The 144179-nt window shown below is 35.4% G+C and overlaps 3 protein-coding genes across 6 annotated transcripts in view; 2 read left to right on the top strand and 1 right to left on the bottom strand.

Annotated features, from left to right (window-relative positions):
* LOC136036974 (sodium/calcium exchanger 2-like) overlaps positions 1-18334 on the top strand; it is a 20484-nt gene extending 2150 nt beyond the window's left edge. The window contains exons 2-6 of the mRNA XM_065719370.1: positions 3235-3425; positions 5728-5869; positions 7928-8103; positions 11029-11179; positions 15989-18334. Coding sequence (XP_065575442.1) covers positions 3243-3425; positions 5728-5869; positions 7928-8103; positions 11029-11179; positions 15989-16179 — 843 coding nt within the window. The 5' untranslated portion in view covers positions 3235-3242 and the 3' untranslated portion in view covers positions 16180-18334. The remainder of the gene's footprint in view (positions 1-3234; positions 3426-5727; positions 5870-7927; positions 8104-11028; positions 11180-15988) is intronic.
* A 27095-nt stretch (positions 18335-45429) lies between these two features.
* LOC136036973 (zinc finger protein 271-like) lies at positions 45430-98507 on the bottom strand. 3 transcript variants are annotated; one of them, XM_065719367.1, is made up of 7 exons: positions 98403-98507; positions 85690-85871; positions 64103-64302; positions 60817-61005; positions 54381-54551; positions 50896-51051; positions 45430-47976 (listed from the first exon to the last, which is right to left on the bottom strand). In XM_065719367.1, the coding sequence occupies exon 7, from the start codon at positions 47809-47811 to the stop codon at positions 45631-45633; it is 2181 nt and encodes a 726-aa protein (XP_065575439.1). In that variant the 5' UTR covers positions 47812-47976; positions 50896-51051; positions 54381-54551; positions 60817-61005; positions 64103-64302; positions 85690-85871; positions 98403-98507; the 3' UTR covers positions 45430-45630. The 3 variants fall into 3 exon arrangements, with proteins under 3 accessions (XP_065575439.1, XP_065575440.1, XP_065575441.1); XM_065719368.1 differs by having other exon boundaries at positions 85690-85819; positions 98403-98497; XM_065719369.1 differs by lacking the exons at positions 60817-61005; positions 64103-64302; positions 85690-85871; positions 98403-98507 and having other exon boundaries at positions 54381-54664.
* Positions 98508-101462: 2955 nt separating this feature from the next.
* LOC136036972 (signal peptidase complex subunit 2-like) lies at positions 101463-132218 on the top strand. Of its 2 annotated transcripts, none has more exons than XM_065719364.1 (5): positions 101463-101600; positions 112945-113016; positions 116088-116221; positions 125814-125975; positions 131950-132218. In XM_065719364.1, the coding sequence occupies exons 1-5, from the start codon at positions 101586-101588 to the stop codon at positions 132110-132112; spliced, it is 546 nt and encodes a 181-aa protein (XP_065575436.1). In that variant the 5' UTR covers positions 101463-101585; the 3' UTR covers positions 132113-132218. The 2 variants fall into 2 exon arrangements, with proteins under 2 accessions (XP_065575436.1, XP_065575438.1); XM_065719366.1 differs by lacking the exon at positions 101463-101600 and adding an exon at positions 107657-107708.
* Positions 132219-144179: the final 11961 nt, after the last annotated feature.

Raw genomic sequence — 144179 nt, 5'->3', positions numbered from 1 at the left:
AGGTTATCTTTCATTTTTTTCCCCAAGAATAAATAAAATCAGATAAATTCGTAATTAATTTTATTAGAAATTTCATATACGAAATATTAAAAGTTTGAACCATGTCATTTCGTAATAAATAGAGTGTGGTGCCACAGACTTGATTTTGAATACTTAAATACGTTTGAAAGCCGGTGAAAAATAGCTATATTGCATCGATAAGAAGCTGGCATTCTCAATTGGAAATCTCCCGAGAAAAAAGGAATAAAACAAGAGCTAAGAGCTCATATGGCACTTGTGACGAGGTCGGAAGTACCAAGAGCTCATATGGCATGAGCTCTAGCAAAATTATAAGAAACAATAGATTAATTAAAAAAAAATAATCAGAAGCTTAATGCCGGTCGGGATTTAAAATAAGAGCTCTGAGACACAAGGTCCTTTTAAACATCAAAATTCATTAAGATCTGATCACTCACTCGCTAGTTAAAAATACCTAATTTTTTTAATTTATCCTGTCCCTTCAGCCCCCCCAGATGTTCGAATCCGGGAAAACAACTTTATCAAGTCAATTTGTGCAGGTCCCTGACACACCTACCAATTTTCATCGTCCTAGCACGTCCAGAAGCACCGAACTTGCCAAAGCACTGGACCCTCCTAACTCCCCCAAAGAGAATGGATCCAGTCCAGTTTCGTCAATCAAGTATCTACGACATTTGCTTATTCTACCCACCAGTTATTCCACCTCCAAGTTTCATCCCGATCTCTCCACTCTAAGCAATTTCTAAGATTTCTGGTTTCCCCCTCCAACTTTCCCCCAATGTCACCAGAACTCGCCGGGGTTTAAAATAAGAGCTCTGATGCATGAGTTCCTTCTAAATGTCAAATTCAAAATTACCTCACGATCGGTCACCCGCTCTTAAGTTAAAAATACCTAATTTTTTATAATTTTTCCGATTAACACCCCCTACAACTCCCCCGAAGAGAGTGGATCCGTTTCGGTTATGTCAATCACGTATCTAGGACTTGTACTTATTCTTCCCACCAAGTTTCATCCTGATCTCTCCACTCTAAGCGTTTTCCAAGATATGCGGTCCCCCCCCCCCAAAAAAAAATCCCCCCAATGACACTGAATCCGATCAGAATCTAAAACATGAGATCTGAGTTACGAGGTTTTTCTAAATATGAAATTCAAGATCTGATCACTCCTTCGTAAGTTAAAAATACCTCATTTTTTCTAATTTTTCAGAATTAGCCCTCCCACCAACTCCCCAAAAAAGAGTGAATCCGTTTTGGTTATGTCAATTACGTATCTAGGACTTGTGCTTATTTTTCCCACTAAGTTTCATCCCGATCCCTCTATTCTAAGCATTTCCCAAAATTTTAGGTTTCCCTCTCCAACTCCCCTCAATGTCACCTGATCCAGACGGTATTTAAGATAAGAGCTCTGAGACATGATATTCTTCTAAACATTAAATTTAATTAAGATCCGATCACCCGTTCGTAAAAATAGCTTCATTTTTTCTAATTTTTCTTAATTAGCCGTCCCCCCACTCCCCCCAGATGGTCGAATCTGGGAAACAACTACATCTAATTTAACTGGTCTGGTCCCTGATACGCCTGCCAAGTTTCATCGTCCTAGCTTATCTGGAAGTGCCTAAACTAGCGAAACTGGGACCGACAGACCAACAGAATTTGCGATCACTATATGTCACTTGGCAAATACCAAGTGCTATACAAGGTAATTTTAGTCTCTGGGGATGGAATATTTGGTTGAAGGTTGGCTTCAGTACGGCTTATTTTTGAAAAGGGTTATTTCCTGGCTTTGGGCAAACCATGGATGGAAGTAGTTATAAGCCCTCCTAAATTGAAGGAAAACTCGACTTTCTTAAAACTTGAAACCCTCTCCCCCTCACCCTATTTGAGATAGGGTTTGTGATATCAGAGCTTAATATGAGCCCTGATCCTAATAATCTTTGGTCTAGCTTTCATTTGGATCCGTTGCTCCATTCGCAAGTTATAATAAATTAAACAAAAAGCTTGACTTTTTTCAGCACTTAAAACCCACTCCCCCTCGTTCTATTTGAGCTAGGGTTTTCATATAAAAACTTGATGCCTGTCATGGTCTTAGGCATCATTGGTTCAATCTTCATTGACATCTGTCATTCCACTCGCAAGTTGAACTTAATTAAATGCCCCACCCCCCTAATTAAGCTAGGGTCTTCATCTCCAAACAATATGCGTCTTATGGTTTTGGCATCTTTGGCTTGGCTTTCATTGAGATCCATTACTTCATTCGCAAGTTAAGCTGAGCCAAACAAAAAACTCGACTTTGTTAGCACTTAAAGCCCCTTTCCCTCACCCCAATTAAGCTTGGGTCTCCATCCCAGAACTCAATGCATATCATACCCTTAGGCATCTTTATTCAATTTTCATCGAAATTCATCTCTCCATTTGCAAGTTACACTGAATTAAATGAAAAACTCATGTTTTTTTTAACACTTAAAGCCCCCTCGCCCTAATTAAGCTCAATTTCTATCCAAATAGTTGAATTTTAACTCAAATCTCACAGGCGGTTCTCTTGCTATACTCGATTGCATAGACGGGCGGATAGACAGGCAGATTTCAAAAACCTATCTTGATGGATATTTTCCACTACCCAAATAGTGATTCGTCTGAATACCTGAATTAGCTGGAATTTGAAAAAGAAGTACATTAACAGTATCTTAAGCAATAAGTATTTCGTAATCTTACTTAAGTATCAAGTAATAAGTACGCCCTAGATTTTTTACTTAAGTACAAGTAATGGAAAATTTTACTTCTATTATAAACATTTATTAACATTTGCAAGTTATACTAAATTAAACAGAAAACTTAATTTTCTTAATTTTCTAAACCTGTTTTTATTGAAGTAGTACTTGAAGTAAAATTACTTCAAGTAAGTGACAGCACTGTTACCCAATATGTTTGTATATGGACTGTTATATTTGAATGGATTCTAGTCTGGGCCTTGTTAAATTGGCGTCTGAGAAATGTTTATTACCTAATGCTTACAATAATTTTATTGTTTTTTGATAAAAGTCCTATTTTTAGGGGATATCCTTTTGAGCAAAAGAAACACTCCGTCATTCAGGCTCTTTGACGCTGAAATCTAAAAAAAAAACTAAAATCTTGACTGAATGAATTTGGCATCTTTGAGTCTCAATTTATTCTCTATTTTAAAATTTTTTATAACTTTTTGTTTATTTAATTTTTCAGAACCTGGCATGATCACTTTCGGTGAGCGTTTCATTTTCGTTCAAGAAAACAGCAACTTAATTATAAATGTACACCGAATAAATGGTCATGACGGCGACGTTTCGGTGAGATGCAGGTCGCTGCAGCAGACCGCCGAGTCTGGGACGGATTTTTTGGGTGGTGAACAAATCCTCAGTTTTCATGACCAAGTAGTAAGTTCTTTAATTTTTCTCTATTCTTTTTCTGTTTTTATGTTGTTTTATATTTTATCTTAGGTTTTTTTTTCTTTCTCTGCCTTAAAACTAAGTAAAAATAATGATTGTCACTTTAGTGCATACTAAGAGGCTAAAAAGGGGTCATGCTCTTCGGCTAATATTCTTGTAATAGACTCTTTAGAAAGGGATGTTTCGACTACAAGTTGGACCTCTTTTATTTTTACTTTTTGTTTACTTGTTGTTTACTTGTTTTAGATTTTTACTTGTTACTTGTTTGATGAAAAACCATTTTTCTTCAATTGAACTATATAGTAACAACATTATAAAGTAACTAGTACTAATACCACTACTACTACTACTACTACTACTACTTCCTTTTTTCTTAAACTTAAGCCATTTTTCTTAAATTGAACATTAAACCACCGACGTTTTTTTGAAAATTAATTTAAATACCAGGAACAGAAAAAAAAATTACAAAACAAGACATCATTTACAAGGGCAGGGGAGGGGGCGTGTCTCTCGCTGATTTTTTAGACGATTGGTAGGAAGGCCTTCGAACACGACAACAAGCAAAAGAAAATCTGGTTAAAACTGGAAAAGAGAATCCCGCCCAAGTTATACCTCTCTCTAAAAGGAAAGCTCCTACCCTTCTGCACTAAAGTTCAAATCTTAGGTTTCAGTCTTATTCCCTAAATTTTGCATTGTCTATTGGTATTTTATAATTATTTGTGTATTGTTAGTTTGTGCATTATCTGTGTATTGTTAGTATAATTTAATATTTAACACTGTAATGTTTTGTCCCTAAAGACTTGGAATTAAAACGTGCATTCTGATAATTCAATTTGATGATTTTGTTTGATAGAGAAATTTTTAATTTGATTATACAAGTTAGAATCCCACATACAAAACGTCAGTAAAAGCCAGATTTTGTATTTTTTTGGAAATTAAACTTTCAATATCCAATGGTCAATTCTAGAATGAGCTATCAATAAGAAGTATCTTAAGATTAACTTGAGACTGGTTTTGGTATTTAGATATTTTCTCCCTGTCTTATAAAACATCCATTTCACAGCTAAGCTGAGGAGGTTATGAGACGACGAATTCTGACGAATACTTTCCAAAGAGATACATATTCTAATTCAACGGCTTTTGTGATTCGATTGTCATTGTTAATTAGTTGGAACACAATTTGTAATTTACCGCAAAGAGTGAGGTATTGGCGAGGGGGCGAACCCCCTCATATTCGTAATAATTTCTATTCGTTTTAGTTTTAATGTTGCTCCTTACATTCAGTTAAAAAGATGATTTTTTCTTTATTTAATTACGGTAACAAAACATAGCTGTTAATGCATATGAGTAACCTTGTAAAAAAGGCAGATTATGTAAAACATTACAGGATATTGTGAAAAAGAAAAAAAAAGCTGCTAAAATTACATCTGGAGAAGTAGAAATATTTGTCAAAACAACAGATCAAAGGTGTAACAGGCAAATTATGTGGAAATTACTGGAAAGTAATTCCAGTAATACTGGAATTGCTAGAAAGTAGCATTGGAAAGGAATTTTGTCAAAACGTGATAAAAGTTGTAATACATCTTCTAATCCTTATGAAAGAGGACCTAAAGTGTTGTAATCTACAGTACCACTTTAAATTGAGTTTAATTCCTCGTCTTAATTTCTGCTTCTATTTTTCACAAAAAAACCCTCCCCCCATAGAATTGCCTAAATGTTAATGAAATCATAAAAAAAAATTGCACAAACTAATCCATGAGGATTTTAAGTTGCATCATTTTTCTCACTCCCTTCAGGAGTAGCGTTTCAGTTTTTATGAGTATAAGATTTTTATTAATAATACATAATATAAGTTAAAGATACAATTTTTAGTCAAGTTAATTCGCTCTCTTGACTAATGTTTTTCTCAGTATTTATGTATGTATGTATTTTAATCTTTTTTTATTAATTAAATGACAGTTTTGTCGAAGATATTAAATAGAAATTATCTTGAAGGAAAATTAGTTGCAATGATTTAAAGAGAAAATATTTGCAAAATTTTGTAAAATGACATTTTTTGTATAATTCATTTTAATAAGATAAATAAATTTCATTCAGTTTTCTTAGTTTTCAATTTTGTATGTGATGTTTAGTATCAGCTTACTATTCGTGTAAAAACTGAACGCCTTATGGCTACTTGTTTTTATCATAGATAGGATGAGGAGAGAGGGAGAAGGGAGATACGATCTTCTTTAGGTTATGAGAAACTTTTGCGTTAACAAAAAAAGGCTTGATGTATTTTTTTCAATAGGGCAAAATTAGTGTTCCAATTCAAATTATGATGACAGAGCGGAATTTCAACCGTGTCTTCGAAATCGAGCTCTCTGAGCCAGGAGGAGGGGCTACAATCGGTCCAATTCCTAGAATGGCTGTCTCGATCAAACATGATGATGGTAACTATCATATTTTACTTAGAATTAAATCTAGAAATATTTTTCTGTGATGGATAGGCTAGAAATTCATTCGATATCGTATGCTAATATAGCCATGTTAAAGCTCTGTGATGAAACTAGGGACAAGTCTATTGGTATATCAAGCATTTCTTGTGTGCCGATTGGATCGTTTGGTCTCACAAAAAGTTTACAATTAAAACGATATAAAGCTATAGGAAACAGGTACAATTTGTCAGTTAGACAATGGAATAAATAGGCAAATATTTCAGTTGTTAATCTATTTCAGATTACTAGATACAACTACCAGAAAGGCATCCTAATTCGCCCTACCTTGTTAACTCAAATAAATGCTGGGGTTTTTTAAGACGTGCGTCTTTCTCTTTTTTCATTTTGTTTCGCACATACCCTATGATTTTGTTTTCTGCTCTCCTTTCTATGTTTTGTTAACGTTAGGTTTGTTTGTCTTGCTTACTTTTCCCCTTTTCTCCCGTTTATAAAGGTTCCGGACGTGAAGCGTAAAAATTTGGACTTTCATCATTATTAGTGAAAAAGTTTTTTTTTTTCTTTTTTTCTATTCATTGTCTTATTGTAAAGTTATATTGGCTTTTCTATATTTTAATTTTGTTTGATTGTAAATATAGAAAGGCACGGTTGATTAAAAATAATTGATAAAAAGCTGATGATGATAATTCTTGGGTAATTGTCTGAGGAAATTTATATCTGGACGGTTTATAATGCGTATTAATTTGCTTTTGACTAGTTTTTCCCAACTGAAATTGGGCCATGCCCGACCTCACTATCTCTAAAATCTTGATCCCCCCCCCTCGTGATATTTATATCTTGCTATTCAAATTTTACGTGTATTCAGCGGAATAAAGCTTAAACGGTCTCAAACTTGGTATCTTTTTGGGAATCGTCTTCTAGTCATATTTTATCCTTATGAAAAATATCGTCTGAATACAACACTGTTTACACAATGTATAACTTCATGACAATACTATCATATATCTTGTTTACTCTTGAAACACTTTGGAGTGTGACGTAATTCACGTGAAAAACATTTTTTTTTAAATTGAGTCTTTAAGGTTTAGTTAGTCGAAAGGTGCACGCCCTGCCTATGACCAACCAAAGTATTCTCATGTTCCACCGGTGGGGCCTGCTCCCCACGTTGAGAATTACGGCTTTAGACTGTTGCTGCAAAATAATTTAGTAATAATTTAATTTAAATAATAAAATAATTTAGTAAAATAATCAAGACGACTACTCAGAAAGGTGATATGATGCTTATTTTATAGCTCTTCAAGAGTTGTTTGAAAATTCTGGTGGGATTTACCTCTGCCCTTGTATTTTCAGTGAAATGTGTTGTAGTGTTTTTGAGTGCTGACCAAGCTGTTTGACAATTCTGGTGGGATTTTCCCCTACCCACGTATTTTCAGTGAAATGTTTGGTATTGTTTTTGAGTGCTGATCAAGTATTTTTTTGAAATTCTGCCTTTGTTTTGATGAATTACTTTAACAAGTTGCTGGATCTTCGATCCTTTTAACACACTAACCTCTCTATCCTTGAATGATTGATGCTTGAAACAGATACTTGAAGACGGATACTTGACAGATTATTGAAGATCTGTTGAAACAGATACTTGAAGACATATACTTGAAGATCTGTTGAAACTGATAATTGAAGAATAGAAACTTGGAACAGTCGTCACCAATTGACAAAACTTGAACCAATTGTTCCATGAGAATCAAATTTTATGGGATAAAGAAGACGGTTTTCCTGTGGATAGATGTAGAATGTCTGCACATACCTTATAACTTCAGGTCTTTGCAGCCAAAGTTTTGAGCTAAGTGCTTTCATGAAATTGACAAATTCTACAAACTCGCCTGGTGAGAAAAAATGGAAGAAAAATATTTGAAAAAAAAACGCGCTTAAGGTCCAAATCATATGGTCTGTGCTGTAGTCAACGTCTCATTAGTGTTTTTGCGTAAAAAAGCCCATTCAACAATGTGAAATTGCAATATTACCCTTGCTATTTATTCGGTTTATCTTCTCTTCTAGCATTCACAGAACTTATGAAGAATCGAATCCCGACTTCGACGTATCTGAGGGAGTTTCGAATGCATAATCAATCATTGTTCAGTCGGATACGTGATGCCGTCATTGTAAATGACGGAGATGCAAAAAATGCAACTGCATTTGATTGGTGTATCCACGTCTTTGCAGTTGTCTGGAAAGTATGAGAAATAATTTTGTCTTATTTTTAACTTGGAGTGAAATTGGCATTACTGATTCTTCTTACTTTAAAAAAAATGATTGAAATGATCAAGATGTCATATTATCAAGATTTTTGGTTATTAATTAACGTTTGTATAAAATGCTCTCTTATCTAAAATTGTCTCTGGGTCTAAAATCGTGTGCTAACATCATCTACCTTTAGAGTACATACCTAAAAAGGGCTGAAAAAATCTTAAAATTACGATTTTTTAATGAAAGTTGTTTATAAAATACTATGCTTGACAAATTCTTGCTTTAGAAAATTTATGAGAATCATGTGTGTATGTGGTTAAGCCATACAAAAGGTATTAGCTTTAATGTTGCTCATCAAAAACCATTAATATATGAGAACTTAACATTCAGGAAACAAAAGTTAAGTTTCCTAAAAAGGGGTGCAATCTTAATGAAAATTACATAATAAAGTAACATGTATAAGAGCCCTGAAGCAACTATGTACAAAATAGGAAATTTTCCTTGAAAAATTCATTTTGCTGAGTTAGAGAAAACCCCTCTGTTGTTGCTAAAATAAGAGTTTATTTTGGAAATTATACTGTATTTCGTAAAGCAAATACATTGAATGAACTACTTATATCAAAACATTGTCTTCAAAAATTGAACTCTGCCTTAGAGAGTGGGGTTTGACAGCCTTCATCTCGAGAGTGACCCTGGATATGATATTAAAAGTGAACAGCAATCTAAATAAAAGAAAAATAAGTTCTTTTTACTCTAAAGAGGGGTATTAAAATCTGAAGCAACTAGAAATTATATGCGGAAAGGGGGGGGGCTCCCTTCCTCAACCTCTAACTCTTACTGGAAATGTTGTATGTATGCCCTTAGTGGTTTGAGAATTTAGGTTTAGGATAGATAGGAATCAGAAAATAAGCATCTTTCACGATGCCTTGAGACTGAAAGAACTTCTTGATATGCAGTTGCTTTAAAAAACAGAACTGTTTGTTCAAACGTTTAAAAGGCAATTGATAAGTAAGACACTTGTAATTGCCGCTTAACTGCATTTGTTGCACTCATAAAGGCCTTTACTAAAGCACCATAAATATTTCGTTTTGTTCTACGTTTTGATGTGGCTCTTTACTTTCACTTGAAATAACTTGTGTTTCTATGTAACAGCTGTCATGGAATTAGTTTCAGGTTCAAATAATTCCAACATTGCAGTAAGATCTGATAACTCCTTTTTCTATCTGAATCTCAAATCTACTTATATTCTAAATCTAATTCTACTTCTAAATCTACTTCTATCAAAAATCTCAGATCTACTTTATTTTTCAATAGACGACTGGCAGATTCTATAAATTGAAGCGAAAACATTTTAGTGAAAACTGGACTGTCCCTTGAATGACAAGCTCATCATCATTAAATGAAATGTCTTATCTTTACTTCTGGAATTTTTAAACTGAACCAAGCCTTCCTAAGGGGGCTGAATCTGCCCCATGGGGATAGAGTTCCTCTAGTCTAGCCTCCACCTTACAACGAGCTTTCATCTTACTACACAGTTTTTGTTGTTTTTTTTTGTTTTTTTTTTATTCGGTTAGATAGTAGTATCATCGATCCTTTGGTACCTATTCTTACTTTGGTGAGTGTAATTCATTGGCTATGGTGTATGTGGTTTTCTTTGTTGATGGTTTTACAAGTTCAATCACCTTATGGATTCTTTTTGTGCTAAATCTAAGCACCTGAATCCTACATTGTCCTTTGTAGGACTTGATGGTGTGAAGTTAATTATTAGTCCTTAATCGATGCATATGTAATCTGCCCCTGAACCGATACTGGTATTAACTGCCATTATATTAAATAAAACTTTTTTGAATGTCTAGTTTTATATTTTTGTTTATTCCCGAGAATTGAAATCCCCAAAAATTAGTGACGGTTATGACAGCAAAGAAATAACAATAGGCCTGAATAAAAGGAAATGAAAAACCTTGGCGAGATTAGAAACACAAAAATAAAGATTGTAAATGTCTAGTTTTACATATTGGAGTGTTTTTTTCTGTTCAAACTAGCTAGAATTGTCTCGTTTTTTAAGTAGAATTACAAATCTAATCAATTTATTCTAGAATAAAGCACTTTCATGACCGTTGGCAATTTGCTGTTTGCGTCATAAATACATATCATGAGTCAACATAACATATAGGTTAAAAATGAGAAAAAAACCCCATCAATTTACTAAAGGGTAACATTGTTCTCCGGCACGAAAATGATGGAGAAAATTATGGCTTGCCGCCTATGTTTTGCGTTTATTTCTGTCAGTCCTGGTACTGATCCTGCGACAACAATTGGAGGTCGCTTGAAGATAAAATGTGAGGGAAGGATATCCGGGTGCCTTTGGATATCTGGGTATTTTTCACAAATCCAAACTCAGTTTCAGTCTCCGTTGCATCAGTAAAACTAAAATGCATTTAATTGATAATTCAGAATACTGAATTTTCAGGCCAGGGTAAATGAAAAAGAGCACGTTTCCAAGTTATTTCAGTTCCATTTGATTGTTCCAAAGGTAAGTCAAAATACAATACCGGGACAGCATGTTCTTAAAGCGGTCTAATATTAACTGTCAATAAAACAAAGCATAAAAAATGGGTAAAGTATGTAAAAATATTAATTAAAAGATGCACTGCAATAAAACATTAAGTGGCAACACTAGTCTTCTAACGATCAGATTTAGTCATATCAGTTCTAAGTTTTATAATTCTTGTTTCGGTGGCTGGGAAGAGATACCTGACATGGTAATTGTTATGATGATAAGCAAATATTCATTTCTAGATTTTGTCTGCATTGGTACTCCCTATTGGTCTTCTTGGTGGTTGGCTCAATTTTCCGTTTGGCGCCTATTTTCTTAAAAAATTACTTTCTAATGTGCAAATATTCATTTCTAGATTTTATTTGCATTGGTACCGCCTGCCGGTCTTCTTGGAGGTTGGCCCCATTTCACAATTGCATTGGTTATGATTGGAGCATTAACTGCCATCATTGGAGATATGGCTGTTATCTTTGGCTGTCTAGTTGGGCTGAAGGATGGTATCACAGGTAATTCCCATTTATATTGAAATTTTTATCACACAAATTTTATTAGTGGTGGCATAGGTATTGTTTTTAACTACTATTATTGGAGATATGGCTGCTATATTTGGCTACATAGTTGGGATGAAGTATGGTTTCAATGGTAATTTTAATCTATATGCCAATTTATATTATGGTTAAATTTATTAATGATATCACAGGTAATTTTGTAACAGCTATTATTGTAGACTTAGCTGTCTAGGTGGGCTGAAGGATGGTGCCACAGGCAATTCTCATCTATGAACTGACACCTAGTTGTACGGGGCGGTCTGATGTCCTATATGTATTAACCGCTATTGTATCTCTTATACAGGCCAAAGATACGAGTTGTGAAATAATTATTTTTATTTATTAGTAGCTTGTTTCGAAATTTGTATTAAAGATCTGTTTTTATGGCACTTGGTATTAACCAAGTGACATATAGCAATCACAAATTCTGTCGGTCTGTCGGTCCTGGTTTTGCTACTTTAGGCACTTCCAGGTAAGCTAGGACGATGAAATTTGTCAGGCGTATTAGGGACCGGACCAGATTAAATTAGAAATAGTCATTTTCCCGATTTGACCATCTGGTGGGGGAGTGGGGGGCCCGTTACTTCGGAAAAAATAGAAAAATTGAAGTATTTTTAACTTACGAATGGTTGATCAGATCTTAATGAAATTTTATGTTTGGAAGGATATCGTATCTCAGAGCTGTTTAACTTATGAATGTAAGTTAAAACTATATGTTGTTTAACTTATTTTTAACTTACGAACGGTTAATCAGATCTTAATGAAATTTTATGTTTGGAAGGATATCGTGTCTCAGAGCTGTTGTATTAAATCCCAAACGGATCTGGTGACGTCGGAGGGGGAGGGAGTTGGGAGGGGGAAACCTAACCAGAACGAATCCGCTCTCTTTGGGGAAGTTTGGGGGGGGGGTTAATTTTGAAAAATTAGAAAAAATTAGGTATTTATAACTTACGAACGGGTGATGCAATCTCAATGAAATTTGATAGTTAGAAGGATATTGTGTCTCAAAGCTCTTATTTTAAATCCCGACCGGATCTGGTGACATTGGGGGGAGTTTGGGGTGGGGAACCTAAAATCATGGAAAACGCTTAGATTGGAGGGATCGGGATGAAACTTGGTGGGAAAAAATAAGCAGAAGTCTTAGATACGTAATTTATATAATTGGAACGGATCCGCTCTATTTGGGCCGGGGGGGGGTTAATTCTGAAAAATTAGAAAAAATGAGGTATTTTTAACTTACGAAGGAGTCATCGGATCTTCATGAAACTTCATATTTAGAAGGAGCTCGTAACTCAGATCTCTTTTTTTAAATCTCAACCAGATCCAGCATCATTGGGGAGGGGGGTAGTTGGGGGGGAACCAGAAATCTTAGAAAATACTTAAAGCGGAGAGATCAGGATGAAACTGGATGGGATAAATAAAAACCATTCTAAGATACGTGACTTACATAACCGGACCGGATCTGCTCTCTTTTTTGCGGAGTTGGGGGGGGGGGGGGCAATCTTGAAAATTGAGGTATTTGTAACTTACGAAAGGGTGACCAGATCTTAACGAAATTAGATATTTAGAAGGGTCTTGTGCTTTAAAGCTCTAATTTTAAATTCTGACCGGATCCTGTGACATTGGGGTGACTTGGAGGGGGAAACTGGAATTCTTGGAAAACGTGAAAAATGCGGTATTTTTATCTTACAAATAGGTGATAGGGTCTTAATGAAATTTGGTATTTAGAAGGAGTTCATGTCTCAGAGCTCTTATTTCAAATCCTGACCAGATCTTTTGACATTGGGGGGAGTTAGAGGGGTAAATCCTGGTAAACACTTGGATTGGAGGAATTGGGATGAAGCTTGGTGGATAGAATGAGCAAATGTCCTTGATACGTCATTGAAGTAACCGTACTGGATTCGCTCTCTTTGGGAGGAGGGGTTCAGTGATTTGGCGAGTTTGGTGCTTCTGGACGTGCTAGGACGATGAAAATTGGTAGGCGTGTTAGGGAGCTGCACAAATTGACTTGATAAAGTTGTTTTCCCCCATTCGACCATCTGGTGGGCTAAAGGGAGAGGAAAAATTAGAAAAAATTAAGCATTCATAACTGACGAGTGGGTGATCGGATCTTAATGAATTTTGATATTTAGAAGGACATCATGACTCAGAACTCTTATTTTAAATCCTGACCGGCATTAAGCCTCTGATTTTTCTTTTAAATCAATCTATTGATTCTTAGAATTTTGTTACAGCTCATACCATATGAGCTCTTGGGTTTTAGCTCTTCTTGCCTCGTCACAAGTGCCATATGAGCTCTTAGCTCTTGTTCTTTTTTACAAAGGGTACAGTAATGTGGATCAATAATTGTTGCAAGGGGAGAGAAAATGTATGTTGGTGAAACTGAGTAGAAATTTGTCTTAGGAAAATACCCCACCTTAACTCCGGTGCAAGTCCTTAAATTCTTGTTGGACCTTGAAGTTAACATTATTTTTAGACAATTTTCTAATATTGTATTCGCTTTTTTCATCCAGCAATCACTTTGGTTGATAATAGGCTAATTGAAATAATCACAATGAAATTACAGCCTTATAATTTCAGTCAATTTTTGTGCTTTATTAGGATGCAAGGGAAAAACAAAATGTCCTTGATGTTTTCCCTGTTAAGATGTGAGTGGATTTTTGGCTTTAATATTGCTTAAGATGAACCTAAAGGTTTTCCCTTTCTTTCTTTTTTTTTGCAAAGAAATACTGGGAAAATTACCAAAGATTTCTTGTTTTGCATACGGGATGCCTAGTGGCGCCAATTGAGGAGGGAGGTATGGTATTTTGCCCTTCTCTATAGATTTATAAAAAAACGGCTTTTATTGGTGTTTTTATCCAAGGATGTTTTTATTTTATGCTAGTTGACCCCTGCCACGCGTTGCTGGGCCGTTGCGTGCCCCAGCAACACATGGAGTATCAGCTATCTCCCCCTAAAACCCCACTGTTTCTAGTTTGTTTTTTTTTTAGTTGTTCTGGTGTTTTCATTTTCTTTAGTTTTTTTTTTTGTTAAAAACAAACAGTATATGTTTATATAGATTGATAGATTTTCATTGAAAAATTTGAAATAAATCCCTCCTCCCTAGATATTAATAGATACATTTTTGTCTTCCTCCCAATTTCCATAAATTGACGCCACTGAGGATGCCTGTACTGGCTGGGTGTTTTTACGGTAGCCACGGATGGTTGTTTGAGTTTCTTTTTTTGTGTTATAATTTATTATTTGTTTTCCTTTTCTTTCTCCCACAATATTGGCCATAGAGCCTTGCATGGAGCTATTTAATGTGAAATGTTTTTGCTGATGTCATTGTGTTTATGTTTTTTTTTTTCTTGTTTGGTTTTCTTTTTCTTCTCTCTGAATTCTCCACCATAGAGTCTTGGGGGTGGGTTGGGGGATATTTGATGTTGGTTGTTTCTGCTGGTTATTAATATTGATTATTCATATCTTCAACAAAGTATTATTTATAATTAAAATACTGATGAAAACCCAACTAAAACGTATTTGATGGTTCAGTTAAGTTCCAAAATGAACATTTTCGAGAATTCTGGTATTTTGAGATTTCAGAAGGAACATGAAAAGAAAAGCAAGAAAAGGACAAATAGATGATTGGAAAGAATGCCATAAAAAAAGGATAAAATAAAACTACCATTTTTTTTAAATATTCAGCGTTTAGGAAGCTGCTCGTTCTAAGACATGACGTTTTAATACATTCTTATGTTCATCCCCTAGTATGACCATATATTAATAAATACAGACGTACATTCTGCTATATTTTGTTATTCAGTCACATCATCTTAAGTTTATATTTTAATACATGCATTCATTCTTTCAGACTTTAAAGCATTTTGAAGCTGTTTTCCAAATGTTTTTTCGCGCCTTGTCCTTCCAACCATTGTTGGAAAAAGAAATTGCAAATGTTTCCAAACCTTGCGAAATTCCTAATTCTAATCTAATTTACCAATTTTTCATTATAGTTGCAACACTGATAAAAGCTTATTTGCCAACTGAGAATTTTCAGTCTGATTAACCTAAATAAATTAAAATTAGAGATAATTGTGGTCTCAGATGATCAAAGTTGTCTTTTTATTTCCTATTTCGAATCAAACGAGCGCTATGGTAATTCACTGAACTCACAAAACTAGCATCAAAAGTCGAATCTATATTGTGTCAGAGAAGACTAAATCGAGTTAAATAAATCTCTGCCCATTTAGTCGCTGATATAAATTTTTTATCAATATATTTTACAGACGTTTCGCAAAAACTGGAAAGTAATTAAATTTGTCAGGAAATCAGTAATTCTATTTTTTGCAGTTTTATAATATTTTGCCGTCAGCCTAGACATCACTTGTTATCAAAACTTCAGCTGTATTAATCTTCCTCCTGATATTCCATCCCTGTCTGTTGTTGGGAATAACTTTCCTTGAAAAGCATAGAAGTACTTTTACTGCTCCTACTACTGCTAACAATTCACTGCAGCAGTAAGCCACCTGAGGTCTATGTACTTCTCATCCATCCCAATTTATTTAAAGCGTCCCTCTTTACACCCTCCCAAGAAGTTCCCATTTCCCTTACGGCATCTTCCCATCCCATTTGGGGAGGACCTAATTTACATTGGCCCTAGGTGGCTGGTACAGAAGGACAATCTTTGGGAATCTGTCGTCCTTCACCCGCAGAACGTGTCCTAGCTATTATAGTCCTAGAAACCGGGATAGAAGCACCCCAGTTGAAAATTATTTTTCTTTCTAGCAATAGTATTGGTTGCTTTGGGTACATCCCTACCCGATTTATTTGTCAGCAGGGTGGCAGCTGTCCAAAGCCGTACTGCTGACAACGCCATCGGAAACATCATGGGAAGTAACTCAGTCAATGTCTCCCTTGGACTCGGATTACCGTGGCTTATTGGCGCTATTTACCATGCCGTCAAGGTAAGAATCTAAGACTGGGAAATTACTATTTGTCTTAATTCTTTGTACTAGAAAATTTATGGAATTTGCCTTCTCAGGGCTAGGAAATTTTTTTAGGTTTGGCGGGCTCAGGCAGTGAAGAAAAGTAGGGAGAAATTCAACTTTAGCGATAACCATAGAAGTAATATATTATAATAAATTACAGACACTATCTGTTTCAGCTGATTCCTTATGCTTTTCCTTCTATTTCACCAGCAGAGGTTTCCTAGAGCGTTTGAAGTAGGCAAAACTGGTTATTTACGCCTGCTTCTCTATTACCGTCATTTATTTCGCCATTTTCTTTTCCACTATTTTTGCTCTATAATGTGTGCAGTCATTTTTCTGTTCTTTCTGTTTTTTTATCTTTTCATTTAATATCTTATGTACTTCATATTATTGTTTTTTTTTTCTTTTGTGGGGAGAGAAGGAGCTACTAGTGGTATACCGTAAAAGATAACGGCGTAACATCGGTCAATGTGCTATTGGCTAGGACGGATTTTCCAAATTGCTGAATAAGATGTTCGTTTTTCAAAATTATTCGTTTTTCAAAAGAGTATCGTATTGAAACATAAGCTCGAGCTCTAGTTTAGCAGTTTTAATTACCGCTGGGATTTAAACTATGGAGTGCCAATTTTCTTCCAAAAATAAAGATTTAAATGAAATATCAAAAACTGTTGAAAATGAGCGCTACTAGAGAAGGAGCTACTAGTGGTATACCGTAAAAGATAACGGCGTAACATCGGACAATGTGCTGTCTTGTGGATCGTTCATTCTATGAGAATAAAACAAAGAAAAAAGAAGACACATCAGTGCCAAAAATTAATTCTTCTTGTTGTTCAAGGTGGGGGGGGGCAAGGTGGTTGCACTGGTATGTGCAGCCTAGTAAAGAACAAATCACAGCCCATTGCAACCCAAAAAAAATAAAAAAAGATTCTTATTAAAAACTGGTAAGGGAAAACAAATTACCATTAGAAGGTGTTTTAGGAATGGTAGCTATTATTTCGATTAGTCTTAACAGTAAAATTTATTGAAAAGCCGGTCAAATTAACACAAAACTCAACGGAGGGCTTAAGAGAAAAAAAAAGGAGAAAAGAAACAAACTACAAGAACAAAACTGACAAAAAACGAAAAAGGGGCCCAAAAATGCAAAATAAAATAAAAAATATATAGATAAAATAGTTGAATCAAAAATGGGACCAGTCGGATAAATTACCTTTCTTTTGTGCTTTGCTATCCTTCTAGAGATGGCGACGTCAGGTATAGTGACTGAATTTGGCAGTGGCTTGCGTATTCCTGTACCATGGAGGCAGATGAAGCAAATGTTTCACAAAACGAAAATATATTGGTCTAATTTTGTTAGTCATTCAGGACTTTTTTCTATTCCTTACGAAAATCTTCCCTACTGAAATTGCCTTAACACGGGAAATTATTATCAATGGGGAAACATTATCCTTGGGCATGTGTAGGTCCTCTAACTGAAGCAGAAATGAGTCACAAGCTCCATGGATACTGTGATAGTTCCATGATACGCTGAGATGATTATTAGGCAGGCTAGTGTTTAAGCTCTTCTCAAAGAGGCCCTGTTGGTTTTAAATTGACTCGAATCGAATTATATCCACATGCCTACTGATCTTTTCATTTGGTATCTGCTGTATCTGAGTCCTTTGATCGAAAATATGCGACCTGAAAGCACTTTTTATTGCTGCTTCTATAAATTTCTATAAGTTAAAGTTCTATAATCAGCTCCATGAATACGCTGGTACTTCCTTGATTGTAAAAAAAAAAAAAAAAAAAAAAAAAAAAAAAAAAAAAAAAACACTAACAGGGTAATCTAAGCAATATCGGAACTTTGGAGCGGCGAGGGGTTCCAAAGGCTGTGACTGACTCATTGACTATTTTGTACATGTTTTTCTTCTTTTTTTCTTTTTCTTACCACTTCATTATCTATACATGTTGTACATATTGTATGCTTTAAAATATATGTCTAATTTACTCGTTTATTTGTACGCGCATTATTAGAAACGAATAGGGCACCGCGTGACATTACAGCTTCTGAAACTGGGAAGCTTTATATAATTTTTTTCGGATTTTTTTACTTGATTAGCTTTGAGTCAAAATTGTTGTTTCGCACTGCAAGATGACAGAAATGCCATAGCAGAAACGACAAGGCACAATGTACAATTATTGCTCATTATTGAAAATAATAATCGTTATAGCACGAGTGAAAGAGGGCGGAACCACCCCAACCCCCTCTTCCCATATCCCTTGGTTTGTTCAAAGGGCCTGAATAATTGAATATCGTGATCTTAAAAGTGCACTTTTGTTTCACCTTTATGCCACCTTCTGCCCAAGGGCACAAGGTGGCCTTGTGCACCTCTAATACTAATGAAGCAAATTATTCTTTGTTCTTTTTAAGAAAAAAGTCAAGTTTAAGCCAGTTACCAATTGTTGTCCCAGTTTGCCCGGAAGTAATATCCTCGCAGAAGTTTATGTGTTTGTGTGTGAGTGGAGATAGGGTCTTACTGGAAAACTCCTAGACGCAAATCTTTTCTTTTTTATACATTTAGGGAGTTTTTACCAAAAAAAGTCATTGTCATAGCTCCATGGATGCCATGGTAGTTCCGTGACATGCTCAGTTTATTATTGAGCAGGTTAGCCTTTGTAACCGTTATCAAAGAGGTCATGCGGGTTTGACTTGAGTCGAATTGACCCTGACTCCAGCCCCATATGACAGAATTGGTCTTATTTCTGTCTTATGTAGATAAATAATCTTATTTGTGGGTGGAATCCTTCTTCCCCTTAAATTGATCCGAATTATCGCCCTTAGCCCCAGAAGAAGCAAAGAACATTGTGAATCAAGAAGCGCTGGTTCTGTTTTATTTTTAGTTTATTTCACTTCTTTTTATCTCTTAGTAAAGACGCCTTGAGCGAATTGTTGATAAGCCACGTTAACGTAGTGTACTTGTACGAGTAAAAAAGCCACTAAAGCGTTAAACCTTCTTCCAAAAAGCCAAGCCTTTTTTGTTTATTTTTATGTATTAATTGTTGGATTTAATTAAAAAATGTGGTCCATTTATTTATTATTTGAATTATATTTTTTCTTCATGATGTTCTATCTTGACCTTTTTTTTCTAACTGTTCTTTGCTTTTTCAGGGAGACAAATTTGTCGTTAGAGCTGGAAGTTTAAGTTTTGGAGTTGTAATCTTCACAATTTGTGCAATACTCACTATCACTCTATTAGTGAGTCGGCGGAAACTCAATATCTTTGGCAGAGCTGAACTTGGAGGACCAACGGTCACTAAATATATTAGCTGTTCAATCCTTTTTTTCTTGTGGATTATATTTATTCTTCTATCTTCCTTCCAGGCGTATGGTTATATTCCTGGATTCTAGACTAAAAATATTTTAAAACTTTTACGAATGATTTAAACTAGTGGAACTATCAGTGAGTTTTACTTGAAGCTAGTAAAGAGTTCTTCATATGATGGTTGAAAACTGATTGTTTCTAAGTTGCACACAGTGTTCCTTTACACGAGAGACAGTAATGCCATCTATATTAATTAATTAGATTTCCAGAGGTACCTAAATTAACAAGCAGCTATTCCGACCCAAGGTACCTGCAGGTCTCGAAATTATTAAACTGCTACTCAGATTCTAGATCCTAAAGTGAAAAGGTTTGGGTGCCAAAGACCTGATTTTACTTATCATTTTACCATCATTATTTTAGCCTTTATCTTATTTGTTTACTGATGCTCAGTGACTATTATATATTAATGTTTTTCAGTTATTATTTGCCTATGACCTGAACTTTATGACCTGACCTGAATTTGTGCGTTTCCTTTATCAATACTTCTATTTTCTTTTTGTTTATCAGCTTTTGCATTTCAGAGGAAAAAAGAATCTCCCCTTAAAAATATCCCCATTTTTACCTCGTCAAAAAGACATCACCGTGTACTTATCGACTCCGTTAAAGCACACTATTAACCAAGCCATTATGCTGTCATGACTTTAAATGTCGGTGAAATAACATAAGAAAAGTCACAATAAGTTAGATTTCCCGGACGGAGGATACAATGAAGAAAATGAGGAACATTTTCATAAAGAGTAGAATTTTAAATAGTATAATTTGGTGCCTAACATTGAAAGGTCTTTGACTATTACCTATAAAGCAAAGTAGAATTCCAAATCCGCGAGCCAAATTATGTAAGAAACCGCACATGAATAAATACGTGAGCGTATACTTATTCATTGAACCTAAATAAAAAGTACGCAGGAATGGGAAATAGAAAAGCAATAAAAGCTGTTTTCGAGGCACCAAGCAATCCTCCCTTCCCTCCATTCGTTGTTTTGTCATTCAATCCGTGTTTAAGAAAAGCTTTCGTTTCCATATTTATTTGTTAAAATTGGTAATCTCCATGTCAAATTGCAACTTCCCGAAAACAATTATTAGTGTGCATGCAACTGTTTTTCAAATAACTAATTCCTGCCATTTCTAACTAGCTATTGGAACCCAGATTCAGACATGTCTCCTGAGTTACGTCTGTTTTTATTAAAATTAATGTCTATCTTTTTTAACGTCTTATCATTATTCTGGTCGGTAGCGTTATAAGAATGAAGCTTCCAAAATTATTAAAATTCTCTTTTCTTACATTGAGTGAAAATTCTGTAAAGAGGTAGAATAAAAAGATAATTTAATTCCAGGAAATAACAACTTTCATTTCTTTCTTTAATACTATATATACCGCTGATTCGTTAACGGTTGTTCCCATAATAACGCTAGTAATAGAATTAGGTCACCCATTACTTCAAAAGCTTGTTTAACTACTCAGAAAGTTAGTGTGCTTTGTTAATTCAGATCTGTCTTGTATACGACTTTAATGATGCATCTACAGACTAGAGTACTCAAATAGAGACTTCTAGTAAAATTTAAGACTTTCCGTATAGCTAAAATGAGTGGAGACTAATAAAAACAAAAGCAAAATAATTTTCCTGTAGATATTCGAAGTCTGTATTCAGTGCTAAACAAGAAAAGAAAGAAAATTAGGAAATGCCCTGACAAAAAGAAAATATTTTTAATACTTTGCTTTTTGTTTCCACTCTGTGTTTTCCTTAGATATATACATATATATATTATATTAATACATATATGTATATATATTAGATATATTTCCTTATATACTGTTGTTTTATTTGGAAATATGTTTTTTCGCCTTTTTAGTGCATCTGTTATGTTGTGATATTTTGTGATATTTGGATATCGTTCAAAATTATCTGTCATCTTTCTTGTTTAGTTTTGTGTAGCCTTATTTATGTATTACGTATGTTTACAAACACTTTGTTATCTTGAATGTTCAAAATCTGGTTAATATCAACATTCAACGGTGAATGTACGAAATTCCCTTTTCTCTTCTCGCTAATAGCCTTACGAGTCAACTTTTTCAGTCTTATGCAAGCTATGATGGTAAAAGTCAAAGTTAGGTTGGGTTAGATTATGTTGATTTGGTTAAAAGGTTAGATTAAGTTGAATTTGTTTCTATAAATATCAGAAATGGGTAAAAAAAAACCTAACATATGCTAACCCTAACCCGACCCAATCTAATCTGTCATCATCAAACTTGTATTAAACTGAAAAAGTTGACTGGCAACGCTGACTAAATCCAAGGAGAAAAAAAGTATTTCGGCCATTCACCGGTGAATTTCGACATTCACCATTTTGCGGACATTTACGGTAACAACTTCACAAATATTTTTGAAGTATTTTGCTGCTTGTTCTGGTTTACAACGTATGTTGAAATTATTCATTGTTCCTACCCGGTTATATATTCCCAGTTTTACTACATACCAGTGTTTTTTCTTTACGATGCTAATTTATTGTATACATTAAATAAAATAAATAAATTAAATTTATTTATTTTATTTATTTGTATTAATTTAATTTATTTATTTTGCACATCAATAAATGTGCAAGCATCGCGTAAGTTTTTGTTTATTTTTACTATTGACCATAAATGAAAAATTATTTTAGAATCGAAATAACAAATTCTACCAATAACTATTTGGTAAAACGGAAGTCAGTTCTTTGGTACCTGGCTTAGGCTTAGCGCTGCCAATGCGGTAGAATTGTACCGTTTTGGTACAATTTAGAGGTCCTATTACAATACGGTACATTTGGAAATTTTGTGGCAAAACCAAATTTTCCGATACATTTTTGATTTACTTGCTGCTTACTGGCTTGGATATCTGTTTAAGTTTTAGTCTTTCGAATAATTTCTTTTTGGTATGGCAAATGTTTAACCTGCTGTTCGGATGGTACAAATTAATCTCTCGTGGTACAATCTTCATTGAAAAACTGGTACAGTTTATCTCAAAGCTTTGGCAACGCTGGCTGGACCCCTTTGAATTTAACGTCGGGCCAGAGCCTGCTAATTTCAATGCCTAATAAATTTAAGGGTATCTTAAATGGGTGATGAGTGAAATCCCAAGAGTAATGTAGATAGTATCACAGTATATACAAAAAGAAAGGTTGCCAGCTTGTTGAATAGTTGATAGACAGAGCCTTGTTCGATTTACTTTATTAGTTAACTAATAAGTAGATTTTGCCATTTTTCGCAATCATTATTTAGTCGACTGCGAAATTACTATTAAGAATTCTTTGTTCTTTAGTATCTACAAGGAATTTCTGGCTAGAAATTTGAACTCGACGGCTCATGCTTGCCTCCATGGTAAAAGGCTTGCCTGTTGCAGAATACGGTAATTCATTTAGGGTTTCCCAGATTGAGTGATGCAGTTGTTTATTAAAATCACTGACTCAGAGGCAACATTTTTAATCCTGGTTTGCTTTTCTTTTATAAAAGGAAATAAGAGGTGTAACATTTTCATTGTTGTCATTGTACGGCTCACATTACAGCAATTTTGATTTTTTTTTTTTTTTTTTTTTTCAAACTATCTGTTCTATTGGCAAAAGCCTGATAAACTTTTTTCCTTCACTTGGTTAATTTTCTGACAAATAAAACGCTAAAAGCGAAAAAGTAGACTTGTTAGTTAACTGATTTTGTTAAATCTAACGAAGCTCAGTTATGCTAGTAAATCACTGCCAATAATATAGATAGAAGTAAATTGAGAATAGACCTTCGTTGATTTACTACCTTTACCTCCTTCCAGTAAGAACAAAAATTTAAACTCACAAGGTTTATAGTTCTACTCTTGCTCTAAAGCATTTATGATTGCCATGACCGAGGAGAAGAATTGGAAAGGATTTCCCAGAAGCTCTATCTCTTGAAACCAAATTTAGAACTTATGATGGTTGAAAACTGATTGTTTCTAAGTTGCACACAGTGTTCCTTTACACGAGAGACTGTAATGCCATCTATATTAATTAATTAGATTTCCAGAGGTACCTAAATTAACAAGCAGCTATTCCGACCCAAGGTACCTGCAGGTCTCGAAATTATTAAACTACTACTCAGATTCTAGATCCTAAAGTGAAAAGGTTTGGGTGCCAAAGACCTGATTTTACTTAGAACTATAATTAGTCTTTTTATTATTTTTACCATCATTATTTTAGCCTTTCTCTTATTTGTTTACTGATGCTCAGTGACTATTATATATTAATGTTTTTCAGTTATTATTTGCCTATGACCTGAACTTTATGACCTGACCTGAATTTGTGCGTTTCCTTTATCAATACTTCTATTTTATTTTTGTTTATCAGCTTTTGCATTTCAGAGGAAAAAAGAATCTCCCCTTAAAAATATCCCCATTTTTACCTCGTCAAAAAGACATCACCGTGTACTTATCGACTCCGTTAAAGCACACTATTAACCAAGCCATTATGCTGTCATGACTTTAAATGTCGGTGAAATAACATAAGAAAAGTCACAATAAGTTAGATTTCCCGGACGGAGGATACAATGAAGAAAATGAGGAACATTTTCATAAAGAGTAGAATTTTAAATAGTATAATTTGGTGCCTAACATTGAAAGGTCTTTGACTATTACCTATAAAGCAAAGTAGAATTCCAAATCCGCGAACCAAATTATGTAAGAAACCGCACATGAATAAATACGTGAGCGTATACTTATTCATTGAACCTAAATAAAAAGTACGCAGGAATGGGAAATAGAAAAGCAATAAAAGCTGTTTTCGAGGCACCAAGCAATCCTCTCTTCCCTCCATTCGTCGTTTTGTCATTCAATCCGTGTTTAAGAAAAGCTTTCGTTTCCATATTTAATTGTTAAAATTGGTAATCTCCATGTCAAATTACAACTTCCCGAAAACAATTATTAGTGTGCATGCAACTGTTTTTCAAATAACTAATTCCTGCCATTTCTAACTAGCTATTGGAACCTAGATTCAGACATGTCTCCTGAGTTACGTCTGTTTTTATTAAAATTAACGTCTATCTTTTTTAACGTCTTATCATTATTCTGGTCGGTAGCGTTATAAAAATGAAGCTTCCAAAATTATTAAAATTCTCTTTGCTTACATTGAGTCAAAATTCTGTAAAGAGGTAGAATAAAATGATAATTTAATTCCAGGAAATAACAACTTTCATTTCTTTCTTTAATTCTATATATACCGCTGATTCGTTAACGGTTGTTCCCATAATAACGCTAGTAATAGAATTAGGTCACCCATTACTTCAAAAGCTTGTTTAACTACTCAGAAAGTTAGTGTGCTTTGTTAATTCAGATCTGTCTTGTATACGACTTTAATGATGCATCTACAGACTAGAGTACTCAAATAGAGACTTCTAGTAAAATTTAAGACTTTCCGTATAGCTAAAATGAGTGGAGACTAATAAAAACAAAAGCAAAATAATTTTCCTGTAGATATTCGAAGTCTGTATTCAGTGCTAAACAAGAAAAGAAAGAAAATTAGGAAATGCCCTGACAAAAAGAAAATATTTTTAATACTTTGCTTTTTGTTTCCACTCTGTTTTTTCCTTAGATATATACATATATATATTATATTAATACATATATGTATATATATTAGATATATTTCCTTATATACTGTTGTTTTATTTGGAAATATGTTTTTTCGCCTTTTTAGTGCATCTGTTATGTTGTGATATTTTGTGATATTTGGATATCGTTCAAAATTATCTGTCATCTTTCTTGTTTAGTTTTGTGTAGCCTTATTTATGTATTACGTATGTTTACAAACACTTTGTTATCGTGAATGTTCAAAATCTGGTTAATGTCAACATTCAACGGTGAATGTACGAAATTCCCTTTTCTCTTCTCGCTAATAGCTTTACGAGCCAGCTTTTTCAGTCTTATGCAAGCTATGATGGTAAAAGTCAAAGTTAGGTTGGGTTAGATTATGTTGGTTTGGTTAAAAGGTTAGATTAAGTTGAATTTGGTTCTATAAATATCAGAAATGGGTAAAAAAAACGTAACATATGCTAACCTTAACCCGACCTAATCTAATCTGTCATCATCAAACTTGTATTAAACTGAAAAAGTTGACTGGCAACGCTGACTAAATCCAAGGAGAAAAAAAGTATTTCGGCCATTCACCGGTGAATTTCGACATTCACCATTTTGCGGACATTTACGGTAACAACTTCACAAATATTTTTGAAGTATTTTGCTGCTTGTTCTGGTTTACAACGTATATTGAAATTATCCATTGTTCCTACCCGGTTATATATTCCCGGTTTTACTACATACCAGTGTTTTTTCTTTACGATGCAAATTTATTGTATACATTAAATAAAATAAATAAATTAAATTTATTTATTTTTAATATATAAATTAAATTTATCTATTTTAAAATAAAATAAATTTATTTGTTTTACGATCTAATTTATTGTATTGCGTCTTATTAAACTTATAATACCGAAAGTTTTTTTTTTTTTAAATACAGGGTCTTGAGTTTCCCAGCCAGAGTTACTTGGGATCTGGAGGGTTGTAATTTGCTAATGTCAATACCAAGGGGCCGTACCCTGCTAAAAAAAAAAGTTGGTATAGTACCTTGATAATTATTTTACTTTATAAAATTTAATAAGTTGAATTTCACCTCTAATGGCTCTGAGGGGCTTTTTGGAATTTTCGTCCTGATTTTTTCCTGGGACAGTTTAGCCATAGACATTTCATAGGAATTATAGGTTTTATTTTTACGACTTTTCATTTTTGGCTCTCAGAAGGGGGGTAGATATCAGATGGACAAATATTTGTCCCCAACTAGCTTCTATCTATAAAATCGACTTTTGATTTCCTTGCAAAATAGTTTATGCAATTTTTTTCGATGTGTTGAAACTATTATGTACAGAAATGAAGCGGATCTCAGCAAACGACTTGAAGCTCTGCATCAAAGTTTGCATCAGTGGAATGGTATCAATTTTTTTAAACATTTACCAATGAAATGTTGAAACTAAAATTGAAATTCACACTACTTGAGTTAACCAAGGACACGGAATGCAATTAGAATATTATTTCAGAATTTCTCACCTGAATACCAACCAGTCTCAATATACTACCTAGTAATACTACCTAGTAGTAATACTACCTAGGTAAGTGAACATCCCGATCCCTCCACTCTAAGCCTTTTCTAAGATTTCCGATCCCCTCCCAACTCTCCCCAATGACACTGGATCCGTCTGGGATTTAAAATGAGAGATCTGAGTTACGAGTTCCTAAATATGAAATTTCATTAAAATCTGATCACCTGTTCGTAAGTTACAAATGACTCATATTTTTTAATTTTTATCAATTACCTACCCCCCCCCCTCCCCCTACCCCACTCCCCCGAAGAGAGTGGATCTGTTCTGGTTATGTCAATTACGTATATAGGATTTGTGCCTAGTTTTCCCGCCAAGTTTCATCCCGATCCCTCCGCTCTAAGCGTTTTCCAAGATTCTACTTTTTCCCCTCCAACTCCCCGCAATAATCCGGTCAGGATTTGAAATAAGACTTCTGAAACACGATATCCTACTAAATATTAAATGTCATTAAGATCTGATCACCTGTTCGTAAGTTAAAAGTACCTCATTTTTTTAATTTTTACGAAATATCCGTTCCCCCACTCCTCCCCAGATAGTCGAATTGGTAAAACGACTATTTCTAAATTAATTTGGTCTGGTCCTTGATATGCCTGTCAAATTTCATTGTCCTAGCATATCTGGAAGTGCCTAAACTAGCAAAACCGGGACCAACAGACAGACAGACCGACAGAATTTTCGATTGCTATATGTCACTTGGTCAATACAAATTGACATAAAAAATTAACACGCATTCTTCATCTGTCTTCTGGCAAAAAATACACAATTCCACATTTTTGTAGATAGGAGCTTCAAGCTTCCACAGTAGGGTTTTCCGATACGCTGAATCTGATGGTGTGATTTTCGTGAAGATTCTATGACCTTTAGGGGGGTGTTTTCCCCTATTTTCTAAATTAAGGCAAATTTTCTCAGGCTCGTAACTATTGATGGGTATGACTAAACCTGATGAAACTTATATATTTAAAATCAGCTTTAAAATGCAATTCTTTTGATGTACTATTGGTATCAAAATTCCGTTTTTTAGAGTTTTGGTTACTATTGAGTTAGGTCGCTCCTTACTACAGTGTATTACCACGAACTGATTGATTATCAGCAGTGAGCTGCTGCAGATGGCAGTAGTTGACAAGCTTTCGGGAGGGCAAAGTTGAATGTTGTCTACACTCTTGTACTAAACTTATAATATACGTGATTTATTGAAGTATTACTTATGATTTTTTATCAAATTGATTTATTTATGGTTTTCTGATTTATATTAATAAGTAGCATTAATATAAGCGAGTCAAAGCCGAAACAAAAATCATAGGCAGCGAAATGGCGTTGTTTAAGTAAAGATACAGGATCAAAGTCAAGGTATTGCCACATATTCTGAAAGATTATATTGTAACATATTCTCCACAATCAAATAGCGATCGTATTTTAAATTTGGAGGTATTTGAAAAATAAAATTAGAATTATTAACTTATCCGTTGGACATTGTTTGACAAAGGATATCCGGAAAAACCTTACGGTTTTTGACGTCATTGCGGCAAATACCTTAAATTAATTAAGAATTACCAGGGATGCCAAATTGAAAGGAAAATTGACTCCTAGAGTTTAAAAATTACTTTCTTCTTGTATCTTTGTTAAGAAAAGAAAGAATTCTGTAAGAAATTGTACAAAAGTTTTTCTTGTGTAAATCAGGATTTGGCGGGGGGAGGGATATACATTTCTAGATGGGGTTACGCTGGATATCATTTTTGTATCTATAATCCCTTCACATGCAAAGTACAGTCTCCTAGTGCTGCATGATGAAACCAATAACAATAGAAAAATACTATTGGTTGGTACCACTTATGCGTGACCACAAAATCTCTAAATTTTGAGAATAATGCGTATATATTGTTTAAATTTACTTTATTCTATTTTCAGCAAACATATCGTACAGTATGCTGATGCAGACGTAAATTTCCCACAAGTAGCACTTGCGTTTTGTCAGAGACGACTAATTTCAGTCATAATCCTTAGCACATTTATGTCATCAGTTCTTTTTTTTGGAGCTGGTTAAAATAAATATTTAGAAAAGCGAAAGTCAGATCGGGCTGACAAGAAGTCAGCCCGGTATTGTACATAGAAACAGTTCAATATTTATGCGTTAGTATGTGAATCCGAAACACAAGGAATAGGACGTTATCAGCGCTTATTAGGCATTCAATGACAAATAAGAGAATCAGAGTTTCAATTAAACACTGAAAATAAAGATTAAAACAATTCAATGATTCCTGGAGTGGATCCCCTGCACCAAATTTCATGACGAAACTACAACCGATTTGACCTATCTAGTTATTAAATTAAAAAAGGCACAGAGAGAGATGCAAAACAAACACACATAAAACACAGAGTCAAACATCCGAACTAACAAAGACAGAAATAGAGATAAAATACACACAAAAACACACAGAGTTAATCACAAAGGCACAGAGAGAGAGAGAGAGAGAGAGAGAGAAAGAGAGAGAGAGAGAGAAAGAAAGAGAGAGAGAGAGAGAGACAAAAACACACATAAACTCACACTTAGAGTCAGGCAAACGCAAAGAGAGAGATGCAGGCACACACACAAAACCACAGAGCAGAGAAAGAGAGACACAACAATACAAACCCGCACAAACACACACAGTCAGACATACCAACATATAAGGAAAGAAAAAGAGAAAAAAAAACATACAAAACAAGACAGATTCAGACACACAGGCCCAAAAGAGGGACATAAATACGAACACATATACACACAGAGTCAGAAACCCGAACACACGGAGACAGACACACAGACAGGCAATCAAACAGAGTCAGACTCACAAGTACAGAGATAGAGAGAAAATGCGCACACACAAACACAGAGAGTCGGACACACGAATGCACAAAGACAGACACAGAGACAAAACACACACAAAAATACAGATTCAGACACACATAGAGAAAGACAAAATACAAACACACAGAGTCAGAAACACGAACACGTAAAAACAGACACAGAGCCAGACACCCAAGCACAAAGAGAGAGAAAAAAATACATACAAACACGCAAACACAAACAAAAACACACAGTCAGAAACAGAGACAAAAACAATCACAAACACACAGAAGGACAGAGAAAGAGAAAAACAAAAACACGTACACAAACACACATAGTCAGAAAAGTGAACACACAAAGAAAGACAAAGAGACAAAAACACACACACAAACGTAGAGATTCAGACACACACAGGTACAGAGAGAAACAGAGAAAGAGAGAGGGAGAGAGAGAGAGAGAGAGAGAAACATACAGAGTCATGTACCACAAAAACACAGATATATACAAACACACTGTCATTCAGACAGGCACAGAGAGAGACAAAAGCATAATAGCAAAAATACAAAGTGTCAGACACAGAAACACACAAAGGCAGATACAAAAATAGCCAAACCCACGGTCTTACATATAGGCAAAGACAATGAAATGAGAATTGAATTGACTTGACCAATAAAATTACACTAAATAGACACAATGATATGCTGAGTTTGATGTTGCAATTTGCATTATAATACCTTGACATTTGGGATGCCCCCCCCCCCTTTTTGGAAATCACGGATATTTTCTCATGTTCATAGCTTTTGATAGGTAATATTGAATTTGATAAATTTTATATATTTGGAATCAAAATAAAAAGCCTATTCTTTTTATGTGTTTTTTTTTAAATTCTGTTTTTTAGAATTTCGGTTACTATTGGCCCGAGTCAATCCTTACTTATAGCTCTTTACTCCAAACTGTTTGAACTGGAGATGAGAATAACCATGAAGCATCCCACAAGCTGCCTCTTTTATTTACAATCAAACTTAACAAGTCTACTCCAGATACCGCTTATTTGATTAAAACTCTTTTTTTTCAAAGGAAGGATTCCACAGAACTTCTTGAATTCCTTGTTATCTTTAAAAAAAAAATTCGTTTTGTTAAGAAACGGCGAGGCATGATTCGAGCCCTATCTAACCAAGATATAAATAGGGTTTGTTATCATAGCAAGTTCTGTAGACCTGTCAAGATAGAGTGGTGTTAGGCTTAAAAAAATTTAGACAAAGATTAGACAAAGAACTAGTTATCAGTCATGTATCCTGGTGCTATATCCAGTAATGTTCACATTAAAGAGCTGGAGAAGAGAGTGCAATAACACTCGAATTGCCTCTCACTACGTGCGTTACCTGCCGAAGAGCAAAATAGACACCCAACAAGAGTTCTTGAAACAGCATGCAAGATTCATAAGCTGTTCAACTTATGGCGTGCTGACACCTTCCCTCCCCTCGCTGCAAATTAAAGTTCAACAACATAAATTTCATCAGTCTATTTTTCACTGATTTGAAATTTATGAGGAATGCGAAGCATGTGAATCGCAGCTGTTAGATCCAAATTTTGTCAAGACAAATTTACAAAGGAGAGAAATTTATACATGTTCCTTTGCAGCTTAGCAATGACGTGAATGGGTCAAACCTTCGAGAATAGAAGAGTATATCTTTTTTCAATAGTTAGGGGGGGGGTTAAGTTTTCAACTTGTCAATCAAAATACCAAAAAAGGGTAAATATGTTATCCTTGATTAAATATTTGACGACCCTTGCCAATTTACCTCTTTAGAGAATATTACTTCGTCTACAGTTTATGGGAAAAAGTCTTGCCCATTCAAGTTATTCCGCTAATTTCAATATGGAATATATGTAGAAATATGCCTAAATTGAATAAATATTCTATATGAAATTTTACGTTATCATCTCCCAAATGCAGCCCCCCCTCCCACAATTGGAATTCTTAGTTATCGTACCGAAATTAAAAAGGGTAGCTTGAATTCACCAGTTTTGCAAGTGCAAAAACTAGTTAATTAAATGAATCTGCAAGACAGAAAGGGCCTTTTAAATCAAGGCCAACTTAAGCATTTTAAAGAAGAAAATTAGGGTTTTGTTCTGGAATTCAATAGTTCAATTTCCATAAACTAATAATTCAGCTATTAAACAAAGTTTAAGTGGTATGCAACTAAAAAATCAATGATTTTTATCGGTTTTCTCCATCATTCTTAAGGTTTTCAGTTCAATTTACTCGTGATTAATTTCTTTCTTTGAAAGAAAAAAATATTTATAATAGGGTGAATTACTGCTACCTATAGGAATTTTTTTAACGGAAAAAATTCATTTTTCAATCTGGCCGGGTTGTTTTGGGAGGAGAGGGGGGTGAGGCCTGAAAAAGAATTGGAGCCAAAGTGCCATATTTTTTCAGAATAACTTTTTCTAAGGGGGCTGAATCTTTCTTTTCTTGTGGACGACCTTGAAGTGACCGTTTTCCATATTTAGGTAAAATACAGCTATTATACCATTTGCAATGTAGAGGTAACGCTGAAAATGTGTATATAGATATTTCCTTTTAGCCGGAATGCAGGGTTACTACTTACTCTTACCTAATTGTGCTGACTATAGTTTCCCTTTTCTGTACTCAAATACTCACATCAATATAGAGCCTTCTGAGCTTTCAATACAGAATCATAAATTCCACCTAAATGCAAAGATCAAACACATAAGATTACAAAAAAAGTCTTAAGAATTTGGGGAAAATCTTTGGAGGACTTGGCTTCTATTTTCGACTTGAAAACTGTTCCAGACATTATGGATCGTAATTTTGGGAGAAAAATGTGGGATCCCCTCTGTACTATCAAATCTAACAAAGTTTTCCGCAATGTTTCACATAATAAAGCATCTCCCGCTCGCACAAGAATTTTACCTTTATTGCTTACCATTTAAAGATATTATTTTAAAGTCAAAAAGATGAAAAGGTCAAAGGGTAGTATTTATATACTTTCGCAAGTTCTTGAGCTGGAAGTAACAGCCTAATGCAATTTCTTCGTTAAACAAAGTATTTCTCAAAATAAACGTTCTTCAATAATAGTATTTCTTTGAGAGCAATTTGGGCACATGAAATCACACCGGGTTTTCCGGCTTTGAACTCTTCCTGTTAGTATAAAGCCAATCGTCTAAGTTATCAAACTTAAAACTGAAAGTATCCCTTAGCCAATTGATTACTCTATAAATATATCTGAAGTACTGGTCTATTTTATTCTTTTATAATTATTATACCGTTAATATAACAGTACAGATTAATGAGCGCAAAGATGCGGTACTTTTTTTTCTGAAATAAAAAAACAAAAAATTCCAGGACTATGATTTTGAGCAAGATCGCCTTTTAAGATGATTTAACGATAAAAGAACAGCACTAAAACTTAAAATCCACCCCCAGATATAGAGGACGTTTGTTGACCCCAGATATAGAGGATGTTTGTTCCTCAATTAAGTTTGGGCGTTAAAATACCCAAACAGACGACTTTCTCCCTCGAACGTGAAAGATTATTGCGAATAAAGAAAACAAGCTTGGACGGACATTTAACTAATAATCATGACAAGGCGTCAATCAATGACTTTATAGAGTAAATGATAGGTTCAAAATAGGATATTTGTGCGATAAATAAGGTTTGAAGCGTTACAGGGATGTTGAGCTCACACTGAGGTAAATACTCTATTGCAGTCTGGATTGTCAGTTGCAATTATCTTCTATATCTCGGGAACGACGAAATAGGTTGAAAAAAAGGAACGACGAAATCAGAAAAAGGTTGAAAATTTTGAGGCGAAATTAGGGGATATAGGTTGAAAATAAAAGGAACGACGAAATCAGAAATAGGTTTAAAATTTTGAGGCTGGTTGAGTGAAATAACATTTAACAATTTTGGATGCCTAGTTAATAAAATTTAGTTAATAAATTTACGTCATTACTTTTGCAATTTTATTGCTAAGTTATTGGCGAAAAATCAGTGTTTCCCACAAGAAATATACCTTCGTGATTTTTATTTCTTAGGCTTCCATCCTTTAGTAGATTTACATTAAGAAATATCGGTTTTAACGTATTCTTTTTACATTGTTTTAACAATGAAAAATAAATAAATCAAACCCAAAACTAACAAAAATTGACCCCCCTCATGCCAAGTAAAAACTAGAACATAATTTGTATTTCACTAAATTCAAAGTAGATTTTAAATGTTTGCACTTAGTTAACTTTAGAAAATAAAATTTATTAAGACATTGAGGAACATATGTAAGTATATGAATATTAAACTGACAATCCATCTTCATTTTTCTTATTTTTTAATAAGGTTCAAATTACGTCCTGGTCTTCAGAAGGCGTGTGGGTTTTCGGCCCTACTCAGGTTAATTACTGTTCGTTTTGAATTTGGCTCACTTATTTTTTGTAATTTCTGTTTGTTTTGGGTTTCATTAATTTATTGATGAATGATAAAGAATTGCCTTTCCTGTTAAAGTTTTCTCTTAAAATTCTGCTGTTCTCAGTCATGCTGGTATTGATCGTGATCGTATTAGCACTGATCACACTGGTGAGCCAATCTTAAGAATCAATAGCCAATTCTATCGAATCAAATAGGTTTTGGGAATACAATCTCGAGGGTATAAAAGTACTTTTTGAATTTGGTAAGCAAAGCAGCAACACTTTTCAATGAAAGGGCAACGCAAAGGAAATAAAGATTGCTGCCCCATGATTCATTGTTGAAAAGTATTTCCCTTGCTGAAATGAGAAATAACCCTTATTTCTGGTAATAGGAAATAGAAACAAGGAATTAAAGAAATAGAAATAGGAAAAATAAAAAGTCGAAGAAGAGATAGAAATAAGAACATCCAGTTCTGGAAAATGAAAAGTCCTATACCGTATTACATATTACAATTTTCCTAATCAATATTACGTGCATAAAACCTCGAAAATTGCTCAATTTTTTTTTTCTATTATTACGTTATCTTTTATCGAAGTTCCGATAGTTCCGACGTCTGAAAGAAGCTCTCTATGACCAAAAGAGGAAATGATAAGAGCAGAAACTCCTTTCAATCAGAAAAATAGCCAACGCCATCTAGCTAAAACAAAAATCAACATCATATAAGTTTCAACAAAATAATTATTTAGTAAATGTAGTCTTTTACTTTAATCTTGATCAGAGATGATGGAGGTATTTTTCTAAAAGAAAATATCTGTGTCACTTTTGTTCTTTAGCAAATATAGTCCTTCCCAAAATTACTTGTTCTACCGCTCCTTTTCCAGATAAAATATTACTCAGTTTCCCCTGCGGATTATTTACTTTCACATTTTAAGACCAAACAAATAGAAAAGAGTATACAATAATGCATCTACCTTTTTCGTAAATCATACTAAAGAAAGGTGTAAAATGGAAAAAATGATGCTACAATTATAACAAATTTTATTATAACAAAGTAACATAATTATATACAATTAAATTTGTAACTATCGACAAAGTGGCAATCGCTATGGTCGGTGATCAGTTTTTACCTCTAAATATTATTCTTCAAAAGCGAAACGCTCAGTTGGTAAGAATTGCTGAAACTCATCGATGCTACGATGCCCTACAAGATCCTATCATTTTTTGGGATGGAGCTGACGGCTATCACTTTAATAATAAATTGATAGATCCGTAAATAAATAATGCATACGAAATAAAGTGCAATGGATTATTATTCCTATAGACTAATGATTCGTCCCAATGACGAAAATTATATTTTAAAATTCCGTCAATTGTTTCACCAATACATCGTTGATATGTATGCAAAGATTGAATCAGAACGTTTGCTATATATCCGTCTAAATCAGACCAAGCTCCGCTCTGAACAATACATTCATTTGCGAGATGCAGTTGTAAATGACGGTAATACTACTAACGTTGGAAGATTAACGATCTTACCTTCGTCACATGCTGGCGGTCCGCGTCATATGTATGAATATGCTCAAGATGCTATTACGTATGTTCGTCTCTATGGTCGTCCAGATTTATTTATTACAGTTACATGTAATCTATCTTGGGGACGAGATACAGCAGCTTTTACTTCAAGGACCATCGGCGGTTCATAGAGATGACATTACGGCCCGTGTCTTCCGGCAAAAGTTGAAATCACTGATAAACTACATAGTAAAACTTAAAGTGTTTGGGTCAGTGCGATGCTGGATGTACTCAGTGGAATGGCACAAACGAGGATTGCCACACGCACATATACTAATCTGGCTACATGATAAAATCACTTCTAATGAAATTGACGATGATCAGGAAATACGTGATTTCATCAGGTATTTCCGCTGAAATACCTGATGAAAATGTCGATAAGGGCTTATATGATATAGTGGTAAAAAATATAATACATGTATCTTGCGGTGCACTGGATGAAAAATCACCATGCATGGCCAAAGGAAGGTGCACAAAGCAATATCCTCGACTTTTAGTACATAACAAAATTACCGGCAATGATGGATACCCACTATATAGAAAAAGATCTACTGAAGATGGCCGTAAAACAGCAATAATAAATAAGTATAACGGTACCACCATCGATGCTTTTGGTGAATGTACCCGGTCCCGTTCTTCGCTTTATGTCACTTACCAATTGGTAATACCAATGGCCATAAAATGTAGGCCCTTCTGTGTTGTGTTTGTTCTTTAACTAACATAGTCCTTCCCAAACTTCTTGTACCACCCTTTTTCATGAAAAAATATCCCAAAGTGCCCCCTGTAGATTATTTACTTTCACATTTTAAGACCAAATAAACAGAAAAGAGTATACAATAATGCATCTTCCTTCTTCATAAATCAAACAGTTCGTGGTAACGAACTGTAGCAAGGAGCGACCCGGCTCAATAGTAACCGCCTGCTTTTGGTAAATGTACCCAGTCCGACGATCTTCCCTTTACGTCACTTGGTAATACCAATTGCCATAAAATGTAGGCCCTTCTGTGTTGTGTTTGTTCTTTAATTAACATAGTCCTTCCCAAACTTCTTCTACCACCCTTTTTCATGAAAAAATATCACTCAGTGCCCCCTGTAGATTATTTACTTTCACATTTTAAGACCAAATAAACAGAAAAGAGTATACAATAATGCATCTACCTTCTTCATAAATCAAACAGTTCGTGGTAACGAACTGTAGTAAGGAGCGACCCGGCTCAATAGTAACCGCCTGCTTTTGGTAAATGTACCCGGTCCGACGTTCTTCGCTTTACGTCACTTGGTAATACCAATTGCCATAAAATGTAGGCCCTTCTGTGTTGTGTTTGTTCTTTAATTAACATAGTCCTTCCCAAACTTCTTGTACCACCCTTTTTCATGAAAAAATATCCCAAAGTGCCCCCTGTAGATTATTTACTTTCACATTTTGAGACCAAATAAACAGAAAAGAGTATACAATAATGCATCTTCCTTCTTCATAAATCAAACAGTTCGTGGTAACGAACTGTATTAAGGAGCGACCCGGCTCAATAGTAACAGCCTGCTTTTGGTAAATGTACCCGGTCCGACGTTCTTCGCTTTACGTCACTTGGTAATACCAATTGCCATAAAATGTAGGCCCTTCTGTGTTGTGTTTGTTCTTTAATTAACATAGTCCTTCCCAAACTTCTTCTACCACCCTTTTTCATGAAAAAATATCACTCAGTGCCCCCTGTAGATTATTTACTTTCACATTTTAAGACCAAATAAACAGAAAAGAGTATACAATAATGCATCTACCTTCTTCATAAATCAAACAGTTCATTGTAACGAACTGTAGTAAGGAGCGACCCGGCTCAATAGTAACCGAAACTCCAAAAATGCAATTTTGATACCAATAGTTGCATCAAAAGAATCGCATTTTAATGCTGATTTTAAATATATAGGAAATTTGCCTCATTTTAGAAAATAGGGGAATACAGCCCCTAAAAGTCATAGAATCTTAACGAAAATCACACCATCAGATTCAGCGTATCAGAGAACCTTATTGTAGAAGTTGCAAGCTCCTATCTACAAAAAAGGAATTTTGCATTTTTTGCCAGAAGACAGATCACGGATGCGTGTTTATTTGTTTGTTCATACTAAAGAAAGGAGGAAATTGGAAAAACTGATACTATTATTAAAACAATTGTATTATAAAGTATAACAGAGTAACAAAATTATCTACAATGAAATTTGTTTTATGAAAAAACCTTGAAACTAGCCATTGAACTTGAAATAGAAAAGTAATACAAAATAATTCAAATATTCAAAATTATCTCATTGAGGAAAACAAACCTGGTTTGCTGCTAATTTAGAAAGCCTTGGGGCAATAATAATTTCAGGACACCTACCCTATTCTGAAAAGCTGTTTTTTGTGTTTGTTCCCAAAAATGAATGCCCATTTTCTGCAGAGCTCATAGAAAGATGTTTGTTCTCCTCCAGTGGATTAATAGTAGGGCTTCTAGAGATCTAACAGGGTGTCAATGGGTATTCTTCTGAGTATTCACCATTCTTACTAGCTATAGACTAGTATCACTGTTGCACTAGGTAAAGAAACACTTCACAAGGGGCAAGTCAATCCCTATGTTTGGGCAGCCTGATTGCGCTAGTCATTATTAAAAAAATACTACTGTTACCAACAATCTATGAAAAGGGGTTGAGCCTTATATCTCGAATCGGCAAAAAAATTGTTATAAAGGGTATTTTCAATTACAACAGCAGAAAGAACTTGTTTCCCAAAGAGCATGGTGACTTTTTTTCCACACCTGGTAAGCATGTGTTTTTTCAGCATGGTCAATATGTTTTGGTTTATCCGTAATGGAATTCTTGTGATTTTTCTGCTAATTAGATTCGAGTATAAGCTAAAAGGAAGTAAGTTGGTATGGATTAATAATAATAATAATAATAATAATTTATTTGTTACCCGCTTGTTTTGACAAATTAAGCGGAGTAAAAACATTAAGGAAAGAAAAACGAAATAACACAAACAATACAATTAATACAGTATAATCAAAGGGTGGTAAGGGCCCAAGCGTTGACAGGCCTCAGCACCTAATCTAGCATAGAGTTTTTTATAAACGAAAATAATATCAGTGGCACAAAACTTTCTGATAATCTTCTGATTTCTATAAGAACGCGGCAGATACAATAAATATTTACAATAACGAAAATACATAACTCTTATACCCTGCAAATCTTGATTATTAAACAACGGGCGCAAACCGGAAAGAAACAATATAGAATGATCGCAATATGTAGAATAAAGTCTGGATAAAGCCTTTCGTGAAAATCTGCCTCGGTTCGGGACAATTTTCGCGTACCCTTTTTTAAGGGTACGCGAATTTTTTTTTATTATTGGAGGGGAGGGGTTCAAATACTACGCCTGCATGGTGAAAGCTTGGTATTGGTTCCACGACTTTCACTGGTTTTAAGTCTGGTTAAACATAGAGCATTCACTAACTGCGCATGTACCAATAAGATGATTAAATATAGACTTGTCTCACATTAAGAGTTACTCTTCTAAATAATCATTACGATGATAACTTGTTATGTTTTTTTTCAGGCACTTATAATATCCACTGGATTGAATTCCACTGTATTGGAAAAATTTCCCTACTGTTCCTAAGTAGTGTTTGTTTGCACTTACCATGCATGCAATCATTCCCCACCCCTGCAATGATCGTTGCTTATCAAGTAATAAACGATGTCGGATGTGTCACGTGACATTGGAACCGTATGATACAACCGTAGAAATTCACTGTTTTGACCTTAGGATTTCGATTCTGACCTCTATGCAGTGTTTCTAAAATGAATAAAATTTCGACATTCTTATGATTCTATTTCTCATATTCTATACACTAGTTAAGTTTTTCAATAATTTTACAAGTTTTCAGATGTGGTATGACTTAGCTGACAACACTGACTTACATCTTTAAATAAGTTTCAGGGTCTATTCCATAATTGGAATAGGTTTAATATTCAATCAAATCCATATACCAAGCTTATGAAAATGAATGCTATTGTTCATATGCTGTAAATAATTAAGGCTTAATGCTATAACCTCTTTTGTTCTCGAGTTACTTTCAATTTACAATCAAATCAAAATCTATTATAACCAAATTTTCACGAGCTTTACAGATCAAAAGCGTTAAGTGCGGGTCTCCCCCACCGTCAAAAGTATAATGTCTTTTCAACAATCGACGGTTAAAAAGGCGTTTTATATTTATTTTTTTTGCTAATCTTCCAACATTTTGGAAAATATCATCAAATATGTTTCGTATTTCCACGATCTTACTGCATAGTTCTTTTGAAGGATGATCGAAATTCTTCTTCAATAATTTTATTAGGTTCTTGAAAATTTCCTCTAGGCTTCTCATACAAGCCTAAATACTCAAGAAAACGCCCCAAGGTTTTTGGAGATGAGGATGCTCATCAATAGACCAGAAATTATCGTAAACGCAAAAGTATTATATACACTATTATTTCATTTAAAAATTCAACGCATGAAAATGATGTATTTTCGCAAAAGAAAAGATACAATTTTAGAGATCAGAACGGGTATAAATCGAATACTCTAAGTTAAAAGTCTTAATCCAAACAGACTGCATTGAATGAAGAAATCCAGCAGAAAAAGAAACAGAAAAGGTCATTAATATGAGTTGAGCAACCCTCATTTAACTCCCCAAAACAATTTGGCTCTTCAATGAAAGCGCAATATATTCTCAACTGAAATTATTCTTTACCCGGTGGTCAACATATTTGAAAGAATGAATTATATTATTGAATTTATAATTACTATTCCTTCGCCATTAGTGAGCATATAGATACGGTAAACCCTGGCATTGGGGTTTTTCGACAATCAAGATAACCTTTCCTACTTTTATCAGGTTCACTGTATAAATAAAAAAAGGCCTAACTACATTTTTGAAGTTTAGCATTAATCCGCAAATATAAAATGGCAGGCCAGGAAGTAGGTCTGTCGAAACTGTTTTTGAAACATAACCTGTAAATTAAAGTAGAAATTGAATTCTTAAAAATAAAGAGCGTTCTGAGTTGGTTTTCTTCATGGAACCCCAAAATATCATTGTGGACCCCCAATTTGTCGTGTTTTCCCTGTGGACCCCCGGAAATATCACATGGATCCCTAGGGTCCATGTGGACCCCGGTTGAGAGCCACTGCTCTAGACAATTCAATCATGGTAAAAATTTACCCATGACAATTGTCCTTAAAATCCCCACGCGTAAAATAGAGTCGGTAAAGAGAAAGCAAGACATAAGAAGAATTGCGTATACGAGTTTTGGCAAGTTCCTTCAGTGTAAAATTTCCTCTGAAAATTCACCCTTTGAAACTACCTTCCCCAAAAAAGTCTTCCTCGTACAAAGTCCCCCTGCAGAAAATTTGCCCTCCTCTCCCCAAAAACTCTATGCTTGCTTCCCAGTAACAAATAGCAATGGCAAGCAATGAAAAAAAAATTATAACTTAGTGACATATCCGACAACAAAGTTGTTTTCGTCAATCATTTCGGTCATTTTTATTCAAAAATAGGATCTTCAGTTCATGAGGGTGCTAGAAATGATTCAAAATTTGACATTGAAAGCCACAATGATGTATTTACTTTCTTCCTTGTTTCACATTATTGATAAATCCCTCACAACAGGCACCTTCCCATATGCCTTGAAACAAGCTAAAGTAATACCTGCATCGAATGAGGTTTGAAGTCAGATATGGGTAACTGGAGATCAATCTCAATATTGCCGTTGTTCTCTAAGATACTTCAGAATGTTTTCTGTCAACACCTTTATAGTTATCTTACAAAGTATGGCCTGTTAAGTGAGACGCAGTTTGGTTTTCGGAGAGGCCACTCTACTAGTCATACTGCTACTCACCTCGTTGATTTCATAAATAATTGTCTAAAGAGCGGTAAAATTCTCCCAACAGTATTCTTTGATTCTAAAAGTGAAAAAGTGATGTTGATTTAGAATTTTATTGCGGAGATTGGAATGTATGAAAGGATCAAGCTTAAAATAGTTTGAAAGTTATTTGAATGGTAGGTTTATTAATGATTTGATTGATGATGTGGCTTCTGTCCAAATTGCTGTCGCTTGTGAGGTCCCACAAGGCTTGGTCCTCTACTGTAATTGGTATATATTGATACGATGATGTTTTATCTGCCAGGTTCTTGTCTCATATATCTCATATGGATGTGTCTTGTGGTCGGACGGAAATTTTCTCGAACGATTTTGCGAAAAAAAAAAGACGAGGGAAACGGCCTAGTCGCCCTCCAATCTTTTTGGTCACTTAAAAGGGTGCTAGAACTTTTGATTTCTGTTAGAATCAGCCCTCTTTCAGTATTCCAGAACAACCAGATTTATACGATCACCCCAGGGGAAAAAAATGACAAGAAGCAAATAAATACGCATCCGTGAACTTTCCTCTGGCAAAAAAAAAAAAAATCAAAAAATCAAAATTACACGTTGCTGCAGATAATCTACAAAAGGATTCTCTGATACGCTGAATCTGATTATGACATTTTCATAAAGATTTTGTGATTTTTATGTGTTGATTGCCCCTTTTTCGAGAATCAGATAAATTTTCTCAGTCATGTAGCCAGCCTTTGATGTGTATAACGAAACTTATATATTTGAGATCAGGAACATAAGCCAATTCTTTTGATATTTACTTCCAAATTCCGATTTTAGAGTTCCAGTTACTATTGAGCCGGGTCGTTCATTACCACGGACTGTTTGAACACCGTTCATCCTATTTAACACCGTCAGACTAATCATAAGGCTCTCATCATCAAATGAATACAACCTAACAGAATCTTATTATTTATTTAAGAATTAACGACGCTTCTTGACTACTATGGTCCCTGCGTCGGCCCTGCAGTGCATTCCTGCAGCGTGATTCGATCTCTGGGTCCCGTTAACAGAATCTTAGGAAAGGTATTTGGACCTTTTTGAAAATCGGTCATAACATTGATGCCAATCCTCTAAAAGTATTGAAGCAACATTTTTATATAAATGTTTAATGGCTTGATTTTAAGTTCCTGATTGTATCAACCTGCTTTCTGTAGACTCTTCTTTGTAGTGCCAACACATACTGCTGTAAATTTTTATCCAAATTAGCATTTTTTTCTTTCTGTCATTGCAGAATCCAAAAGGCTTAAAACATCAACATATTAATTGGAAAAGATTAAACTGGTCCTCCAATAAAACCCCCTGTCAACCCTTGTAGTCTCAACTATCATGACAGAAACTTGTTTTATATTAAAAAAGACAATTTTTTTCTACCGAAAGTAAAGAACAACATTAAAACTTAAAAGGTACAGAAATTAATACGTATGTAAAGGGAAATACTTCTTCCTCAACCCACACTCTTTGGAATAAAGTCTTGAAGTTATTTGAAACAAGTCTCACTAAAATTCAACGGGACTTGTGTTTCAGAAAATGTTTCTTACAGAATTTTGACAAAAAGTCAAAATGTAGCGTGAAAAGCGAGGGTCCAGAAAAATAATTTCGCTCACATTCGGAAAGTTTTTGATGTTGATCCTTTCTTTCAGTTAAAAATCTTTTTTTATTATTTAATTATCGACCATATTTTAAATTAAACCAGGAAATATTTTAAATTTCTCAGAGAAAAGTTCATCCCAATTGAAAACCACCCCTCCTCCATAAAATAATTCATTGCATTTCACAGTGGGAAAACTGCAAAATTGAAGTCCTTTTCTCAGGGGCTCCGTGGGTTATTGCCATCCCTAAAGATAAAGCTATGGAAATTTTTCAGCCCAACTGAATCACATAGATATCTAAAGATTTTTATAGGGTGTTTTAGGGGGGGGGTTAATGCGGGATAGGGTCTTATCTCCTCCAGTGTTTTGATCTCTCAAAAATAACTCAAATTGTTGGCTTTGTTACAATGAGTCATCTCCTGATATTCTAGGACTACTGGTCAAATGCAATCACCTTTGGGAAAAGAAAAAATAAAAATAAACAAAGAAAAAAATAATAATAAACACTCATCCATGATCTATCTTTTGGCTGAAAATATAAATTTCACATTTTTGGTAGCCTTGGACCTTGAAAATTGGACCTGGGACCTTGAAACCTTTAAAATACGATTTTTAGATTTGCTGAATCAAATGGCGTGATTTTCAAAAAAATTGCTAGACTTTGGTGGATGTTTCTCCTTCTTTGAAAATCGGATGTTTTCAGGCTCGTAACTTTTAATAGAGAATATTTGTAATCGTTTATTTAAAAAACTATTGTAGCATTCAACAAATGAATGCTAAATTATGCTATTTTTAAAATCAAAGTGAAATAGAAACAAGAGATAAGGTCATTTGTTAACTGGGCTTACAAAATATGGTAGGAAGGAGTTTAAAAATCTCTTTGTACAGAACTTAACGGGTTGCATTTTGAAACATTTTAGTTTAAATATTTAAAACATTCAGTTAAATGAATTTTAAATGTTTGAAATCAGCATGAAACCTTAATTTTTTTTATATATTGACATTTATCGAAACCTTGTTTGTCATACGGGACTCCATTGGTGTAAATAAAGTTGGTAAACCGTTTACCTCGCATAATCCTATTTGACAAGTTTTATCTGACTGTAATACCTGACATAAAACGCTAATTCGGCGCCACACGCTGTTAAAGTCATTTTTAAAAATAAAAGTATCTCTTTCTTTCTCTCAACTTGGGTTGCTGTCGGTAAAAACCTGAACTTTATTTAATATTTTCAAGAAAGTCTGCAAATGTCAGCCAATAGCAGAATGCTTGTGGAAAATTTCAAAAAACAATATTATTCACAGTACCAACTTGGGTTGCTGTCGGTAAAAGTTACATTTTCATCAAGATATTTTTTCACAGGATATTTCTTCACATATCCTTTCGTTGTCAAGAAATCAAAACAGAACAAAATTTATCTCCAAAGTTGTTAAAGTTCTTACGTTAGAAGATAAAGCTTTAGGGCATTTTGAACCTAATTGAATGGATATAAACCAATATATCTCTTTTCATTATTTTCTGAATTGGTGTCCACAAGACTTACAATCACTTAACAGAACGTCACCAAATAGGAACACTCACTTGATGAGCAGACAACCCTCCTTTCTGAGAAGAAACCTTAGTGATAATCTTATTTTTTAAGACTTAGTTCTGTAAGGACAGACCAAAACCTACATTAATCATTATTCAAAATGTTTCAATACAAGGGATATGCAAAAAAAAACTTTCAAAAAAGGTGAGAAAATATTAAAAGAAGAATAAATAGACTTTAAATGGGTGTTAACTCAACCAGGCGTACACATACCGACTTACTTTAGACGATTATGAAGATTTCCAAAGTTCTTACGTTACAAAGTAAAGGTCCTTTGGAACCAGATTGTATGGATAAACAAATGTTACTCATTCCTTTATTATCTGAATTGGTGTCCAAAAAACTTTATAATCACTTTAAAAGAACGTCGCCCAATTGGAACATTCACTTAATGAGCAGACATTCCCCCCTCCCTGAGCATAAATCTGAATCAAATACTGAATCAAATTGCATGACAGAGAAAAAGTTCTTATCTTAGTGATAATCATGGTCTAAATAATTATGTTCTAAATCTTAGTGATAATCATGGTTTTAAAGATTTACTTCTCTTAGGACAGACCGAAACCTGTATTAATAACTTAATAACCGAAACCTGTAATAATCACTTTAAAAGAACGTCGGCTAATTGGAACATTCACTTAATGAGCAGACATCCCTCTTCCCTGAGCATAAATCCCTGAGTATATATCTGAGTGATAATCATGGTTTTAAAGATTTACTTCTCTTAGGACAGACCGAAACCTGTATTAATAATTATTTCAAATTTTTTCAGGAAATAAACAAGAATATTCAAAGAGAAAATGAATTAATTAATGAACTGATAAAACTATAAAAGAATGGCAAAATAAAGACGCAGAGTACAATAAGATCCAGCAAGACCACAGAAATTGTTATTGTAAAATATGAACTAGCATTTTTTCTAGGAATGGTTTGTTATATGATTATTAAGATTTAATTCAGAAGAATATTCTATCTTGGATATATCACACTTAAACAGGTTTCTCACCAGTGTGCACTCTTTGGTGCCTAATCAAACTGCTTGGATCAGAAAAATTCTTTACACATAGATCACACTTAAACGGTTTCTCACCAGTATGTAGTCTTTGGTGCTTAATCAAACTGCTTGACTGAGAAAAAGTTTTCTCACATACATCACACTTAAAAGGTTTCTCACCAGTATGTAGTCTTTGGTGCTGAATCAAACTGGTTGACACAGAAAAAGTTTTCCCACATACATCACACTTAAACGGTTTCTCGCCAGTATGTAGTCTTTTGTGGTTAATCAAACTGCTTGACTGAGAAAAAGTTTTCCCACATATATCACACTTAAACGGTTTCTCACCAGTATGTAGTCTTTGGTGCTGAATCAAACTGGTTGACACAGAAAAAGTTTTCCCACATACATCACACTTAAAAGGTTTCTCACCAGTATGTAGTCTTTTGTGCTGAATCAAACTGGTTGACACAGAAAAAGTTTTCCCACATACATCACACTTAAACGGTTTCTCGCCAGTATGTAGTCTTTGGTGCCTAATAAAACTGCTTGACTGAGAAAAAGTTTTCCCACATATATCACACTTAAAAGGTTTCTCACCAGTATGTAGTCTTTGGTGCTTAATCAAATTGCTTGACTGAGAAAAAGTTTTCCCACATACATCACACTTAAAAGGTTTCTCACCAGTATGTAGTCTTTGGTGCTTAATCAAATTGCTTGACTGAGAAAAAGTTTTCCCACATACATCACACTTAAAAGGTTTCTCACCAGTATGCAGTCTTTTGTGGTTAATCAAACTGGTTGACACAGAAAAAGTTTTTCCACATACATCACACTTAAACGGTTTCTCACCAGTATGTAGTCTTTGGTGCCTAATCAAACTGCTTGACTGAGAAAAAGTTTTCCCACATATATCACACTTAAAAGGTTTCTCACCAGTATGTAGTCTTTGGTGCTTAATCAAATTGCTTGACTGAGAAAAAGTTTTCCCACATACATCACACTTAAAAGGTTTCTCACCAGTATGTAGTCTTTGGTGCTTAATCAAATTGCTTGACTGAGAAAAAGTTTTCCCACATACATCACACTTAAAAGGTTTCTCACCAGTATGTAGTCTTTGGTGCTTAATCAAATTGCTTGACTGAGAAAAAGTTTTCCCACATACATCACACTTAAACGGTTTCTCACCAGTATGTAGTCTTTGGTGCCTAATCAAACTGCTTGACTGAGAAAAAGTTTTCCCACATATATCACACTTAAAAGGTTTCTCACCAGTATGTAGTCTTTGGTGCTTAATCAAATTGCTTGACTGAGAAAAAGTTTTCCCACATACATCACACTTAAAAGGTTTCTCACCAGTATGTAGTCTTTTGTGGTTAATCAAACTGGTTGACACAGAAAAAGTTTTCCCACATACATCACACTTAAACGGTTTCTCACCTGTATGTAGTCTTTGGTGCCTAATCAAACTGCTTGACTGAGAAAAAGTTTTCCCACATACATCACACTTAAACGGTTTCTCACCAGTATGTAGTCTTTGGTGCTTAATCAAATTGCTTGACTGAGAAAAAGTTTTTTCACACAAATCACATTTAAAGGGTTTTTCAGCTGAATGTAGCCTTTCATGTACTTTCAGAGAGCTTGATTCGGAAAAGCATTTTTTACACATATCACACTTAAACGGTTTCTCACCAGTATGCACTCTTTGGTGCTTAATGAAAATACTTGACTGAGAAAAACTCTTGTCACATACGTCACAAATGTATTGCTTTATCTTTACATGTGCCTTTTTCAGTCTTTTCAATGTTTTATGTTTTTTACTATGCAAGGAAGTATTCAAATATATATTATGATTGTCCAAGTTTTTTGCTTCAGAATCCAATTCGAAGGAATTAAAACAAACATTTGTTGAATGATTCTGAGTATCAGCAAGTGATGAACTTCCCTGTAGTTCTGACTCAGACCGGCTTGCGGAAAAATTACCATGTATAACTAAATGTTGACTCACATCGCCAATACATTCACACAAACAAATAGGACATCTTCTTGTCTGTCCCATTTGGTGTTTCATAATATGAACTACAAAATTTCTGTATTCCCTAAATATTGCAGGGCAGATGTCACATTGTATTGGTGAAAGTTCTTCACAGCCGGTGTTGATGTGAAGATTTAGCATAAAAAACGATTTTTCTGCTTTTCCGCAGGTGGCACGACGCCAAATACCAGATGTCAATTCATCAATAGCCTTCTGTCAGCTTCTTCACCTTCAAGATTGGTTTTGGGCCAAAGATTTTTGGTTGATCCATACCATCAGAACTGCACACAGTAAATTGATTTATCTCTATAGTAAAAAATTTTTATTAACATTAAATAAGGTAAAAACAATTTAATAATTAGACATCACAGCAATTAAAATGAAAGTTGAAGATTTTATAACTGTTACCTGTTTGGGATCTACACTGCCTACCACTTTCGAATGAAACAAAAATGAAAGAACAAAGCTTGAAATTAGTTTCACTCAATAGATGATAATATAAAAAATCTGTTTCAGATTTCAAACTTGAGTCATACGGGATAAAAAAAAAAAAAAAATTGAGAAAAGCTTGTATCATAATCTAACTTTGAAAACTAATTTAAAAGCAACAATCCATGAAGGTCATTGTATCAATAAATTTGTAAACATCAGAAAATAATTATGAAGTTCTGAAAATTAGGATCTACAGGGATAACTGCCCCCCTTTTCCCCTTTCATCATGATTTCTGAACAAACTTGATCTGTTTTGGTCGGTGTAGGGACACGTCCCGTGAGTTACATACCTTCTCCCAGCAATGCAACGACAAAGCATTCACACGTCATTATGACTAATAGATTATTGTTAAGGGCTTGGTCTGTTTTGGTGGGTGTTTTTGGGCTAAAAACCTTTTCCCGATTAATTATCTACTATGGGTTGTATTTACAGCTAACGGTCTTGATTACGTTATTGTAAACCAAAGACTTATCTTTATACGGTGTACCAGACACATACTATCTTAATGAGAATAACACATTTTCCTATGTAAGAGAATAACATTAATTCAATTAACGTAGGACATACGTCTTTTTGTATTAATCATCAGCATAATCTATGTACTGGAATTAAATACTTTTGTATTAAAGCTACAAAATAGCTAGTTTTGTATTAAATCTCTAGTTAAGCAGGGTTGTGTTCTATCTCCATTTATATGGATCATTTTGATGGACTTTGACTTAAGGAGCACAGGAAAGGCAAATGAAGAACACGAAATAAAATGGGGAAGAATAACTTTCCAGTGCTAAGATGTTAATTCTGAAGATTTAAACATCCTAGATGAAAGTGTGAGCAAAATGAATGAACTTTTAGAGATTTTGTGAGTTCAGAGCGCTAGACTAGGTTTGAAAATTAATGTTAAGAAGACTAAGACACTATTGCTGAGAATAAGTGAAAAAAAAAGGTGATTTGGGGTAACAAAACAATCAATCAAGTTGGCAGCTTCACTTACCTTGGTAGTTTTATTGGTGAAGACGGTGGGTGCATTGAAGATATTAAAAGTAGAATAACCAGGGCTCAGGGCGTTTTTCACAGTTGCAAAGCTTGTAGGCATAGAAAGATAAGTCTGCAAACTTAGATTAGAATATTGGAAGGTGCAGTGATGACAGTGGCCAAATATAGCTCTGAAGTATGGGCGCTCCAAAAACGGAGGACGATTTGCTAGATGTTTTCCAGAGAAATTGCCTACAGATTGTTTTGAGTACCCGACTGACTGATAATAATTCAAACGACAGGCTATACGAAAAGTGTGGTTCAATCCCGCTTCCTAGGGTTATAATCGAGAGAAAGGTTGATATGGCTAGGGCACGATCTGCGAATGAAGAATGACAAATTGCAAAAGATTGTTCTTTCCGGTTAAGTGTCTCGGGTTAAACGGAAAGCAGCTCGTCCGCGATTGAGATGAAAGGACCTCATAAAAAAAAATTTAAGGGAAATGTGAACGTCCTGGGAGTATGCAAAGAGGGTGTGGAGTCTTAGAACAAATTGGGATGGAGGAAGAGCGCGTATAGCTGTGTTGACCTCATGCGTTTTGGTGCTACGCTGAGACGTTAGTAGTACTAGTAGTAGTATTTAACTCTGGAAAAGAATAATCAGCTATATTCCCATGTAACGGAAGTTATGCTGCACTTGCTTAACTTTTTAGTCACTTGAAAAAGAAGTTTTTAAGTAACTAGTGTAAAAAGAAGCTTAGTTACTTCTAATGATTAGAGCCTCACGAGGTAAAATGTCATCAATTCTTTTGTACTTAAGATTTAAGTTATTTTGATGAATCATTTGAATGGCAAACTTAGTCAGCCAAGGACTTTTGGTAATACTATTTTAACGCTTTAAAAACATTAAACATATAATGTGACACATTAAAAACGTTTTATGTAATGCTCTTTCCTTTATTCAGATATTTCTTATGGTCCTCATCCTAGGACCATAGATCCTAAATATTCCTTGTGGTCACTATGCCTTTGTCAAGCATATGTAATAAAATTCGTCCTTTCTTGCATCTCTGCAAGTTTTGTAGAGTAATATCTCAGCAGGACTTATTTACTACTGTTTTTATTAAAACTCATGTTTTTAATTCTGTATCTCTATCTCAAGCTTTTCTATGTTTAGCATGGCTACCATATTTTAGTTCTTTTAATCGTTCAAATATTAAAACAACTATTTTTTTATTTTGGAAATTTTTTATGTCAACTTTCAAAATTTCATTCTACGTCATCAGTAAGAAGCAACAAAAATTTAATTCGCTAGGGCCATCTATTTCCCATAGCCCGACTTGGAATTTTTAAATTATTGAAACTAGACTATTTTTCTTCTTTAGTCAGTTGGTATTATTTTTATAATTTCTAATATTTCAATTTTTTTTTAGATTTGCTGCTTGTTTTATGTTAAAATTTACGATATTATTAATGAAATGTAATTAAGAATTCCTAGTGTAATATAGGTTTAGGTAGATTGGCCAGTATTTATATTTGTTTGTTGTTTATTTTTATAAGATCACTTTGTTCATTTTTCTTTTTCTTTATACTCTCCACTTTAGGAGATTAATAAAATGCTTAATTTGAATTATGTTATATAGTTTATATTGTTTGATATACATGTTGATGTTTTGCGTGTACAATTTACAAAAACTTTTATGTTTGACCACATATTTCCTTTTCATACTAAATTCGCAACACTACTAGTTTCAAATATACCTTCGTCATTGCTGTCCAGATTTTGAGAGTCTGATTCTGATGTTAAATTGGTTATTCTGGATGCAGCACCCACAGGCAGCAGTTGATGTTCAGATGATAGAGTTGAAATAGCAGGTTCTCTGATCGTTTCAGTTTCAATTGATAAAGTATCTCCAGCTTCATCAACAAAAATAGAAAATTAACAAAGAGACAGAAAATAATAAAAGTAGGATTAAATATTGTCAATAATTTACAAATAAATAATGAACCCTCATAAGATAAATAAACAGACTACAAGCGTGAAAATGACACTGAATATTAGATCTCAGTGTGATAATAATAGGTAATTTTATTAATAGAAAACCAATTTCATGATTTGGTACTTTATTCCCAAATTTTCATATCCAAATTATAGCTAATTAATTTTTGGAAATAACTAGAGCTAATCTATTTATAGTTACTGAGAACTAGTCTTTGGGGGCTGGAAAGGCATAATAACAAATTATCAGTGCTTCTACCTTTGGCTCATTAAAAAAAAAGGCTGTAAGGCTCTATAGTTTCACAGGCATCAATTTACAATTTACAACTGAGTTTACAGCTTCGTCAATACTACTCTGTAGTTTATGAGGTGCTCTTCAAAACTTTACTAAGGTATTCTTGAACTGATAAAAACGCCCATATTCACAGTGGCGAAGGTACCGTTGCACTAAAATCTCACGCATTTATAAATGCGAGAATTAACCTCATAAAAGCAGGTATGAGGTTACGACGTTTTATTTAAACAAGATCCTCTGTCACTTGTCTCTTTGTGATTGTTTTTCTGTTTTAATGACATGGGTCTAATCCGATACCAGAGTGGGGTAAAACACAAGCTTGCAACAACTTATTTTTGGGGAGAAGGGAGATGATTTGGTGAGCGCGTTTTAAATTTTTTCAAGTCCCTTTTAAAATTCACACAAAATCCTTATCCCTTGACGGTTATTTTTCAAAGAGTGTTTTCATGCTTTAGGCTACTATGCACCATGGTTGGCCCTGATTTGCTCTTTGTATTTTTCCCGGTAAAGGATAGTTTTGAATCTGGTCTGTTTTTGCTAATGTGTTGTTTTCTATTCTAGGGACTTAAACTTCATAATCTTGTCTTTTCCATGTAATTAATCAAATATTGCGATTTCACTATAAATTACTTTTTAAAGGTAAGTTTTCAAAGAGAGTTAAAGAACATGAGATTGGGATGAAAGTAGATATATGATTAATGAAAAGGATGTGAAAAATCGATATTTGTCACTTAAGAGGTTTGTCAGCAGAAAATAGTTGGTTATAATTTACAATTTTATCTAAAATTTACGATTTCATTTCGTTATGGTTGGTTGAACTCTTCATTATAGGCTCGACCAAGCTCATCTGTTACTTGATTAGCTGTGCTGTACCTTATAGCGATGTACAGTAATTTCATTTTGAAAATAATAATAAGAATACAAAACCGAGTAAGCGAAGCTTTCTTGAAGTTAAAGAACCGTAATAGGCCAATGACCAGCACAATTAAAGTCACACAATATTTCAATTTTAAAACGACTGAAATTACAATCAATGAAACAAGTAAAAAGGAGACCCGAAACAAATAGGAAATGCATAAATCTCAAAAGCCATCAAAAGGCCAGACTATCATTTGTGCTTAAGTGGCAACGTTTCTTTTTGTGTGTGATGTGTTATTATTTTTCATTACACCAACTAAACATAGCAATAAAAATAATATACAAAGCTTTTTCATGTTTAACAAATATTATGCTTAAAATATACTCAAGTAATTTTTTTTTATATTTTTTTTTGTTTTGGAAAATTAATTTTAGTTTATTTGGGGAAATAAATCTGCCAACATTTAATTTTTAAGTTTTGTGTTTGCTCATTACAAATAAACATAAGATTCAAATTACCCCCCTTTCTTTGATTGCCCTTCCAAGTCCCTACAGCATCCACTACTCATTGGTGTTAAAAGCAAAGTTGCCGTCATAAGCAGACTCTTTTCAGAGTATAATAAATTACCAGGTTTCCATGCCTTATACCTGACTATTTTAGAAAATGATGGGAATTAAGCTGTTTAATTTTTGTGAACATGGAACTTACAACAGAGTTGAACAAATAATAAAACCTGATAAATGATTGTATAGCGTCCATGATGTCCTGGGATGAAAGTAAATTGATGGTGTTAGCTCCAAGTTTGTGACTCAGGCCGTGTGGGATAGCATTTTTGGAGGTGTATTCTCTATCAGTGGCCTTGTGCAGAAGTGCGGGAGGTGGTTAAGCATGCGGTATAAAGCTTTGAATATGTTTTTGTAAGTACAAAATCCTTCCAGTGTATTTGGCTAACTAACACAGAAACCATAAGCTTTAGTAGCTAGGGCTAACGATGGAAAATCCCTAAAATCTTTCGTAGTCTTTATATACTTCAAAAGTAAGCTTCCACTTTCTTTTCTTGGAGAGTGCAACCCTTGGTCTACGCCACCTGGTTATGCCGCTGCCATTACTACGTTGAAGAAGAATGGCTTAGAAGTCTGTAGAAAAACTTCATGTTCTACTATTTTATAGTATAGAATATCTTCAGAATCTTTTTTTTTTCTACTGAAAAAACTATGATAAGAAAAATCGCAAAGCTCATGTTCAAGTCATTATTTTCAGTAGTTTTATTTTTTGCACCATTTTTTTTTAACTGATATTACTATTTTGGACATAACGGAAAAATATTGTCCACTTCTGCCACACAAAAATTATCTTCCTCTCTGACTTACTCCTATAAATGCTGGACATTCTTTTGTAACTGAAAATTTATAATCACAATTTAAACTTTTGTTTACTTGGCTTTTGTTTAAACTGGGTTTTTCTTGAGTTTGTTTATTGAAATTTCTAAATACGGTAGCATAATCCCTTTAAAAATTTCAAACACCATAAGTACATCGTTGATTTGCAAAAAAATTCTGTTTTTCCTTTTAAAACAGAGGTCTATTTTAGGGTAATATTTGACACTGAGTGAGTTGTTTTGTGTTTAACTCTTGTTTTGCTTTGATGTGTTTTCCGAAAATTCAGAATCCAAACTGAGTCTTACTATAAACTGTTATTAATACTATTCGAAAGCTTTATATAATAATATATTTTCTGCTGGATTTACGACAATAGAAATAAAACAAGCGGAGTACAAAAGAAACATAATCATCTACAAGTACAAAACCTTTACACTACAATACTTAATACTACAGTACAAGACAACATTAATGTTCAATATTTTTTTGTAGAAATGAGAAAAATTCTTTGAAAAAAACTAACAATTTTTATACAAAAATTTACAAATTTGAGAATTTGCAGGAATTGTTGTCCATAGTCCATTGCATAGTTTCAAGTTTGTTTTTTTTCATCTCGATTTGGCTTCAGCAGTTTCAAATCTTAAGATGATGAAGACCTAGCAAAGTCAAATTTATTCTATTTGATTATATAAAAACCAAATGCTTGAGATGTACCTTCACTGTTAAAACATGTGGAGCTCAATTCCTGGGGGTCAGGTTCAAGTTTACATGGTCCTGAAAAAGTGCAAAAAGTATCCACAGGAACATCTTCCCTTTTAGGAGACAAAAGGTGGTCTGGAAAGTCAAAAAGCTCCTCATGGTCATTTGGCAAAGCCTCCTGAACTTCTGAAAGAAAGTCAATAAATAACAGCTCAACTTCAAACACATTCAACAGAAAAGCTTACAAAACGAGCCCAGCTGCTTCCCCCTTTTCAACACATAAATCAAATGGGACAATCAAATGGAACTGAAATAACTTGGAAACGTGCTCTTTTTCATTTACCCTGGCCTGAAAATTCAGTATTCTGAATTATTAATTAAATGCATTTTAGTTTTACTGATGCAACAGAGACTGAAACTGAGTTTGGATTTGTGAAAAATACCCAGATATCCAAAGGCACCCGGATATCCTTCCCTCACATTTTATCTTCAAGCGACCTCCAATTGTTGTTGCAGGATCAGTCCCAGAACTGACAGAAATAAACGCAAAACATATGTGGCAAGCCATAATTTTCTCCTATTCATTATCAACAAGTAAATTGAAGAAACGGGATTCTTCTGCTTGTTAAGAAAATAATGTAAATGCTACAATGTAGCCACATTGTGCTGTAATACCAGATGGGAGTCTACCACTTCTTATATCATTAATTTTACAAGGTTTTAGACAATTTCTGTAATTTGTGTGTTTGGTGGTGTTTATTTGAATTTAATATCTTCCTCCAAGAGTAGGGGTAACTGATAAGAGTGGAAACTCGCGCTAGTGAAAAAAAAGTCAGTTTTTTTCTCAAAAAAAAATCTCAAAAAAGTCATATCTTTCAGTTTTTTTATGCAAATTTTCTAATTATTTAGAGACTCTTTTGATGTTTTCACCTGCCACAGCGCTGTGTTTGGCGTAAGTACTTTTCAATTCCCACCTTTCCATGTTAAATTACGAAAGATCCTACTCATATCACTAACCCATACTGTTTGATTGAACAGAGGAAGGTTGAAGACCTTCCTCTTGAAAATTGAGTTCATCAATATAAAATTTGTGTGCATGTCCTTGGGCAATATCTTTTCACAGAACTAGGTTATCTTTCATTTTTTCCCAAAGAATAAATAAAATCAGATAAATTCGTAATTAATTTTATTAGAAATTTCATATACGAAATATTAAAAGTTTGAACCATGTCATTTCGTAATAAATAGAGTGTGGTGCCACAGACTTGATTTTGAATACTTAGATACGTTTGAAAGCCGGTGAAAAATAGCTATATTGCATCGATAAGAAGCTGGCATTCTCAATTGGAAATCTCCCGAGAAAAAAGGAATAAAACAAGAGCTAAGAGCTCATATGGCACTTGTGACGAGGTCGGAAGTACCAAGAGCTCATATGGCATGAGCTCTAGCAAAATTATAAGAAACAATAGATTAATTAAAAAAAAAAAAATCAGAGGCTTAATGCCGGTTGGGATTTAAAATAAGAGCTCTGAGACACAAGGTCCTTTTAAACATCAAAATTCATTAAGATCTGATCACTCACTCGCTAGTTAAAAATACCTAATTTTTCTAATTTATCCTGTCCCTTCAGCCCCCCCCCAGATGTTCGAATCCGGGAAAACAACTTTATCAAGTCAATTTGTGCAGGTCCCTGACACACCTACCAATTTTCATCGTCCTAGCACGTCCAGAAGCACCGAACTTGCCAAAGCACTGGACCCTCCTAACTCCCCCAAAGAGAATGGATCCAGTCCAGTTTCGTCAATCAAGTATCTACGACATTTGCTTATTCTACCCACCAGTTATTCCACCTCCAAGTTTCATCCCGATCTCTCCACTCTAAGCAATTTCTAAGATTTCTGGTTTCCCCCTCCAACTTTCCCCCAATGTCACCAGAACTCGCCGGGGTTTAAAATAAGAGCTCTGATGCATGAGTTCCTTCTAAATATCAAATTCAAAATTACCTCACGATCGGTCACCCGCTCTTAAGTTAAAAATACCTAATTTTTTATAATTTTTCCGATTAACACCCCCTACAACTCCCCCAAAGAGAGTGGATCCGTTTCGGTTATGTCAATCACGTATCTAGGACTTGTGCTTATTCTTCCCACTAAGTTTCATCCTGATCTCTCCACTCTAAGCGTTTTCCAAGATATGCGGTCCCCCCCCCCTCCCAAAAAAAAATTCCCCCAATGACACTGAATCCGATCAGAATCTAAAACATGAGATCTGAGTTACGAGGTTTTTCTAAATATGAAATTCAAGATCTGATCACTCCTTCGTAAGTAAAAAATACCTCATTTTTTCTAATTTTTCATAATTAGCCCTCCCACCAACTCCTCAAAAGAGAGTGAATCCGTTCATTTGAGCGTGAATCCCAGCTCAAATAGAACGAGGGGGAGTGGGTTTTAAGTGCTGAAAAAAGTCAAGCTTTTTGTTTAATTTATTATAACTTGCGAATGGAGCAACGGATCCAAATGAAAGCTAGACCAAAGATTATTAGGATCAGGGCTCATATTAAGCTCTGATATCACAAACCCTATCTCAAATAGGGTGAGGGGGAGAGGGTTTCAAGTTTTAAGAAAGTCGAGTTTTCCTTCAATTTAGGAGGGTTTATAACTACTTCCATCCATGGTTTGCCCAAAGCCAGGAAATAACCCTTTTCAAAAATAAGCCTTACTGAAGCCAACCTTCAACCAAATATTCCATCCCCAGAGACAAAAATTACCTTGTATAGCACTTGGTATTTGCCAAGTGACATATAGTGATCGCAAATTCTGTTGGTCTGTCGGTCCCAGTTTCGCTAGTTTAGGCACTTCCAGATAAGCTAGGACGATGAAACTTGGCAGGCGTATCAGGGACCAGACCAGTTAAATTATATGTAGTTGTTTCCCAGATTCGACCATCTGGGGGGAGTGGGGGGACGGCTAATTAAGAAAAATTAGAAAAAATGAAGCTATTTTTAACTTACGAACGGGTGATCGGATCTTAATTAAATTTAATGTTTAGAAGAATATCATGTCTCAGAGCTCTTATCTTAAATACCGTCTGGATCAGGTGACATTGAGGGGAGTTGGAGAGGGAAACCTAAAATTTTGGGAAATGCTTAGAATAGAGGGATCGGGATGAAACTTAGTGGGAAAAATAAGCACAAGTCCTAGATACGTAATTGACATAACCAAAACGGATTCACTCTCTTTTGAGGAGTTGGTGGGAGGGCTAATTCTGAAAAATTAGAAAAAATGAGGTATTTTTAACTTACGAAGGAGTGATCAGATCTTGAATTTCATATTTAGAAAAATCTCGTAACTCAGATCTCATGTTTTAGATTCTGATCGGATTCAGTGTCATTGGGGGGATTTTTTTTTGGGAGGGGGGGGGACCGCATATCTTGGAAAACGCTTAGAGTGGAGAGATCAGGATGAAACTTAGTGGGAAGAATAAGCACAAGTCCTAGATACGTGATTGACATAACCGAAACGGATCCACTCTCTTTGGGGGAGTTGTAGGGGGTGTTAATCGGAAAAATTATAAAAAATTAGGTATTTTTAACTTAAGAGCGGGTGACCGATCGTGAGGTAATTTTGAATTTGATATTTAGAAGGAACTCATGCATCAGAGCTCTTATTTTAAACCCCGGCGAGTTCTGGTGACATTTGGGGAAAGTTGGAGGGGGAAACCAGAAATCTTAGAAATTGCTTAGAGTGGAGAGATCGGGATGAAACTTGGAGGTGGAATAACTGGTGGGTAGAATAAGCAAATGTCGTAGATACTTGATTGACGAAACTGGACTGGATCCATTCTCTTTGGGGGAGTTAGGAGGGTCCAGTGCTTTGGCAAGTTCGGTGCTTCTGGACGTGCTAGGACGATGAAAATTGGTAGGTGTGTCAGGGACCTGCACAAATTGACTTGATAAAGTTGTTTTCCCGGATTCGAACATCTGGGGGGGGGGCTGAAGGGACAGGATAAATTAGAGAAATTAGGTATTTTTAACTAGCGAGTGAGTGATCAGATCTTAATGAATTTTGATGTTTAAAAGGACCTTGTGTCTCAGAGCTCTTATTTTAAATCCCAACTGGCATTAAGCCTCTGATTTTTTTTTTTTTAATTAATCTATTGTTTCTTATAATTTTGCTAGAGCTCATGCCATATGAGCTCTTGGTACTTCCGACCTCGTCACAAGTGCCATATGAGCTCTTAGCTCTTGTTTTATTCCTTTTTTCTCGGGAGATTTCCAATTGAAAATGCCAGCTTCTTATCGATGCAATATAGCTATTTTTCACCGGCTTTCAAACGTATCTAAGTATTCAAAATCAAGTCTGTGGCACCACACTCTATTTATTACGAAATGACATGGTTCAAACTTTTAATATTTCGTATATGAAATTTCTAATAAAATTAATTACGAATTTATCTGATTTTATTTATTCTTTGGGAAAAAAATGAAAGATAACCTAGTTCTGTGAAAAGATATTGCCCAAGGACATGCACACAAATTTTATATTGATGAACTCAATTTTCAAGAGGAAGGTCTTCAACCTTCCTCTGTTCAATCAAACAGTATGGGTTAGTGATATGAGTAGGATCTTTCGTAATTTAACATGGAAAGGTGGGAATTGAAAAGTACTTACGCCAAACACAACGCTGTGGCAGGTGAAAACATCAAAAGAGTCTCTAAATAATTAGAAAATTTGCATAAAAAAACTGAAAGATATGACTTTTTTGAGATTTTTTTTTGAGAAAAAAACTGACTTTTTTTCACTAGCGCGAGTTTCCACTCTTATCAGTTACCCCTACTCTTGGAGGAAGATATTAAATTCAAATAAACACCACCAAACACACAAATTACAGAAATTGTCTAAAACCTTGTAAAATTAATGATATAAGAAGTGGTAGACTCCCATCTGGTATTACAGCACAATGTGGCTACATTGTAGCATTTACATTATTTTCTTAACAAGCAGAAGAATCCCGTTTCTTCAATTTACTTGTTGATAATGAATAGCTATCTGCTGTAAAACAATGTGTCTGAACTAAGATTTATCCTTACTACAAGAAAAAGAACCCCCAGGAAAATCACCAAATTTTTAAGATAAATAAAAAAAAAAAAAAAATAAGAAGGAAAATTGAAAAAAAAACATATACATAAAATAAGAGGCAAATTGAGAACCAAAAAATTCAGGTGAAAACTAACCCAAAGTCATCTATCCATCAACTGTTCGTCACTTCAAAGAAAAACAAGCAAAATCAGGATGACTATGGGGCAAAGACAGTTTTCTTTTTTGTGTAAAAAGAACTTTTTTGCAAGTTAAAATGGATTTTTTCAAAATTAAAAAGAAAACAGTTAAAAAAGGAACAAATTAAAAATGATTTTGCTTGTTTTTCGTACTATATGAAGTGACGAAATGGTTCTTCTTTTACCTTGTATTATTATTATTTAAGAATTAACGACGCTTCTTGTCTACTAAGGTCCCTGTGTCGGCCCTGCAGTGCATTCCTGCAGCGTGATTCGATCTCTGGGTCCCGTATTACCAAGCTAAGGTCAAATCCACTGCGCCACCACGGGACCTTTTATCTTGTATTCTATTCATATGCTGTTTTTTTTAAATTTAGTTTAATTTTTTTTCGTTGAAAAATATTTCCGGACGTAGAGTCAAAATATTTGAACCTTTTTTATTACAAAAAATAAATAAAAAAAATTCTGCTTTGGTCACTTTCCGTACTGCTGGTGCGTCTTTAATGGCTAAAACAGTACTTGTGTATTATCCTTAACACACTCAAGAAGTGAAGTTAGGTTATCAATAATGAAATATACCAAAATAAGATGAAAATATAGTAATTTAGTAACATAGCTATGGAAACTACAACAAAGAATTATAGAAAGCAGGCTGCCTAGAACACATTATATTAAATACCTAACCTAAACCAACCACCTCTATATAATAAATATTTAATTAAAATATTCCTGCAGCGTAGTTTATTTGACGAAAGAATAAGCTATTTATAACTAAATGGGTGTGAAAAACCGGTTTTGATCAGGTCAAACAAAGCAAACTTCTTGAATGTGTTTGGGCAAATACACGAGTACCACTAAAACTGCAGGTCTGTCATCAAGTCGCCAGAAATCTTGACATAAAAAAAACAAACTGTTTCCTATTTAAAGTATAATTTGTGCTTGAAATTAATTGAATTATTTAGCACTAAGAATTCAGAAAAAGTAAACCATTTAAATAGAATTATTTGAAATTCCATTAGCATGTTCCTCTATAAGCAACAGACTACTGTAAAATTCAGAAACAGATACACCGGTAACAGCACAGTCATAAGCGAGAGCAATTACCTGTTATTCCTTCTGTTAGCCACAGCCATGCTACAAACATGGAGTAAAATATCAGAATCAACATAACCTCACCTGATTGCTGAAGACTTGGTTCATCTATGATTTGATTTCCGTTTTGGTCATCGATTTCGATTTGGTCATCGTTGAGTTGATTGACTTTGATAGGTTTCAAGCAAGGACAGCCTCTCTTCTCTGTGAGATATGCTGAAATCACCAGTAATGGGAACAGCAAACGGTTACTAGCCCTTCCCAAACTTCTACCTACGAAAAAAAACTATTAGACACTGATTCTCTTAAAAAAAAAAAAAAAAAAAAAAACTGGATGTCGTCCGTAGTGAATACTGTGGATTTCGTGAATACTTGAATACATGAAAGTACTTGATACTGGGAGACCACGTACGTAACAAATTTGAACTCTTTTAAATAAGAAAAATAGAAAACATTCCTATTATGACCAATCTCTAATTATGTTCGTTATATGTTCGTTATATGTCGTTATGTTCCAGGTTCTAGGTCCGAGAGGTTCCAGGTTCGAACCTTGGCTTTAGCATTAATACTAAAGAAGAAGAAAAACTAAAAAAGGTAAAAACTACAAAAAAAACTAAAAAGAAATACTAAAAAAACTAAAAAAGATAAAAAATAAAAAAAAGTAAAAAACTAAAAACTAAAAAAGAAAAAAAAACTAAAAAAAACTAAAAAGAAAAAAAAAACTAATAAAAAAAACTAAAAAAAGGAAAAAAACTGAAAAAGAAAGGAGAAAAAGAAAACTAAAAGTCGGGACACAGGGAATATAAATGACGACCGGGACACTCAAAGAGAAATTACAGACTGGGACACTGGGACACAAATAACGACCGGGAGATATAAATGACGACCGGGACACTCAAAGATAAATTACAGACCGGGACACCGGGACACAAATGACGACCGGGACACAAGGAATATAAATGACGACCGGGACACTCAAAGATAAATTACAGACCGGGACACCGGGACACAAATGACGACCGGGACACACGGAATATAAATAACGACCGGGACCCTCAAAGAGAAATTACAGACTGGGAAACTGGGACACAAATGACGACCGGGATACTGGGTATATAAATGACGACCGGGACACAGGGACACAAATACAACGGGGATGCCGGGGACACAGGGGGATATATAAATGACGACGGGGACACAGGGAATTAGCAATCACCATCAACAAAGCTCAAGGGCAATCATTTGAATAATGAGGTATAGATCTGAATACGGATTGTTTTTCCCATGGACAATTTTATGTTGCATGTTCAAGAGTCGGTAAACCTGACAATCTATCTATATCCACAGACAATGGGACATCGAAGAATGTTTTATATTCGCAAGTTTTACGTCGTTAAAAACATATATATATCCATGACGAAAAGAGAAATCTTTTATCTTTTATCTATATTCACAAGTGGGACACAGGGACACAACTACAATGGCGCGTAACGACTTACGCGTGCGGGGGGGGCTTGGGGGGGGGCGAGACGCCCCCCCCCCCAACTAGGTGTTGGGGTGGCGCGACTATTTATTCCACGGGCTTTGTGATTCAGGGGTGATTCTTAAAGATTTGGGACAAAATTCAAGCTTTAGTGTAAAGAACGAGGTATTTATGAGGGGGCGAAGACCCTCATATACGTCATAAAAATACACAAATATAGAAGTTCGTTACGTAAGTCAATTCGTAAGATACGTATGTTTATTACTAACAAAAATGTTCGTAAAAAGAATAAAAAATCTAATTGCATTTTTAGGTAACCGAAAATTGGGGGGCAACTAGGCCTCCTCTACCACCCCTTTTTTTTATCAAAATCGTCCGATCAAAACTGTGTGAAAGTCATTTAGCAAAAAAAATAATAATAATATAATTTCCTTTTAATTTTTCATGTGTGGTGAGCCAAAATCAAAACATGCATTAATTCAAAAACGTTCAGAAATTAGATAAGAAAAACAAGTCTTTTTAGCTGCAAGTAAGGAGCGACATTCAAAATTTAAACGAACAGAAATTATTCCGTTTAAACTTAATCATTTAAACTTAAGCTCTTAGGTTTGTATATTGTCGTGCAAGGCCAAAGGATACATCGCAATTTTCATAATTTAACGGACGACCATACGACTCCCCAGCAGTCAAAATTTTAAAATATTATAAATACTCAATGTTGGCTTTTGGATATTTATATTTCGGTTTTAGCCTCAGTTTTATATTCAATTGGCTCAAAGATGCTTCACTACAAACTAGGGAAAAATAGAAGTTTATTGGGAAACGTTTAATCTATATGCTGTATTTAATTTCAAGAGACTCAAAACTGCGTGTTCAGCCTCATATTCGGCATTTTCCTTCTTTTTATCACAATAAACAGCAACGACAAATTTGAGACGAACAGTCGTTACCCTCTATATGAAGGGGGCTGTTGTTCCTCTGGACGCCTTGCTCCGTACGCTAAAGTTTTCAATTCAATTTATTCAAAAAGAAAAGAAAACACATAACAACAATAATAATAAAGATCCTAGAAGTGAACTTGTTAAGGACCAAAACAACAAAAAATTGAAAATGAAGAAGAGAGAGAAAAAAAAGAAAAGAGAAAACAAGGGTAAATAAAGCAAATTGAATAAAGATTTAGGGAAATATAATATCAAGATTTTAGTACATTGTTATATAGCCTCCGGAAACTTGTGGACAGCTCGACACTGTAGGGTGAATAGCTCGACATTGGAGTTTGATTAATTCTTTCCATAAAGGGCCAATAAACTTAAGCTTGAAAGTTGAACATCCCTCAACTCAAACTTGATATACATTATTGGCAATGGTGTCGAGTGTAATCTTTACTTTATCCGCAAATGTGATTATAGTATTGCCTGGGCATTAGTCGTAATAAACAATATATGTGCAAGGCCGCACAAAGGACTAAATTTGGAAATAAAGAAGAGAGATGTGCCAGAGAAGTATTTTTTTTACGTATTTGGGACGTTTGAATCAGACATTTTGAATTCAATGTTTCACTATTCAAACAATTCAACGTTCACAGTCAAACTTTAACCAAGAGGGTGGCCTTTTCGGGGATGAGGAAGATTCTCTCCTTTAGGGAAAAAATTCTACTCATTTTGGGGTAAATGTTAATCTTTACCTTCACAATAACAGCGTACACCAAAAATATTCCCAGAAATCAAGAAGGATTAAATATCAGTTTCCAAGGGGGAGTATTTACGGGGTGGGAATATTCTTCGCCGGGAGAAATTTTCTCAGGGGGTATTTTCCAGTGGGGTTTCACCTTGGGGATATTTCCTGGGGGTGGGGGGTGAAAAGACTTATTAAATCATTTGAACTTACTTCATCTGGAGAAACAGCAATGAGAATTATAACAAGCCATAAATATGCCAAGAGACTAAGGGTGCTTGTTACCGCAAAAATCTGAATGTCCTTGATTTTTCGAGTTTGTCCTTGAGGAATGGCCATGATGCAGCAACCAACGATGAGCATCAGGTTACATGCAGCAGACCCGACGATCGTGCCGAGTCCAAGTTCACCAGCTGAAATAATTTGGCAAGGGGTTAGTGAATAACTTATTTTGAATATGTGCTTAAAGCAAAATCCAGGAGTAACCGAAGGTTTATTCATAAAAAGTATTGGCAATCAATACCTTTTCGGATTTTTCGATGGCTTAAAATTTTCAGTCAAGAATTTTTTTAAATTACCTTAGAATTCCAACCAATCAGATGGAATTTAATTTTTTTTAATTGTATCAAAATTCAGAGCTTAGTAGAGCAATATTCAATCCAGTCTTCTTCAGAGGGACCAAACAGTGTATCAGTCGGGTATCAAAAGGTCATATCTCCACAATATAAATTTTCAGAAGAGCCAAAAAAATCCTTATAACTCCCCCCCCCCCCAATAACCGTAAAACAAAAAAGAATTGTTATGTATTGATTTAACATATCAATTAGTATCTTTTTTTACGGTTATCGGAGGGTAAATGAAAAAGTTGTGAGATTTTTTGCTCTTCTGAAAATTAATAATTATGAAGATACGATCTTTTGATACCCGAATTACTAGAGGGAAGTAGCTGGACTTGACACGTAATTTACTGCGCGTAATTTTCCAATTTTCACTTGGACCAATTCTAAGCGAGTTTTGTATTCTGAACCCCTTATTTCGAATAAACCATTCAGGGTTCAAGAAGTCAGAGTCTTTTGTCTCAACGGAAATAAGAAATAACGTGATAACACTGACAAAAAAGTCACACACGTAAATTAATGAATCCCGCTTTTTACCACGGAGCTACAGAGAAGGTATCTTTTCACTCTGGTTGCACCAGATTGCACTCCCAGTAAAACAGCTGATCTAAAAACGACTGTTTTACAGAACAGTGCACATTAGCTGCAATTACATTTTTAAAATGAACCACTACATTCGGGGATCCTGTCATCGGTCTCCAGGGCTAAACCTTTAGTGAGGATCGAATAATTAATGCAACGACGAATTTATACTAATAGTTATTGCAGTAAAATATCAATATGGTCGTTGCCGAAAATAGAAATGAAGACCACACTGCCGTTCCATCATAAGCTCAAATAATAAGTAGAACAACTGGGAGTTTCCTCTGAAGACAATGGAACTTTAAACCTAAATGAATATTTCAACCCTATGCCCAAGGGCTGTCCTCAACAAAATCTATCTATATATATAAAAATAAGTTGTCTGTGGATGTGTCTGTCTGTCGGGTGACGTCATGTTTGTGTGTTGACTGACATCATGAAGTTAGTTGTCGTCATTTTTGTTATGACGGTGACGTCATTAAAGATATTTAAGACATGCGTTCACGTAGAAATCTATTAATGTTTAACTTTAAAATGACTGATGAACTTACAATGGCAACAGCCGAGGAAGATGCTCAAAGAGTCTATGCCAAAAAACTTGCTGCTGATACAGAAAGTAAGACAAGAAAGCGTGCCGAGGAATCAAAAGAACAGCAAGGAAACAGGCTAGAGGCTGATAGAGAAAGAAAGAACAGAAAGCGTGCCGAGGAACTACCAGAGCAACGCGAAACCAGACTTGCTGCTAAAAGAGAAAGTGAAAAAAGAAGGCATGCCGAGGAATCACAAGAACAGCAAGAAATCAGGCTTGCTGCTGATAGAGAAAGTAAGAAAAGAAAGCGTGCCGAGGAATCAGAGCAACCTGAAGGTTATCGCCTGGCATTCAGGTACAGCCCAGTCGATGATTATAGCTTGAGTAGATGTGTTCAAATCGGGACTATGTCTAAAATTTGTCCCTATTGCAAGGCCTTGAAATTCAATGGTGAAACAATGGGAATGTGTTGCGCCTCAGGAAAAGTTAAACTTCCTCTATTGGCTGCACCACCAGAGCCATTGAAGACTTTCCTTACTGGAACTACGTCAGAATCTAAGTGTTTTTTGTCAAAAAGCAGAAAATATAACTCATGTTTCCAAATGACGTCGTTTGGAGCCCAAATCGAAAATCCAGATCAATTTATGTCTACTTTCAAAGTAAAAGGGCAAATTTATCATAAAGCAGGGTCCCTTCTACCATTCTCAGGCGAGAATCATAAATTTTTACAATTGTACTTCATCAGTGATAGAAATTCTGAATTGAATGCACGTTGCGAAATTTCTCCCAAAGTTGAAAGGAGAATCGTTTCCCAATTGCAACATCTTTTCCACGAAAATAATAATTTAGTGCGTCTGTTCAAAACAGCCATCGATTTGATGCCTACTGATGCGCATAAAATTGTTATTTCCGCTGACAAAACGCCTCCTGGCCAACATGTGCGTAGATACAAAGCTCCAACTATCGACGAAGTGGCAATCGTTATGGTCGGTGATCAGTTTTTACCTCGAGATATTATTCTTCATAAGCGAAACGCTCAGTTGTTAAGAATTGCTGAAACTCATCGATGCTACGATGCCCTACAATATCCTATCATTTTTTGGGATGGAGCCGACGGCTATCACTTTAATATTAAATTGATAAATCCAGCCACTAACAAAGAAATGAATAAGAAATGCAGCACAATGCATTATTATTCCTATAGACTAATGATTCGGCAGGATGAAGAAAATTATATTTTAAAATGCCGTGAATTGTTTCACCAATACGTCGCTGATATGTATGCTAAAATTGAATCAGAACATTTGCTATATATCCGCCTGAATCAGACCAAGCTCCGCTCTGAACAATACATTCATTTGCGAGAAGCAGTTGTAAATGACGGTAATACCACAAACGTGGGAAGATTAACAATTTTACCTTCGTCATACGCTGGCAGTCCCCGTCATATGCATGAATATGCTCAAGATGCTATTGCGTATGTTCGTCTCTATGGTCGTCCAGATTTATCTATTACATTTACATGTAATCAAGCTTGGGACGAGATACAGCAGCTTTTACTTCAAGGACAATCGGCGGTTCATAGACATGATATTACGGCCCGTGTCTTCTGGCAAAAGTTGAAATCACTGATAAACTACATAGTAAAACTTGAAGTGTTTGGGTCAGTGCGATGCTGGATGTACTCAGTGGATTGGGAAAAACGAGGTTTGCCACACGCACATATACTAATCTGGCTACATAAAAAAATTACTTCGAACGAAATTGATGATGTGATTTCCGCTGAAATACCTGATGAAAATGTCGATAAGGGGTTACATGATATTATTGTAAAAAATATGATACATGGACCTTGCGGTGCACTGAACGAAAATTCACCATGCATGGCCAAAGGAAGGTGCACAAAGCAATATCCTCGACTTTTAGTATCCAACACAATTACTGGCAATGATGGTTACCCACAATATAGAAGAAGATCTACTGAAGATGGCGGTAAAACAGCAATAATAAAGAAGAGTAACGGTACCACCATCAAAGTAGATAACACGTGGGTTGTTCCATATTCCCCGTTATTATCAAAAATATTAAATGCACACATAAACGTTGAATACTGTAACTCCGTAAAGGTAATCAAATACATATGTAAATACGTCAACAAAGGCAGTGACATGGCAGTTTTTGGCTTGCAGCCCGAAATCAAAGATATCGACGAAATCGTACAAGATCAGGCTGGAAGATACATAAGCAGTAATGAAGCTGTTTGGCGAATTCTTTCATTTCCGATACATGAACGTAGTCCAGCTGTTGTTCACTTAGCGGTACATTTACAGAATGGTCAACGTGTTTATTTCTCGGAAACCAACGTGCAACAAAGAGCCCTGAATCCACCGGATACAAAGTTAACCGCTTTCTTTTCGCTTTGCAAAAATGGTTCTTTTGCAAAAAAACTGCTGTATACTGAAGTGCCTTCGTATTACACGTGGCTTTGGACAGCTGTATGTAAACATCTACGTATTGTAAACATCCCATGATGTTTCCGATGGCGTTGTCAGCAGTATGGCTTTGGACAGCTACCACCCTCCTGGCAAATAAATCGGGTAGGGATGTACCCAAAGCAACAAATACTATTGCTAGAAAGAAAAATAATTTTCAACAGGGGTACTTCTATCCCGGTTTCTAGGGCTATAATAGCTAGGACACGTTCTGCGGTGAAGGACGACAGATTCCAACAACAGACAGGGATGGAATATCAGGAGGAAGATTTGGGATGTACCCAAAGCAACACATACTATTGCTAGAAAGAAAATAATTTTCAACTGGGGTACTTCTATCCCGGTTTCTAGGGCTATAATAGCTAGGACACGCTCTGCGGTGAAGGACGACAGATTCCAACAACAGACAGGGATGGAATATCAAGAGGAAGATTAATACAGCTGAAGTTTTGATAACTAGTGATGTCAAGGCTGACGGCAAAATATTATAAAACTGCAAAAAAAAAGAATTACTGATTTCCTGAAAAATTTTATTACTTTCCAGTTTTTGCGAAACGTCTGTAAAATATATTGATACAAAATTTATACCAGCGACTAAATGGGCAGAGATTTATTTAACTCGATTTAGTCTTCTCTGACACCATATAGATTCGACTTTTGATGCTAGTTTTGTGAGTTCAGTGAATTACCATAGTGCTCGATAAGGAACAAATACTATGGCTAGAAAGAAAAAAAAATTTTCAACTGGGGTACTTCTATCCCGGTTTCTAGGGCTATAATAGCTAGGACACGTTCTGCGGGTGAAAGACGACAGATTCGCAAAGATTGTCCTTCTGTGCCAGCCACCTAGGGCCGATGTAAATTAGGTCACCCCCAAATGGGATGGGAAGATGCCGTAAGGGAAATGGGAACTTCTTGGGAGGGTGTAAAGAGGGACGCTATAAATAAATTGGGATGGATGAGAAGTGCATAGACCTAAGGTGGCTTACTGCTGCAGTGAATTATTAGCAGTAGTAGGAGTAGTAATAGTACTTCCATGCTTTTCAAGGAAAGTTATTCCTAACAACAGACAGGGATGGAATATCAGGAGGAAGATTAATACAGCTGAAGTTTTGATAACTAGTGATGTCTAGGCTGACGGCAAAATATTATAAAACTGCAAAAAAAAAAGAATTACTGATTTCCTGACAAATTTAATTGCTTTCCAGTTTTTGCAAAACATCTGTAAAATATATTGATAAAAAATTTATATCAGCGACTAAAATGGGCGGAGATTTATTTAACTCGATTTAGTCTTCTCTGACACCATATAGATTCGACTTTTGATGCTAGTTTTGTGAGTTCGGTGAATTACCATAGTGCTCGTTTGATTCGAAATAGGAAATAAAAAGACAACTTTGATTATCTGAGACCACAATTATCTCTAAACTTAATTTATTTAGGTTAATCAGACTGAAAATTCTCAGTTGGCAAATAAGCTTTTATCAGTGTTTCAACTATAATTAAAAATTGGTAAATTAAATTATAATTAGGAATTTCGCATGGTTTGGAAACATTTGCAATTTTGTTTTCCAACACTGGTTGGAAGGACAAGGCAAAGCGACAAAACATTTGGAAAACCGCTTCAAAATGCTTTAAAGTCTGAAAGTCTGACTGCATGTATTAGAATATAAACTTAAGATGATGTGACTGAATAACAAAATATAGCAGAATGTACGTCTGTATTTATTAAAATATGGTCATACTAGCGGACGAACATAAGAATGTATTAAAGCGTGATGTCTAAGAACGAGCAGCTTCCTTAACGCTGAATATTTAAAAAAATGGTAGTTTTATTTTATTCTTTTTTTATGATATTCTTTCCAATCATCTATTTGTCCTTGCTTTTCTATTCATGTTCCTTCTGAAAATCTCAAAAGACCAAAATTCTTGAAAATGTCAACTTCATTTTGGAACTTAACTGAACCATCAAATAAATTTTAGTTGGGTTTTCATCAGTATTTTAATTATAAATAATACTTTGTTGAGGATATGAATAATCAATATTAATAACCAGCAGAAACAACCAACATCAAATATCCCCCACCTCATCCGCACGACCTTCCATGTTGTAACGTCATAAAAATCCCATTCTTGGACATACATCAAAAAAATTTGAATTTTTTCTTTCCAGAATTTCTGAAATTCTAGAATTCCTCCCAAAATCCTCCTCCAATACCTAAAACATTCAAAATTAATTATATATCTATTACATTATCAATAGTGAGTCAAATAGATAGATACTAATAGATTTTTACAGCGATTTTCCACAGTCCTCCATGTTGATTCTCCAGGACACGCAAATCGCTTTTTCCATGGTCTTCTGGTGGAGTTCTCCAAAGACGATGGAAGTGATCCTCTTTCATCAGACCGTGCAACAGAATCCAGATAACGAAAAATGGCGGAAAATTCAAATTTAAAAGAAAACATGACAATAATTACACTACAGAGTGTTAAAAAGTGTACCTTCTTAGGTACATCTGAAAAAGATTCTTGATTGACATATGATTGTATAATTTTCTGAAGATAATTTTTTAATCTCAAGCTCAAACGGATGAAGAGAAAAGTTTTCCGCGGTTTTCTTTATTTTCTAAGTCTTCGGCAGTATCAACACCAAATTATGGTTATCCTTCTTGGTCATCGAATCATCTGGGAGATTGGAATCGGGAAAATCGCAGAAAACCACTATTATTGAACGAAAAGCCTCTTTGGGCCATGGTAAAAAAAATAAACACAAAATCATAACACACAAAACAATAACTACACATAGTACATAAAAATAATAAAACAACATAAAAATATTCAAAAACAAATACAACAGGGCCCATAATACCATAAAACTAACTCACATAATTACACATAATGTCGCACTCATAATAAATAAATAGATATTTAATGTTTTAAAGCCACATGGGCCATGGCTACAAAAAAGAAAACAATAAACAAAAAAAACAAATCACATACATTCAACAACACTTCCATAACTCAACCCCCCACCTCCCAAGGAGTGAGTGCCCCTCCCGGGGGCAATATACAGAGAACTACAGATTATTACTGTGTTTATAAAATTAGGTTTGCATCACGAAAGTAACGTGAAGTGGTACAACACATTGGTAGGCTCTATCAAATGAAGTTTTGCATGAATCAAATATACAAAAAACAACAAATTACTAGTTTATAAGTAAAACTAGATTTGTGTTGCAAGAGCACCGTGAAGTGCCACAGGAAATTCCAATTGGCTTTGTCAAACACAGTGCTGTATCAGCAACACATCGCATCAACAACGATCAAAGACCATAGTTACCGATCCTTCAAACTTTAAAAGTGACATGTCTCAGGAATTATTTTACTCAAGAAAAAGAAAAAAAAAATAACAATATTCCTCAAAAGGGTCTAAAAATGCGCTCTACTTTTAAAACTTTTTCTATACTTTCTGACACCCAATCAATGCTTTTAATTTTAAAATGCAACTTGCTGTCCCAGAAGAGGAGTAAGCTTTACAATTTTTACTTTTAAGTCACTCTTAATAATTGATTAAAAATATTCAAACAGTGAAAACACCCAAACATTGAAATTTTAAATTTTGCTAGCACCTGGGCTGTAAATTTCAATAGTATAGAATTGCCTGTTTAACTCCACCCCGTTAGGCGTAGATATCCCCCGAAAAAATAATTATTTATAATTAACCCTTTTAACAGATGAAAAACACCCAAAAATGAAATTTTACAGCTTGCTAATACCCGCACCGTAAAATTCAATTATATCAAATTCTTTGTCTATGTCCACCTCCTTGGACTTAGATACCCTTGTACCAAATTTCAAGTGAACCCCGAATCTTCAGTGTAAAAGGTAGGTGGGGCTCAGAAGTGAAAAAGTTTACTCAAACCATGAGTTTAAAGCAAATTAGCGGTCGTAGAAAAGATACGATGGGAAATCAAATTTAATCTAACATAGGTACATGCACGACATAATTTCAAACCAATCAATAGAAAAAAAAAGATCTGACTGTCTCTGTGTAAAAACAGGCACGGTTATTGGCAAGGCCTATGTCTCATTATAGCTCTCCAATCATTTCGAATGAAAATGATCATGTTATTTGGGTTCAAAAAAGGGGTAACATAACTATCTCCTTCCCTCAGAAAGTTGGCCGTGTTATCTTAGATGAGCCATAGGTCTGTTCTGTCCACTTAAGAATATATATTTAAAATCCTTCTGTGACTCAACTTAAAACGAAGGACATAATATCTTCCTTCTGAAAAAATGGCAGAATGAGGGGGTGTTGGAGTGTCTACTTCCCTGCATCTTGCCTCTAATCATTGTACCATTTTGGCTTTAAAAACATAAACACCCGCAAACTGCAAATCAGACGGAAGGGTGGATTGGACATTTTTGGAGGGGCGTGACCTAACTGTTCCTCCAGTCATTCACATTAAAAATCATTCCCTGTTTGTGTCTCAAATGAGATGTAACATGCTTGATTGTTTCCAAAAAGTCAGCGGTGGGAGGAGTGGCAATAGATTGGAAGCCCCCTAGCCCACTTTGGTTCTCAATTGTGAAAACTGAAAATCTGTTTGTAATTCTGATTCAAACAAGGTGCAATATGTCAATTTCTCTGGCAATACGTAGTCAATGGAATGAATATGGAAATTGGAAAGGACAAGATTTTATGTCTCCGAAAGTATGGACCACAGAACCCTTGCATGATACCACTTCAACAAGGTACAAAATGTCTTTCTTTAAGCAAAGAAAAAAGATAATTCGGAAAGGGCAGAGGAGAGACCATAATACATTTAGTTTCTGCTTCCTAATAAAACAGTTAGAAAACCCTTGCATGTTTTTGGTCCTATAAGGTACAGAATAGGGTGGAGCTTATTTTAAAAATTTTGGAAATATTATTTTTTACCCCCCTAAGTTGTTCCATATCACATGAAAACATTGTAGAAAAAGTTTGAGCCATTTATAATAATGTTTAGGGGTAGCTCAAGTACCTCAAAGATTAAGAAAAAAGAAAAAAAAAGAAGGATTTCGATCAACTTGTATTTTGCTTTAAAAAAATATAAACAAAATTGTTTAGTTCCTATTTATGGTTGACCTGACAGAGTCTGCTTCCTGCTGTCGGGATAAACTCTGCGGTGTTCATTGACAACTTGCAGCAGAAATTGCAGCTGCGACTCATCTTGGGTTATAAAACCGCTGTACTCTTGAATGAGTGCCACTCCTCGCTCAGCGTGGTCATTGACGACTTTGAGTGACCTCACAGTTTCTGACGCTAGCTTGTAGTCGTATCTATCTTCCCACAAGTCTGGATCAACAGTGAGAAATCCATCAGGAAGATCCATCATTTGAAAAAGTTTTGCTGACTTTGCTGTAACAAAATGTTCCAGGTTTTTATTCTTGGCTGAATCAAGATCAATGGTGATACGCTTGGTATGTTCCTGTTCCTGGTCGTCTTCACTCTGCATGGCACTCACCATCAGTCTCTTCGTCGACGAACTGACGCGACTGTCGAAGAAAGCCAACGAGTTCGGGTGACAAATACCACAAGTGATCGGAAAACTTGTTTGATGTGGCCTTTGAGATTGCCAAATGGATGGACGAGTACTCGAGCAGCGACTTCAGCAGTAGTAGGTCACTGTACGGAGCACCTGAGGCTAAAGGTGCAGAGATCCAGGCTTTCAGGTACACACGTACTGCAAACACACACACGTCATGCAAACCTCTTTCTTCTGTGAGAGTCAGTCTAAACTGAGCCTTGAACATCCAGATCTTTAAACTGTATATCACTATGCTCATCCATCTGGCATGGTGCATCGCTCCGGGTGACATGAATCGTACTCCTCTCGCAGGAGTAGCACCAAGAAAGATGAGCACAAGTTCCAGGAATTCCTTGTAATCATCCCTCGGCTGGCTCTGTTCAAGGTGCTTGTTAGCAAAATCGATGGTACTTTGTTTGATGTCATCCACTAGACGCGCCACATCATCAGCTGCAATTCCTGTTTCATATTTATCTGTATCTATGAATCTCCAATAGTCCTGGAAGCGTTTGAAGAGTGGAACCTCAGGAGAAGATGTCGATCCCATGCACACTCGAAACGCAGCACCAATGACGAGCTCCATAATATGATGTCTACAAGCCAGTGACAAGAGTTCCTTACCTAGCTTCTGCTCCAACAGAACACAAGCACCAGAGATCCTGCCAGTGTTTGAGCTTGTAGTATCGAAACACATGGCTCGGATGTTGCCGGGTATGCCCCAGTCTTCAATAGCTCCGAAGACAGCAGAAGCCTGAGCCTCGCCTGTTCCGGATGGAAGCTTGGCTACTGTGAGTAGCTGTAAAACTTCTTTTCCGGAAACCAAAACAGGCAGCCGATCAACCTTCTCTTTTCCAATGAGGTCGGGGATCAGTTTGCCGTCCCAGTGGACAACGAGGGGAACATCACTCTGAAACTTGGCTCTGATGCTTGCAGAACTGTGAATTCGATGTTTTGCTCTGAGTCGGCGAACTGAATCTCTATTTAGAGCTAATTGGTCAATAGTCATTCCTAAGCTTTTGGCAGTTTCTGCTATGACAAAAACAGCCTTGCGGTCTGATACTTTAGTACGATCAAGAGCTGCTGCTAGTTCAGGTGTAACTACAGCTTTTCGGCCCCTCTTTCTTTTTCGAGTTCTGCTTCCTCCAACAGCCCCCTCACTGTCAACGTCTTCTGCTGCGCTGATCTCTGAACCAGATGTGGTAAGTTCGGCTGTGGAAGCCTCTATCTGTTGTATGTTCTCTGTTTGCTGTCGTCTTTTAAGTGTTTGCTGCTCTCTCTCAGACACCCTTTTCTCCTTGCAAGCTAGTGTTTCATCTACGCCAACCATTGACCCCCGTCTCCCTTTTTCTCGCTGGGCTAACAAGAAATCTTTGTCTTCTTGTATTGACATCGTGTTCAGGGCATCGGCGTGAGCGATGTCAAAAAGATCCTCGAGCCTAGATACGAAGGCCGCCTCTCTCGCCTGTTGAGTTGATGACTTTCGTGCGTTGTTCTTCTTGAGAAGACGCCATTCTTCAAATGCCTGCTCAAGCTTGGTTTGACAGTTTTGATGATCTCTCATTGGAATTCGAGCTTTCCGCCAAAACTTTGCTAGTTCGGTTACAGCAGCAGCCGACGAGTGCCTAATGGTCTCATTCAGTTCAAGGTGGAGATGAAGGAAGAACCCAAGAGCCATTCGCAATGAAAGCAGCTTGCTACCTCTTAATTCAGACACAGAGCTAGCAATGAGATATAACTCCGTTCGAGATCTAGTTGCATTTGCTAACATTTTCAGTCTCAATTGGGTCTGAAATAAACAGAAAACAGAATTTATAATCATGAACTTAGGTAGGGTGAATTTTTTTTTGAAAAAAGAGCAAAAATTGTTCAACTCATTGCTTCTCCAACAAAAGAATAGGCTCAGTTACATTCAAATTCGTCAATCAACGCTCAGTAGTCATTAACGTTATAGAAATCTACTGTCTTATAAATAAATAAATAAATATATTCGCAAATTTGATGGCAGGCCGTTAAGCCTCTACAAAACAAAAATCTTAATTTGCATTTCTTCTAAATTTGCATAAGGAGAAAATGTCACTTGAATAATATTCATCAACTTCCTTCTTGAATGTCCGTAGGTTTGTGGAGCAGATTACTCTTTCTGGTAAGTTGTTCCAATGCTGAACAACTCGGTTGCCGAAAGTCCATCGGCCCATGTCCTTGTAAAAACGTTCCATACTCACTTTGTACTGATGTCCTCGGAGATGATTTTTATTGAACTGCACGATTCTCTGGGCTGGTACGTTATCATAGGCTCCATTGCAGAGCTTGTACATTTCAATAAGATCACCACGATGGAATCTATATGCGAGGGTTGGGATTTCAAGCTTTCTAAGCCGCTCTTCGTAGGGAAGGAAGCGTAACCTGGGAGAGAATTTAGTTATCCTCCTCTGAACATTTTCGAGAGCATCTATGTCCTTGTTGTAGTATGGTCTTGTAGAACAATGTCCATACTCAAGAATCGGGCGGACAAGGGACTTATAGAGCGTAGCAAGCATTTTGTCGTCCTCGCACGAGAAGTTTCTTCTGATCATACCAGCAACTTTGGAAGCCTTCTTGACGACAGCTTCATAGTGGCTACTGAAGTTCAGTTCAGAATCCACTAAGATGCCTAGGTCTCTTTCTTCTCTACTAAGAGTGAGTGCAGCGGAACCAAGAAAGTATGAGGACGAAAAGTTTTGTGGACCCAGAGTGAGGATATGACTTTTCTGAGTATTGATTTCCATGATCCACTTCCTCATCCAGTCATCGATTCGTTGGAGATCCGCCTGCAGGTGGTGAATGTCTTCACATGACGAGATGACGCGATAGAGCTTTGTGTCGTCCGCGTAGAGAAGGATGTCAGATTTGATGCCCTCAACTAGGTCGTTGATGTAGAGATTAAACAGAAGGGGGCCGAGAATTGACCCCTGGGGTACTCCGCTAAGAACTTCTTCTTCGGCATTGCTGAGACAACCTTCTACGCACACAACTTGCTTTCTGCCAGTTAAGAAGTCCGTAATCCATTGAAGAAGACTGAATGAGGACCCGGATGATGAGAGACCGTATTTCCTGAGCTTCTTGACGAGACGCTTATGGGGAACTTTGTCAAAGGCTTTCTTGAGATCCAAGTATATGAGATCAATCTGGAACCCCTTGTCGATGTTTTTCTTCCAATCATCTGTGGCACAAAGCAGTTGGATCTCTGCAGATCGTTCCTTAAGAAAACCAAACTGCTTTTCGGTAAGTATTTTTTCTCGTTTTAAGTGTTCTAGGGTGTGGTCTGCAATGAGAGACTCAAGTACTTTACACGTAATACAAGTGAGGCTTATCGGTCTGTAGTTTGATGGGTCTTCTCGTTTCCCACCTTTGTATATTGGGACGACAATAGCTTTTTTCCAAATAGTGGGAAGCTCACCGAGTTCAAGAGACTTTCTGTAAATGTAGACTAGTGGCTCTGTTATTACCGTTGCAAGTTCTTTGAGCAGTTTTGGATGTAGATTGTCTGGGCCTGTGGACTTGCTTGGGTTAAGTTCTCTGAGTTTTTTTAGAACATCGCTATGTTTGATCTCTATCGGTCTTATCAATTCGCTTATACCCTGAATTGGTTCCTCGCGGCTAAAGTGGTCTTCGTTCTCAGGTTCCTGAGTAAAAACAGAAGAGAACTGGCTGTTGAGAAAATTTGCCTTGTCCATGGGGTCGTGTACCAGCTTTTGTTTCACGGGATCGTAAAGAGATGAGACTCCACCTTTGTTTTTCCTTTTGCTGTTCACGTATTTCCAGAAAATTTTTGGGTTTTCTTTCAAGGATAAAGCTAATTTACGTTCTCTAAGCTTTCCTTCTCTTCTTGTTGCTTTTCGAACCCTGTTGCGGAGCCTCTTGAATGTTTTCTCTTGGTCGTTACTTAGTCGATTACTTTTGTAGTCTCTCCATGCTTTTTGTTTTGCTTTAATCAGTTCAATATTGGCTTTAGGTAATGCAACACGGGTGTATTTATTGTGCATAGGAATAAATTGTTCTTCCATTGAGGCTACAATCTTAGTGAACCTTGTGTAAATGGTGTCTAACGACTCCAACCCACTGAATTCTTCAGTCCAGTTGACATCCGAAAGCTCTCTTCTCATAGCAACGTAATCTCCCTTGTAGTAGTTACGTTTCAGTGCCACACGTGTCCTCAAAACCTCCGTTTCCAAGCTAAACACAATTACCGAGTGATCCGATTTACCGATTGGTGACAACTGCTTAATATCTGATACCAGGTCTCCATCGCTTACTAGTAACAAGTCGAGGATACTTGGTGTGTCAGATCCCCGCATCCTTGTTGGCTCAGATATTAGCTGCTCTAGAAAGTGTTCGTTAATAACGTCCAGGAATTTACTCGTCAAGCTTGCGGTAGATTCCGTGGTGTATCGCCTATTCCAGTCTATCTTAGGGAGATTGAAATCTCCTATAATAGCAAGCTTTTGGTTGGTGTTCTTAGCGAATGCTGCTATTTGCGAGAACAGAGCTTCGTCGGATGTGTCAGTGTTGTTGGGGCTACGATAACAGATCCCAATTAACTTGTCTTGAGACAAGTTAATACACAATTAGCTTATTATTGTAAAAAAAACAACACTGATAACAAAACAGAACTGATACAATATCGCCTCGAGCAAAAAACTACACCAGACTGAGTCTTGGTGTCCGAGAGTCTAGTAAGCGCAACCAGTCAAAAGCAAACATGTCTGAACACGTTCATCTCTGAAGGATGGAAATTTTGCATTGCCGGCTAAATTATGTCAGGTTCTGCTGCAAGTTGTCAATGAACACCGCAGAGCTTATCCCGATAGCAGGAAACAGACTCTATCCGGTCAACCATAAATAGGAACTAAACAATTTTGTTTATGTGTTTTTAAGCAAAATACAAGTTGCTCGAAATCCTTCTTTTTTACTTTTTCCTTCTTTTTTACTTTTTTTTCTTAATCTTTGAGGTACTTGAGCTACCCCTAAACATTATTATAAATGGCTCAAACTTTTTCTATAATGTTTTCAGGTGATATGGAACAACTTAGGGGGGTAAGAAAATAATATTTCAAAAATTTTTAAAATAAGCTCCACCCTAGTACAGAATTCCAGCCTTTTTACTAAAAAGTTACCAGAAAGGTGTGAGGAAAGGGGCATTATAGAAGCCAAGTGCTGACTTTGGTTCTCTAGTCATACAAACTGAAAATCCTTACATGTTTCCACCTCAAAATAACGTGCAACATGCCTCAATTTCTGCTAAAAGATCAGCTCTATGACGGACGAAACAAGAGGGGCACAAGCTCACTTTGGCTCTTAAGTCAAATAAATCGAAAATCCTTCCGTGATTCTACATAAAAAAGGTGGAATAAGCCCACATCGATGAATAAACGGGTTGATGAAGGGGGGGGGGCTGTACAATGAAGGGTCTGTTGGTCTACTTTTACACCTTGAACTTTTCTTTGCAGTGAATAAAGTCTCGGCTAGTTGTTCCAGTCCTCACCTTTTTTTTCAGTGTGTCAAAAAGGTGCAATAAGTTCAAATGAAAGAATGAGAGGTGAAATGAAGGTGGGCTGGGTGACGGAGGGGTCGTGGGACTTTCACACCTTAGAGTCTCAGCTAGGTTTTTGCAGAGTCGTTACCTGTTTTTTTTCTCACTGTATACCACAACAAAGAAGTTGTCACTCGCTCAAAATTTTTAATACGGTGTATCTCACTGATGAGTTTTTGAATATTTTATAGAAAAACCGATACAATTTACGTCTACCAAGTCTTCAAGTAGTCAGCGTGACAATGCAAAATTAATCTTTATATTGTGGGCCAAGTTTCTAATATTACTCTTTCTCCTTTCCCTTTTTAGAAGACAAAAAAAAGCTTACAAAACAAACCAAATGCAGGTCAACTAGCATAGTCGATGCAACTTCGTTGATGCAGCAATATCGATTCAGTATCATTTGTCTTTAGTTTTATCATACAGAATGGATGATCATAGACTGTTGGGATAGTGCTCAGTCGGTAGTGGCGATATTTCGTCAGAATCCTGGGGGGGGGGGGGGCAAATTGGAGCTAATTTTACCAAACCAAGTGAAAATGACAGTAAAAAACTAAAAACCAAGCCATTTGGTACCATAAAGGTACTATTTAATACTTTAAAAGCACTTTATAGTTCTATATAGGTAAATATGTGCTAAAAAAACTTGTCTCTTTCTGTTGATGCTTGAATTATGCAGGCCTATCTTAGTTTTGACAAGATTTTCGAAGAAACCAAATTTCAGCTGCGAGGATGGGGGGCAAACCAACGTTCGGGAGAGTCAGTTGCCCCCCCCCCCTGCCACATAACAAATTATGCCCCTGTTATTCGGTCACAAATTAAAAATATAGGGAAACATGTTTCATCTTCACTTCCAGACAAATAAAATCTTTCGACAGTCTAAATTCCATTCTATAATTTACGCTTATATTTGAAACAGCTGATTAATTGAATTTTTGTATTCACTTCAAACATGAACAACCCAGCTCCAAATCATTGCTTAAGAAATAAGGAAGAGATTTTTTAATTCATAAAATTCTCCAATAAGTTTCTATGAAATGGTGCAACACTTTTAAAGTGCCCACACTTTTAGCTATATTAATCTGACATTACTGAAAATGTTACTCAAAAGAAAAAGAAAGTCAAAGAATCAAGGTAGATGGGAACCACTACCAAGGATCCAACGGCATCCTAGATCTTAATGGTAGAGATAGGGGTAGTTATAGGTCTTCATGATGGCAAATCGCAAGACCCCCCTAATAGAACTATACAAGCAGAAAATATACCATTGAAAAGAGCCATAGAAAGAGAAGACAAATTCTCAATTTTAATTCTCAAAAAGGATTATAGGGAAAGATTATCAGTGAAATGCAAGGGGGATGTCGCAAGGGGTGCTTAACAATTGACCGAGTTTTCTTACTCCAAGATCTTATGGGGAAATATTGTAGGGGAAAGGGTAAGCTCAATGTCACTTTTCTCGACATTGAGAAACCATTTGATAGCATTTATAGGCCCATTTTGTTTTTATACCTAGTTAAGATGCGGCTACCTAGGCCATTTGTCAAATTATTAATTAGCATATATTGGATTATTTTATCCTTAGCTATCATTTCTAAACAAGGAATACCTAGGCTTTTCAGAACCTTTGAAGGAGTCCGTCAAGGAGGCAAACTGTCACCGAAGCTCTTCACTTTATACATTAATGATTTGGTAGAGTACCTTGGACATTAATGGGCCCCGGCTGTCTCACTTGCGAATACTCAATTTTCTTCCTTACTGTTCGATGACGACACGGCTTTGGTGGCTAAGTCCACCGAGGATCTTCAAACTCTCCTGGTTTTAGCTGACGTTTACTAAGAAACAAAGAAATTGATCCTAAATGTACCCAAGACCGAGATTGTCATCTTTTATGGCAGTAAACCCAACGGACAACAGGATTTTTCGTTTACTTATAAAGGTGAGTCAATAAAGAGAGCCCCAGATATAAATATTTGGGATATGTGCTTGCACCAAATAGGAATTGGACCGAGCACATGAAGTTGGTGATTTCTCGGGGAAAAGCAGCCGCATGTAATCCACTCCAGCAAAAACACAACGGGCATTAAGAATATGAAGATGCACAAGCACCTCTTCATAACTAAGGTTCTAATTGTTGCCCATTATGGCTTTGACTTGTGGGGGGCCACTCTACTGTTGTCTTTGACCTGAATAATATTTTTAGTAGTTTGGTTCTTTGATGTGACCTGGGTTTACCGAATTTGCGTTATAAGAGGATTATACAGATGATAAATTTTTGTAACAGGTATTACATTTGCCAGATAGCCGTCTAGTGAAGGCGGCTTATAACGAGATGTTGAAAAATCCTAGAAAGGCAACATGGCCAAAACTGGTTAAAGTCCTGCTGGATAAAGCTGGTTCTCATGGGGGTGGAATGAAGGCCAGGTTCCCAAATGCAAACCTGATGATTTCCTTAAATTGCAAGATTCATGGATTAGGGACCAGGTAGTTCAGGTTTGGCTTATTGATGTTTGAAAATCAGTTCCTCTAAGGTTTTATAAGCAGATTAAAGTAGTGTATGGATAGGAGTTTTACTGGAGACTAAACCTATCGCGGAGAGCGTTGAAATGTTGACTGCAGGTGCAAGCAAATTGTGTGCCATTGCGTAGACGACACGGAATTTTACGATATTGATTGCCCGGGTGTTAAGTGTGCCTGCCCCCTTTGTGGAGAGTATGAAGATAACCTGGAGCATTTTATGGGTAATTTCAAAAGTTTGAAGAATTTAAGGAATAGTTTTTTTGGGGATGCATCAAGAATCCCAGGTATCTTGGAGACCTCTTCAATGGAATTATATATATATATATATATATATATATATATATATATATATATATATATATATATATATATATATATATATATATAATATATATATATATATATATATATATATATATATATATATATATATATATATATATATATATATATATATATATATATATATATATATCTTCTATATATATAAAAATAAGTTGTCTGTCTGTCTGTCTGTGGATCAGGTGACGTCATGTTTCTGTGTTGACTGACGTCATGAAATTAGTTGTCGTCATTTTTGCTTTGACGGTGACGTCATTCAAGATATTTAAGACATATGTTCACGTAGAAATCTATTAATGTTTAAGTTTACAATGACTGATGAACTTACCATGGCAAAAGCCGATGAAGATGCTCAAAGAGTCTATGCCAAAAAACTTGCTGCTGATAGAGAAAGTCAGAAAAGAAAGCGTGCCGAGGAATCAAAAGAACAGCAAGGAAACAGGCTTGAGGCTGATAGAGAAAAAAAGAACAGAAAGCGTGCCGAGGAATCAAAAGAACAGCAAGGAAACAGGCTTGAGGCTGATAGAGAAAGAAAGAACAGAAAGCGTGCCGAGGAATCAAAAGAACAGCAAGGAAACAGGCTTGAGGCTGATAGAGAAAAAAAGAACAGAAAGCGTGCCGAGGAACTACCAGAGCAACGCGGATGCAGACTTGCTGCTAAAAGAGAAAGTGAAAAAAGAAGGCGTGCCGAGGAATTACAAGAACAGCAAGAAATCAGGCTTGCTGCTGATAGAGAAAGTAAGAAAAGAAAGCGTGCCGAGGAATCACAAGAACAGCAAGAAATCAGGCTTGCTGCTGATAGAGAAAGTAAGAAAAGAAAGCGTGCCGAGGAATCAGAGCAACCTGAAAGTTATCGCCTGGCATTCAGGTACAACCCAGTCGATGATTATAGCTTGAGTAGATGTGTTCAAATCGGGACAATGTCTAAAATTTGTCCCTATTGCAAGGCCTTGAAATTCAATGGTGAAACAATGGGAATGTGTTGCGCCTCAGGAAAAGTTAAACTTCCTCTATTGGCTGCACCACCAGAGCCATTGAAGACGAATGAATGCTTGCCTGAAAAATTCTAATTTATGGGCACACGTAAAAATATTAAAATTAACTACAAATATGCGTGTCCGATTGCAAAACGATGACTCTGGTCAAACATTTTCAGATCAATTGCTGACAATTGGAAACGGAAAGCTCCCAGTAGACTCAATTTCAGGACGTATACAACTACCTGCTGATTTCTGTAATTTAGTGACGTCCAAAAATGAATTGATTGAAAAAGTATTTCCGAATATTCTAAAAAATTATAAAAATAATAAATGGCTAAGTGAAAGAGCGATTCTCGCACCCAAAAATATAGACGTCCACGAAATCAACAATATTGTTTTGACCAAGATTCGAGACCAGGCAGTCCTTTACAAGTCAGTCGACACAGTTTTGGAACCAAATGAAGCGGTTAATTATCCATCTGAATTTTTAAATTCCATAGATCTTTCAGGGTTTCCACCACACGTGCTACAACTAAAAATAGGCGTACCAATAATACTTTTAAGAAATATAAACCCACCAAAGCTTTGCAATGGCACTCGACTTGCCGTAAAAAAAAAACAATGGAAAACCTAATAGAGGCCACAATCTTGACAGGGCCTTTTGAGGATGAGGCTGTTCTTATTCCTCGCATTCCCATGATTCCAACGGATCTGCCTTTTCAATTTAAAAGATTGAAATTCCCAATTCGATTAGCATTTGCAATCACCATTAACAAAGCTCAAGGTCAATCATTAGAAAAATGTGGTATAGATCTTAATACTGATTGTTTTTCCCATGGACAATTGTACGTTGCATGTTCGAGGGTCGGTAAACCTGACAATCTATTTATATGCAGCGACAATTGGACAGCGAAGAATGTTGTATATTCGCAAGTTTTACGCAGTTAATTTGTATTGTATCTATCTATCTATCTATCTATATAAAAACGAGTTGTGTGCATGCATGTTTGTTTGTTTGTAAAAAGAGCGTTTGCATATGATGTCATTATTAGTACATACGGCTTTGTATATGCAGAGACAATGGGAAAGCCAAGAATGTTGTATATTCGCAATTTTTACGTAGTTTAACTCCTACAGACGAAATGAATGCTTGCCTAAAAAATTCTAATTTATGGGCACACGTAAAAATATTAAAATTAACTACAAATATGCGTGTCCGATTGCAAAACGATGACTCTGGTCAAACAGTAGACTCAATTTCAGGACGTTTACAACTACCTGCTGATTTCTGTAATTTAGTGGCGTCCAAAAATGAATTGATTGAAAAAGTATTTCCGAATATTCTAAAAAATTATAAAAATAATAAATGGCTAAGTGAAAGAGCGATTCTCGCACCCAAAAATATAGACGTCCACGAAATCAACAATATTGTTTTGACCAAGATTCGAGACCAGGCAGTCCTTTACAAGTCAGTCGACACAGTTTTGGAACCAAATGAAGCGGTTAATTATCCATCTGAATTTTTAAATTCCATAGATCCTTCAGGGTTTCCACCACACGTGCTACAACTAAAAATAGGCGTACCAATAATACTTTTAAGAAATATCAACCCACCAAAGCTTTGCAATGGCACGCGACTTGCCGTAAAAAAAAAACAATGGAAAACCTAATAGAGGCCACAATCTTGACAGGGCCTTATGAGGGTGAGGCTGTTCTTATTCCTCGCATTCCCATGATTCCAACGGATCTGCTTTTTCAATTTAAAAGATTGCAATTCCCAATTCGATTAGTATTTGCAATCACCATTAACAAAGCTCAAGGTCAATCATTAGAAAAATGTGGTATAGATCTTAATACTGATTGTTTTTCCCATGGACAATTGTACGTTGCATGTTCGAGGGTCGGTAAACCTGACAATGTATTTATATGCAGCGACAATTGGACAGCGAAGAATGTTGTATATTCGCAAGTTTTACGCAGTTAATTTGTATTGTATCTATCTATCTATCTATATAAAAACGAGCCAAGAATGTTGTTTATTCGCAATTTTTACGTAGTTTGAAACACATATATAAATCTATCTATATTCACAGGTGGGACACAGGGGCACAACTACAATGGCGCATAACTAATATGGCGCGTAACGACTTACGCGCGCGGGGGGGGGCTTGGGGGGGGGGGGGGGGGGTGCGAAGCGCCCCACCAACTAGGTGTTGGGGTGGCGCGAAGCGCCACCCCAACAGCTAGTATATATATACATATATATATATATATATATATATATATATATATATATATATATATATATATATATATATATATATATATATATATATATATATATATATATATATATATATATATATATATGGAATATATATATATATATATACATATATATATATATGAGGTAATTTCAAAGTCCTGATTGTTATAAGACGTCTCTCCTTCACTTTGATCATTATTAGTCTTAAAGTTCCACCATGCTGAGACTGTGAAGTCAAAAGCCCTAGTTAAAGAAAAAATTACTAATTTTAAGTTTAAGAGGTACCAAAAAGGTTTAGAATATTAGAAACACAATAAGAAAATAAAAACCTACCAGATAATAAATTTTCCGTGTCATATTCGTCAAGTCTCCTTTCCCGTCCTTTTTCGTATACCCATGATTCCTCAACTGGCTCAAATTTCAATTGTCGTTCCTCTTTGAAATAATATGATGATATTTTGACCTGTCGACAGTGAAGAATCAAAAATTCCGGATTAAGGTCGACATTCCAGTATCTAGCATAAAGAAACACAACTTCAAAATAACAATGCACAGGTTCAATTTCTCGGTTACTTAAAAAGGCAACTAGAACTTTTAATTTTTAACGAACATTTTTATTAGTAAACAAGAGCTAAGAGCTCAAATGGCATTTGTGACGAGGCGAGAAGAGCTAAGAGCCAAGAGATCATATGGTATGAGCTCTAACAAAATTCTATGAATCAATAGATTGATTTTAAAAGGAAAATAAGAGGCTTAATGCCGGTCAAGATTTAAAATAAGAGCTCTGAGTCACTATGTCCTTCTAATATCAAAATTCATTAAGATCCGATCACAAACTCGTAAGTTATAAATACCTAATTTTTTCTAATTTTTCCTCTCCCTTTAGCCCCCCAGATGGTCGAATCTGGGAAAACGACTTTATCAAGTCAGATTGTGCAGCTCCCTGACACGCCTACCAATTCATCGTCCTAGCACGTCCAGAGGCACCAAAATCGCCAAATCACTGAACCCATCCCCCCAACTCCCCCAAAGAGAGCGAACCAAGTACAATTCTGTCAATCATGTATCAAGGACATTTGTTTATTCTATCCACCAAGCTTTATCCAGATTCCTCCACTCCAAGTGTTTTTCCAAGATTTCCCCCTCCAACTCCCCCCAATGTCAAAAGATCTGGTCAGGATTTGAAATAAGATCTCTGAGACATGAATTCCTTCTAAAAATCAAATTTAATTAAGATCCGATCATCTATTCGTAAGATAAAAATACCCCAATTTTCACGTTTTCCAAGAATTCCGGTTTCCCCCTCCAACTCCCCCCAATGTCACAGGATCTGGTTGGAATTTAAAATTTGAACTTAAAAGCACAAGATTCTTCTAAATATCAAATTTCATTAAGATCTGGTCACTCTTTCGTAAGTTATAAATACCTCAATTTTCAAAATTACCCCCCCCCCATTCCACAAAAGAGAGCAGATCCGGCCCGGTTATGTCAATCACGTATCTTAGACAGGTTTCTATTCTTCCCATCCAGTCTCATCCTGATCTCACCGCTTTAAGTATTTTATAAAATTTCCGGTCCCCCCAACTGCCCTCCCCCTCAATTACGCTTGATCCGGTTGAGATTTAAAATAAGAGATCTGAGTTACGAGGTCCTTCTAAATATGAAGTTTCATGAAGATCCGATCACTCCTTCGTAAGTTAAAAAAATACGTCATTTTTTCTTATTTTCAGAATTAGCCCCCCCCCCCCCCAATAGAGCAGATCCGTTCCAATTATTTAAATCACGTATGTAAGACTTCTGCTTATTTTTCCCACCAAGTTTCATCCGATCCCTCTAATCTAAGCGTTTTCCATTATTTTAGGTTCCCCCACCCCAAACTTTCCCCAATGTCACCAGATCCGGTCAGGATTTAAAATATGAGCTTTGAGACACGATATGCTTCTAAATATCAAATTTCATTGAGATCTGATCACCCGTTCGTAAGTCAAAAATACCTCATTTTTTCTAGTTTTTCAGAAATTTTCCGCCCCCCAACTACCACAAAGAGAGCAGATCCGTTCCCTTTATGTCAATCATGTATCTAGGACTTGTGCTTATTTTTCCCACCAAGTTTCATCCCGATCCCTCGACTCTAAGTGTTTTCCAAGTTTTAGTTTTCTCCCTCCCAACTCCCCCCCCCCAATGTCACCAGAACCGGTCAGGATTTATAATGAGAGCTCTAAGACACAATATCCTTCTAAATATCAAATTTCATTGAGATCCGATCACCCGTTCGTAAGTAAAAAATACCTCACTTTTTCTAATTTTTCAGAATTAACCCCCCCCCCCAACTACCCCAGAGAGCAGATCCGTTCCGATTGTGTCAATCATGTATCTGGGACTTGTGCTTATTTTTCCCACCAAGTTTCATCCTGATCCCTCCACTCTAAGTGTTTTCCAAGATTTTAGGTTTCCCCCCTCCAACTCCCCCCAATGTCATCAGATCCGGTCGGGATTTAAAATAAGAGCTCTGAGACACAATATCATTCCAAACATCAAATTTCATTAAAATCCCCTCACCCACTCATAAGTTAAAAATACTTCATTTTTTCTATTTTTACCGAATTAACCGGCCCCCACTCCCCCTCAGATGGTCAAATCGGGAAAACGACTATTTCTAATTTAATCTGGTCCGGTCCCTGAAACGCTTGCCAAATTTCATCGTCCTAGCTTACCGGGAAGTGCCTAAAGTAGCAAAACCGGGACCGACAGACAGACGGGCAGAATTTGCGATTGCTATATGTCACTTGGTTAATACCAAGTGCCATAAAAATATACGTAGCTTAAGAATTAACTTACGTAACAAACTTTTATATTCTTATATTTTTGATTATACATATGAGGGAGTTTGTCCCCTCGTTAATACCTCGCTCTTCACACTAAATCTTAAGTTTTGTCCCAATTCTTTAAGAATGACCCCTGAATCAGAAAGGCCGTAGAATAAATAGTTGAAATTACTAAAAATAATTTAGCATAAAGACCGAAGTATTTATGTCCTCCTAAATACCTCGCTCTTTATGCTAAAGTATTTTTAGAACCCCTCATATGCGTAATAATCTCTGTTCGTTTTAATGCTTCTCATTACTTTCACTTGAAAAAACTTTTCCATGTTTATATTTTCATTGTTTTTTTTTAATAGTAATGCTAGAAAATCCTGCGCCCTTTTCATTGAATTTCTCTTCCCTATGAAATATTCCTCCAAGAAAAGATCCTCCCATATAGCCCCGTCCCCTGAACCCCACACCCAAACCAAAAAAATCTCCCTGAAAACGTCGGTATACTTCCCAATAACCATTACTGTATGTAAACATTGGTCAAAGTTTGTAACTTGCAGCCCCTCCCACAGGGACTGTGGGGGAGGGGGTAAGTCATCCCAAAAGACATAGTTTTTTTATGGTTTTCGACTATGCAGAACAAAATGGCTTTCTCAAAATTTTGATCCGTTGAATTTGGGAAAAAAGTGAGCGTGGGAGGGGGCCTAGGTACCCTCCAATTTTTTGGTCACTTAAAAAGGGCACTAGAACTTTTCATTTCCGTTAGAATGAGCCCTCTTTCAACACTCTAGGACTACTTGGTTCATACAACGACCCATGGTGACAAAAACAAACAAATAAACATACACCTGTGATTTGTCTTCTGGCAAAGAATACTAAATCCCACATTTTTGTAGATTGGACCTGGAAATTTTTACTACGGGGTTCTCTGATACGCTGAATGCGATGGTTTGATTTTCGTTAAGATCCTATGACTTTTAGGGGGTTCCCCCCTATTTTCCAAAATAAGGCAAATTTTCTGAGGCTCGTAACTTTTGATGACAAAGACTAAATTTGATGAAACTTATACATTTACAATCAGCATAAAAATCCAATTCTCTTGATATATCTTTTAGCATTGAAATTCCGTTTTTTAGAGTTTCGTTTACTATTGAGCCAGGTCGCTTCTTACTACAGTTTGTTACCATGAACAGTTTGATAACAAAATCACAGCCTTGAGTTTTTTTTAAGTAGAGTTGACAGCTAGTCTTTAAATATCACTTGTTCGGGGTTTATAGTTGACAGGGTATCTGGCCATTCCAGCTCAACCAAGCCAATTTGTAAAAACATCATAAGTATACTTAAGCATAGAAGTTAAAACAAGGTGTGTAAACCAAATCGAATACCAGTGCAATATTTCATATATCTGTTTATAAGAAGATAATTATATGATCAAAGAAGGTATAAACTTAATTTATTTGATAATTTATAAGAAAATAGTGGGAAAGTAACCTAAATTTAATGGGAAAGCTACTCAAAGGTAAACAGTAATTTATTACATGAATTAAAAATTAAAAAAAGGATTTAAAGTGCATCTAATTGAAACTTCTAGGTCAAGACTTTTCCCTAAAAAAAACTAATGAAATTGAAGGGTAGTAGCACACAGATGAATTCAGAACTATAAAAAAAATTTAAACTCGAACTCCTTTCAGGACAACAAAACAATGTCGACACAAGGCAAAAACATGCAGCTTCAATAGCATATATTTAGGCCTAAAGAGATCCATTGCATACAAGGTACTTCAGAAATAATTTTTTATGGTTGGGATATGACACAAGCCATAATGATTTCACCACTTCCCCTTAAAAATGGTCAATAATTTTTTTTTTCAATTATTTACTTGGTATTAGGCATTTTCAATATCAGGCATACTCGTATCTTGTTTCTATATGCGGAATAGTTTCTACGCCTATCAAACAAAGAGCATTTTCCAAGCATTCTGAACGTGTTCCAAGATTTCCAGTTCTACCTCCAACTCCTCCCAATGTCATTGGATCCAGTCGGAATTTAAAATATGAGCTCTGAGACATGAGGTCCTCCAAAATATCTAATTTGATCAAGATCTAATCACCCGTTTGTAAGTTAAAATACCTCATTTTTCAATTTTTTCCAAATTAACAACCCCTCCAACTCCCCCAAAGAGAGCCAATTTGGTCTTGTTATGTCAATCAAGTATCTAGGACTTGTGCTTATTGTTCCCACCAAGTATCATTACAATTTCTTCACTCCAAGTGTTTTCCAAGATTTCATGGTTTCTTCCTCCAACTCTCCCAAAGTCACCAGATCCAGTCCAGATTTAACATAAAAGCTCAGAGACAAGAGGTCCTTCTAAATATAAAATTTTATTAGGATCCAATCACCCATTCGTAAGTTGAAAATACTTCATTTTTCTAATTTTTCCGAATTACCGGATTAGCCCCCCCCCAAAGAGAATGGATCTGGTCTGGCTATGTCAATCATGCATCTATAACTTGTACTTCTTCTTCTTGTCATACTTTGATTGAAGGACTTCACTTGTCTGTTATGACCTCATCTTCCTGTTGGAGAACAGGCCTCCAAAAATGTTTTTTTTCACAAGGTTCCAATTCCAGAATTTGTATGAGGGTATATCCATCTTTGTCATCTTCTCCTCCCTTCTGTTTGGTTAGTGGGAAGTGCAATACTTGAGTTTAAGGTCTAGAGGCCTACTGGTACCAATACGGCTCTTCCTACTCACTCTTGCTCTCTTCTGCAGAGCAGATCTACATTATAAACTAGCTCATTTTCATTGACTTTTTCACTTGAAAATGTAATGGAATCGCAAGGTAACTTTAATATTGTTTAGAAACTCCAAAATCTCCCAAGAAAATCAGGGGTTGTAGAACTCTTTGATAACTGTTTTGTACAGTGTAGTGCTACTACAGTAGGCTGTAAGCCTTGGTCTCTTATCTTAGCTAAAAGCTTTATTCTTCCTGCAAAGTTTCATCCCAATCTCTCCACTCTAAGCATTTTCAAAGATTTTGGCAAAGACCCCTTTTCATGAAAAAATATCACTCAATGCCCCCGGCATATTTTTTACTTTCACATTTTAAGACCAAATAAACAGAAAAGAGTATACAATGATGCATCTACCTTCTTTATAAATCATACTAAAGAAAGGAGGAAATTGGAAAAACTGATACTATTATTAAAACAATTGTATTATAAAGTAAAGCAAAGTAACAAAATTATCTACGATGAAATTTGTTTTATGACAAAATCTTGAAACTAGCAATTGAACTTAGAAAAGAAAGTAATACAAAATAATTCAAATATTCAAAATCATCTCATTGAGGAAAACAAACCTGGTTTGCAGCTAATTTAGTAAGCCTTGGGGCAATAATAATCTTAGGTCACCTACCCTATTCTGAAAAGCTCTTTTTATATTTGAAAAATAAACAATAAAATATAATTACGAAAATGACCAAAAAACACGGATAACGGTCCTTCCAGATAATATTATCAAACTCTAAATCCATTTTTTTAACGTGTTACTGGTATAAGGTTAGTGTTGTTTTGCAATTAAGACTAATATAGTTATCCAATTTTTTAGATTTCCTAAGGGAAATGCTGAACAAGATATCTTGACATAAAAGTGTAAAATAAGACTAAACCAATTGACAGGGCACTAAACAATACACATAAATAACAAGATAAGTGAACAGTAGCTGAGAAAGTTATTTGAAATATTCTCTTTGAAAGCATTCATTTGAAATGAAAGTTTAAAAAAAAGCATCACCCATTTAATACCAAATAGCTGGTATTTTGATGCAAAAAACAATTTTGTAATAGTGCATTTTAATAGAGACATAATATGCATCATCAAATTTCTTGACACCTAAATTTCTATTAAAACAAGAGCTAAGAGCTCATATGGCACTTGTGACAAGGCAAGAAGAGCTAAGAGCCAAGAGATCATATGGTATGAGCTCTAGCAAAATTTTATGAATCAACAGATTGATTTAAAATGAAAATAAGAGGCTAAATGCTGGTCAGGATTTAAAATAAGAGCTCTGAGTCATGATGTCCTTCTAAATATCAAAATTCATTAAGATCCGATCACCCACTTGTATGTTATAAATACCTAGTTTTTTCTAATTTTTCCTCTCCCTTTAGCCCCCCCAGAGGGTCAAATGTGGGAAAACGATTTTATCAAGTCAATTTGTGCAGCTCCCTGACACGCCTGCCAATTTTCATCATCCTAGCATGCCCAGAAGCACCAAACTGACAAAATCACTGAACCCCTCCCTCCAACTCCCCCAAAGAGAGCGAATCCAGTATGGTTCCGTCAATCCCGTATCAAGGACATTTGCTTACTCTATCCACCAGGCTTCATCCCAATTCCTCCCCTCCAAGTGTTTTCCAAGATTTCCCCCTCCAATTCCCCCCAATGTCAAAAGATCAGGTCGGGATTTGAAATAAGAGCTCTGAGACATGAATTCCTTCTAAATATAAAATTTCATTAAAATCCGATCACCTATTCATAAATAAAAATAACCCAATTTTCACGTTTTCCAAGAATTCTGGTTTCCCCCTCCAACTCCCCCCAATGTTACAGGATCTGGTCGGAATTTAAAATTAGAGTTTTAAAGCGCAAGACCCTTCTAAATATCAAATTTCATTAAGATCTGGTCACCCTTTTGTAAGTTACAAACAATTCAATTTTCAAAATTACCCCCCCCCCCCAACTCCACCAAAGAGAGAAGATCCGATCCATTATATCCGTCACGTGTCTTAGACATGTTTTTATTCTTTCCATCCAGTTTAATCCTGATCTCACCGCTTTAAGTATTTTCTAAGATTTCTGGCTCCCCTCAACTGCCCCCCCCCCCAATTACGCTGGATCCGTTTGAGATTTAAAATAAGATATCTGAGTCACAAGGTCCTTCTAAATATGAATTTTCATGAAGATCTTATCACTCCTTTGTATGTTAAAATATGTCATTTTTTTAATTTTTCAGAATTATCTCTCCCCCCCCCCAATAGAACGGATCCGTTCTAATTATTTAAATCACGTATCTAAGACTTCTGCTTATTTTTCCCACCAAGTTTCATCCCAATCCCTCCAATCTAAGTGTTTTCCATGATTTTAGGTTCCCCCACCCCAAACTCCCCCAATGTCACCAGATCCAGTCGGGACTTAAAATAAGAGCTTTGAGACACAATATCCTTCTAATTATCAAATTTCATTGAGATCTGATCGCCCGTTTGTAAGTTAAAAATACCTCATTTTTTCTAATTTTACAGAATTACCCCCCCCCCCCCCAAACTACCCCAGAGAGCATATCCGTTTGGTTATGTCAATCATGTATATAGGACTTGTACTTATTTTCCCACCAAGTTTCATTCCAATCCCTCCACTCTAAGTGTTTTCCAAGTTTTAGGCCCCCCCCCCCATGTCACCAGATCCGGTCGGGATTTAAAATAAGAGCTCTGAGACACAATATCCTTCTAAATATCAAATTTAATTGAGATCCGATAACCCGTTTGTAAGTTAAAAATACCCTTCTTTTTTTCTAATTTTTCACAATTAACCCCCCCCCCCCCCAACTACCCCAAAGAGAGCGGATCCATTCCGGTTATGTCAGTCATGTATCTAGGACTTGAACTTATTTTTCCCACCAAGTTTCATCCCAATCCCTCCACTCTAAGTGTTTTCCAAGTTTTAGGTTCCCCCCTCCCAATGTCACCAGATCTATTTAAAATAAGAGCTCTGAGACACAATATCCTTCTAAATAACAAATTCCTTTGAGATCTGATCACCTGTTCTTAAGTTAAAAATAACTCATTTTTTCTAGTTTTTCAGAATTAACCCCCCCTCCCAGCTACCCCAAAGAGAGTGGATCCGTTCCGGTGATGTCAATCATGTATCTAGGACTTGTGCTAATTTTTCCCACCAAGTTTCATCCCAATCCCTCTACTCTAAGTGTTTTCCAAGTTTTAGGTTTCCCCCTCCCAAATCCTCCCCCCCCCCAATGTCACCAGATCCGGTCGGGATTTAAAATAAGAGCTCTGAGACACAATATCCTTCTAAATATCAAATTTCATTGAGATCCAATAACCTGTTTGTAAGTTAAAAATATCTTGTTTTTTCTAATTTTTCATAATTAACCCCCCCCCCAGCTACTCCAAAGAGAGCAGATCCGTTCCGGTTATGTCAATCATGTATCTAGGACTTGTGCTTATTTTTCCCACCAAGTTTCATCCCAATACCTCCACTCTAAGTGTTTTCCAACATTTTAGGTTTCTTCCTTCCAACTCCCCCCCCCCCCCCGAATGTTACCAGATCCGGGATTTAAAATAACAGCTCTGAGACACGATATCCTTCCAAACATCAAATTTCATTGAGATCTGATCAACTGTTTGTAAGTTAAAAATATTTCAATTTCTCCATTTTTTTCTGAATTAACAGCCCCCCCCCCCCCAGATGGTCAAATCGGGAAAAATGACTTTCTAATTTAATCTGGTTTGGTCCCTGATACGCCCGCCAAATTTCATCGTCCTAGCTTACCAGGAAGTGCCTAAAGTAGCAAAAGCAGGACCAACAGACCAACAGAATTTGCAATGTCACTTGGTTAATACCAAGTGGCATAAAAATGGAGTGGATCAAATCAATACATGAGCAGCTCTCATATGGTTTAATCCTCAATATATTGAGACTCAGCCTGATTCAACTGTTTTGTCTGTTTCACCTGATATCTAATTGATGAATTTTGACCATTATTTATTTTTCAGAAACCTAAACTTTATTTTTGTAAGAGGGTTTAAAAATATAACTTATTTTTAAAAATCACAAGGAAATTGTGAAAAAAAACGTCTTGTATTCATTCCATCATAAATTAATACATTTATGGGTTGAACAAAATCACAGCCAAAAAAAGGAGTTTTTCCACACTTCATTGCAAAATATTGGCTTAAAGCAATATTAATATATATATATATATATTTATGAAGTGTGGAGCGTTTCTTCATCTCATTGGGAATTATTATCCTTTATATGCATGAAGCTAAGAAAAGAAAAATCAGGATTTCATAATTTCATATGCTTAATGAAATTTACTATTTAAATCTTTATTGTTTAGAATAAAATTAAGGTATGTATTTGGTTGAATATTATTTTTTGGGGGGGTTGGTAAGGGGTGAAAAACTGCAAAACATGTAAAAAACTGCTACAATAAAAATATGACAGAAATTTTAAGACAAATTTAGGTTTTAAGATATAGGGGAGCCCAAAATTATCAATAGCTTACCATTATTTACTTTTAAAAAACTAAGACATTTGTTACAATAATAACATAAATGAAAAAAGAAACAAAAATGCTCAAAAATGAATAAAACCCATTATAATTAGGTTTAAAAAACCTAGGATAATTTTTTAATCAAAACTTTAATTTGAAGGTTCCAAGACTCATGTTTGAGAATATTAGGAACAAAATCCCCAGGAACTATTGAAAAGATCTCAATAATCATTTCCTTTTTAACTTGCTTTTCATGTTGTAGTTAATATTTTAAACATAGCAGTACTGAAACCTGCTTTATATTTTTCTTTAGATGGTTGGCCAAAAAGAACAACCTTCAGCAATGTCATCCTTAATTCACAGAACCTGCCCTGGCCATCTCAACCTTTCTCTCATTATAGCCCTATAAATTAGGTTGGAACATAGGCAATTTCTCTCAAAAACATCTAGCAAATCTTCATCCATTTTTAAGGAGTGACCATGCTTCAGAACCATATTTGACCACTGTTATCACTGTACCTTCCAATATTCTAATCTTGGTTTGCAGACTTAACTTTCTATTCTTCCAAACTTTTTTTTACTGCAAAAAAACACCCTGAGCATATGCTATTCTACTTTTGACATCTTCACAGCTCCCACTGTCTTTGCTTATAATACTATCAAAGTAAGTGAAGCTGCCCAACTGATCATTCTTTTTGTTACCTAATGTCACATTTGCCTTAACAACTTAGCTAAGCAACTTAGTAACTAGCTCTTAACATTAATTTTCTTACCAATTCTAGCCACCTGAACTTGCAAAACCTCTAAAATTTTATTCATTTTGCTTGCACTTTCATTTAGGATGCTTGAACCTCAAGCATAATCTTAGTCTAGGAGAGTTTTTTCTCCCCATTTGATTCCATGGTCTCCTATTGCCTTCCCTGTGCTTCATAACATCCAAACAATCCATATAAAGGGGAATAGAACACAACCTTGCTTAAATTATGATTTAAAACCATAAACTAAGCTTATTATAAATAATTTTAGCACAGAGAAAATGTAGTATTATTTTGTGGCAAGCATGTGATAAGTTATACTTTGATTAAAATTGATCATTTTTAAGAGCTCAAAAAGTGCTTGAATTTGAATTTGTGGTAGAGGTAATTATTATATATGAAAAGAACATAAAAAAGGCATCAAGTGGTATGTTCACTTTATTGGTCAGTCAGTTATATGAACTGTCATAATATTTTGAAAACTTATCATTTTTAAGAGCTCAAAGAGTGCTTAAATTTGAATTTACAGCAGAAGTGATTATTATATTTGTAAAGAGTATAAAAAAGGCAACAAGTGGTGTGTTAACTTTAGTGGTAAGCTGAAAACAATTTTGGGTAAAATTCTAGCTAATGGACTTCTTGCTATCTCAGAAAGGGTTTAGGTTAGGAAAATGAAACTTTCAGGAATAAATTTACAGACTAAAGTATGTCCCTGGAAGGTATTTTGAAGCAACTACCTCTACTCCTTCTCCCTCCAGAGGGCCCTGACCTTTGATGACCTTTTAAATATGTGTGTTATAAAAGTGAAATGGTTGCAAAATAGATCTTCTGCTTAATTGAAGCACAACAAAATTGTTTTTAGCTTCATATCTTAGCTTAATTCCATTTTATAAGGTTTTAAAGATATGCAAATACATTTCTTATATTCTGGAAAAAAAAACATTGATATGGCTCAAAATTCTATTCAAATAACAGGAATTGCATTTTCAGAAATAAAGGCAGAGAAAAAGCAACCAATAACTGAAAATTAAGGTAAAATGTTATTTTGTCAAAATTTCAATAGGTATAGACCTGTCATTTAGGCAAATTTCAGGGCCCTCTAGAGGGAGAAGGAGTAAAGGTGGTTACTTTAAAATACCTTTCTAGGGCATACTTTAGCCTGTAGACCCATCTCTGACAGTTTCATTTTCCTAACCTAAACCCTTTCTGAGATAGCAAGAAGTCAATTGACTAGAATTTTACCCAATTTTGTTGTACATTATTCAAGCAGAAGACCTAGGCCACCTTGCACAATTCTGGTTTGGTGACTTCTTGCTATCTCAGAAAGGGGTTAGGTTAGGAAAATGAAACTTTCAGGGATGGGTCTACAGGCTTTAGAATGTCCCAGGAAGGTATATTGAAGTACCTACCTCTACTCCTTCTCTCTCTCTAGAGGGTCCTGACCTTTGATGACCTTTAAAAATATGTGTTATAAAAGTGAAACCTTGCAAAATAGATCTTCTGATTGAATGAGGTACAACAAAGTTATTTTCAGCTTCATGACTATGCTTAATCCCAATTTATAAGGTTTAAAAGATATGCAAATACATTTCCTAAATTTTGAAAAAAAAAACATTTATATGGCTCAGAATTCTACTCAAATAACAGGGATTGTATTTTCAGAAATAAAGGTAGAGAAAAAGTAAATGGTGACTGAAAAGGTAAAATGTTGTTTCGTCAAAATTCAATGAGCAATAGACCTGTCATGTAGGCAAATTTCAGGGCCCTCTTGAAAGAGAACAAGTGGAGGTGTGTACTTTAAATACCTTCTCAGGTTATACTTTAGTCTCTAGACCAATCCCGAAAAGTTTCATTTTCCTAACCTAACCCCTTTCCAAGATTGCAAGACGTCACTAAACTAGAATTTTACCAATATATTTTGATGGTTTGATGAAAATTAGATGGTTTATATAAGTATTTTTGGAGCAATGTTTGTTTCTAGCTAGTTGGAAAGAAAGTGTTGCTTGGGAAAAAGTACTCGTCATAGGATTTTACCAAAATTTTTGTCTTTATAGGGAGATTGGATAGCACATTTTTGTATAGGCTCAGTCTATACGCTATGTTTTTCGATTTGTCAAAGGGTGGTGCCCCCTCAAAATTTGGGTAAACGTATATTAGAAGAAATTATAAATGTTATACTTACGAAAAAAAAAGATTATTAGGGATAATTTTAATATTTCTGCATGGCTCCCTGCTCCTTTAGATTAATTAAAGTGAAGAATTATTTGTATCATAATCTAGTGTTTCCACTTCATAATGGCAAGTTTTCTGTTCTGGTAAACCAAAAATCCGAAGAAATTCCGACGACCGAGAACGAAAAATTCATAACAAAATCTTTTCAAATAGAACTCTTGTGGTAAGCAGTTGTTACAAGCAGAACAGTATGCTCTGTTGAAACACTTGCTGGAGTTCAATGCTGCCCTCAAAAAATATTCCTCAAACGAGAAAAAGAAGCTAAAAACTCCATTTGGAGGGGTCAGGGGTGGGCAATTGCCCACCCCAGATTTTCCAGGGGGCCCAAGCTTCCCCACGAAGCTTTATCGGCAATAATAATCCATTAAGTCCAACATAATTCATTGTGTCCAATTGATTTAAAATTACTGCACGCCTATTAACCAAAAAAAGTAATTACCTGACGACCCTTGGGATAATTACGCTATTTGATATTAATCATTGTAGAAACTTCGAAAGTAGGTTAGATACATAGTAAAAGTCTCAAGTTCCTTCAGATGCCTATTTCCTAGATGATTATATCAATATTATAAATTCTGAATATCTGCAGTCATTCCTCTAAGTTAACAGATTAAAATAGGTCAGTTCCTGTCAAATGTTTCGATGTTTATTTCCTTGTTTTAGTGAATATAAGCCACCGTTTTAGACTACTCAAGTCAGTTCTTATTCTGTTTCTGTCCTCGTCTTATATACATTTAATGTATCATATGTGTAAATAAACATTCTTATGCTCGACACATAAACCTTATGAAAGTTAGAGACGCTTGACATCCTCTACCGGTCAAACCCCAGATTTTAGGCCAACGCTACCATAAGACTCTCAAGACGAGAGCACACAGACAAGTAGAAGACTTTACATCCCTTAGCCTATTAACTTTTTAGTTAGATAATTATAAAGACAATAATAGCCATTAGTATTAGAACTCAAAAGATTACCAAGCATCTGAAACAATTTGTGAAAACTTTCACGCTAGGAAAGAACTTCATCCAATTTGGAAATCGGACTAATACTTTGGTGGATGAAATGAAGCGAGAGTACTCCGAAACTTTTCACCGTCTACAAGTCGAATTTGACAAAAGTTTCACAGATAACTTGCCAGTGCTGAGCAAATTCGAGGCCTTGGATCCAATGTCGACCAAGTTTGTGGACACAGAGTTGCTCAAGCGTTTCTCTGCTCTATATGGCAAGCTGTATATCAACAGCATTCTTCTCGAATCTCAAGCTGGTATTGTCAAGCATTTCTTGCTCGATGAGGAGTAAAAGCCAGAAAACTTGCTAGACATTGTCAACCATCTTCAGACATTACCAGTGGCTTACTCAGAAGTAACTAAAGTACTTCGTATTGCTGCTACGCTTCTTGTGGCAACAGCGAGCAATGAGCGTTTGTTTTCTAGCCTAGAAATAGTGAAAAATTACATGCGGTCTACAACAGGAGACGATCGTCTCAGTCACCTCCTTTTGATGTTTGCAGAGAAGGATTTAGTTCAAAATGGAACTACGACAAGCTTGTTGACGATTTTGCAAAGATGAAACCTCGGTGGTTCCCTTTGTTACCTTGAGTGTTGTAATATTTTTTTTCTCTTGTTATTTTATTCCTTTTTGTAAACACATTTGACCTGAAAAATTTCTGCAGAAGGAAAACCGAGATCTTGGTCATAACCCTCAGCATGTTAATAAGGATTTATATTAGCCATGGAGGGTGTGAAGATCTGGATCAGGTGATCAGATTTGAAACTTTTGCGTGACATGATCACATCTCCTCTGTAACTTCGATATTTAAGGGTGGGAAGTCTCAAAGACCTTAAGCGATTCTGGTAAGAGGCATTATTTAAGCCACAGACCAGTTTAGTTGCTCTCCTTTGGACACTTTCAAGGGGTCTCGTGTCCATTTTATTTTGGAGAAAGACCAAGTCAAGCCAAACTCAAGGTGGGGACGGACTAGGGATTTATAAAGTTTTGTAGCCACAAGTGACTTTCTGGTTACAAAAGAGCGCTTAATGAGTCCGAAAAACCGAGATTTTGGTTATAACCCTCAGCATGTTAATGAAGATTTATATTAGCCATGGAGGGTGTGAAGATCTGGTTCAGATGATCAGATTTGAAACTTTTGCGTGACATGATCACATCTCCTTTGTAACTTCGATACTTAAGGGATAGGAAGTCTCAGAGACCTTAAGTGATTCTGGTAAGAGGCATTATTTAAGCCACAGACCAGTTTGGTTGCTCTCCTTTGGACACTTTCAAGGGGTCTCGCGTCCATTTTATTATGGAGAAAGACCAAGTCAATCCAAACTCAAGGTGGGGATGGACTAGGGATTTATAAAGTTTTGTAACCACAAGTGACTTTCTGGTTACAAAAGAGCGCTTAATGAGTCCGAGAACTCGAGTAACTTTTGCAATTTGAGCCTGAGTGTGGCTGTGGAAGTTTAAATCCTTGTCCACAATGATGCCTAAGTCTCTCTCCTCGGAAACTGCTTCCAACCGATCACATCCCATATGGTAGGGATAGTGGGGGTTATTATGCCCTAAGTGCAGTACCTTGCATTTAGTTGCATTGAATTTTTCTCCTTTTTAAGATATCAATAGATGCTTATATATCTTATAGTCAATGTGCCAAGGCAGGTAAGAATTCAGGATAGCTCTGTACGTATTTGAAATCTTAGCCAAGGAGCAGAAACGCTTTGGGGAAATAGCATCCTCACTCAGAGCCTGGCAATCAAATAATACATGCTGAATTGTTTCATCTGTTGAGAAGCAGACACGGCATAAAGGGGAATTAATTTGGTAGTAAAGCACAGTATGTAACAAATTATTAGTTGAAGTAATAATTTGCAATAAAATTAGTTGAATAAAAAGCCGTCATTTATCTTTATGTTTAGTATTTATCGATTGTATTTATAATATTGATGTTAACATGATGTACAACAAAGCTATTTTCTGTCGTCAGAAGACTAAGAAATTTTGACCGGATGTCAACATTTCGCAAATTGAACTTCCGCCCAAGAGCGTTGCAACACAGCCTGGTTCAAACAACAAAAAGAAGTGGATGACAGATAGCCACGTCACTACAAAATTAAATATTCCTATTCCAAGATGGCTGAGAAAAAAGTAAATTGGGGTTTTATTTTACTAAATAGTATACATATTAAGTATGGGTAAGAGTAGTACTTGGAAATTGTGTGATGTAGGCTTTAGAAAGTATGCCCAGACTTACCTAATAGCCTAGCACCAAGCCTAATCATTTTTAAAGAAATCACATAGGCTAGACATAGCTAAAATGTAATATACTTTTCAGTGTTTCTTCTAAGTATAATGGTCACCCGACTTTGCTACACTAGGCTATTATGCCTTTTAGTTACCTTGTCAGTATTAATTCAGTGGTTGACCATTTCTTAAGGAGACATGCTAATAAAATAAATGGAGGGTGAATATTTAGCTGTTCACATTATTGACCTATAAATGAAGTAAACATAGGCCTATTACTAGATGTCACTTTTTGTTCTCTTACTGAATTTAATAATTGCTGACCTGCAGATTCAGTTTTAAGGTAGGAAATGAGGTTAGCAACTGGTTTTGTATTAAATCAGGAGTTAAGCAGGGTTGTGTTCTATCCCCCTTTATATGGATCATTTTGATGGACTTCGTCTTAAGGAGCACAGGAAAGGCAATTGGAGACCATGGAATCAAATGGGGAGGAAGAACGCTCCTGGACTTAGATTATGCTGATGATTTAAGCATATTAGATGAAAGTGTGAGCAAAATGAATGAATTTTTAGAGGTTTTACGAGTTCAGGGTGCTAAAATAGGCTTGAAAATTAATGTTAAGAAGACTAAGTCACTAAGGTTAGGAATAAGTGAAGATGAACAGGTGACCTTAGGTAACAAAAAGATTGATCAGGTTGGGAGCTTCAGTTACCTTGGTAGTATTATTAGTAAAGATGGTGGGAGCAGTGAAGATGTTAAAAGTAGAATAGCTAAAGCTCAGGGTGTTTTTTCACAGTTAAAAAAAGTTTGGAAGAATAGAAAGATAAGCCTACCAACCAAGATTAGAATATTGGAAGCTACAGTGATGACAGTGGTCAAATATGGCTCTGAAGCATGGACACTCCAAAAAGCAGATGAAAATTTACTAGATGTTTTCCAGAGAAATTGCCTACGGATTGTTCTGGGTACCCGGCTGACTGACTGTATTTCAAACAGTAGGTTGTACAAAAAGTGTGGTTCAATCCCGCTTTCTGGGGCTATAATGAAAGAAAGGTTGAGATGGCTAGGCCACGTTCTACGGATGAAGGATGACAGATTACCGAAGATTGTCCTTTTTGGCCAACCGTCTGGGGCTACACGGAAAGCAGGTCGTCCTTGTCTGGGTTGGGAGGATGTCATAAATAAGGATTTAAAGGAAATGGGAACTTCCTGGGAGGGTGTAAAGAGGGAGGCTTTAAATAGATTAGGTTGGAGGAGGAGCGTGCGTAGCTGTGTTGGCCTCAGGCGGCTTGGTGCTGCAGTGAGTTATTAGTAGTAGTAGTAGTAGTAGATTCAGTTTTAAGCCTTTTTGGGCCCTTGAAAATGATAATTTCTTTAAAGGCTATGTTATTGAGTAGAAAAAGATTATTTTGACATAATGTATTAAATTAGGTAGGCCTATCTTTAGGGTTAAATATCTATTTATGGGGATAAATAGATTTAGGCTATCCCCATTTGAAATTTTTTTGTTTAGACTATATAAAAAGGGTTAAAACGTTGGTTTCAAGCTTAATATTTCATTTTCAAATCTGTTTTGTTAAAGTTATGTAATCTGCAGGCATTGATTTGTCACAATTTGCCTGAGTTGGATAAAAAATCCAAAACAATTTCTCCATTTTTCCATCCACCATTGTATCTTCTGTCAGTGTTAATATTTTTTTAACATTTGGGTGTAACAGCACTTAAGGAGCCTAACAGGATAGGGGGGGGGGCTGACCAGGGGTCCCTAGGTCAACCACAAAAAACTTTAAGAATTCCTGAGAAAAACATAATTTAAAGATATTACTTTAAGTAATGCAGGGAGGGGGGAGGGCTGAAGAGGGATCCCTAGGCTAGCCAACATGAAACTATAAGAATTCCTTTGAAAAACAGTAGTTGAAGGCATTACCTTAATTAGCCTACCTTAATTTGCACTTCAGAGCAATAAGGTCCAATGGATCTATGTTTCTCTGTTACTTCACTTTAAGTTTATTTTAGCTCTTTGAATGCTTTGAGTAGGGACTAAGGAATGAATGATAAAACCAAGCAGATTGTATGAAATTTAAAAACAGAATATAATTTTTTCTGGAGGGGAGGCTACAGCTCCTTCAGCCCCCTCCTTTGGTTTTGTGCCTGAGTATTTGTAGGCCTAAACCAGGACCAACAGCTAACCACTGGTTCAACAGTTAAAATCCTATCACACTACCTTAGATATTAGATTGTTCTGTTGTTGAATTGGTCTAAATAATATAAGTTTTCTTTTATCTAAATGTAAAAATGTGATTAACTTCAATATTTAATTTATTCAATAATGCTGGGTATTGTAAACATCTGGATAATCAGTAGTAGAGCCTATTCATGAGCATGCATTTAAAGCATTAGTCTACTTTTAGACAATGCTGTCCAACATTTGACACAATATATATATTGTATATATATATATATATATATATATATATATATATATATATATATATATATATATATATATACATAAATAGTTGTCCTAGTATGCTGATGCTCCTTGTCATACCCAATCAATTTGCATACTCTATCATAAACTGATGTTGTGCAGAAGTGTCTACTCTAAACTACAGAAGAATGGTCCCCTTGATCATACCTATCTCTGGTCACTGTTACCAAGTAGGCTTAAATTGTATCTATTCTAGCACACTCTTACTTGAAAGGAATGTCACTAGGCTATAATCACAGTCATAACCTTGTTCTCTTATATTTTGGGTAAAATATTTTAACTGTCATCTCAGCAACAGATGCAATATTAGACCTTATTTTGCTCTGAAGTGCAAATTAAGATAATTAAGGTTAATTGACCAGATGGGGTTGGATGATGAATAACTTCCCAGTTTGAGTTTCCACCTCCTTAAGGACCACTCAGCATCCATGAAGATAATTTAAAAAAAAATAATTGAAAATAAATTAGATAGTAAATATAAATATATATTTTAAAATAAAGAACAATAAAGATGATTTTAAAATATCTGTTTTGTTTCACCCAGTATTGTGTTGGCCTTATAAAATCTCATTCTGGCTTTTCTTCACTTTTGTTTTTGTATTATCAGTAATGTCAGGAGATGTCAAATTTTAGTGTTTTTTTTTTTTAAACCTTGCAAAATCATCACTGAGACCCACTCTAGTTTATTGAGAAAAATCAGCTTTGACAAATGATGCATGGTCAGTTTCCAAAGAACTGTTAGTAATTTTTACACACTTGTAAAACATGTATGCATAGAATGTTGAATGAACATTGAATGTATGCATAGAACTTTCTATCAGATAGCCTATGTTTTGTTAGAATAAAGTGTACATAGATGATACCAAAATTTAGAGACCAACACAGGAAGATATAGAAATACTTCGACAAGAAATGCTCTTATGCAGATTCAATCAGGTAGAGGATTGAATTTTAATTCAGATAAATGAAAAGTAATGTCAATTCATATTGCTCCCTGAAAATATCAATGATCTACTTACAATCAACTCTTAATAATTTGAAACTCAAGGGACCAGAGGAAAAGCTTAAATTACTCACAGTTCAAAATAACAGGAGTTCAAATAATCAAGAAGCAACAAGGAAGAATTTCAAATGCACAATTGTTTAATTTGAAAATACAAAATACATGTATGTGTATATATACATGCAAACACTTATATTTGACTTTTTTTGTAAAGTAGTCTATGATTTTTCTCCTATGGAACAACTTCCATTTTATATAGTCCAATGCATTTTCAATAGGGGTAAGTGGTCCATACTTAGCAGCTTTTTGAAAATTGACTTAGCAACCAGTTTTGTATTTTGTAGCTTTGCTTATACCAAACTGTAGCATATAGTGAATGGTTTTTATGAGAATATTTAGGAATTTTATTGCCCTAACTGCTGAAAACTTCTCATGGATCATTATGTACTAACTGACCAGGGTTGGTCCATATTGAGCCAGTCTATGGTCCATACTTGGCCACTGAAAGACACATTCAAGTATAATTTGTTTAATTTGTTATAAGACTGCAAAATTTCAAGTACAAAACAAAATATATAAACTGAGAGCTTCTTGTTGCATTACAATCTTTGAAAGAGAAGAAAAAGCATGCTCTTGATGCTGTCCCTTTTGCTGGGGCTAGGTTTGAAATCTTCTTCAAAATATCCTCACAGGGATAGATTATGGAATCTTTCTTTTCAGGCTACTTAGACTTGTTTCTTCTTACCATGCCTAACATGCTTATTTTGGTTGAGTCACAGTTCTTTGCTTTGACAACATTGGGGAAATTTTCCTTCTTTTTACACCACTTTCACAAAATCCCCTCTGCAATAATGTCAAAAACTCCTTCCTCTGCAGGCTGGTCATTTTCTTCTGGTCCTAGGCAAAGAGATGAGTCATCACTGTTGTCATTCAGTGAAAACTCTCATCACTCTCCTCATCATATTGCAGAATCTTTTTCACCACTACTCACTGGACTGCTTTTGGCCTTGCAGCTTTCTTTCTTTTCCTGATTCTTGCTTCCTCTTCTGCTGCAATTTGTTGTTTAACTGGTGTATCTTTTAGTACCTTTGTTGAGCCATGCTTCTTCCCCCTAGTTGATTGCTTTCTAGAAGCAGCTTTGGCATAAGGTCTGACCTGCTCTGGAGTGACAATGAGAACAGAAGGTTGTAACAAATGAAAAAAAAAATAAAAATTGAAGCCAATGATTCTTATACCCTGCATAACTGGTTAAGAAATCCATCTGTGTTTAGAGGCATTGTAAATGAATATGCAAATATCCAGAAGAAGTTCCCAGTGCCAGTAAAATCTATTGCACCCACATTCCCCCCCCCCCCCCCTTGGAGTTGGTCAACCCCCATAATAAAGACTGACTTCTCAAAGTGGACCAAATAACTTACCCCCATTTCTTTTATTCAGAAAAAATTGCCAAGCTAAATAATGTTGCTTATAAAAACTATTTCCAAATTTTTGTAGATGGGTCTAAAATAAATGAGAAAATGGCAAGCAGAGCATTCTTCCCAACCCATAATATCGCTTTAGGAGAGAGATTACACAATAATTCATCTGTAATGTCTGCCAAGCTAAATGCCATAATCATGGCATTAGATTTCCTCATGGTTAATGAATATATGAGTGTTAATATTAAAAATATTATAATATATTCTGACTCTTTGTCAAGCCTTGAGCTTCTTTCGTCAGCTTCTCAAAATAAGATGGATATTGACACATTTCTTTGTCTTAGGATTATTGATATTTTTGCTTCAAAAGGTATTTTAACTCATATCCAGTATATTCCAAGCCACTCGGGTATAATAGGTAACCATAAGGCAGATGAAATAGCAAAAAATGCTTTAAATATTGACCAGCCAAGTGGGAGACCAATCCCCATTAGAGATATTTACTGCTGGAGACTTACAGAGGTACTGCTAAATAATAAGAATCCTACCCTATCACCTTTCCCAAGTAAGCACCTTTCCAAGATTTATCATAGAATTTGGTCAGGTTCAAATGGGCTAAATTTTCAGGCATTTTCATATCAGATCCCTAATTCAAGTGGCAAAGTTCCCTCGTCCCCCCTTTGCAGGTCATGTAATCTTAAGAATGAAACAATAGATCACTGCCTATTTGAATGTAATATGCTGACGTCTGCACAGTATACCCTGCAATGTAAAATGTTAGAATGCTTCAAACACCACAAAATTCCACTAACAGCCAAGAGTCTTGCTGACCATACTCTCTTGCAGAGCACAGAGCTCAATATATATTCTCTTATAATTCAACTGCTGGTATCAAAAGATATACTTCAAGAAATCTGAGCAGATACAAATCATATAAGACAAACCAGCTCCATAGCTCTGTCGATCCCACAGAGTGAGCCAAAAGGAAAAGGGCTAAATAGTATTGACTGAAAAGCCCGTCTGCTGAATAAGAAGAAGAAGAGAAATATTCTTAGCCTCACAAAATTTAATATTCTTATTCCAAGATGGCTGAGAAAAAAGTAAATTGGGGTTTTATTTCACTAAATGCTTTCTAGAAGCAGCTTTGGCATAAGGTCTGACCTGCTCTGGAGTGACAATGAGAAGAGAAGGTTGTAACTGGGACTGTGGTACACTGTCAGTGAAGCCTGTAGCTCCCACTTCCTGGCATGTATTCCTGTTCAATCCTTGAGGTTTGTCTTTATCACCTTTAGTTGGCATAGGATCAGATGACATGTTTGGTCTGTCACTTACATATGAGGGCAAAAAATCTTCCTCAGTAAAGATGTCAGGATTGAAAGGTCAAATACCAGATTTGGCACTCTGGATATTGGAAGGGGTTAAAGCACATGGGAAGGATGTACTAACCAATCTAACTATATTGTAGATGGTAACTGTTTTTCTCCTGGGGAAAAAATGCTGATGTCTAGTCAATGCCATTTTCCTTGGCTTTGTTCACAGCATTTAGCAAAATATGCAACTTATGATTATCCTGGATCAGCAGCTTCCTTTGCTCAGGCAAGGCACATGAATGCTTCACAAAATGCTGCAAGTACTCACAGAACAAGTCTTGTGATATCCACCCAGACAGGTTTGCTCCAGCAGCTGACTGGGGCTAGCACTTCTTTCTTGGAAAGACAAAATAAGGCAGTAAGAAATTTCCACTTGCAGCAACTGTTCCAAATATTGTAACTAGAGTGTCTCTATTGGCTGAAGTAACCTTGCCAACTATTTTCTGCAAAGACTGTAAGGGGCTTGTGCAATGCTGTCACACCTGTTTTGTTTACATTATAGATATCAGATGCAGTGAAGTTTTTTTTTTCTTTCAACAGAGTGCAAGTTTCCAAAAAATTGGTTCACATTGTACAAGTTGAAGCTGGTTGCCCAAATGAGGCGGGTTGCCTCTTGTTTCCTCAGCAATAATGTTGGGTTTTGCAATCAAAAGTGATACATCCATTCTTTCCATTGTCAATCCACGCCTGAGGCCTATTTTTGCTGTTTGTCAAAGCATATTGATAAGTAAGTTTTCTTGCTTCTGGTTCAGTCAGATCATAGCACATATTCGAAGCCATAATCAAATAAATCACCAAAGCAGCTTCTTTATTAGGAGAAAAAATGACAACAAAGCTGTGCTTTCTTGACAGGCAGACTGAAAGCTTCTGATCATCACTCAAATTCTTGTAGTCATTATAATGATGTTGTAATGATGCCCTGGGAATGCTGAACATAGTAGCAGCCTTCCGGACACTATGGTATTCACATACTTTATTAAGGCCTTGTCAAGTACTTTCTTCTAATTCAGCTCTCTGCCCCACAGCATCTTTTCTATGTGCTTCCATCTGACTCCTAGAGACCCTTGGCATTTTGGGACGATCACTGATCTTTCCCTGGAAAAATATTAGATTGAGAAGTGCACCAGTTTTGACAAGCAGCTACTTGACAAATGTTATCATACATAGTGAGCCAGTGGCCCACTATGCACCAGTTTTTACTGGCTCAGTATGTACCACCCACCCTCTAGTAACCAAAATCCAATGAAAACGGTGTGCTGAAAAAATAAATGATGGCGCCACTACCATGTCTTATCTTCAAGGATTCAAACAAGGCAATAAGCACTTTTCTAGGGTAAATCAGCCCAGAAATACATGCAAAAGTATGGGCACAAAATATTTTTCTGGGGTGTAGCAAAAACTTTCATTGTTTCCACTTAAATAGATGGCAGTTCAGTTCAATGACCCACTATATACCTATGCCCAGTATGGACCTCTTACCTCTATTGATTTGAGCGGTAAAGTAATTATCACTTGTTTCTGTTCTGCTAGTACAGGAGCTTAAGGTGTTGATGGTGGATTCTCTTGCTTTGCTTAATGTGACTAGAGGAGGCTACTCTCCTAGCACATGGAGAAAATTTCACACTGTATATGATGATAATGAATCATTTAATATAATCCAACATGAACTTCAGATTTTTTTCATAGAAACTTTTCACCATTAATATATTTTTTTTTTCTTTATGGATTTCTTTCAAACATTTTTCTTTTATCTTTTTGTTAATTCAATGTCTCTGATTGATCATGATGTCATCTTTGTTCACGTTTAGTTGATGGTTTTAATATTGTGATAATTATTTTGTCATGAGCCATCTAAGGATGGTTTCTGGCTTCAACCCATATTATCAAAGCTTAGTATATGTTCCACCATTTAAAATATCAATCTTTGGTAACATGAGGCATGTCCAACACCCTGCCGAACTTCCCCCATAAGGGATAACTCCAACGTGTTGGACTTTCCCCAGATTGGTTTTTCAAGGGCTAAACAGACACCCCTCTTATTTCTTCAGCTTATAACGTTTGCTTTTTTTTTAATATGCCCCTGGTCTTCTAGTTTCTAAGAAATGAAAAAAAAAAGCATTATCTATCACTTACTTTATAACCTGCACAAGTTAAATTAAAGTCAGTTACCTGTGTTCCTAAAAAAAACGCTGTCCAAAAAACTTTCAAAACCTTCTGACTGGAAGGCCTGCTAACTCTGCTAGAAGCTGATGGCACTGTTGCCTACTGCTACTAAAATGGAAGAAAATAAGAAAAACTCCCAGGGATACAATGACCACAGACAAATTGGATGTCAGTGTTGGTCATTCTCTGATTAAATAAAAAAAAAGTTGAAAGTAAGGGGCCACAGTAAAACTTAAAACGAACAGAAATTATTATGTATATAAAGAATGTTGCCCCTTCCTTAACACCTTAGCTCCTTAACACTTCCTTAACAAGTAAGAATTTTCTCCCAATTTTTTAAAAATGACTCCTGAAACACAAGGGCTGATTAATTAGAGCAATAAGACACTTTTTTAAAAGTATTGAAAAACTTTAGCATAAAGAGTTAGGTGTTGAGGAGGGGGTAACCCCCTTTGCATAGATAATAATTTCTATTCGTTTCAAGTGATAATGTTGCTCCTTATTTTCAGTTGAAAAAAACTTTTTTATATATTTAGTTTCTGATCGTTTTTTAAGTAATGCTAGGAAATCTGGCCCCACCTCCATGGAGAAACCCTCTCCCTATGGAAATATCCTCTAGACAATTTAATCCTGGTGAAAATTTACCCTGAACATTCTCTTAACCACTCTGTAAAATCGAGATGGAAAAGAGAAAGCATGACACATAAAAAGAATTTTGTATAAGAATTCTGGCAAATTCCCCCAGTGTATAAGTTCCCCTGACAAGTTCACTCCCTGGAAACTTCCCTTCCCATGGAAAATTCCCCCTAGGAAAACGTATGCATACACCCCAGTAACAAATACTATGCCTAAACAATGGGCAAATTTTATAACTTAAATATAAAGGCTTAGTTGCCCTCAAAATTTTTGGTCAGATAAAAAGGGCACTAGAACTTCTAATTTCCGCTGTGAAAAATTTGATTCAGTGGATTGTCAAACCTTGTGGAGAGTCTTATGGTTCTGTGACATTCTTGAGAAACTACTCTGTCTCATAGTTGCCATTTACAGAGAGATAGAATACTGTGGTAAAACCTCTGATGAGAACATGTTCTACTTTAAAGTGATGACTGGTGTCAAGTAAGCATGTATCCTGTCACCTTTTCTTTTTGTCCTAGTTGTAGACTACATTTTTAGACAGATAAATAGACATGAAATCTAAATTGCAGGAAAGTTTCCCTAGGACACTGATTTTGCCAATGATGTAGAGCTAATAGAAGTCACTAAGCGAAAGCTTCAGGAATTCCTAAACAAACTTGTAAAGTAAGCTAAACAGTTCAACCTGCACATCAATGTTCGAAACACTAAAGCTATATCGATTAGCAATTCACCCATGGGAATCCAACTAGGAGATAAAGACATTGAACAGGCGATGGAGTTCAAGTATTTAGGGTGCACAATAATTTCCAGTGGCGACTCTAAAAAGTAATTATACACCAGAATGGCCCTAGCCAATGCAGCATTTCAAAGACTTTTACCAGTCTGGAAATCCAGAGTATACCCTCAAAAGCGAAAACTCAGACTGACCCAGAGCAATGTTTTGTATGTTCTGAGTTACTTTACGGAATGCCTAAAACTAACTGCAAAATAGGAGGAATGTCTTCTTCCTTCGAAAATAAGTGTCCTAGTTGGATCCTAAGGATCAGCTCAAGAGACCTTGTCAGCAACAACAAGATCACATGCCATGCAGATATTTTCTCTGTGGTGAGGCAACAAAGGTGACAATTCCTAGGACATATCCTTTGTATGCCAGATCAAAGACTTCCTATAATGCTCTACTACTGGTAACAGGAATGCACCTATTGCCAAAGAAGACCAAAGAACAGGAACTCTGTAGGACATGCATAATAGCCCTCCAGACAAGTGTCATCCCAGAGTGGAAGGACTTCTACTCATTAGCCCACTTAAGATAAGATTGAAAGCTACTCACTAATGCTCTATTTGCCTCTAGAGGAACTAAGGTAAATTAGAAAACTGTTCTGCTGCATTTTTTTGTAGCTCAACTCTCAACTGCTTCAAATAGCTAGCAATTTCACCTTTTTAGGGGGGGGGAAGCAAAAACTATTCTTCTTTTTTTGTGTACCTGTTTAAACCTTGTTTTTTTTTTGTACCTGTTTAAAGCCAAAAATATTTTCTTGGGAATCTAAGGTAATAAAGTTTGAAAGAGGAAGGCATAAAACTTTCAGTTTTGCACTGTCTATGGTATTCCATAAATTGCAGAGGTGGATAGCATTGTGAGAGCTCTTACAAGGAAATGTTAATAATCATCATAAGAAAAATAAGTTTGTCCATTGGTCTAGTTAGCAAAAGAATCAAATCGTTGCTTTCAAAGTCTGGAATTCTTTAATATATGTAATTGAACTTACTGAATGAATGAAAAATTGAATGACTTGTTTAAACCCATAATAAATAAAAAAAATACAGAAGAAGTACAACAGAGACCAATATTCAGAAGAAAACGATTAGACACAAAAGAGTTTTGGGTCCAAAATGGAGACAAAGCAGATATTTGGAACAAATATTAATAGCACAATCTTATTTGCTTAATGTCTGTGTATAACACACACACACACACACACACATATATATATATATATATATATATATATATATACATATATATATATATATATATATATATATATATATATATATATATATATATATATATGAATTTTTTAAGATGGATATTATTTCTTTTGTTTCTTTGTTTTGTTTCTTTATTTTTTTTTGCATAATTGTTTCTTTATTTATTTTTTTTTTGCAGCAACCAGAAGTCAAAATTAACAAGTGGGATGCCAGTGCTCTGAAAAACTCTTTGGATGACTCAGTTAAAGATGTAAGATTAAAAATATTTCTACACATTTTTAAAGTAGGTGTAGGCTTATATTTGCATGCACACACAACAAAAAAAGGTTATAGTTCATATGTTGCCAAAATTAACAAATCCTAGAATTCCATCATTTTCTACTTTTTCATAATGATTTTCAGCAATTTTAAAACTTACCTACCATATTGATATTAATTTTTATTGGATCTGTGATTAAACTTCCCATCACTATGATATGCAAATAAATACGAATTAACAATTTTTCATTTATCTATTTATTCCTTGACTTAATTGTTTATTTTGTCAATTAAATTCTATATTCCTGCTCTTTCCGATCAATTAGCTATTGAAATAACTTATAAATAGCACATATTTTCAGTCTTAGTAAAAGTATTATTGTAATCTTGATAAACAGGATTTTATCAAGCTTGGGACAGGAAGATCATCAAAACGTTAGCCTTAATTTATTTGTGCTTTTGGGTATACTGTGAACACATGTTTTTTTCGCAGATTTTCTGCTACATATCCATGGGCATGTACAGACAGAGTGCCTCCCCGTCCTCTCCTTGAGGTTGGTCAAAAATCGTTCCATAGAAACCAAAAAGGGGGTAACTCTAAAAATGGGCCTGTGTCTTATTTTGACCTTATCATCCCCCCCCCCATAAAAGATGTGCTCTGAACCCCCCCCCCCATATTAATAGATCTGCATGCCTCTGTCTTCTATAACTTAAGGGCATCAAAAATAAGGTCCCTATGAGGTATATTGGGAAAGAATTTAGATAATAAATTATGGAAAAAAATATAGTTCTCAATGGAATGCAGTAACTTATATTAAGACAGGTTTTATTTCCTTTTTTGGGTGGGTGGGAGAGTTATTCATTTGGTTTGTCATATATTAACACTTTCAGCCCATGAGTAAATGCTTCATGGCATATCTTCTGGAGAAAATCTGTGGAACATTCTGGGTTGTTCCAGTAAAAAGGCTCATAAAATCTAGGCTGTGTTTAACCATCAGATTTGTTTTCTTTTAAGAATAAGGTAGAGCGAGTTAAGATGTGTGGTAGTAAGAATAAGGATGTGCTTCTCTTCATCATCAATTTCTCATTAGCCTGCTACCTTCCACTATAACGTTTGATTGTTCTTGTTTGTTGCTACTTTTCTTGTTTCATAGCCCTTGTTTTTTATTCCAATTTGGAACAAAATAAATTTATTCCATAAATTTTAAAAAGTTTTTTTTTTATTCCAATTTGGACTGGTGCTAGGCTTGCACAATAGGTGAAATTCTTGAGGCCAAAAAAATGTGTTGTTCTTTTTCAATTTAGATAATGCCATGTCTGATTATTACACATTATGAATGGTATTAATAATGTTTGTATCTTGTCGTGTCTCTTTTGCCGTTATGTTTTTGTTAATAAACAATTGCCCTCATAGAAACAGTTTTCACTCATACAAACATTGTGTAAAATTAATCGTTTAAACTGATAATTTTAAATTTTACGTTAGACTGGGAAGGACAGGAAGCTATTAGATTTTCAACTGTTTAACTGGGTGTTGGTAAGAGATTAACTAACAACATTTTTTTTTGGTTCTTACCTACAATTAGATGTCAAAACTAAGATTTTATGTTAGGTCAGGAAGAACAAAAAGTGATTACATTTTCAGGGGTTTAAGTGGATACTGGTAATTGATTACTAACGATATCTATTTTCGGTCTTGGTAATATATAGATTGCAAAGCTTAAGATTTTTCATTAGGCCAGGAAGAACGTGGAGCAATTAAATTTTCAACCGTTTAAATGGGTGCAGGTAATGATCAACTAACGGCATCTATTTTGGGTGTTACCAACAATTAGATGGAAAAATCAGATTTTATGTTAGGCCAGGAAGAACAAAAAACGATTACATTTTTAGTAGTTTAAGTGCGTGCCGGTTGGAGATTAACCAGCGACATCTATTTTAGATTTTACTAATAATTAGATGGCAAAGCTAAGATTTATTTTAGGCCATGAAAAAAAGCGATTACATTTTGAATAGTTAGAGTGCGTGGTGGTAAGAAATGAACTAGCGACATCTATTTTAGGTCTTACTTACAATTACATGGCAAAATTAATATTTTAAGTTACGGATTGTTCCTGGTACCTGGCTGACTGACCGTATTTCAAACAGTAGGTTGTACGAAAAGTGTGGTTCAATCCCGCTTTCTAGGGCTATAATGAAAGAAAGGTTGAGATGGCTAGGCCACGTTCTACGGATGAAGAATGACAGATTACCGAAAATTGTCCTTTTTGGCCAACCGTCTGGGGCTACACGGAAAGCAGGTCGTCCTTGTCTGGGTTGGAAGGATGTCATAAAAAGATTTAAAGGAAATGTGAACTTCCTGGGAGGGTGTAAAGAGGGAGGCTTTAAATAGATTAGGTTGGAGGAGGAGCGTGCGTAGTTGTGTTGGCCTCAGGCGGCTTGGTGCTGCAGTGAGTTATTAGTAGTAGTCAGGAAGAAAAAACGGTTACATTTTCAGTAGTTTGAGTGCGTTCTGGTAAGAGATTGTCTAACTACATCTACTTTGGGTGTTACTAACAATTTGATGGCAAGAATAAGGTTTTACGTCTGGCCAGGAAGAAAAAAAGCACTTACAGTTTCAGTAGCTTGAGTGCGTGCTGGTAAGAGATTGACTAACGTCATCTATTTCGGGACTTACTAACAATTAGGTATTCTTTGAACTAAAACCCTATTATTTTAGCTTGATTAGTTCTATTCCTGAACAAATAAGTATTTTTTAAGCTACCTTCTATAAAGCTTGACTAAATATCAAATCTTAAATTATCAACACTAAAAAAACAACCGAAAACTCAACTTGGAATAATGTCACAGCTTTAACTCTTTCCCTAAATGGGTTTTCACTTTTCTATAGCATAAGAAAATTAATTATTTTATTGTTTATTTCTTTATATTGTATTCTTTATTATTATTTATTCTTTATATATATATATATATATATAATTTTAATATAATAATATTACTGTTTAGTATATATAGAAAATAAATTATTTTAAGGAAATAAATAATTTCCAGATTTATTTTCAGGTGCTTATTGGCCAGTATAAGTACACTGAGAACTTCAGCGTCATTGACGGAAGATTAATGATATGTACCCTTGCAGTTGGACTGGCCGGCTTTGCTTTGGGATGGGATTATTTTTATCCATTTCCAAAATCAAGGTAAGTTAAATAATATGCATCAGGAAATGAAGAGACAGGGAGCTTTTATAAAAATGTAATTACTACTGAAGTTATTGTTTTACTGTTTCAAAATGTAGCATCTACAACGGATAAATACAGCAACCGGTAAAAAAGGGTAGTATTATTTTATATATATATATAGCTTATGTTTAACTTATGTTATGTTTTTAACCCATTTCTCATATTTAGAACCAGATTTAACCAAATCTAAGCTTGCCTAAACTAACAAAATCTAACCTAACCTTAACGTTTACTATCATATAGTTATATATCATATTATTTATAATACTCCGTACTTTGTGTTTTTTATACTTTTACGGTAACGTCCGAGAGAATCCGAGAAGGCACTATATATATATATATATATATATATATATATATATATATATATATATATATATATATATATATATATAAAATATATATACATATATATATATATATAATATATATACTACTAATACTACTACTAATAACTCACTGCAGCACCAAGCCGCCTGAGGCCAACACAGCTACGCACGCTCCTCCTCCAACCTAATCTATTTAAAGCCTCCCTCTTTACACCCTCCCAGGAAGTTCCCATCTCCTTTAAATCCTTATTTATGACATCCTCCCAACCCAGACAAGGACGACCTGCTTTCCGTGTAGCCCCAGACGGTTGGCCAAAAAGGACAATCTTCGGTAATCTGTCATCCTTCATCCGTAGAACGTGGCCTAGCCATCTCAACCTTTCTTTCATTATAGCCCCAGAAAGCGGGATTGAACCACACTTTTCGTACAACCTACTGTTTGAAATACGGTCAGTCAGCCGGGTACCCAGAACAATCCGTAGGCAATTTCTCTGGAAAACATCTAGTAAATTTTCATCTGCTTTTCGGAGTGTCCATACTTCAGAGCCATATTTGACCACTGTCATCACTGTAGCTTCCAATATTCTAATCTTGGTTTGTAGGCTTATCTTTCTATTCTTCCAAACTTTTTTTAACTGTGAAAAAACACCCTGAGCTTTAGCTATTCTACTTTTAACATCTTCACTGCTCCCACCGTCTTTACTAATAATACTACCAAGGTAACTGAAGCTCCCAACCTGATCAATCTTTTCGTTACCTAAGGTCACCTGTTCATCTTCACTTATTCCTAACCTTAGTGACTTAGTCTTCTTAACATTAATTTTCAAGCCTATTTTAGCACCCTGAACTCGTAAAACCTCTAAAAATTCATTCATTTTGCTCACACTTTCATCTAATATGCTTAAATCATCAGCATAATCTAAGTCCAGGAGCGTTCTTCCTCCCCATTTGATTCCATGGTCTCCAATTGCCTTTCCTGTGCTCCTTAAGACGAAGTCCATCAAAATGATCCATATAAAGGGGGATAGAACACAACCCTGCTTAACTCCTGATTTAATACAAAACCAGTTGCTAACCTCATTTCCTACCTTAACCGCAGCAGTATTATTCTCGTACATAGCACAAATCACTTTAATGTATTTTTCTGGTATACCATATAACGATAAGACCTTTGTTAACGCTGTTCTATCAACAGAATCGAAAGCTTGCTCATAATCGATAAAACTAAGGACCAAAGGTGTTTGACAACGAAGGGACTTCTCAATTATTAACCTAAGAGTGAAAACATGGTCGACACATCCTCTACCTTTTCTAAAACCGCATTGTTCTTCCCTTAAAACTTTGTCTACCTCATGTCTCAGTCTAAAAAGTATCATATTACTCAGTAATTTGCTACCTACAGAGACCAGACTAATGCCTCGATAATTCCGACATTCACTCTTGTCACCTTTCTTATACAGTGGTTTAATTAAGGTTTTCCTAAAATCATTGGGTACTTCCCCTTTTTCAAAAATCATGTTCATAATCTTCAGTAGCTTATTCCTAACCTCAGAGCCACCATATTTAAGGAACTCATTAATCATACTATCAGCACCTGGGGCCTTATTATTTTTTAATCCTTCTAGTACTGTCGCTAATTCTTCCTCACTAAACAAATCTTCCTTCACATCCAAGGTATCACAAACTTTTTCATTTTCATCTATATCTTTTCCTGCAACTGTATCTCGGTTTAGCACATTTTCAAAATGTTCCACCCATCTTTCTTTAACTTTTTCCTTATCACTAATTGTGACCCCATTTCTATCTTTAACTGGGACTAGTCCGGATCGGCTACTCCCTTTCAATTTATTAACATGCCAGTATAATATTTTACTATTATGCCGTCTAGCCGCATCTTCCAGATCCTCAGCAATTTTATCCATCGCCTCCATTTCACATCTCCTTAGTTCATATTTTAATGCTTTCTCCACTTTCTTTACATTCCTTTTGTTTTCATACGACCTATCGCTCAGATAATTCTTATACAAACCCCTTCTACTCTCTATTAAACCTAAAGCTTTTTCACTAATATTCCTAGTTGCTGTCTTAGCACTCTTCCCTAGGACACCATCAGCAACTTCACAAATTGTTTTTCTGAAATTATTCCATCCATCTTCCACATTGTCAAATTTTAAACCCTCAAGTTTAGTACTCAACTGTTCCTGGAATTTTTTTCTCAAATTTTCATCCTGAAGTCTACCAACATCATAACTTTCCGGGAGGGAGTTACTCTTCCGAAATTTCAGCTTTAAATTAACCTTAGACACTACTAGATGGTGATCTTTACTTTTAACATCAATAACGGCACTCCTATACACCCTAGTATCTTGTATTGATCCTGCTAGTCTTCTGTTTACAATAACATAATCAATAAGGTTTGCTGTCTTACCATCACGTGAATACCATGTCAACTTATGGGCCATTTTGTGACCAAACACCGTATTGGTTATAACTAGGTTGTTATACCTACAAAATTGCAAAAGCCTATAGCCATTACTGTTTTCTTTTCCTACACCAAAATTACCTAGGCTAGGATACCATCTATCCCTATTTCTACCAACCTGGGCATTAAAATCTCCTAGCAAAAACACCATATTTCTACCTGGTACCCTGTCTATTTGCTCCTGTAACTGTAAGTAAAATTCATCTGAGTCACTAGTATCTCCATCAGTTGGTTCAATGGGGGCATATACTACTATAACTGATACCCTAAACTTTTTAGTCATAAAATGAGCAATTAGTATTCTATTATTAATACCTTCCCAGCCTAAACAAGACTTAGCAGCTTCCTTATTCATCATGAGCCCTACTCCCTGTCTATGTACCCCATCCTTCCTTCCTGAGTAAACAAATTCTATGTCACCTAATTTCATGCTTCCTACCCCTGGGATATGAGTTTCTGAAACTCCTAATAAATCCAGTTCAAACCGTCTGAATTCGTCAGTCAAAATGTCGATGCGATAGTCATTTTTTAACGTCGTAACATTCCAAGTTCCAATTTTCATGTTCTTTAAATCTTTGAAATTATTTTGGCCTCAAGAAAAGCAGTGATCCCGGATACCAGTGCAGGATGGGGACCAACATATCTTCTCAAGTCTACACCGAAGCGCTTAAGCCGGCTTAGAACCGGACAGCAAGAAGTCCCTGGGACCTCCAGTAAGTTGGAGGCTTTGTGCAATCCTGGGCCCATCTTGGTCACAACATGGTTTTCAGCACTTGGCGATGCTCTTTTATCAACAAGAGTCGAAATCCTGCACAGACAGTCCCAAGCCTATTACCTCCGACTCATTATATATTCATGCCTACAAATATTATGCTACTACGGGGAGGCAGCCCATAGTAGATAAATTAGCTAGGAAGAGGTTTTTCAGCCCGAAAACGCCCATCAAAACAAACCAAGCCCAGAAAATTATCCAATAATCAGAATCCCGTACGAGTGCTGTGTTGTTTACTAGGCTATAATTTCCTCGAGGGGCGCCACTCCTCAAGTGGGAAAAATTGACCGCAAGTTTCCCAGTCTTGCAGGTACCCCGAAAGGGTCGAGGCAGCCCTTTACAGAGGCCGTTGTCCATAATTCTGGATCTTACGCCCTGCCGCAGTTGTCCTCCTATAGAGGATCCTCCCACGATGGTGTTCTGCTTCACCATGCAATTTAACCCATTACTGGGAGAAGGTTTGTAACTCATCTGACGCGTGAACACGGCAGTTGGCCCTGCTGAGTGTACATTTGAGGGGCCTTCTTCCTCCTCCACCTGAAATTATGACCCCCAGGGGAGGGTTTCCCAGTTTCTATTATGGGCCCCACTGGGACAAGGTCCTACTTGGCCTAAGCCTCCTATGGAGCTACTCTACCTATCTATAGGGCTTACATATATACATATATATATATATATATATACATATACATATACATACATATACATACACACATACATATACACATACATACACATACACATACATACACATATACTCACTAACGTGCAAATATATACCCTGAATTGGTATAGGCTAGGTCTGTATATGGTGAATATTAATTTCCTTTCTGATGCAAATGCACAATAACTTTGGATTCAGGATGCAATTCTGACTATAGAGATAAGTATTTTTCTTACTTGAAGTGTATGTGCAGAATTAGAAATTCTGCTGGTACTACAAAAGTAGACCTAAGTAGCCAATTTAGCCTGTCTGAAACATCTCACAAGCCAACACCTTATAAAAAACACCTTTGATAATTTAAATGAATAAGAAAACTTATTAGAAATTCTGCTGATACTGCAAAAGTAGACCTAAGTAGCCAATTTAGCCTGTTTGAAACATCTCACAAGCCAACACCCTATAGAAAACACCTTTGAGAATTTAAATGAAGAAGAAAACTTATTAGAGACTCTGCTAATACTGCAAAAGTAGACCTAAGTATCCAATTTAGCCTGTTTGAAACATCTCACAAGCCAACACCCTATAGAAAACACCTTTGACAATTTAAATGAATAAGAAAACTAGTTAAAAACTCTGCTAATACTGCAAAAGTAGACCTAAGTAGCCAATTTAGCCTGTTTGAAGCATCTCACAAGCCGACACCCTATAGAAAAACACCTTTGACAATTTAAATGAATAAGAAAACTAGTTAAAAACTCTGCTAATACTGCAAAAGTAGACCTAGGATTCGTGTTTATTTGTTTGTTTGTTTGTTTGTTTGTTTTTTTTTCTTTTTTTTCAGGGGTGATCGTATCGACTGAGTGGTCCTAGAATGTTGCGAGAGGGCTCATTCTAACGGAAATTAAAAGTTCTAGTGCCCTTTTAAGTGACCAAAAAAATTGGAGGGCACCTCCGCCCCCTCCCACGCTCATTTTTTCCTCAAAGTCACCGGATCAAAATTCTGAGATAGCCACTTTATACACCATAGTCGAAAAACCTATTAACTACGTCTTTGGGGTTGACTTACTCCCCCACAGTCCCCGTGGGAGGGGGTGCAAGTTACAAACTTTGACCTGTGTTTACATATAGTAATGGTTACTGGGAAGTGTACAGACATTTTCAGGTGGATTTTTTTGGTTTATGGGGGAGTTGAGGAGGGTGGCTACGTGGGAGGATATTTCCATGAAGAAACTTCTCATGAGGGAAGAGAATTTCAATGAAGGGAGCGCAGGATTTTCTAGGATTATTTGAAAAAACAATGAAAAAATAAAGATGAAAATTTTTTTCTACTGAAAGTAAGGAGCAGTATTAAAACAAAACGAACAAAAATTATTACGCATATGAGGGGACTACTTCCTCGTTATACCTCACTCTTTACGCTAAAGTGTTTTTAGTAATTTCAACTATTTATTCTACGGCCTTTGTGATTCAGAGGTCATTCTTAAGGAATTGGGACAAAATATAAGCTTTAGTGTAAAGAGCGAGGTATCGACGGGGGTACGCAATAAAAACATACGAATATAGAAGTTCGTTGCGTAAATTAATTCGTAAGTTAAGTATATTTTTTATCAATGAAAACGTTTGTAAAAAATTAAAAGTTCTAGTTTCTTTTTTAAGTAATCAAAAACTAGGAGGGCAACTAGGCCTCCTCCCTTGCTTCTTTTTTCTCAAAATCTTCCGATTATTTGCAATTAATTAATATGCAAATTTCGTTTTAATTATTTATGTGCGGAGAGCCAAGATCAAAACAGTAGTAAGTTTCTTACTGTTTTAAAAATAGAGTCAAGAGAAAGAGTCAAACTTTAGCGTAAAGAGCGAGGTGTTGAGGAGGAAAAGGCCCTTTCATATACGGAGTAAATTTATGTTCGTTTTAAGTTTTAATGTTACTCCGTACTTTCATTTAAAAAACTTGTTTTTTTTATTTAATATGTATATAGGTCGATATAGGTGAATGTCGACATTCACCGGGGAATATCCCAAATACCTTTTTTTTCTTCCTTGGATTTAGTCAGCGTTGCGAGTTAGCTTTTCAGTTTAATGCAAGGTTTGATGATGATAGGTTAGGTTTGCTTAGTCTAGGTTTTTAACCCATTTCTTATATATATAACCAAACTTAATCTAACCTAAACTAATATAATCTAACCTAAGTTTAACTTTTACCATCATAGCTTAAGCTTATCCGCAAAGCTAATTGAATCCAAGCCGAGAAAAGAGAATTTTGGACATTCACTGGTGAGTGTTGACACTAATCAGATTTGGGACATTCACGTTAGCATATATATATATATATATATATATATATATATATATATATATATATATATATATATATATATATATATATATATATATATATATATATATATATATATATATATATATATATATATATATATATATATATATATATTCATATATATATATATATATATATATATATATATATATATATATATATATATATATATATATATATATATATATATATATATATATATATATATATATATATATATATATATATATATATATATATATATATATATATATATATATATATATATATATATATATTATATATATATATATATATATAAAAAAGTTGACGTTTTGGAGTAGCTTTTGTATAGCCAGCGTGGTCTGGAAACCATAACTAATTGCACCACTCTTTTTAATATAGGAGGATAGCAGAGTAATCTCTTTTTTTCTCTTCTTACTTTATTTTTCCTTTTTTAATTTCTTTTTTTTTCTGTTACACTTTTTATTTTACTGTTGTCTTTTTCCCTATTTTTACTTTTTCTATCTTTTTTACTGTTGTATTTTTCCTCTTCTATTACTTTTTCTCTGAGTTAAATAAAAAAAAGTATGTTTGAATCAAAGGAATTTTAGTAAAGTCATAAATTTTGCTCACAATTGTATAGTTTTATTTTAGGGTTTAATATTGTTTAATTTGTATCAGGTTACGCCACCGGTGACGCCAGTTTGTTCAAAAACATAGCCAGTGTACTGTGTGAACCATAATTAAATTGCAGCTCATTTTGAAATTACGAGTTAAATTAGAAGGATAGAACATTAATCTTTCTTTTTCACGGCTCTTTTTCGTACTTTTTTCTCTTTTAATATTATTGTTTAATAGTGTTTCGTTTGTCTCAGCTTGTGCTGCTGGCGAAATAAGTTTTTTGTTTTTTTTTGTCCTCTAGAAAATATGGTGCATTTTTTTACAATCTTAACTTTAATTATTTTCGCACTTACAGTTTCAGTAGTTTGAGTGCGTGCTGGTAAGAGATTGACTAACGTCATCTATTTTGGGTCTTACTAACAATTAGGTATTCTTTGAACTAAAACCCTATTATTTTAGCTTGATTAGTTCTATTCCTGAACAAATAAGTATTTTTTAAGCTACCTTTTATAAAGCTTGACTAAATATCAAATCTTAAATTATCAACACTAAAAAAACAACCGAAAACTCAACTTGGAATAATGTCACAGCTTTAACTCTTTCCCTAAATGGGTTTCACTTTTCTATAGTATAAGAAAATTAATTATTTTATTGTTTATTTCTTTATATTGTATTCTTTATTATTATTTATTCTTTATATATATATATATATGTAATTTTAATATAATAATATTACTGTTTAGTATATATAGAAAATAAATTATCTTAAGGAAATAAATAATTTCCAGATTTATTTTCAGGTGCTTATTGGCCAGTATAAGTACACTGAGAACTTCAGCGTCATTGACGGAAGATTAATGACACTTTCACGTATACATTCACTTTTTTTACACTTTCACGCGTACTTTTCATTTATTTCTGGCACCCTCTTTGAGGGGTTTCAGGCTATTTTTTAAAATCTTCATAAATTTTGTTTTCGCAATAAACTTTTAACATTAAGATTAACCTATCTAACAGTTACCATATGGCGATTTTTCCTCATTTGATTGTTTTTTGTTTTTTTCAGAACGTGTTTCTAATTTTTTTTGTTTCTACTGTTTACTAGCTTGCATCCGATGCCCCAGCCATGACCTCTGCTTTTTATTAGAGATTTCAATCTAATCTTTATTAGAAGGTGTGTGTGTGTGTGTGTAACAAATTTTTTCAAAAATAATTACTTTTTGACCACTTCATAAACACAATTTTAGTCATGTCTAGGAAAGTAATGGCTGGTTATGGCAAATAATTGCCCTTTTCTTTGGCTGGACTTTCTAACTTTCTTGATAGTAGTGTGAGCCAAGCTCTATCTTGTAGTAGCTGTATGATAAGATTTTATTTTATGACGAGTTTTATGTAACCCAAATTCACGTTTTACTTAAGGTAAATTGAGAAAGAAAGTAAAAAACGCCACACGAATTAATAATAATTTATGATTATAGTATTATTTATCATAAATATACGAACTATATTATATTATGATGATAAATATGCGTACTATTACACTTGTAATTATTAACACTTTATAAGTCAACACAAAATGAAGGTAATACACAGTCTAGTACACTACAGTATGTCCCTTAAGAGGGAAAATAGTAACCCCCTCCCCCTCCAAGAATAAAAAGAAGAACTAAAGAGATGGTAGTGGAGAGACAGAAAAGATAGTGTATTTAGATGCTCTGTGATCAGATTGAAGGAAATTGCGGAATGGCTGATAGTGCAGTTCCCAAGGATTTAAACTTTTGACCTGGCATCTGCCAAGAACTTGCATCTTTTCAAATTGATTTGTCAAATGAAAGCTTAGGGTTTTACTCCATCTGGTAATTTTGTTGCTTTCTTAAGAGTTTTTTTTTTTTTTTTTTTACTTTGGAAGAGATTCCAGATCTAGGAGACGCACCTGAGCATTTTAGGTTCATACTACTTTGCAAGTAATTCAATTAGAGTTTTAATACAATAGACCATTAGACTTGTCCTATTTTTGGTCAGGGAATTTTAGTAGGTCTAGAAGCGGCCACTGTGCAACTATGTCTAGAGCCGCAACCGGGATTTATGTTCAGGGTGGGGTCCCAAAAGGATACATTTTCATGGACTTCATGTAACAGCATCTGGTAAGATTGGGGATTCCTTAACTGTCTCACTTTGTTTTATCATTGTTTTAATTGGGGCTTTTGGTATTTTTACAACCAGTTTACGAGGCGGACAAATATCCCTCATAAGTAAGTTCCTTCACCTTCTTAGAGCATTTATTATGCTGTTTGATTCTCCATATGCTATTTATTATGCTATTCTTGTTTTAGGTTGCTTTTTATTAGGCTATTCTTTTTTTTAGGCCTGTCCTTATTGTCTGTGTTTTGGGCTATTTTATCCTGATGGGTATATTAACCCTCTACTCAAAATATATTGAAAAGGGTATATTTTGTATCGCCAAAGAACGTGCAAGAGGTGGTCTTGGCCCTGACATCGTATGGAAAGGATCTTCAAGCTTAAAAAGGTAAGAAAGAAAATTCAATAAAAGGAACCAAATTTTCGTAACCTTAAGTAAAAGAATTGGTTTTCAAAATTTGTAAAACGTGACTGTTAAAGCATGGAAGGCCATCTTTTTAAATTTGCTCGCGTTACCCGTTATCCGCAGGTGTCGTTCATTTTGCCCTATTGCTTTTTACATTTTGTTGTATTTCGGGTAATTGTTAAAATTGGCTCTTTTTGTTTTACCGAAATAAGTTCTTGGCGTCCAGATAAAGTAAATATGAGGAACTAAAGTCTTCAATATAGTCTACCTGACCTATAAGTGGCACGTACCATGGTGCGTTTCAGTGGCACGGAAGTTGGACCATTAACACTACCTTCTTTATATTTGATTCAAAGTCCGTCCGTTTTTCAATATTTGTAACCCTTGAATTACATGATTTTTGTCTCACCCATTGAAGGTCCCCTTGGGGCCTCTTCTTATACACGGATGTAGCTTTTTGCTGGGCGACATTTAGTTACCTTTTTGTTTCTTGGGGTGGGCTACTTCTTGGACGAGAACCATGTACTTGTCAATGAGAGATCATTTCAGGGAAATTGTTGCTTTTCACGTGTTGTTTGGGCGTGTGTCGTGTTTAACCTTGAGATTTATTAGAAACTTGGTTTTGAAGATTTTATTCCGATAGACGATACCATTAATGGGTTGTTGCAAGTCCGTATCCAGGAGGGTGGGGTGTATTGGGTTTGATCCCCCCCCCCAAAAAAGTCAGACTCATAAAAAGAGTGACAAAAAATGCATTCCCCTCTTCTGACAAACTGTAGTAACCTAATGATAACAAATGGAAAAAGTAAGTGAAAACTAGCGTCTTGAAAATGTTTGGGATTTTAGGATAATCTTTGTAAATTGAAATGTTTATTGAATTAGATTGCATTCATTTGGAATAAATTAATGTCTTTGAAATGTATTACTTTAGTTTCATGGATTTAATAATTGAATTGTGCGTTTTAACCAAATTTTTAACCTTAAATCATAGTCGAAAAACTCTGAGCAAGGTGCTTTACCTTTTAGGGTCTCTTTAAGGACTCAAGATGGCGTTTTCCCCTGAAGCAATTATATTCATAATATAGAAAAAAGACAACAAGTGATGTATTTATTTTCTTCTGGAAAATTTATGAAAAAAAAATGCTTCCTCGGAAAAAGGGAAAATTAACCTTTGTTTGACATTCTTGATTTGTGAACGCAGTGGTTGTTATAAAAGGAATGAAAATTTTATTAAAAAGCTTTTTTTTAATAAAAAGCTTAATTTTTTAGAATTACAAAGTAGAACTCATTTTTATACCTAGATATGCATTTATTTGTAAACTCCGATACTAAAACAAAAAAGAACATGGAAATACTGTTTTGATGAATTTCACAAAGAAGTTTAACGGCGCTTCCTCATGGGCAAGATTCAAGAAAGAAACTTTTATAAAGACTTTGAATAAACTTTGTCATTGAACCCTCTCTGAAAAAAATCTATTGAACAATCTGGAAAGTAATTTTTTTTTTGAATGACCCGAAAAGCTATCTATTTTGTTTTGTATAAATATGCTAGTTTCGATTCTATTATTTTAGTATTTCTACTTATGATGGTCGCTGTATATGTGATCGAAATATCTGAACTTTTGTACCTATTTTTTCACTGTCTGAATAAATTTATCCCCATTTGAACCTTCAATTGTTTAATGAAATAACAGAATTCGTCTATGTTCAAGGATATACCCAAATGGGGGTCAGGATGCCTCCAGCCCAACAGAAGACCAAAATAGACATGTTTTGAATCTACTGTTCAAATCCCCACTCCATCCACTCAGATTTTTTTGTACAAAAACAAAAAAGAAAATTGATTGCACATTACTAGTAGAGATCAAAATTTTGACTGTATAATAATCTTGCACAGCATACATAGGACATTTTGAAACATTCTGTTACATCTAAAACATTTGTTTCAGAGTTGAAACTGATAACAACTAAAATCAGATACTTTACGAACATTATCAAATCAGCGAGTTCTTCTTTTTGAAGGGAATTAATTTGCCATTTCGCAATAATTGGCTTGGGATTGTTGTTGACTTATAACCCTGACCTGTATTTCATAATTAATTCAGTGACTGTTCTCAACAATTGGTTTGGCATAGTTACATATAAGATTTTTGCAAAGTGACGCGAATTGGCAAGCAGAAGAGGGGCGATTCCCCGTCGGAAGCGCCGTTGTACCTGCCGGGAGAGTCTCCCTTAAACTAAGGGGATCGGGTGAATTGGGACTGACGCTTCCCTTGTTTATTGGGGTACATCCCAGGGACAAGGTGACGTCACGACACTATTTTGCATTGGGTCTGTGTGCATTGCCTTTACTTTATACCTTTGTCTGTAAGGATTTTCCATGGTGTTGTATAATGAATGATGGTATTTCCTGTTCATTGATTCATTCTTCTGCTCTGAACTTTCTGCAAAACAGCTTAAAGAAAGGAATTGAAGATGTTATAACCCATGCTACGGGTTTTTTTTCGAAAAGCTACTTAAAGGACACGATTGATCTATTTTGTAGATGTAACAGTTGTGGTGATTCTCTGGTTCCAACTTGTAATTATTTTCCCTGAAGCCGATGCTTTTTCTCAGCTGGCATCCGAAATATCCGACTTTGATAGTACTTTAAAGTTCATTCAAGAAAAAGTCACGGCCTATGATCTGAATTATCCACCGCTCCCAAATTACAGCTCTAGCAAACCTGTTGAAAATCCAGCTACTATCGTCATTTCGGAAATCCCAATTGATATGGACAATCCAAGTAAGCGTAATGACGCAATTACCAGAATCCGCGCTCATGAAGCTATTTGTAGTGTCAAAGCCTCGGGCGATAATCTTTTCGTTTAGATTGAAACTAAAAGTTTTTTTTTGACGCTATTTCTAGCGTGCTAACTAACTGCGACGCCAGATTTAAAGAATACAAATTCTCTGGAATTGTGAAAGGCTTGGATAAAGCTCGTGCATCGGAGCTATTTATTGGTTGCGATGGTGTTGTTGATGCAAAAAGGATTGGCAACTCGGCCTCAGTGAAAGTGTCTTTCCAAGACGCTATTGCCCTCTCTAATGCTCACCGGTTGGGCTTAAAAGTAGGATATGAAATATTCCGATTTTTGACTATATATGGCGCCCTCGTTTCTGCCATAAGTGTCAATCACTGCATCACCTTACAGCAAAATGGAACCAAGCTATAAAATGTCCTAGATGTGCTGGTTCCCCTGTGTCTACAAAAGACACTCCCTACCAAGGCATCACGAAGTGTGCTAACTGCGAGGATGCTCATTTTGCTTTCAGTCTTAAGTGTCGTGTCATTTAGGATGTTCTCAGAAAGAGCCAAAAGGCAAAAAAATGATTGCCAATATCGACTTAACCACATGTTCATTCAACATCAATGGCTGAAAGGACGAAGATAATTCAATTAGCCAAAAATTGAACGATTTCGATGTCTTGTTTCTCCACGAGCATCTTCTACCACAAGTCAGTATTAATTCGCTCCGTAGATGTGACGATCACATTGTTTATACAACAAACGCTTATAAAACCAGAGGGAGACCGTCGAGTGGACTTGTTTGCCTAGCTAAAAGATCCTTCTCCCTCACTCATGTATTGTATCACTCGGCGGATAATTTTTTGGCAATTAGAATTACTAATCTTGCATTGGTGAATGTTTACCTTCCTCATAACCAGAATTCACTGTCTTCTCCGACGAAATTTGCAACTGTTTGCTCCTCCCATCAGCAGTCTCATCAAAAATATTGAAAGTCACGGATATGATTGGGTTGTAATGGGTGACTACGATTGTGATTTATGTAATTAGTCAACCCGCGCTGAACTTGTTTTAGAGTCTCTACCTACTGGTTTCCGCATTAGATCCTAGACACACGTACATTCCAAACAGTGGAACTCTGCACAACATTGACCATTGTGTATGCTCTGCTACAATGTCTTCCTCGGATGTACATGTGGACGAAGATGAGCGTGCTTCCGACCATCTCCTGATATCCTTAAAGCGTCTCCATTTCTTTTTAACCACACCGGTTGCCCGTAACTGGCAGCAAGCTTGATAAGAAGTGGTGTTCTAAAAATGAATGGAGGAAAATTGATCTTCCATTGTACGTTTTTACCCTTGCTGCTCTCCTCTCAAATATTCAAATCCTGTTCAGCTTGTTGTGCACTAGTGTTTATTTACCAAATGTTCGCTCCCTGTTAAACACGTATTACCTTCAAACCGTTGCCTGTTTGAAACAAGCAGAAGCTGCTTGTTTAAAAACCTGTAGTTCCATTGGAAAGATGTCCCCGAATTAAAAAGCATTAAAAATAGAGCAAAGTTCTCGCTTCGTATCTAGATCGCCCTGCGGTCACCCAAATGTAGGTAACGTTTTTGATATTAAATGAAGACCGAAGAAGAATTCAAGCGGTATCTGCGTAGTGTACGGTATAATGCCTCTGAATTTCCCAAAACTGCTTCTCAATGGAGTCAAATGATCAATTCCTCTAAGCTGGAACCCTCTGCTTCTAGTGATGTTTTTCCTGTGGCTTCTTGGATTAAGCACTAGTCTAGTATTTTCACTGTCTTTAACTATGCTGTGCATTCTTGTTTCTCTTATTTCCTTAGTGATTTAGGTGACTTGAAGCTGAAGCAAAACCATATAATCTCAGTCTCCTGTGAACAAGTGCTTAAAAATATTCAACAACTTAAATCGAAATCTGTCTGTAATGATGGTGTTGCTGTCTCCCACCTTCGAACGGAGTCGCGAGATTTAGTGTTCCACCTGCAGTTGCTTTTCAAAATGTGCTTGGCACTTTCTCTGGTGCCTGGCTCCTTTCTAAGCAGTACAGTAACCTCGATTCTAAAGCATGAAAAGGATCCTTTAAGTTGTGATTCCATAACTGTGGCTTGTAATGTTACCAAAGTTTTTGAGTATGTTCTGTTACCTTTTGTAACATAAATTACGGATAATAGTCAAAATCAGTTTGGATTCAGGTGGTGTATTTGTTGCCAGCATGCCCACCGTACTTTAACTTCTGTCCTTTTAAAGGCTCAAGTCAATGGCTCTAAGGTCCATTTTTGTGCCCTGGACCTTTCTAAAGCTTTTGACCGTGTTTCTCATGCTCAAGTTATGTTTTCCCTTGTCAGTTCTGGAGTCAACGTTTCTGTCGTTCGGGTTCTTCAGTTTTGGAATAGTAATTCCCATGTTCGGTTAAAGTTTTACTCTTAATTTTTATGGGAATATTCCATTCCGCTGGGTGTGCGTCAAGGTGGTGTTCTTCCACCGTATCTTTTTAGTATGTGTATCCAAAGTGTGCTATTCAAAATTATGCTCTCTTTTATGTGATTTGGTAAATGTCTCTTATATTGTATATGCGGATGATATAATTATTTTAAGTCGTTCTAGATCTAGCCTCTCGAGTTCCGTGTCATCTATTTCAAAACATGTCCAAAGTGTTGGTCTGTCATTCGAAAAGGATTATCTTTTTTTCTCTGGGCCCTTCCCACCCTTTACTTCGTTTATTTATTCGTTAGTTTTCACCTGTTTTCGTCTTATAGTTTCGTTTATCATTTAGAAGTTATTTCGTTAGCTGAGTTATGATTGTGTTGTGTATGTTTTATCTCTCGTATAGTTGTTTTATTTCACTTTTATTATCATTATCATTTTAGCAATTAAAAACTTTCAGTTTTACCATAAGAGCTTAAATAAAAAACATTACAAACATTCCTTCAATTATAAAACAATTTTATTTAAACAACGAATGTATATTAATTTCAAAAACGTTTCCCAAGATTTAAAAAAAAATAATTGAATTAAATTTTAAAATGAGCTAAAATTAGACCATATTATAATTCAAACATGAAGCCAGCCTTACAAGTAGCAGATTTTACCGGATTGAAAGCCGTCATTGTACTTGGTAAATTCTGAGGATTATTCTCTTTCAGGTTTGATGATAAATACTCTCTTACAATATCGCGTAATGACTCGGAGGTGACCCGCGTCGCTTCTGTTGGAAACTTTTTTGACTCGAAAGGAGTGCTCGTCAAATCAGCCATTCTGGAGCAAGTGTCAACAATGCACATGGAGTTGGAGAAGCGAAACCAATAAATTTATTTATTAAGGTTATTGGTGTTTTTCCTCTTTTTCTAAGAAACTATGAAATTTTGTACTTTGTGGCTATTTATGTACTCAATAAGGAGCATGGTAAAATTGACTTGTCTTATAGTCTTGCAATGTTTACACAAGGGCCTACCACTATATATCCTTGCTGTTGATGCCATTATGATACATTTTATGCAAAAGATATTGTCTTTAGATACTTGCCGCAGTATTACTCATGCTACTAGGAATTACTGTGACCGCTGCTATGTTTATTTCTTAGTTGGTGCACATTCTGTCAGACAACAGACAAAATAAAGGAAAAGGAATTGTAGTTTATAGTCATTCGTTAGAACCATAGAAAAATATTATGTCCCCTTCTAGCATAAAATTCAAACCCCTCTTAACCCTCTTCTCCCCCTAAAGAAAGTTTAGAACAATTACACTTTTACCGGGAGTTTAACCCGGTAACCCAGTCGTTGGACTGAACAGGGTAGACCTACCAAAATTGAGCATAAAATTCGTACCAATTTGACTTAAACCAGTAGTTGCGTGCATAAGGAGGAATACTTGCTTGGCTTCAGGCTCAAGTACCCTTTGTATAAAGTCACAAAATTGTTTGAGAGCTGAAAATTGGTGATCATGCTAGGTGTTGCCAATACTAACCAAATATATAAAATAGAGTAGTATAACGAGGGGTATCCGGATCACAGAGGATGGTAAATCCTTTTGTACGTACAGGGCTGCAGAAAAAGAAATATTTTTTTTTGTAAATTTGGCATTTCCAATGATTGGAGGAGGATGTCTATAACTCCTTCAAACTTTCATTTCGGTCAGGGTGCTACAAATAGTTGATGTTTTAAACCGTGTTCAATATTTATATTTATGAACAGAAAACTTAATGTTTACATTTATGAACAGGAAACTTAATATTTACATTTAGGAATGGAAAACTTAACACTTCTCAAAGAGAGCTTTGAGCTTTGATATTCGAGCTGACTGTTATAAAATCTGAACCAAATTATGACAGGTAGAATATTAAATCTGGAGCTGTATCAAGTTAATTTCTGTGTTTGTCCTTGATTAATGCATGAATGAAAATGCCCATTCAACAAGTACTGAGCTTTGGAAATGCAACAGATACAACACCTCAGGACTTTATCACCTATGCTTGTGTATTCTTTCGGTGTTCGTACCCAGAACTCAGGAAGATCTGCATGTCTAAACTCAAGAATACAGAGAAGAAAATATTGAAATAAAAATTAATGCTTCTTTATCTGAGGTTGGCAATTTGGTTGCTTGCTCAAAAAAGGTTTGATCAAAGGGACTTGAAATCCAGTTCTCTTCACTATTTCGCTCCTGGGAGTATTCCTTGGATACCATTTGAAGTTCTTATAATTGTGATGTAGTACTACATATCACTTCCTCTGATAGTTTGGGATTGTTCTCTATCATGATACTATGAAGCGTGCCGAACGCCTCACACTGGTTCTTAATCATGCAGGATTCCAGAATTTTAATTTCATTTTTGTGGAGTCGCTCTTGTCAGATATCTTGAAAATTTTGATCAAGATAATAGCTACCATTCCTGAACTAGCTACAAGTAACAATTCTTTCTCAGTAGCCAGTTTTCTGTTAAAATGCATTTTCTAATTTTCGTTACTCTGGACCGTGCTTTGTTCTTTACTAAGTTGCAGCTACCCCTCTGATAAAAAACAAGATGAGAAGGATTTTTTTTACTTGCAGTTTCTTAAATAACAATATGAATTAGCTATAAAAATAATAATTTGGTTGTTGTTGGCGAACCACCGCAGACCAGTGTAATTAGGCAAATTACCCACTTCAAAACGAACAAAATACTGAGACATTGACAGCGAAGTCTGTTTGCTTTTTAGTATTACAAATGATAATTTCGCAAATTAGAATGTTACCCTTACTTACTAGCGAGTGAGCAAAGCGGTGTTTTCCCATCCTAATAATTGAATGATTTTGTTTTAATGTTACCTGATCGCAGTGTGAATGTATGTTCATGCTCATGACAGTGTAATAAAACTGGAAAAAGTTAAAAAAATTTCACGGAAAAAAAATTGCTCAGAAAATGAGCAGTCTATCGATTATTCGAAAATGTCACATAACTGAAACGTTTTTAAGACCGTAACATAAAATAAAACGTAACAAAAATATTGCGAATTTAACCTCCGTGGCAATTCTGCCAAATATCAAATTTGCCACAACTGATAGTTTTCTTATTCCCCCCCCCCTCTCGTAGACTTCTACATACCCCTGGGGGTAAAAGTTGCATAGTTTGGGAACATAGTTTTCTAGAATATTCATCTTTCAGAGCACTGAAGAGGTTTTAGATCACGAAAATTACTATATTATTACCGGGTCTTTGTTTACCCGCTGCTTGTATTATCTTAATTGACAATTTAACTATGATATGGTCCGATCCGCACTTCCAGCCGGTATCGCATCCTGTGTAATCTTTGCTGTCTTATGTGGAGTTCACTCAACGGAAAGATATGGGTATGGTGTCTATTTGAGAATATGGTCTGTCCATAGACTTCCTTGTTAGGATATAAGAGGCTTGTGTCTGAAAGATCTATTTGCTACGACAGGGTTTATTTCTTGAGCGAAAAGTTGAACCAATCTGGTTCATTGTCCGTATCTTTCATCTTTTACCTATCTTCTACCCATGTGTGTATTCCTGTCACTACCCATATGAAATGTTTGTTATCATTTTTAAAGCCTTATTATGTTTACCATAAAATATATATTGCTTTTTTAGAGCTGACCCCTGAATGCTCGTAGGCTGACATTATAGTAATATTAAATAGTTTAATTTCGAATCCAGCTTTTGCAAGGTTCTTACTCTAGTAGAGCTTGTGCTGGTAACTCTTTTTGAGTTTCTGTTCATTGACCTTAAGAGAAAATATAACACCTTCACTAACACTGCTATCATTGGGTTCTAGGTTACAAATAAAAAAGTATTCGCTGCATCTGGTGTTGCTATGGAGGATTTTCAATAGTGCCATTATTGTACCATAAAAGATATAATGCCAATATTGTCTCTGATATGCAAAGGATGTTAGACGCTGTATTTCACCAGCTTTACAAGTTTTGGTCGTCCTGCTTATCATAGATCAGACGTTGCAACACCCTCTAAAGAGGGATTTTCAACGTTTCAGAACCTGTCTTAAGCGTTTTTCTGAAGGAGACGCTGGTAGGACTTCCAGCCCATTGCCTACGGGAATACCATAATATGAATAGGCTCTCTTTGATTTGCTTTTTTCATGATGTATCAGGGGATAAAGTTAATCGAGAGATCCCCAGTCTGACAGCGCCCCTTCATTTTAGTCAATTTTTTGCTAGTGGTGTAGCTAGAGAATGTTGTCATCACTTTGAGGTAGTGTGGTTGACTTCCCAAAGACATACTAGAGATTCGGGAAAAGGTTCGTAAATCCAAACCACGTTATAACCGGATTTAGAAAGCAAATCAGCTTTTGTCCTGTTGGCCGTTAAAGTGTCCCCAGGTGGTAGTGAGTCTGATCGGATCTTAAAACATTAAGAAGGAGCTGTATTCGTGTTTTTTTCTATTGAATTACATTTCCTCGAAGTTGTGAATTTTTATGTGAAAACACCTTCAACGCTCCAAAACTGAACTCCAGCCAAGGGGATCGTATAGATATAGACGTAGATGTATTTATTGAGAAACTCTACATAGCACTAAGAAGCACTGAAACTCAGCTGTTTACAAGGTACATAAGAATTGCGCAAACACGAACTACAATTACTTTATTCTGTTAAACAGACCCGTGAAAAGGGGAACAAAAGATGCTGATACTGTGTTGTACGGCAGTAAACTGGTTCCAACTTGGTGAGTGTGTTCGAGGGTGCGTTCATAGGTTAATTGAAGTTGTGAATTTTTATGTGAAAACACCTTCAACGCTCCAAAACTGAACTCCAGCCAAGGGGATCGTATAGATATAGACGTAGATGTATTTATTGAGAAACTCTACATAGCACTAAGAAGCACTGAAACTCAGCTGTTTACAAGGTACATAAGAATTGCGCAAACGCGAACTACAATTACTTTATTCTGTTAAACAGACCCGTGAAAAGGGGAACAAAAGATGCTGATACTGTGCTGTACGGCAGTAAACTGGTTCCAACTTGGTGAGTGTGTTCGATGGTGCGTTCAGGGATAAGATTCACATGTGTTTTGAGCTTCCTAGAATCTATTGCCCAAAATTGATTATAAGATTTTGGTGGCAGTTGTGGAGTGACTCAAGTCGTTGTAAATCAGAGGCTTTTTGTAGGAAGTATAGCTTACTCTTATCATAATTTTACAAGCACGTGTTAACTGGACACTTAGGCCCCAAACAGGACACGCGTATTGTAAAACAAGCAGAGTGTAAGTCATGTAGGCCAGTTTCATTGATTTCCCCTTGAAATCGAACTGTTTCATTGTAACAAATGATTGTAGGGTGGCGTATTCCTTGCGACCTAACTCTTTTACTTGGCTGTTAAATCTCCAATCAGTTGATAAAGTTGCAACTAGTATCTTTTCACTGTCCACAGACTGGAAGAGAAGTAATGGCTCTTAGAAATCAGTTTTAGAGGATTGAACCCTATTACCCTGCACTTCATTTCATTGAGAGTGTGACTTACTTGTTCACAATTGGTGCAAAACCTACTCATAATTTTACGGTCAAATTCCGGCACAGCGAAATCTCCTTCGACTACATATTTCAGTTGCAAGGATAAATCGTCCACAAATTTGTTTCTATCCTTAAAGGACCGAAGGATGGGGTTTATAATAGCCAGTGAAACGATACCAGCAAGTTTGGTACCTTTAGAGGTACCACAGGTAATTGGAAGAAATGAAGAGTTCGTGTCATTTTAGTTCAAGGCGAGGGCACACTGCTCACAGCCAGACAGATATTCGGCAACTATAAGCAACAGGTCAGCTTTGGCACCCATTTTACTTCTGTCTCTAAGAGCAACAAGGTGTCTGATCAAGTCAAATGCTTTTCTATAGTTGGCATTGTCAAGATCTACTGAAGATTTGCCCTTCTCTAGTCAGGATGGAATACCATCGCACAACCCGACAACATAAACTGAGGTGTTGGAGCCACGAAGGCATCTGTATTTATAAGGGTCTAATTGAGCCTTGAAATGTATGTTTCTGTAACTTTCGCCATACACGGGGTCTGCAAAATCGGTCTCGAGTCATTACACGACTTGGAGATATTTCTTATGTATCACTTTAATGTATGACTTTTTTCCAAGTGTTCGAAAATTTGCGGAGAGTCAGGCACAGATTAATGATACTCGCTAGAGGAGTCGCTATGAAAGGAGTATATTTGTGAAGAAGTCTCCCAGGGATTTCATCAGGAAACGACGAGCGCTTGCGTTTTCTTTTGATTAGTTCATGAGGAACTTGATAAGGCTCTAGTGGCGTTCGCTCGCTACACTGTCTAGATTTTAGAGAATAGTTGCGATTTCTTCACTCGTAAAGCTCCGGAATGTGGAGCATATACCAATGAAAAAAAGTTCAACTCCGACACTGCCAATTAAAGTTGCGGTCTTTCAGAATCCGAAACTGAGGGTATAGGGTTTTGCCGGTTAGCTTCTTGACCGAACCGTGCCATTTTTTGCAGTTGGTAAAAAGACACGAATCAACATGGTGTGCAGCAAACGATTTCTTGGCTTTGCGGCATAGAGCAACGACTTTGTTGTGCCATCCTTTATCATGAGTTTGAGATAGCTGATTTATAAGAGATTTGATTTCAGTTGTAATCCGTGGCCGACTAGAGGAGGGTTTGTCTTTGTTGGGAAGCGCTCCTCGTGCTTTTCGTACAAGATCGAGCTTAGAAGTTCGGTTTTTCTATCCAGGGCTTGTTCATTGAGTGCTGCTGAGAAATCATACTGACTTATCCATCGTCCGAAGGACCGGATGTTCGTTTTAGTTACAGGTTTTGCTACAACAGGGACAGGAGCTACATAGAATGTATATCATTATTGAGTGTAACTTAAAGAATGTCAGAAAAACTCTTTTGGTGAGTGGTATTTGAAGCTCCAAAATATATATTGCTAGACCAAAATTTTCCGTTTTTTATAAAATGGTTCAGATCAGCTTTGATCCCCAGACACATACTATAAGGAGGGGGTATGCGTTTAATTCTATTATTTATTTGCAGTAAGTATCTTATAATTCTTTATTTGTGGTTTGAATGAAGATCGTTCACCCTTTTTCAACCTCACTCTGTGCATTAAAGTTTAAGTTATCGCTTATTAAAACTTTTTGTCATATAATAAATATTGACATTTGGCGAATAAGAATTAAGTTTCAAGATATTCATTCATCATTCAAAGTAAAAAGAAGACACATTTGACATTCTATATTAATTCTAGTGATACTGCCGTTTGAAGACTTCAGTGAAGTCTGGTAATGTTAAATAATGTTCTACTAGCTAAAATTTTACCAAAAACAAATGCTGCTTTGGAATGATGAGCTATAAATAAAACAGGTCATTTTTATCAGCTGAGCTGCGCACATGGTTAGGAACGACACGTGACAGCGTGAGGCAATTACTAAATGTTTTTTGTTTATAGCGTTTAGATGTTCTTCAGATGTGGTTAAGGATTTTGCCTGACTGTGTTTTGGACCAGATTCGTATTTTTTGGAACAAAAGGGAGACAAACTGGCCCTGTTTATGTGGGATGATCTTTATTACTGATTAAAGAGGGCAGCTGAAATCAAAATGTCTATTAGAAAAAAATTAATTGGCGCTGCGTTTGGGCGCTTTCCAGAAAATCCCGAGACACCCAAATTACAGGCTTTAAACAGGACTGTTAGGGGGAATATGCGCTCTTCCATCATCTATTTTTTTTTTAGTCGTAGCTGCTTTGTTTTAGCTAAGTTCTACATTTTAGCTAAATGCGCGATTTCTTATAAACCATGGAAAGGAAGTGAAAAGAAACTTGAGAAAACAACCGTCTGTCTCATTTCAAAGCCATTCTAGCGTAACCAATATTGTGTTTCTAGAGCCATCTATTAGTTAAAAAGGCAAAATTAATAGATTTAACAGTGGTAGTGGTCAGGGGCGTAGCTCCAGCATTTTTTTTGACGGAGGGGGGCAAAAAGGGTTCCTATCGGGGTAGTCAAGGTAGATGTGCTATATCATAATTTCTCTCCAAATTATTGGGGGAGGGGTCAACTAACCCCCATCCTTGAGGGTATATATATATATATATATATATATATATATATATATATATATATATATATATATATATATATATATATATATATATATATATATATATATATATATATATATATATATATATGTCCCGGTCTGTAATTTCGTCATTCGACAAACATGACGTCAGTCGACAAACAACTTCATGACGACATACAGCTCAATCCTTACAATGACGTCAGACGACGAACATGACGTAAATCAACAGACAAACAACTTATATATATATATATATATATATATATATATATATATATATATATATATATATATATATATATATATATATATATATATATATATATATATATATATATATATATATATATATATATATATATATATATATATATATATAAGCAAACCTGGCTTTAATTCCCCCCTTATTAGGATTGTATAAAAAAGGAGGTTAGGTTAACTCCCTATATACATGTATATATGTATATAAATTATATTGGTGTGTGGTGGCAACGAGACTTTGTGGCCTGAGTCTACCCTTTGTGAATCCACCCATAACACTGGCAATAATAGATTTAACGGGGCTAGACCAAAAATGTACTTAAGACCAAATGACTCATAAATTAGCCGTGAGTAGTAAGCATATATATGCAGGAAAAAATGCCTATTGAGGTTCTACATTGCCTAGTCGGTTCTGAACTTTTCTTATTCTTACACATTTTATAGACACCAGTATTATTAACATAAATCTTCTCTATTGACATGACTTATATAAGTAAGATATATAAATACTTCTTTCAAAATCAAAATGGCTTCTTTCAAAATGGTTTACCCTTTTATTAATAATATTTAGTTTAATGTATCATTGAAGATTCTGAATGTAATGAAAGTCTTTTATAACATTTTAGTAATATCTAAATGTCCCATCTGCTCATCAAACTAAAATTAAAGTTTCCCCTATTTGTCTAATATGAGCTTTCTAATTTTCCCAAAAACATGTCACTTCATTTCGTCTTCTATTGTGCTCTTTACCTTTTGAGAAAAACCCCAATCTCTAAATTAATCTATGCTGAGTGGTCTCAGTCGAAGTAATCTCTATCTTAGAAAGAACCCTCTGTTCAAAACATCTGCCTCCCCCTTTTCATAAAAAGCGGTTTTCTGTTTGAGATATGAAGGTGAGGCAGGAATAGAGACGAGATTACTTGCTTATATTTTAGAACTTTTTTTGAGGGGTTCTTTGAACTATTGCCAAAGGAGGGTAGCTCTATGTCTTTTTCGTTCCCAGACATTGTTAAGAATTTTTGGTAGGATTATTGTGAGAGAATTTCTTCAACTGTAATAAGCTTAGGGGAAAAGCAAGATTACAAATTGATTGTTTAAACTTGGATTTTATCTTCCCAATACACTAATCTTTACCTACTCTTTGCAAAATAGTACCTACTCATAGTGCAAAATAGTTGTATGAAGGTTGTAATTACATTAATAACAGTATATACCATGAGCTATGGCAAATACCTGGTCTAAAAAATGTATCAGTCTTATACTTCGTCGCTTGGAAGACCCTCCCAGTAGAAGCATTCCCTCGAACAAAGGTAGATATAAAGAAAAATCGTTGGTGGGGGGGGGGGTTAATGTGACAAGGACACAAATAATTGACGAAATTGATGAGCCTATTTAGAAAAAGGTATTTTAATGTAAGTTTCTTTTATATTTTCATTTGTTGTTTTGCTGTGGACGGCCCTTCGATATGGGGTCAAAATATTCATTTAAGGTTAAAGTTCCCCTATTATCGAAAAAATTTTCTATTTTTCTAGTAATTGTTTGATTTTATTAAGAGGGGGTTTTACAAAAAAAAACTTAAAAACCCATCAAGAATGTGTGTTTAGGCATTTTTATTTCGTTTTACGAGCGAAACAAATATTTCAAAACGGGGTCAAACCCCCTTTTGATGCCCAAAATATGAAAAGCAAAAATTTTCGCCTTAACAACCGAAAATGGCAAACAAAATTTAACAATTTTAAGTCGTTCTCTTAGAAAAACTCGAATCAACTCTGGTTCGGTGAATAGATGTATCTGAAACTAATGTTTCCAATAATATGAACATCTCTATACTTCAGTGCAAATTACAACTTTTCTGCGATGACTTTAAGCTCGAATTCTTTGAATATGAACCTCAATATCTACCAGTGTTTTCACTTTGTTGGATTTCTCCGTAAATTCAGGATACCTTTACTTTAGCATAAATAGTTCTCATACCGCACTGTTTCCTTTTCATTTACAAAATTTAAGAAAGGAAAACGGGCACAATTTAAATAATTTAAGAGACAAAAATAAATTACAAAATTTAAGAGAAAAAAACGGGCATAATTTAAATAAACAGTGGAGTAAAGCAAAAAAAAAACAAATTTTAGATAATTAAAATCTGTTTTTAATTTTTATATAGGCTAGTACTCTTTTTTTAAATAGGCTCATCAATTTGGTCAATTATTTGTATCATTGTCACACTACCCCCCCCCCCCCTCCAACAATTTTGCTTGTTAATAATTAAAATAATTATATTAGTTTTATTAATTTTGATTGTTAATAATTAAAATAATTAGTTATATTAATAATTAATATATTTATTAATTAAAATTACTAATTTAATTTTAAATAATTGAAAAAACGGCATAATTTAAATAAACAGTGGAGCAGAGAAAAAAACACAACAAATTTTAAATAATTTAAATCCGAATATTTTTACTCTACGTCTGGGAGTCTTTTTCAACGGAAGGGGGGGTTAGGATACGAGATTTCTAAAAGAAAAACTATTGCTTATATAGATCTTGGCTTTTTTATCGACAGAGTTGACTATAGTATACTTGGGCATAGAATCTGCTGCTGTATTTTTTCAAATCTACCAGCAAAAGTTGTAGTCAGCCGTTTTTTTTTTTTTTTTTAACGTATTTGCACCATTTGATCATTTTACAAATGACGGCGATATAAGCAGGGAAAACGTGAGTGACGCGAAGCGTGGCGAGTGGAAAAGCTGCAAGACGTTTTAGCCGATACCGATACCGATTTTAGTCGATACCAGCTAAGATTTTCTAAGCAAAACACAATAGATTTTTTCGTTCAGTGGCAACTCTTGTAGTAATCATCTTAATTAGTTGAAAAGAGTCTTCGTCAAGATTTTTTGTACAATTTTTAGGGAAAGGTACTGGAAGCACCGGATTCCAACTTCTTTAATATAGAAGTGTTTTTCCTACTTAAAATAAAATATGAAGTTAAGAAGATGAATAATAGTAAACTAAAAGAACCTAAACCGAAGAAAAATGTAAGTAATTATAAATATATTCAAAATCAGAAGTTTATTACCTTGTTTTCTGTCAGAGTGGTCCGTAGTTCTCATTTGTTTCGCCTCTATATCTGGCCTCCTATATATATATTTTGGGCCAGTGCGCTTGCGAACTGTGAAGCACATATGTATGTATAGTGGGCAATAGAAATTGTACCACTCTTCCCAAATTTGAACCAACGGTCTCATGGAGCTCTTTCCTTTGGTAAATAATCATACTTAGACGTTTTAGCCGATACCGATACCGATTTTAGTCGATACCAGCTAAGATTTTCTAAGCAAAACACAATAGATTTTTTCGTTCAGTGGCAACTCTTGTAGTAATCATCTTAATTAGTTGAAAAGAGTCTTCGTCAAGATTTTTTGTACAATTTTTAGGGAAAGGTACTGGAAGCACCGGATTCCAACTTCTTTAATATAGAAGTGTTTTTCCTACTTAAAATAAAATATGAAGTTAAGAAGATGAATAATGGTAAACTAAAAGAACCTAAACCGAAGAAAAATGTAAGCAATTATAAATATATTCAAAATCAGAAATTTATTACCTTGTTTTCTGTCAGAGTGGTACGTAGTTCTCAATTGTTTCGCCTCTATATCTGGCCTCCTATATATATATATATATATATATATATATATATATATTGGGCCAGTGCGCTTGCGAACTGTGAAGCACATATGCATGTATAGTGGGCAATAGAAATTGTACCACTCGTCCCAAATTTGAACCAATGGTCTCCTGGAGCTCTTTTCTTTGGTAAATAATCATACTTTGAATTCTGTTTCTCTTCAAGTTATTCATAGTTTTGAATGGGGATATAAAGTTTCAGAAAAAATAAAAGCATGACTTTTCCTAGATAGCCTACAATAATTTTGACTATAGGTTTACCCATTTGTCTCTTACGAAAGCAAAGAATAAACCATTATATTTACATTTTAAGGTAAATAACCCTATTTTATATTACTTTTCGCTTTAATCATGGAGTGCTAGAGGGGCAAGTGGACATCAGATCTCGACTAGGAGGAGGGGAGGGGAAAGCTGAAATTGGATCAGAATCTGCTTCTAGTAAAGTCCACATGTAGATATGTTCCCAGGTTATCAAAATAGCGTATATAAATTATCTAAGGATCAGCTTGTGGAATTGCCCTGATTTTTTAGGGAGGCTATAGGAGCAAGCGAACGTCATTTTTTGTCTCGGGTGAAAAGGCAGGGATGGATTAAAGATTAAACATGTATCAAAGTAGTTTGTATGTTATCGTGAATGTCCAAAATTGGTGAATGTCGATAGTCACCGGTGAATGTCCAAAATACTTTTTTTTTCTCTTTGGATTTAGTCAGCGTTGTCAGTTATCTTTTTCGGTTTAATGCAAGGCTTGATGATGACAGGTTAGATCAGGTTAGGTTTGGTTAGGTTAGGTTTTTGACCGATTTTTCATATTTATAATCAAATTTAACCTAACCTGAACTACTACTACTACTACTACTACTACTAATAACTCACTGCAGCACCAAGCC

This window comes from Artemia franciscana, chromosome 16, assembly GCF_032884065.1.
Source record: "Artemia franciscana chromosome 16, ASM3288406v1, whole genome shotgun sequence".
In the NCBI taxonomy this organism is placed as follows: domain Eukaryota; kingdom Metazoa; phylum Arthropoda; class Branchiopoda; order Anostraca; family Artemiidae; genus Artemia; species Artemia franciscana.
The sequence above is the reverse complement of the archived record's forward strand: the minus strand, read 5'-3'. Positions and strand labels throughout refer to the sequence as shown.

Excerpts from the sequence above, each read along its gene's own strand:
- LOC136036972 (XM_065719364.1), top strand. Across the intron at positions 113,017-116,087 it reads TGGATGACTCAGTTAAAGAT|GTGCTTATTGGCCAGTATAA; the intron begins GTAAGATTAAAA and ends ATTTATTTTCAG. Across the intron at positions 116,222-125,813 it reads TATCCATTTCCAAAATCAAG|GCCTGTCCTTATTGTCTGTG; the intron begins GTAAGTTAAATA and ends TCTTTTTTTTAG.
- LOC136036973 (XM_065719367.1), bottom strand. The coding sequence starts at position 47,811 with ATGCTAAATCTTCACATCAACACCGGCTGTGAAGAACTTTCACCAATA.